At 43.1% G+C, this 113964-nt stretch overlaps 5 protein-coding genes and 2 non-coding genes across 76 annotated transcripts; 4 read left to right on the plus strand and 3 right to left on the minus strand.

The window, feature by feature from the left end:
* Window positions 1-3937: 3937 nt before the first annotated feature.
* Window positions 3938-32223, minus strand: TPM3 (tropomyosin 3). Of its 16 annotated transcripts, none has more exons than XM_069543364.1 (10): window positions 31907-32223; window positions 31169-31294; window positions 18410-18543; window positions 16979-17096; window positions 16820-16890; window positions 15441-15516; window positions 14744-14806; window positions 14487-14556; window positions 13451-13529; window positions 3938-5296 (listed from the first exon to the last, which is right to left on the minus strand). In XM_069543364.1, the coding sequence occupies exons 1-10, from the start codon at window positions 32018-32020 to the stop codon at window positions 5293-5295; spliced, it is 855 nt and encodes a 284-aa protein (XP_069399465.1). In that variant the 5' UTR covers window positions 32021-32223; the 3' UTR covers window positions 3938-5292. The 16 variants fall into 16 exon arrangements, with proteins under 16 accessions (XP_069399465.1, XP_069399487.1, XP_069399447.1 ...); XM_069543386.1 differs by lacking the exon at window positions 15441-15516 and adding an exon at window positions 16065-16140 and having other exon boundaries at window positions 31907-32165; XM_069543356.1 differs by lacking the exon at window positions 3938-5296 and adding an exon at window positions 12513-12725.
* Window positions 32224-38445: 6222 nt separating this feature from the next.
* Window positions 38446-41717, minus strand: CFAP141 (cilia and flagella associated protein 141). The gene is made up of 4 exons (XM_069575381.1): window positions 41583-41717; window positions 41210-41250; window positions 39409-39538; window positions 38446-38886 (listed from the first exon to the last, which is right to left on the minus strand). Exons 1-4 carry the CDS (start codon window positions 41613-41615, stop codon window positions 38785-38787), a joined length of 306 nt encoding a protein of 101 aa, XP_069431482.1. The 5' UTR covers window positions 41616-41717; the 3' UTR covers window positions 38446-38784.
* An 829-nt stretch (window positions 41718-42546) lies between these two features.
* C1H1orf43 (chromosome 1 C1orf43 homolog) lies at window positions 42547-51007 on the minus strand. 6 transcript variants are annotated; one of them, XM_069575340.1, is made up of 8 exons: window positions 50571-50946; window positions 50081-50182; window positions 46198-46315; window positions 45941-45994; window positions 44825-44991; window positions 44674-44732; window positions 43468-43554; window positions 42547-43093 (listed from the first exon to the last, which is right to left on the minus strand). In XM_069575340.1, the coding sequence occupies exons 1-7, from the start codon at window positions 50634-50636 to the stop codon at window positions 43509-43511; spliced, it is 612 nt and encodes a 203-aa protein (XP_069431441.1). In that variant the 5' UTR covers window positions 50637-50946; the 3' UTR covers window positions 42547-43093; window positions 43468-43508. The 6 variants fall into 6 exon arrangements, with proteins under 6 accessions (XP_069431441.1, XP_069431419.1, XP_069431452.1 ...); XM_069575318.1 differs by lacking the exon at window positions 43468-43554 and having other exon boundaries at window positions 50571-51007; XM_069575351.1 differs by lacking the exon at window positions 43468-43554 and having other exon boundaries at window positions 44640-44732.
* Window positions 51008-51052: 45 nt separating this feature from the next.
* On the plus strand, window positions 51053-95165 carry UBAP2L (ubiquitin associated protein 2 like). Of its 50 annotated transcripts, none has more exons than XM_069574927.1 (29): window positions 51067-51260; window positions 55240-55369; window positions 56970-57047; window positions 57601-57711; window positions 63857-64058; window positions 64401-64496; window positions 64899-64944; window positions 65402-65514; window positions 67200-67259; window positions 69064-69116; window positions 70791-70876; window positions 74242-74413; window positions 77412-77610; window positions 78069-78346; window positions 78502-78674; window positions 79739-79928; window positions 80621-80675; window positions 81074-81248; window positions 82171-82243; window positions 83453-83648; window positions 83739-83827; window positions 84906-84959; window positions 85536-85617; window positions 86251-86468; window positions 86833-86938; window positions 91786-91853; window positions 92878-93075; window positions 93486-93536; window positions 94386-95165. In XM_069574927.1, exons 2-29 carry the CDS (start codon window positions 55280-55282, stop codon window positions 94479-94481), a joined length of 3408 nt encoding a protein of 1135 aa, XP_069431028.1. In that variant the 5' UTR covers window positions 51067-51260; window positions 55240-55279; the 3' UTR covers window positions 94482-95165. The 50 variants fall into 50 exon arrangements, with proteins under 50 accessions (XP_069431287.1, XP_069431133.1, XP_069431285.1 ...); XM_069574946.1 differs by having other exon boundaries at window positions 92881-93075; XM_069574957.1 differs by having other exon boundaries at window positions 63857-64025.
* On the plus strand, window positions 80210-80346 carry LOC138431644 (small nucleolar RNA SNORA58). The gene has a single exon (XR_011253795.1). It is a non-coding gene; the product is annotated as a small nucleolar RNA SNORA58 (small nucleolar RNA).
* On the plus strand, window positions 85321-85455 carry LOC138431643 (small nucleolar RNA SNORA58). Its single transcript, XR_011253794.1, has one exon. It is a non-coding gene; the product is annotated as a small nucleolar RNA SNORA58 (small nucleolar RNA).
* An 848-nt stretch (window positions 95166-96013) lies between the features above and the next one.
* Window positions 96014-98860, plus strand: HAX1 (HCLS1 associated protein X-1). The gene is made up of 7 exons (XM_069575306.1): window positions 96014-96369; window positions 96890-97152; window positions 97333-97520; window positions 97946-97997; window positions 98121-98227; window positions 98357-98447; window positions 98596-98860. Exons 1-7 carry the CDS (start codon window positions 96317-96319, stop codon window positions 98679-98681), a joined length of 840 nt encoding a protein of 279 aa, XP_069431407.1. The 5' UTR covers window positions 96014-96316; the 3' UTR covers window positions 98682-98860.
* Window positions 98861-113964: the final 15104 nt, after the last annotated feature.

Here is a 113964-nt window from a genome sequence, read left to right on the forward strand (position 1 = left end):
AGGAAGATCCCATATGCCATGGAGCAGCTAAGCCTGTGTACTACAACTACTACTGAGATCGAGTACTGCAATTACTGAAGCCTGCGCACCTTAGAACCCATGGTCCCCAAGGAGAAGCCACTGCAATGGCAAGCCCGGGCACCACAACAAATAACAGCCCCCACTCACCCCAACTAAAGAATGCCCTGGCACAGCAACGAAGACCCACTGAAGCCATAAATTAAAACCACAGATCCCCTGGCTCATTCCAGAAATTCTGATACAGCAGATCTAAGGTGGGGCCTGAGAATTTACACTTCTAACAAGCTCCCAGGTGATGCTGAAGATGCAGATTTTTAGATGACACTAGTACTTGAGAAGTACTAGTTTTTTATTTAATTTATTTATTTATGGGCTTCACTTGGTCTCTCACTGCACACGGACTTTGTCTAGTTGCAGTGAGTGGGGACTACTCTCGAGTTGTGGTGCTCAGGCTTCTCCTTGTGGTGGCTTCTCTTGTTGCAAAGCATGAGGTCTAGAGTGCTCAGACTTCAATAGTTATGTCATGTGGGCTTAGTTGCCTATGGCACATGGGATCTTCCCTGACCAGGAATTGAACCCATCTCCTGCATTGGCAGGCAGATTCTTAACCACTGGACCACCAGGGAAGCCTGAGAAGTACTAGTCTTTATTCTGCCTTTTGCCTCACTCAAGACCAACCTCAGAACCTAACAACCAAGCTAGTTCTGATAAATAGGTCCTTCCCTTCTCCACTGATTCAAACAACCAGAGTTTCTGCTCTGTATCAGGCATATTGCCAAGGGCTGGATGTTCAAAAATAAAAGTGTTATAGGCTAGAATGCCACAATTAAGGTTTATATTGCAGGAATCCTTTTTTCTACCTTAAGGGGCATTTGAAGCCAACACTGTCTGTGTTAACCATCTATAAAAGATATCAGATTTTTCTACTCCAGGGGAACAGTTACATAGTGTGTTTTGTCTCAACATACCTATCTCTCGAGCAAGAATAACACTGCTGAGGCGTATTGGTTGGGTAGATTCAGCAATGAGTACTGCTTTTTGAGAACATAAGGTGCCATTTTCATATAAAGGTTCAACAGTTACTGCATCATGATGGGTGGAATGCCTGCCAGGATGAAATATGAATGTGGGTTAAAATTAACTTTTGGTGGAACATAGGTTCCTATAGTTTTTCCATGTTACATACTACCAGATATATTTAAAGGTTTTTCTTTAAAGTAGAAACATTGCTTAAAGAGGTAAGATTTAAGTGGAAGAGACTGATTAGAACATTTTTCAGTGATCCCTTGTACCAAGTTATATTCCTTCCTCAATATTTAAAGTAAGATTGTTAACAATCTTCCCTCAGTATGTAAAAATAGGATTGATGCTGTGTTTCCAACGAGACCTGGCTTCTCAAACTCTGAGGAATGCATTTCCTCCAATCCTAGAAATTGGTCTGTTGCTATCTAAGGTGGAAATCTTGCTAAAATTATGAGGCATGAGTCCAACTCAAAATACAGTTTAAAAAATCATTATTTTTGGATGGATGGAAGGAATGGCTTTCAATGCTAGACTGATGCCTTCCATCATCCTCAGTCAGGAGATATGTCACACGGGATCACTGTGTAAGCCTGATTTCCTTATACAGCCTCATAAAATGGGAGATGAACTTCTTACACTATGGAGAAAACTTAGTGCTTCTCTTCAGTGATGGTAAAGGGAAATCTCCAATTACGATGAGCCCTCTGATACCTTGGAGCCCATTTCAGCTAGGTTCCCTTACCTTTAGGAAACCATACAACCTATGGTTGGGTTCTCTCATGCCAGAAAATCATGTCTTTTCATCCTCAGTCAGAAAGTCTTCCCCCCCAGAGTTGATTACCCCAAACTTGAGTGTACACTTCAAGAGAGTACTCTCGTATGAGGGAGGAGACATATTAATATGTGCCAGGCAAATCTTATCTCCACCTAAAATACACCTTCTCCTACAAGTTTATACTTCATATTATCTATGCCTCAATTCACTCACTTGTAAAATGGAAAAAATAGCGCTTAATCAACAAGACTGTAAAAACGGAATGAGTTAACTCATGCAAAGTACTTAGTTAAGTATGCAATAGTTAAGTGTTTTTACACTGAAAACTTCACTTTAGTTTGCAGAGAACTCACATATCCTAAGCCTCTCTAGCCCCTCAATAAATTTCCTCAAAAATAAATAAATAAATAAATTTCCTCAGACTTTGGGAATTCCTCATCCCAGCTCTTAACACTGAAAGTTCTTTGCGGTGGGTAGCCATGGTTGTCTGAGGCCACCTACACAGGGTTTCCTTGTACCCTGACAGCTGTTCACATAGTGACTACCCCTCCCAACCAACACATACCACGAGAAAGCCAATCTCACACATTAACTGCTCATAAAAGGACCCACACATAGGCTGAAAACATCCCACACAACGAGGGTAGGCCATCAGAAGGGCTGGCCCTCCATTCCTGCTGACACCCCACCCCTGATCCCTACAGGCAAGGCTCTTCAGGATGAATGACCACAAAGTATTCCGGTGGCGTCGTCTTCCGTTCAATGAACCCTTCCCATTCTTCCTGGGCGGCGTGGGGGTGCATACTCTTGTGATCCCGCCACCCCTCACCAAGTGTAGCAGCCCCGCTGAGCCTCTAGCAGGAAAGGAACCCGGCCTGGCTCCTGCCCAAAGGGTAGCAACACCTGTGGTACGTTAAGTTTGTTGGCCAGGGTTCCAAGCAAAAAGAGAAGCAGAAACAGGAGGCGCTGTAGAGTCACGCAGAACAGCCCGAAGCCTCGGCGATTTGGTGACCCAACAGCAGTCATGGCGCCCATCAACTCCTGTCTCCTCGCTTAACTACAGCCGTGCCCTCAGCTCCAACATCAGCCAATCCACAGGCGTGACGTCAGCAGACGGCCGTACCGCTTGGAATTAAGGGAATGTTTTTAGGAAGGGCTCCAACAAGCCGTTATGGAAACTTTAAGGCAGAAACCCAGCCAACTACCCACTTAAAGGGCTACTTTCTTCAATATTAGGTGGCAGGCCTTAATAGGCAGAAAAATCTTAAAAAAAAAAAAAAAAACTCTCCCAGTTAATTTATCCTCTGTTGCCTACTGTGTTTGACTCCTAGGGCAACCCCCCACCAACGTTTTTTGGGGGCAGTAATTTCCAGTCAGCATTGGCCCGTGCATATAAATGGAAAAACATGTTCCAGTCTCTGGTATAAACAGCTGGACTTTGTCAAGGAAGCTGTGTCATTTTTACTAGTAAGTCAGATTCATGTCCAGTCTCAATGCCAGAGTGCAGGAAATGCCAGGCACTGGCGTCTCAAAGACAGCTTTGAAAGCTATCCACTCACACAGCCTGTCTGTAAGCAAATACTTTGAGAGCACCTCTTGTTAAATTAACTTGTTTTCTCCAAATATCTAACAAAGTATTAGCTCAAAGGCTGTCTCAGGACAGTTTATTAAAACCACACATATATAGGAGTATGTAATCGGTGTCATATTATTGAAATTGTTTAGTGAGCAGAGTCCAATAAATCTGGGATTTATGAGAAAGAATAAGCATGATTGTAAAGGAAATGCACAGCTGACCCTGATGATGCCAGTGTCAGATTAAGTAATATTAATATTAAATGTCTGACACATAAATGTTATTTCTAATCTTTACATTTACCTAAAAATACATATTATCTTTATTTTACAGATAATGAATGAAACTAAATGATTGACAAAAGAACATACAACTAGGGATCTGAGAGCTTTGTTTTGACCCCAGTTTGGACAACTTTCAAAGCGTGTGTGCTGCGTCAAATCCTACTGCTGTCACCCACAAAGATCTGATCTTTACCCAAACTTAGCTCCTGTGGAGAAAGCCCATTTGGATTGGGAAATAAAAGCAAGTACTTCTGAAGGTTGGAGGGACTGGTTCTTTATTTCAAAAAGACATTTATCAATTTTCAGTATCAAAACAGTTACATTATTGGTTTTTTTTCCTCCCAGTTGGTCCCCAAAGAGACCACACAGAAGGAGAGAACATTTTAAGCCAATTACGCTGCAGGATGCACACCTATCAGACCTCACTGAAACCTCATCAAAAAAGGGGGACTGGGTAGGGAAAGAAACTTGAAAAGCTCAGCACACTGCTAGCCCACAGACTGTACAGAACTCTCATATGCAGAGGGGTGACCAGTGTGCCTCAACCCCAAAGAAGCAAAGTTCCAAAATAATAGAAAAATTTTAAAGTTTTGTACATATGCTTTTCAAGATTTCTCCAGCACTAACCGATACAAAGCACAATGAGATGGCACTTTTTAGGGACAGCAGCTTCAGACCCAGAAAAGGGTAATGAGATGAGTTTCATACGGCTAAATCAGTGGCAAAACACAATTTTCTTTCCTTTCTCTCAAGGAGGCAGAGGAGCAAATAAGTGGTCACTTCAACATAAGGGGCACATGGTCCATTCTGTGAGCAGTTGGGAACAGGGTAGAGCTGGGGCAAGGATTTGGTCTCAGAGGTTTCACCATCTTAATTGTTTGGTCACTTCTGATGCAAAAAGAAAAAAAAAAAGGTTGTCCAAAGATACCGTAAAGCTGAAAACCTGAACAGCACTTTTTTTTTTTTTGGCTAACTCCTCTTGGAATCATCTTTCTGGTTTGGCAGGTACTTTTTACAGAGCAATGAGGTTTCCCCAAATGGAGCCTTTCTCTGGGCTGCTAGGCTCTCAGTAAGGCAGGCCCAAACCTTTTCCCTTTCTCTCTGGAGAAGGCAATATGTATTAAGCTGAAATGTTACCTTCCAAAAGTGAGAAAGGATTAGACTGCTGCTTCAGAACTACAGAATTATCTGGAATGTTTTTTTACAAATGGTTGTTACATCAACAACAAAAAAGGTAATTACAAAATGTGTACATCACAACATGCTTTTAAAGACACTTTGCATTGTGCTCACATTCCCTTAATCGTTGTTCCCAAAGGTGCTCAGCCTCTAGCCCAACTGGAATCTCTGGGGAGAGGCAGAGACAGTTTGGCGAAAAGGACACAGGAGTAGGGGGGTGGGAGAGGTGGCGAAAGGAGAAAGCAGCCTTCCAGTTAAAGATCAGCCCTCAGTTTAAAGGTCAGCTTCGGGCAGGCTGGCCTCAGCGGAGTCGGGGTGAGAGGGAGGAGCAGCGGCAGGGCGGGACTGGGGTGCTCTACATCTCATTCAGGTCAAGCAGAGTCTGGTCCAGCATCCTTTGTGTACAGAGGTGCTCCTCTTTGGTGCATTTCAGTTTATCTAATGGGGGTAAAGGAGAGATGTTATAAAAGAAGTAAATTTCAAGGTCTACCCGTTCTGAGAATTGCTCCTGTTGCAGGGAAGCTGCAGACTAATAAAGCAGCTGCCATCTCAGCCACAGAAGTGAGCTATTGCATCACTTGGTTTTTCAGGGCCTCAGACTTGCCTACGGAAGTTACAGGTGTTGCTGGACTTCAAGGGGAGGGAGCTGGGGACCTTATCATTTCCTCTCCTCCCCACACCCCAACCAAGGCTTTCAGTTTTCAGTCACTGAAGGAGGTGGCCTTAAGTTAAGCATCAGCCATCCACTCCCCTAAGTCTTTGCCCACAGGATAACACCTACTCCAAATAGCCTGCTGGAGTCTGACACATTGAGAACAAGGACGGGCATGTTTCTACCAGTAGAAACAGCAGAATCTCAACTTGAAAATTTGAGTACAGTAGGATCCCCATGCACTACAGGTTTTCCTCAACAAGTAGATAGAGAAATGACTAGTGGGGTAAATAAAAGAATCCCCATAGCTAAGTAAGAATCTAGAAAGAAAACAAAGTCATGAACACAACAAAACAGGGACTTCCCTGGCGGTCTAGTGGCCAAGACTCTGAGCTCCCGATGCAGGGAAGGGAGCCCAGGTTTGCTTCCTGGTCAGGGCACTAAATCCTGCATGCTGCAACTAAGGTTGAAGATTCCACATGCCACAACTAAGATTTGATGCACCCAAATTAAAAAAAAAAAATACTGCAAAACATTTCCTTATAAGCAAAACATCAATTGAGACTTTCACAGAGTTATTCTTCAGGAACTAGCCTGTGACACAGTTACCTGCAATTAAACATTATACCAGGAAAAAGAAGCACAAGGAAAAATGGGGAAAACGTCACGAAGAAAACCAGCAGCTGAACATCAAGGAGGATCAAAGCTGCCCAGCAAGCAAACCACTCTCTGTTCTAGGGAGGTAAGGAAAATGCTCTTCAACTCAAGGAAGCAAATGGCAACACTGACCTTTTCATATCCCACATCCCTTTTCTTTCCCTTGTCTTTTTTTCTACCCAGTCAGAAGGGCCCATCCCCGGGCCTGCAGATGAAGCAGTTACAACATCTTGTTAAGTCAGTCCTTTTATTGTTAGAAAACATTCATGCAAGCAACATATCCTACAGTCAGTGCACAAGTGAAAGAGCAGCAAATACGGGTGGAAAACAGAACACTCTCCCAGATTTCCTCATTATAGTCTCTCAGGTTCCTCCCTTCATCACCCACAATCTCTTGAAAAGCGTAGAAAGGCAGTATTAACTGTTCCCACTTTACAGTGCAATTAGGAAGACACTACTATTCTAACTGTTCCAATTAAGCAATTTGCTTAGGGCAAAATAATAACTTTAAAAAGACAATCAGCTTTTTGCTGGGGTCCAGGTCAGTGGAGTGAGCCGTAAGCTCGGTTTAATGGGCATCAGTGAGCCCTGCCCATCAGTCACATAGATCATGCAGCGTTAGCTTCAGCTCATTAGAAAGCAGGCGGTTTCGCTCAAGTTGGCTGTAGAGACGCTCTGCAGCAGCAATGGAGAGGAGAGAAAACAAGAGAAGGAGAGGAAAAAGAGGAAGAGAAAGAGAAAAAGGGAAAGTTAGTAGAGTACCGGAAGTAAATCTTGAGACTTTCAACTACCTGGTATATATAACATGCATCTGTAAGGCTGGATGGATGCAAGGATTCAGTCAGTTGGTGAAAAGACCAACAGAGGAATAAAATAAAAAATGCAGGCTAACAAGCTGAAAGGATGACATTTTGAGAGAGAAAAATATCTCCTTCACAGTATTTATTAAGAAACTGAGATAAGTGAAATATCAAAAGGAATACAGTTGGCTTATAAGAAATACATTTACAAAAATTAGAGTTTGTAAGGAACCGATGTGAATAGTTGAATATTTTTCTATAAAAGCATTCAATACAGCATTATGAACGGGAGACTGGGATACATAGCCCATACTCACTCAACCCTACACTTTGTAATGCTTTTTGTGGTAGGTGTTGAGTGAAAGACCTATTATAGTGGCACATCCAATCAAAACCCAACTTCACCGAACCTGTTAGTGGCCACAGTCGCCAGCCCCAGGGAAGGTGGATTACTAATGCAAGCCAATCAAGACTATCCTGTTTCTCCAGCCTCACTAGCAGCTTAGGGTGATCATGTGATCCAGTTCTGGCCAATGATGTAGGAGGTAGTGTGTCTGGGGGCTTCTGGAAAAACTAGCCTTCTTTCTTGCCTTGGACATGGATATGATGACTTGAGTAGCAAATTTCGACTAAGAAAAAAGGGCCGTAAGAATCACAGAAACCCCAACTACATCAAGCCAAAGCTACTCAAATCAAGACTTTTTATTATGAGAGAAAAATAACCCCATATTTATTTAAGCTGCTATTAAGATGTGTCTTAACTAAAAGCGTTCCTGATACAAGTAAGTGCTCAAATCCCCTGGCTTTATCTGGATTTTCCACTTGGAGCACATCTTAAAGAGGTAGAGTGGTGATCGTCTTGTAATGTATAGAAATATCAAATCACAAATCACTATGTTGTGCATCAGTAACTAATATAAACTTAGTGTTATAAGTCAATTATACTTCAACAGTCTCTCAGAAAAAGAGATCATATTTGTGGTTACCAGAGGGGGAGAGTGTGTGTATGGGGGTATTGGATGAAGGCAGTCAAAAGGTATAAACGTCCAGTCATAAATAAGCGACTTAGCAGCAGAGATGTAATATACAATATAATACAGTCAGTGCTGCTCTGTATGTTTTATATATGAAAGGTGTTTTTAAAAAGTCATCCTAGGAGTTCTCATCACAAGAAAAAAAATTTTTTTTTAATAAACGAAAAAGAGGGGCTACAGCGACTCCAAATTCATGAGACCAACACAAGGGTACTGGTCTACTAGTCTGCTCCTAGTCTACGCCTAATGTCAGCCTTGTGTTCATAAACAAGTTTCTTCCTATGTTTTACAGTCTGTTTCAAAATGGTCTCAGAAACTCAGTATGAAAAAGACTTCTCTGTCTTACATCTGTGGGCTCACTGTGGGCATTGCCCAGTTACCTTGCCTTCTGGACTGAGGTTTTCCCAGTTCTACCCAGAAGCTGGGGACTAAGGGGCAGAATTGGAGAGAACTTTAAAAACTGCACTTCCTACTAAACCAGTGTCACAATAGGAGGAATACTCTCCCTCCCCTCCCACTAGAGGGGATTTGAGAAATGTCTGAGGTCAGGTTTTAATTGTCACAATAACTGGAGGGTCTGACATATTTATTGGGCAGGGGACAGCAATAAATAGCATTCTTCTATACATCCCAGAATTATCCTGACCTAAAGGGCTTTAAAGTCCACCATTGAGAAACACTGTACTAGTCTACACTAGTCCATCAGGTCTGGAATTGGACCTGTCTTATTCACTGGGGCAATCCTGACAAACAGTAGGGGTTCATATTGTGTTAAAATCTCATTCCTTGAACTTTTTGGTGTTATACTATATCCAGAGACCATTTGCAACCTGGCTGTTCCATAACATCTATATCTAAGTTAGTCTTAGTGTGACTCCCACTATCTTAGGAAAGATAGGTGTTATTAGGACCCTAACTCTAAAAAGTCTGGTCAGGGAGAGTTTTGTTCCACTTAGGGAAGAAATAAAGAGGCAGAGAAGAAGTGGAAGCATTTTATTGCCTGATTAAATCCTAGAACTTCTAGTTCCTTTAGAATTGCAAAAGGTCAGAAAGATAAATGTGATTGTTTTCTAACCTTTAACTTTGTAATAAGTAAGGTTTCTAACTCTGTTATATCTATTAACTAAAAATTCAGGACCAGATACTAGTTCATTAAATTTCTTGGTTCCCTGTAAGAGCAAATAAAACGAACAAACAAAAAGCAAGTCAGAAAATCCCCCTTTGGTCTGATTTTCCTTTCAGGGAATAATCCCACGGATGCTACACATTCTTAGGCTTCACTAGTCTGAATCAGGTCAATTTCATTCTGTAACAGGAAAAGGATGGGAGTGCCTAGAATAAGGGAAACTCTATCAGTGTTAAAGACTCACATTCAAGGAATGATGTAGAACAGATTTTGCTTTGTTTTTTAAACTCCTCTCTCATGTTAAGGCTAAGGAATATTCAACCAATATCATGTGAATGGAGGAGTCTGGGTGTGGCTAAGACAAGGCTGCCTAACGTAACAGGTCAGTTCCACCCATCCGGTAACTTGGGATCCAGTCACATTCTGTTTTATTCCTTGTCCCAACAATGGTAACGAGGAAGGGAAGAATGGATCCCAACACATCAGCCTGTGTTTTTTTTTCTTAGAAATCAGGATGAGGAAAATTAAGGGGTGAAGTACTTTGCTCTGAGATTACCAATGCTCTGATGCTTCACCCTATTCCCATAGCAAGTCTTGGCTCAAGTAACATAAGATGGTTTCTACACCTCACTCTTCTTCTTTCTCCAGTCTTAGTTCTTTCCTTTGTTAGAAGCCTTCCTCTGTGCCAAAGTCAATTCCTTCTGCCCACATACTAAAACGGCTGGTACTATACAATGAACGGAGCAGCCACTAGCCACATGTAGTTAATTAAACTCAGAACTAAAAGTAAGCAGAATTAGAATTTAGTTCCTACGTCACACTAACCACACTGAGTACTCAACAACCCCATGTGGCCGGTGGCTGAGATACTGGAAATCACTGTCAAAGGTTCGGACAGACATCATTGTTCTAGACTATACTCCAAGCCTCTTTTTTCCTTTCCGTCAATTTGCTTCTGCTCCTTGAAGTATGGGTCCTCTCCTTGTCCTTAATGCTCAAAATATTCCCTTAGACTAATAAAGCATCAATGACAATTATGTTTTCATAATTTTCAGTTATCATCCTTCTCTACCTGTTAAAGTTGAGAATCACCAGAAATCACCCAGTGACTCAAATTTTTTTAAAAGTTACTCATTTCTACTATCCTTCCAACCAGTTCCATTTGGCTTCCACCTCTACAGAGATTTTCCTCTGCTTAGTTTTTCATTTTCCATTTGCAAGTGTCTTTAGGATTCGAATTTACTTCCATGGCCTAAACTGCCTGCCAACCTCATGGGACTCCTAAATCTCTTTTGTATCAAACTCTCCCCCTCCAGTGCTAGGATTTGTTTTCATCTTGGATACCAGCTAGCTTTACAGACTTATTCCCTTGCCTTCCCAAACCAGGACCATATGACTTCCCTACACCTTTAATACCACCATTTTCCTAGGTTCAAAACCAGTCATCCTTGATGCTTCCTTCTTGCATTTAGTGACCATCCTTCCTAACGCCCACGGTCAGCACCATCCCCTAACACCACTATCTAGGTCAGATTTTTCTCCCTGGGAAACTGCAATAACATAACCCAGTATTTCCTAAACTGTGGTACAGTCACTGTTAGTGATATGTGAGAAGACTGCAGACAGCATACTTTTGTGAACTTAATTAGCTATATGACTTTAATGTTCATTAGGAAAAAAACACTAGCACATGTCAAAACTTGATTTCAAGTTAGAATTGTGTAGTGTAAGAATTTTTTTTTTAGCATGAGAAATTTTTAAATGAGTAAATTCAAAAAAATAATGTAGGCTGCATATAAATAGGGAAAAAGTAGTCAAAAGCGTTATGCAAATGAATGAAATCTGGGAATCACTGCCTTAATGGATCACTTTGATAATCTGCTCCCTTTCCAATACGTTCTTAACTTAGCTGCCAAATTAACTCTTCTTTCTACTCAGAACACATCCTTGTTCAAAATCTCTAGTGGTACCCCCATCACCTACAAAATAAAATTAAAACTCCTCAGCCTGATTACAGCACATACCTGTTCCCTAGTTTATCTAAATGGACCCTTAAACCTCTGGTGTCCTTCCCAATTCTATGCTTTTGTTCTTTTGGTTCTCTTTGATGCAAATGCTGAAGATCCACTTTCCTTCAACCAGTCTCTCAAAAATCCAATCTTTTGAAATCCAATAAAAATGAAGAGGAAAGTTTTAACATGTTTATTAAGTAACTTGTATGTGCCTCCTATCATGACACTTTTCTTATCATCAGCACTGCAATCAACCTCTTCCTCCCTGAGGGTACTTGATTATCTGGGGTACTCATTACACATCTTTAGTTTTATACACGTTTTCTCTCCTGTTAGATTCTGAGTAACCTGAGAGTAAGGAAGATGCCTCCGCCTTAATACCCTGTGCCTAAACTAGTAATAACCTGTACCTTAATCACAAAGGCTGTATGGCAAAAAGAAATGGTATGGACAGAAAGAAAACTGAATTCAACGGGACCTAAAGTTTTAAATTAGAGAAAACCTCTATACCTGGCTGTATCTGTTTAAAAGAAAGCCAAATTTTAAATATATACTATGCTGAGAAACTGAAGTACTAAGTGGATTACACTTAGGTATTTAGGTAAGTATAATCGATGATTACACTACTGAGATTAAACTATCTCTGCTATGTAAATCAGCATAGGAATTTCCGGAAGGTTGATATTTAATTCCACAACATGAACTTAGGAACAATCCTACTAGAAGCAATTTACCATATTTATGCATGTACTAAAAAAAGTGGTACCTGTGTATAACATTTGAAATATGCATTACTGATTGTTTTCATTTTTCGAGTAACAATCATTTATCACTTATATTCCACTAGCATATACTAGCAGGCAAACTACTTAGTGAGCCTCAAATATGTAAGAAAGGTTTATAACTGCTGGAAATTCTACCTATGATGTATTTTCTCTGACTTGGGGCAATATACTTAGTCAATTTCAGCAGTCACATATTTGGGTCCACCGGGTATTCTGAGGATGAGCCACTGGTTAAAGGGTAGAGAGGATATATTGAGAGGTACTTCTTCAGTGGTCTCTAAAAGAAGAACCTAAGGAGAAGACAAACATTCCAGACAGCATGACTTAAGAACCTGGAAGTAAAGGACTTGGATAATTTCATTCAGCTTGAGTGTCAAACTAGAGCTCCTATTCTAAGGAACCTCTCCTAGTCCACCACTCTGATAGATCAGTTGAATTTAAATGTCAAGAAAAAATAGACACACACAAAAGTGGCTTTGATTATATAAGTCAGAGGAGGGAGAGCCTACAATAGCTGCGCCCCACATCACACCCCCAAGGCTCCTTTTTAGGGACAGCAGCAGCTTTGTCAATGACACAAATGCAGGGTAGCATGAGGCTTCCGGCAGCTTAACATTTTAATTTGGGGTGAGGGGTGGAAGAGAATACATAAGTTGTTTTGTGGCCACCTCCCCCCCGCCCATCGTAATGCCTTGGGGATCAGCCAGGCTGACCCAAATGGAATCCAGAGCGAGAGTGGGGCGTTGGGTTCCCCGAGGAAAGGGGGTAGATCCAGAACAGAGCAGAAACGGTGATAATTATCTGTGTGAAAAAGTAAGGAGACTCTAGGTGAGAAGGACAAGCATCAATCTAGATAGCAATTCGGGAGAGAGGAAGAGGAGAAAAAGGTCGGTGGCAGTAGGAATGATAAAAAGATAGCCAGATACTGCAGCCTGAGTAATTTGGCTTCTTTTCAGTTAGTGGGGAAAAGGCAGATTAGCGTCAAGGATCAGGGATCCACAGCAAACAGATGAAGGCCCCCACAACTCTTTTTGGTGCTTTTTACTACCTGGCTTGCTCTGGGACTTGGCTCAACCTTTTAGGTGAATTTGGTATTTCCAATCATGGGTGTTTCACCTGAACTTCAGTATCAGGGTACAAACTATACACACCAGGAAGTGTGGGTGCTATGGCCCACGTCACTGGCTCTCTGGGCCCTAGTTCTTTAATTGTATGACAACACAATTATCTTAAGCAGTAACTCTTCTGAGATGAGACTTAAGAAACAAACGGGAAAATCCCGGCGTCATAATGAAGGGACTATGAATAAAAAGTACAAAAATTACACGTAGATCAGGGTTCTACCGCTGATCCAGGATTACATGCCTCCGCAGCTTTTGCCAACAAGTAACCAGCACCAATGTTTTAAAGGTAAGAGTGGAGATTCTAGTTTCCAGAAGACAAAAGCAGAGCACACTATGCAGAGACTGTACCCCCACCCACCCACAAGCCAAGGTCCCAGCCCCACTCTGCTGTCAGATAGTTACATAGAGGTCATGTCATTGAGGGCGTGGTCCAGCTCCTCGCTAATGGCCTTGTACTTCAGTTTCTGGGCATAGAGCTCATCTGGACAGGCACAGGAACCACAGGGAGGAATGAGGACACAGAGTAATAGGTATCAGAAGCAGATGAAGAGAGGGAATCGTTAGAAATGAGGGAAAGCGAGACCATGGGTCTAATCCCACCTTGAGGAGAATATCTATCCTGGTAGCCATGACTGGCCATTTTCAGATCCACTGTCCCCAAGACCAACCAGACTTGATACCTCTGATACTTCTAATCAATTGCAGCAAAGGTTGAGAACCTGGGCACAGTCGTGACTAGAAATTCCAATTACCAAAGGCACTCAAGAGGATACCACTCCCACCCAGCGAACCTAATTCCTAGTAGTGATAACACTGAATTTAACAAAAATAGAAAAAGGAGAAAATACACTTTAATACTCAGACACTTAATATTCAGACATACCAAGCATGACCAATATTCTTGGTCCCTTTGCTCTACAGGTTGCCTGCCCCAAACTCTCCCAAAGAATATTCTGCTACCTAGAGTGTAGCAAATCAGTATATCTAAGACTTCTTAGATAAAAGTACAAACTTTCTCTTGTTAGGGTAGATGCAGCTGCCAAACTGCAGGGGCAGGAAGCATTCACAAAGCCCCTGGCATTGGTCAGAAAGTGGTCATTTCACCGCTGCGTCCCTTGGTGAGGTCCCCCCTTCAACTTGAGTGGTGAACAACATTGCCCAAAGTAGCCATGGGGTGACATGGGGGTAACATGCCATGACCAATCTCCTCCAAGGGGAGGATACAAATTCCAGAATATTAGGTTAAGTCTTATTAAAGGAAAAGACTAAGTATAAAAATCCAGTTCCAAGATCTGGCCCACTTCACCTGGCTGTGGCACAGGACAGGGCATAGGATGCATGCCAGGTCACCACCAAATCCTTTTGGTGTTGAGGGGAAGAGGGTCAAAGGGCAAGGTCTTCCTCTCTATTCATTTTAATCCCTCACCAGGCTCCATACCTTCCAAATCATCAATTGTCTTTTCCAGCTTGGCTACCGATCTCTCAGCAAACTCAGCACGGGTCTCTGCCTAGGGGAACATGAAATGAGTCAGAATCAGAGATAAATAAGACAGTTCGAGAAGGGCCTCTATTTTTTCCACCTTCTGCTTCTATAATTTTCAGAACCAAAGCCAGCTAGCCTAAGTCAACAAAATGCCTTATATGCCTCTCAATGCCTTGGGGCCCCCTTCCTCATACATAATCCCCCCAGCTCACCTCCTTGAGTTTATCGGTAAGAATCTTTATCTCTTCCTCATATTTGTCTTCTTTTTGAGAGTACTGTAAGAGAAGTAGAATAAACATCTCAGAATAGATATTACTCACAAAGATGACACCCCACTCCCAACATTTACATTCAACATCCTCTTAGATTGAATGTGTTGAATGATCCATGAGAGAGAACAAGGCTGTTTCAGAACAAACAGTCCTTAAAACCTACAAATCAATGTCCTTGGAGCCACGATAACCTCAGACTCCACCAGGACCGTTACTTTTAAAATGGGCCTAGGCCTTGATCCACACGGGAAGGCATTCTTCCTGCCTCCAGGCTAATGAGTCAATGTGTCGACACCTGGAGGCCATGTGGCTGAAACAGTCCCACCAGAAGCTAAAGACAAGCCGTCTTTCTTCATGCCCATTAGGTTTCAGATCTGACACTACTTGTTGCCCCCAAACATCAGCACAGCAGTATCAGCCTGAGGAGAACATCAATCACCCCGGGAACGTGAGATCAAGAAGTTACTTTAGCTACAGCAATCAAAGTGCGCGGGAATTGGCATTAAACCCGAATCTGGAGGGAACAGGTGGATACTTCTCACTGGATTATATAAGGAATGAGTTTCTCCCATTTTTCATCAAGGGCAGGGCTGGGCCCAGGCCCCAAAGCCTGTCACTTTTACAAACCAGCCCCTACCTTCTCCGCCTGAGCCTCAAGAGACTTGAGGTTGTTGGTGACATTCTTCAGCTCCTCCTCCAGCTCAGAACACTTACTGTGAATATTTTAAATACCGCAGGAGAGGAAAGGGGAAGAAGAGAATAAAAAAAGGGAGAGAGACACACAGACATGAATTGAACCTATATGTAGAGAGAGTTGGAAGGCATACTGGGGGAAAGAGAAGTTCCCAGGTTATCTGAGCAAGCATCAACCCTCCTCCCTCTACCAGAGAACACATCAGGAGCTGGGCCCTCCTGGGCTGGGACTCAGAGTGTTCGGACACTAGTAAAGAAAACACCTGAGAAATCACTACCAGGAACAAATCAGAACAGCTACCTGGGGTGGAAGTGGGAACGGATGCCCAACCCAGAGTCCCCCAAATCACCCAAGGGAAGGCGAGACCCTGTGGAGAGGCAGTGAAGTAATTAGGAAAGGAGAGATGAAAGATGCCAAGTGGAGAGGAATGGAGCATTCCATGAAGAGATGAGAAAGCACTCAACAAACCAACCAGTGGAGGGGAGGCGGCTGCAAAACAGAACAAAAACAAAACCGAACAAAATCACACCATACACAGAACCGCTCTGTGGGTTTAATGGTTAGTACCTTTTCTTCAGCAGCACTCAGACACTTCAGGTTCTGGTCCATCAGTCTGATTTGCTCATCCATCTCTCGGCAACGGCTGTTAGTGATAGTCACAGGGATCGCACAAGCCAGGTGGTGGGGAGGGAGAAAGGTCAAAAAGGAACACAGCAAGGAAACAAGCAGCAAAATGGGGGAGAAAAAAATCAAAAAAAAAATGGAAAGAAAAACATCACCATGGTCATGATATGTCATGTCTAGGAGAGGGAAATGCAAGGAAAGCACAAATAAATCTGTATCAGCATGGACTTTGTTAAACAAGGCCCAGAAGGTGCCATCAGGGGAACGGGTCATGTCTGCCTTTGCCCGAAAGTTCCCCAGCAGCTTAGAGAAGCAGTAAAAACAGAGACAGATCTTAAGTCAGCACAGCCACTTCAATGCCTCAAGGAGAAGCAGAACCCAGTTGGAAGGACCCAGTAGGTCTGCAGGCCAACAGTTCACCATTTTTTTTTTTCCCCAGATTTCATCTTCCCCTCAATTTATAAACCTTCCCAACAAGAAATCAGGAAGGCTCATTTGTCACATGGTGTGAGTTAAGACAGTTAAGAAAAGCCCAAAGCCATTCTTGGGGCTAAAAGAAAAAAAGCATTCTAGATGACTCCCACTCTCTAGGTCCTGTTTAACAAGGCTGAAGAAATGCTAGTTTATTCACATTAGTGCCCAAGCCAAAAGGGAAGGAGCAGAATGGTGCAGCAAGATTTGGGGGGCAAGATACTCACGACTCTGCCAGCTCGGCTCGCTCCTCTGTGCGCTCCAAGTCTCCCTCAATAATCACCAACTTGCGAGCCACCTACAGGAAACGACATGGGTTCAGTTCAGTGGAGCAAAGAGAAGGGGCCGATAACACTGGAGAGAGGGACAAGCGAAGAGTGCCATACCTCTTCATACTTCCTGTCTGCCTCTTCTGCAATGTGCTTAGCTTCTTTGAGTTGGATTTCCTGGAGTTCCATTTTCTCTTCATCTTTTAAGGCTCGGTTTTCAATAACCTTCATACCTCTGCCAGAAACAACATGGACAGATGCAGCACTGACAGCCTGCGGAGCCTGTCAGCGGCTCAACTCTAAGGGACCCAGGACTGCACCATGTAAAGCCCATGCCTCTCTGCTTGTGACGCTCAAAAACAATTTTCATAGCACCTTCTCACCTTAGTTGAATTGTTCTGCTTGAAATCTTTTCTTATAAATACATGTTTATTTAAAAATTAAACATTTAAATGAACAGTCTAAAGCAAAAAGTCTAATTCTAGTCCTGCTCATCAAAAGTAATTGAATACCTGATAATCCTTCCAGAAATGTTTTATATACCAAAAATCTCATCACCTTTCCCCACGCCACAAAGGAACCATACTACACTGCTCTGCAATTTGTTTTCCTCACTTTCTATAATTTGGCCACTATTCTATAATAGTATACACACAGCTGTCTTATTTATTTTCATGGCTGCACTGTGTTAATGTACTCCCAACAAGGAATTTTTTTAATTCTGAAAAGTCTTAGTTTGTGTAAGTCATCACACACTTTTGTTCTCATTTTAAGTCACATGTGGCAAGAAGCCAATTGGCTATTTTCAACAAAGATGATCTGGTTCAAGGACTGTGGTTCTAACCCTGTAACACATTAGAATTATCAATGGAGGGGGGAGTTCTCTGGTTGCCTAGTGGTTAGAGCTCTGGGCTTTCATTGCTGGGTCCTGGGTTTAATTCTTGGTTGGGGAACTGAGATTCTGCAAGCGAGGCCATGCAGTACTCCCCCCAAATTTACTGGAGAGCTTTAAAAATAGCCAGGCCCCTTTCATAATGGGTTCTAACTGATTTGAGATGGGACCCAGGCATTCTGATGTATTTTTTAAACTCCCCAAAGATCCCTACCATGCACTCATGATTCTAAGAGTGCAGCCAGGGACAAGAGAGCTTACTAAATCAGTGATTACTGGGCTCCACCTCTGATCGACTGATGAGTGGCAAAGGCTGCTGATGGGACTTTCTCCCAAATTCCTGGTGTAGCTGGTCTGGAACCTCACTTTGAGAACCACTTTGAGTGGGTGCTAAATGGAGGCCACTACAGCGATACTATTACTAGGTGAATTTATAGAGAAACACCAGTTACACAAGGGTCATGGATCCAGGTAACCCTTCCTCTGTCGGTTTTCATATGTAGAGAATATGAGGGACAGAAGGAAAGAAGATCCTGTGTAAAGACAGGTCACTGTTTTTTTTTTTTTTTAAAAAAAAGGTTTTTAAGGAATCTGTTTGATTAGAGCCATTATGAACAACTTTTGAAATCCACACTTCATCAGGCCCCACTACATACCTCTCGCTCTCATCAGCAGCTTTCTCAGCTTCCTCCAGCTTTTGCAGGGCAGTGGCCAGGCGCTCTTGAGCTCGGTCCAGCTCCTCTTCAACCAGCTGGATTCTACGGTTCAAGGAGGCCACCTCAGCCTCAGCCTGTGTTTAAGTGAAAGAATGGGAAAAAGAAGCAGAGGCATGGTGAAAAGAAACTGAACTATGACACTAAGACGGGTTGAATACCACCATGAGGAAGCCGGAGTCTTGCAGGGTAGAACTTGTCTTAACTCAGATGCATGTTAGGCCGAGCAGACGTGCTTATATACTCTGTGTTATGACAGGTATTTTCCTCCCTTTCCCATCAATGAATTCCCATATGTTCCACAGGAAAAGTGTTTCAAAACTCAGTTCCTTGCCCAGCCCAGTGTCAGTTAGTACCACCCCCTTTTTGGACTCAGTTCAAATTCCTAAACGCACTAGTGTCAGAAAAGGTAAACCAGTGAAGGGGTCTGCCTGAGTTCTGGTTTAGAGACATGTCTTATTCTGCAGCAGCTTTCCCGTAAGTGTCACATAAAGCGGAAAATTTTAAAAAGGTTTCTCAAAGAGGGAATCTTGGATTATCTGTTAATCTGCTGCTTAACTCAAGTTGTTGACCCTCTGATAATCTTACTCTAACACACCCAACAAGAGGATGACTAGCCAAGAGAATGTTTTCCAGAAGGACCTTCCAGACCAGAAAACAAAAGGATGGAATATTGGGATACCAACTTTCCACCCTTTCAACTGGCCCCCACCTCCAGCCTTTTGAAAGTTGACTACAAGGAGTTTCTTTGGGCTAAAATGATCTGCTTTGATGGCATTACCAAAAAAACTGGGGGCAGAAGAGAATGTTCCCTCCAGGCCTTCCACCACCCATCCAAATTTCTGAATTGTGACCCTATCTATTCCTCAAGTCACTCCCTTAGCCTCACCCTCCACTACAGTGTAGGACAATCTTCTCCCTGGCTCCCACCCCACAATAAAAAGCACAGGTTGGAGTCCAAGTAATCCCATGCCTCTTCCTGGGCCATGAATAAGAAGCAAGGAAAGAAGGAGGCAGCCACATAAGCAAGAATTCTACTGGTAGAGAAGCCTCGCTCTTATGATTGCCCTTCCCCTCCCCACACCTTTGCTGGTGGCAAGTACACTGACTGTCACAACTGCACAAGAATTTAATCTGCCCTGCACACTACCCAGTTCAGATGCTTATCCAAATGCTTGGTAAACACGATCTCTCCTCTACAGCCCAGATTGCGCCTGAATTCTATTACCCTGATTTCCTCCTGGCAGTCAGGGGTGGGGGTAGCTATAGAAATAATCTGGGCCACCAGCCCCTATGGGAAGGGATATAGCCCAAAAGACTCCTGTTAAGAACTGGGTTATGTAGCACACAAAAATTTCCAAATACAAACATGGGCGATTCAAGGAACTGCAGGGGCTGGGGCTATATAACCACTGCCCTACAGGAAAAGAAAATCAAGATGTCTACATAAGCTGAAATTACTAAGAAACCGTTTGCATCTCTATTCAAAATAGCACAGAGACGAGTATTCTCTGGTCCTGTCTCAGGAAACCTAGGAAAACACAGATTTCACCTCACAAGCTCAAAGAGGCTAACAGGTCAAAGTTATTATGAATCTGGCGATCAGGCAACAACTGTGAAAGAAGAACTGAGAACTGACAATTCAATCATTTATTTGCCCCACCCCACTACCTTCAGTTGCCTAGAACTTAAAAAAAAAAGAAGACGGAACCCAGATTTGAAGGAAGCTCATGAAATCTAAGTCCCCACCCAGCTCACCAGCAGTTACCCAAATGAAGTAAAGATAACAGGCTTTGGGGGCGGGGGTGTATAGTTTCCATGACAACAAGCTGGCTCGGGCAGTTTCTCCCACAAATCAGCATTTACAATAGAATTCTTCGCAAGGCTGAAAAGGGAGGAGGAGAAAACACATCTTGGTGCCCTAATCAGAGCCTGCGCACACTGAACAAGCCCATACCAAAAACAGAACGCAGGATGGGAGTCCCACAGCAAAAGCTTTGGAGACCCCCGTGGGGAGCAGAGGGAGAGCAAGGTAGTCACTGTTCTATTTTTTTCTCTTCCTACAGAGGATCAGTTCTCTTTACAGTGAAACAAAAGCTTGCAGAATCAAGATCTGTTTAATACTTAAAGGAATAAGGGAAGACACCTACCTGACTTTTCCTTCCAGCCAGAATCTATGCACAATGCCTGTCCCTTTCAGGTCAATTAAGTGGTACCCAGAAACTGAGTGGGACTAACTTCTGCAGGTGACAATGGGAAACATGGCCCCGGGAAACATTAACTTCATGCTGTCTATCATCCTAGGTTTAGCATGCGGTTTTGATCTCAGCCCGCTCACCCCTACCTAGGTTGGAGGTACACTGTGAGGTCCTTCCTTCAGGTAATAATAGGATTCTCCACTACCCAGTAGGCAAAGATTCCAAGGCCAGAGAGGAGAACAAAGCAGCGACTGACTCACTTCAGAAGATGGCTGACAACAGCTTCAGCTAGTAAATGAGTTTAAGTGCTACCATCCTTCACACTAAAGAGACTGCCGAAGAGCACCATACCCATCAAGGCAGGGAAGACAGGAGATGTGTTCAGAGGCAGATCAGGGCCAAGGACAGAGGGGATTAGCCTAAATCTGGTATTCTGCCACTCCAGGGTTTCTCTTTTTAGACAAAAGCCAGAGATGAAATTCAAAGGAAAAGAGTAATGGAAAAGTTAGGCTTGAGCCCTGTGAGTAAAGGACTGCTCTGGTTTACAGTGTTCACAAATGTATCTACCCAGGGAGATACTGTGTCCTTGGGGACTTTAAATTTCATCAAGGGGGAGGCAAGTTGGAAGGAAGGGAGCAGTTATCTGTTCCAGAGTAAACAAAGGTGGAGACCAAGCGGAGGTACTCAGAGCAAAGGGCTATTTGCCTCTCCCCTATGAGTACGTGCTCTTAGTATGAAGTAAGAAAAAAAGAAAAAGCAAACCTAAACCAAGGAAAGGTGATAAAGTCAGTGGCTTATCCCACCAGACCCTACAAACAGAAGAGAGCTACACAATGGGCAGACAGTCTAACCACCACCACCACCCACCCCCTGCAGACTAGGAATTTGGGAATAAGGCCACAATCAAACTGCTATTCAAAGCCCACTCACTCCCTCAATAGTATTCCTAAATTTTTTAGACCAGGAAAAAAAAAAAAAGAGGGAGAAATACCAGAAGTTAGGAGACAAGTATTAAAAACAGATAAGGTGAATTGTACACTTAAAAATGGTTAAAACAGTCAACATTTACCACTGTATCTTTACCACCACAACACACACACACAGATGAGGGAAAAGGCTGCACTGAAATATTATGTTGCCATCTGTTTCAGTTTTGCAAAAAAGTACAAAGGAGATTCAAAATCGAAAGTGGATTTGACAAGGTGCTACATTATAATTACATATAGGCTTCCCTGGTGGCTCAGAGGTTAAAGCATCTGCCTCCAATGCGGGACACCTGGGTTCGATCCCTGGGTCGGGAAGATCCCCTGGAGATTAAGGAAATGGTAACCCACCCCAGTATTCTTGCCTGGAGAATCCCATGGACGGAGAAGCCTGATAGGCTACAGTCTATGGGGTTGCAAAGAGTCGGACACGACTGAGCGACTTCACCTTCACCTTACATTACAAAAGATACATCTTTAGGTCAAGAGCAGTAGAGATGGTTTCCAGAACCACTCAGTTGGCTCTGGACTCGTCCTGCTTCCCAACAAGGGTTGGATGGTAACACAAAGCAACCAGAAAAGTAATTACGTGACAATCCCACTAACGGCATGCAATAACATAAGGGAGGGCAAAGCTTCCAGCTCCAGGCGGGAAGAGTCTGCAAAATCCACATTCCAGAATGCCCTAAGAGGATAACAGGTAGTTCAGGCACTCCCCCTCTCCCTTCCCACAGGTGTTTTCTCAGGAGGAATTCAAAGTTCACTACAGCAGAAAGTCAAAAGATTTGGCACTTTTCAAGCTGGGGGGTAGAAAATACTGGTTTCATAAATATTTAACTATCTCTCTACTTCCCCATCTGAGTGAAGGCTTCCTCACTAGAACTCACTCAGCTCAGTAAGCAAATCTGGCAGGCTCTGAGTGAGGGAGAAGCTTAAGAAAAACCTGGAGCTGCTCACTCTGCTCTCTCAACTATCAGCCTAGGTTGGGAAAAAAAAAAAAGAGTGAAATTTCCCTGCAAGGAAAATTACCAAATCCTGAGTGGAGTGAATGTCCGGGATATCCTAGGGGGGAAACCAAGTCCTGGGGGCTACTGAGGGTGGGGGTAATTACATCATCTACCCTAGAATCATTCCTAGCATGCCCTTACTTTGAGCCCATGCTCTAGGTCAACACATGGCCAGTTCCTTACAGCCACCCTGTCTCCCCCGTTAAGGGGATCTGGTCTCCAGAACAAAGGAGATGAGAAAGTGTCACTAGTCATAAAGAGTCACCCAGCCAGTTCATCTCACTAGAATGATAATTAGAAGTTACAAGCATAACGAACAGAGGAAAAATCCACTGAGAAATGAGTGACTGAGGAAACCAAGCTCCCAGCATTTCCATGCCCAGTTGTAAAAAGAAATGACTATTCTAACAATCTTTAAGTATTAACCTGGAGGGCAGCTGCTTCTCTCATTTCCCCAAAACATTAATTCTCAGCCACTCCCCAAAAGAGCAGCCAAAAGTGGGGAGGGGAGAACAAGGAATACCAATAAACCACAAGAGTTCTTTCATTAGCTCTTCAAATTTTAGCAACAGTTACTTTCCCCTCCCGCCTCAGGATCCTCCAAAATCAAAGCCTCTACTCAGCAAATCAGTTCTATCCACTAGACTGCACCTTAAATCGTGGAAAACCTATGGCTTACTAAAACTAGCCCACCATTTCTCAACAGAAAGCAGTTTCAAGAATCACCGTTCAATCTATGAGCATATTATGTCTTAACTTTTAGTTGAACAAATTTGGCACTCCATCAGATTCTCTACCACATACTCTCGCTTATCAGCTCTGTTTGGAAGAAGTGTTCTTAAACGGTTCAGCTTGCACTCTTCACACTTCAGCAATAAAGGCCTCAATCTGGCAGAAGATCCCGCCTTCCAGGTAGTCACGGAAGCGAGGCAGGTTTTGTCAGTTCCTACATTTGCACTCACAGAGGCAGTGAGGTACTACCTCCTCCCCTCCAGTTTCACGTCGACAGAGTGGGTTTAGCAGCTGCAAGTGTTCCCCCTAAGAGGAAAGGGCCCCAGACCGGAGGATGGGAGGCGGTGCTGTGGCCTCAACCTCCTCCAGGGAGGGCACCGCGCTTCCTCAGTCGACTGCTGCCTCATTTCCTGAGCAGGAGGAGGGAGCGGAAAAGCTGCCAGAAGGCCAGGCCGGGGGCTTTCCGGCTGTTCCCACCCTCTACCCCCCACCCTTCCACGGTAAATTCGGCTCTGCTCCCCTCCAGATCAGAGAGGCATCCACCTACTCTCACCCTTTGGGCCGGAAACCCCAAACGAGAGCAAAGTACCCCACCCCACCGGGGAAGTGGGGGAGGGAGAGGCCGCTGAGCCCCTCCCTTGACCGCGCCCGACTCAGAGGGATTGAATGAATGAGCCGGGAGAAAAGAGGAAGAAAGCCACGCCTCAGACCCCGGGAGGCTCAATTCCTTCAAAAGTCAAGTCCGCTTGCTCCAGCAGCCAGTGTCCCCCTCACCGACTTGAGGTCCAAGTGAAGCTAAGCCCCACCCATCCTCCGGACTTCAACTTCATCTCGGATTATGCTGGCCCCTAAGGACCGTGCTCCACCGCAAAAATCCGGCCCCACTTCGGGGTCCCATCTGCTCCAGCGCCTGCCTCTCCCTCACGCGCCTCGCCCTCTCCGTACCTGTTCTCGGGCCCGTCTTTCTCCCTCCACTTCCCGCTGGAGGCGCTCGGCCCTCTCCTCTGCATCATCGGCCTGCTGCTGCAGAACCTGGATCTTGCGCTTCACCGCCTCTATGGTGGTGATCCCGGCCATGGTCCCCACCCAGCTTCGGCTTGCCTTCGGGTTCCTGCCTCCTCCGCTCGGCGTTGCAGCCGCTTCTCACCCCTACTTCCGCCTGCTCCGCCCTGAAATACCGGAACTCACCCACCCGCCCGGATGTGACGCTACGACCGCCGCGCCCTCCCACCGCCAGGCGGGCGGGAATGCAGTCAGTTAGAGGGAGGCCAGCGGCCGAAAGCGAGGGGCGGGCCCGCCCAGTACCCCTGGGCGACCGTTTCCTGACTCTCCCTCCGGCCAGCAAAGGAGGGCGGGGTTGGGAAGAGGGAGGGCTACCATGGTAACCAGAAGGCGCGTAGTGGTTAAGCCTCTCCAGCCCTGGGCAGCCTGCCCACAGTGGTTGACCCCTCACTCCTGGCACCCTGTGTCCTCTCCAGAACATAAACACCCCACAAGCCTCTACTTCACCCACCCCACAAATGCTCCAAACCCAAGTGATAAAAAAAGCCTAGACTTTCTGGGCCTCATCTTTAAGAGTGCTGCTCTCCAGTCTCCTTTCAAAGTCAGGTCAGGTAGGTGCTCTCCCGTCTCCTGAAAGTCAGTGAAGGGAATTAATGGGGGGTGAAAAGATGGGCAGTGGGTGAAGAGATGGGCAGTTTGGCAAAATTCTCATTCTGTTTGACACCGGTTATGAACGTGTTCTATTCAGAATACTGGTCTTTTCCCCTGTTACTTTTGAGAATCAGTATACACCAGTGATTTACCAGCCTCTCCAAACCTTGAATGATTCAGGACTTTGTAATTAATCATTGCTTACAATTCCTTTTGTAGGTGAGGAATGTGTCTTAAGCCTCCGTTTTATCAGAAGGAGTCCTCTATTACAGACTAGTGTCACCAGATCCTTTGTGCAACAGCACTGATAGGAGCATCTGAAAAGCATGCACAGTATTGTGAGTCTCAGCCTTCCCTCTGTGTTAGAACTTTCACCAATTTCACACTACTTCTGCTTCCAGGTACCCCAGGAGCTATTTATCAGTTAGAAACCACCCCTACAGGCATTGCCATGCAGGATTTTTAGAAGCACAGTAATAAAGAGCCTGGAGGATTTTACTCTTCCCTCTTATTTCTTTGTATTCCTCCCACCTTCTCAGTAAGTAATAGTAATAAGCCTCTCCTGTGGTGCAGATCTCTTTTTCTCTAGAGAATTAGGATGTCGACCAGGATTTAAAATTAAGAATCCTGACCCCCAAGAAGATTAATAAATAAGACATCGGTGCTGCGCTCAATGCCTTGTTCTGAAGACACTCCCACCAGAGGCTGTCTTCAACTATCTGCATTTAGAAATACTGAGCATTTAGACTAATCAGAGGAAACAGAAACAACTCAGACAATAAATAATGTGCTTGATAGAGTAACCTATACACTGATTTACCACCACCATTCCCCCGCTACCCCCAGGAAATGGAAAGAAAAAAGCAGGGTTTGAAGTTTCAGTAAACTCTGCCCTGATGGCCTAAGAACTTTCCCAGCTCTCTTTGGAGAAATCTAATGAGAGGGATTTTTGAGAAACCTATATGCAGGTCAGGAAGCAACAGTTAGAACTGGACATGGAACAACAGACTGGTTACGAATAGGAAAAGGTGTACGTCAAGGCTGTATATTGTCACCCTGCTTATTTAACTTATATGCAGAGTACATCATGAGAAATGCTGGGCTGGAAGAAGCACAAGCTGGAATCAAGATTGCCGGGAGAAATATCAATAACCTCAGATATGCAGATGATACCACCCTTATGGCAGAAAGTGAAGAGGAACTAAAAAGCCTCTTGATGAAAGTGAAAGTGGAGAGTGAAAAAGTTGGCTTAAAGCTCAACATTCAGAAAACGAAGATCATGGCATCTGGTCCCATCACTTCATGGGAAATAGATGGGGAAACAGTGGAAACAGTGTCAGACTTTATTTTTTGGGCTCCAGAATCACTGCAGATGGTGACTGCGGCCATGAAATTAAAAGACGCTTACTCCTTGGAAGAAAAGTTATGACCAACCTAGATAGCATGTTGAAAAGCAGAGATATTACTTTGCCAACAAAGGTCTATCTAGTCAAGGCTATGATTTTTCCAGTGGTCATGTATGGATGTGAGAGTTGGACTGTGAAGAAAGCTGAGCGCCAAAGAATTGATGATTTCGAACTGTGGTGCTGGAGAAGACTCTTGAGAGTCCCTTGGACTACAAGGAGATCCAACCAGTCCATTCTGAAGGAGATCAGCCCTGGGATTTCTTTGGAAGAAATGATGCTGAAGCTGAAACGCCAATACTTTGGCCACCTCATGTGAAGAGTTGACTCATTGGAAAAGACTCTGATGCTGGGAGGGATTGGGGACAGGAGGAGAAGGGGACAACAGAGGATGAGATGGCTGGATGGTATCACTGACTCGATGGATGTGAGTCTGAGTGAACTCCGGGAATTGGTGATGGACAGGCAAGCCTGGCGTGCTGCGATTCATGGGGCCACAAAGAGTCGGACACGACTGAGCGACTGAACTGAACTGAACTGAATGAGAGGGATTATGTAAATAAAAATGAGACTTTGTCATCTCAGTGCTGATCAGCAGGGGACACTATTGCACTGCTCCCTTGCCCTACTGAAGAACTAGAGGACTTCATTTTAGACAAACCAAATGAGTGTTGAGAGCACCACTGCATTCCTGAGGCTGGTAGATTTGAACAGATAATCTTCTCTCAATCCAGGGAAACAGGTGGACTGACTCCTAATGACCTTTAAAAGCATGATGGATGGGCAGCACGGGGCCTAGTGCTATTGTTTTCCTGGTAACCAACAGTACAGTATATCAACAGGTGTATATGTCTGTCCTCTCCCTCTTCTCCCATCCCTTTCACCTCTTAGCCTTGAAAATATAACCTGTGTGTCCTAACTATTGCATTCTCCTTTTGTTTTACCTTCAACAGCTTCTGATTTCATCTCAGATCAAAAGAACCTTCCACATGGTTGCACCACAGTGTGAATGTTCTTACCATCAGTGACTTGTACACTTAAACATGGTTAAAATGGCAAATTTTACAGTGTGTATATATTTTTAACAATTAAAAAACAAAAAGGACCTTGGATGAATTTATGGAGGAAATAAATGAAGTTCAGACTGACCTTGCCACACCCTCACCCTTTCTTTGTTCAAGGAGTCCTAGCAAATCCTATGCTTTCCAAATTGGCTTCTCAGGTAACCAGCACTCCCAGGTTCTCTTCCCCTTATATTTACATCAAAGTAATGGTGATCGCAGCCATGAAATTAAAAGAGGCTTACTTCTTGGAAGGAAAGTTATAACCAACATAGATAGCATATTCAAAAGCAGAGACATTACTTTGCCAACCAAGGTCCATCTGGTCAAGGCTATGGTTTTTCCAGTGGTCATGTATGGATGTGAGAGTTGGACTGTGGAGAAAACTGAGCACCAAAGAACTGATGCTTTTGAACGGTGGTGTTGGAGAAGACTCTTGGGAGTCCCTTGGACTGCGAGGAGATCCAACCAGTCCATCCTAAAGGAGACCAGTCCTGGATGTTCATTGGAAGGACTGATGCTGAGGCTAAAACTCCAATAGTTTGGCCACTTCATGAAAAGAGTTGACTCGTTGGAAAAGACCCTGATGCTGGGAGGGATTGGGGGCAGGAGGAGAAGGGGATGACAGAGGATGAGATGGCTGGATGGCATCACCTTTTCGATGCACATGAGTTTGGGTGAACTCTGGGAGTTGGTGATGGACAGGGAGGCCTGGTGTGCTGCGATTCATGGGGTCGCAGAGTCGGACACGACTGAGCGACTGAACTGAACTGAATGTGCTTTCTTTACTTGTTTATTCATCTCAAGGGCAGAAGCTGAGCTGTGAACTCCCTTCCTATTAGAAAGAGCGCCCTCCCTTCAAAGATACATGTATTCTGTGCTGCTGACTCTGACTCTTGCTCTCTACTTGAAACCTGTTGCCTCCTCTTTATTTAGTGCTTTCCCCAATTCCCATAGACACCTTCCTTTCCTTCTTTGACCCTTTGAGGCAGCAGCCAACAAACTTCTGTAAAGGGCCAGATAGTAAATATTTCTGATTTTGTGGGCCGTAGTGTGTGGCTGCTACTCTCTTGTAGGGGGAAAGTCAGTAGCTTGCTGCTGCTACTAAGCGGCTTCAGTCTTGTCCGATTCTGTGCGACCCCATAGACGGCAGCCCACCAGGCTCCTCCGTCCCTGGCATTCTCCAGGCAAGAACACTGGAGTGGGTTGCCATTTCCTTCTCCAATGCATGAAAGTCAAAAGTGAAGGTGAAGTCGCTCAGTTGTGTCCAACTCTTCGAGACCCCATGGACTGCAGCCTACCAGGCTCCTCTGTCCATGGGATTTTCCAGGCAAGAGTACTGGAGTGGGGTGCAGTAGGGCAATATGTAAATGAATGGGCATGGAAATGTTCCACCAAAACTTTGTAGGAAACCAGGCCGAAGCATCGTTTACCCCACAGGTGATAGTTTGCTGACCCCAGCTTTGAGAAAAGAAACCTTTCTTCCAGTTGCCATCTTCAGTTCAGTTTAGTCGCTCAGTCGTGTCTGACTCTTTGTGACCCCATGGACTGCAGCACAACAGGCTTCCCAGTCCATCACCAACTCCCGGAGCTTACTCAGACTCATGTCCATTGAGTTGGTGATGCCATCCAACCATCTCATCCTCTGTTGTCCCCTTCTCCTCCTGCCTTCAATCTTACCCAGCATCAGGGTATTTTCAAATGAGTCAGTTCTTCGCATCAGGTGACCAAAGTATTGGAGCTTCAACTTCAGCATCAGTCCTTCAATATTCAGGACTGATTTCCTTTAGGATAGACTGGTTGGATCACCTTTCAGTCCAAGGGACTTTGAAGAGTCTTCTCCAACACCACAGTTCAAAAGATGGGTTTCCATCTTAACCCCAAGTTTGTTTGCCTCTTGCCTACAAGCTTCTCCTCCTATTTCTTGTTCTCTGACATATCTCTGAGGGGACTTAATGACTTTTGGGGAAAGCTAACAAGAGGGAGAGAAGTTGAGTGAAGTTTTTTTACCCATACTTTACATATTTAAATGGTTTTGGTAGCTTCCTATATGTCTATGAGAAGTTTCTTTCAAATGAATATACTGAGTAGACCCTGTCTAGGTGGGGACTGATGTGTGCTTACGTGTGTATGTGTAAGGACAAATAGAATTCATCTCCAACAAATTCCTTTATCTTTCCAATGGTATCAGTATATTGTCTAGAGCCTCTATGTCATTCTTTCTCTCCCCAAATCTTGGGTTAATCTTGTTTGTTGTTTTCATTGTTCCTGGAAATACCTCCTCAAACCCATATGCTAGCTATACCAGCCTAAGGACTTTCCGGGAGAGTTGTTACAATTTTGTTACATCTCACAAAATTGTTATCAACCTGACATTGTGTCCATTTGTGAAAACCTACTCCTATGCCTATTTATTTGAACCAGAGAGATATAGTCATCTATCCTTATAACCTAAGTTAGGCAAGTCCAGCAGGCCATCAAGCTCTAGCCCAAAGTCCGGGAGTAACCTGTGATGTTCACAGTTTTCCAAGAAGGGAGAATGAGTAGTTTGCAGTGGCGTAAACTTTTGGAAACTATGAACATGTATCATGTATATAATACGCTCTCTGTCTGTGACCTCTGGTGTGATATATTCAACAACCCTCACCACTTCCCCAGGTCACTGAAAGTGGCAGAAAGCCAGCAGGGAGATCAGAAACCTAAGAGTAAAGAAGTGAATGAGAGGATCCGAAAACATTTCTGAACCTCCTACTCTGTTTCTAGCTGTTTTCCGAAACCAAATGTGATTTAAAAAATACTTTCTTACTAACTCAATGCTGAAAATTGACTGTATTTCCATCAATACCAGAACATTCTTTTGTTGCTGTTAAGATTCCTGTGTTACTTTTCTTCCACAAATCTTTTCTTGTAGTCTCTCATTTATCTTTGTGGTTAACTTCAAGGTTGACGATAAAGGGAAATGGGTGACTATGAGATAACGTGAAGTGGAAAAGAGAGTTTATTTCATTTTCAAGTGGAAAAACTCAGCCCTAGAGAAGCTGAATAATTTAATCAAGGTCACAGAGTGAGGTCTGGTGGTAACAACTTTACTCCCTGGTCCTTCTTATTTCTGATATATCATTCTAAGATTCTCTCAGCTGCCCTATAAGCAATGCTTTCTATGGTATCTCTGTGGCATAAGGTCAGATGCCCACATTGGCCAAGATAAATAAACCCATATAGGGCCAGGGTCAGTGTGACCTCCTTTGTCCCATTGTGAAATCTGAGCTAGCTCTGCTGGGCAGTTGAGAGATGAGAGGTTCCCTATTAATACACATATCTACGTGCCAGTCCTTGGACACAAAAGCTAAGAATGTGGCATGGGGGAGGAGGTGGGGTAAGTGATAGCACTGTGGACTTGGAGTTCCCTCCCTTTGTCCAGGTCCTGGGAAAGAATTAAATCCTGGATTGAGGGTAAGAAAAATGAGACTTCTGCATGTTTTAAAGAATGAAAGTATATGCCAATAAGGGTATACCAGCATGTGGGGAAAATGTATGTGGGTATCTACGCCTATGTTCTGAGAATCCACAAGTGTATATATGTCCAAGTATGTTTAGAATTCAGTTGTTAACATGAAGATCTATTTGCACAGGTTGAACCCACCCCCCAGTTTCCCTGTACTCACATCGGCTGCTTTCTTCTCCGCCAGCTCCAGCTTCTCCTGAGCATCCTTCAGAGCTTCCGAATACTTGTCCAGCTCATCTTCTGTCCCTTTCAGCTTCTTCTGCATGGCTGCCAGCTCATCTTCCAGCTGTGGAAGCCCCAAGAGTCACACACAAGACACGCAGACACAACAGTGCAGGCACAGACCCTAGGCTCTTGAGCCTGACAGACCCCTGAGCTCACCCTCTATATTACCATCCTCAGAGAGACAGCACACGTTCTTCCTCATCAGTTTCAGCCAACTGCCCCAGGAATGATGCTATGGCCTTGGCCTGTGACCTTGTAATCTCTGACCCTAAAATGACCAGGCCATGCTGAGTTTTCATTAAGACATTGGGATGGTAAATATCTTCAGATGTCAATGTCTGTGACCCCATTTAAGGGAAAAGAGATGCTGCATGCCAAGCTCCCACCTTTTCCTCTAGAAGTCAGGAGTTATTCCAAAACATGATCCACTCCCACTTAAATCCAGCAGACAGACTGTGGCTCAGAAGGGGCCACTGACTTTCACAAGGTCACACAGTCAGTCTAAGGCAAATACCCGAGATGCCCTCTTCATGTGCTGTGAGGCTGGGGAAGAAGAGGAGTCCCTCCTGCCCAAAGGATGAGCTGGCACCAGTGGTCACTGCCTTTCCCACCAAAACTCTTCTATTTCAGTTTGGTTCACCAGCCGGTAAGAGAGACCAAGGCTAAGGCCTACCTGCTTACTTCTTTCTTCTGCCTGCTTCTGCTCAGCTTCCGCTTGCTCTGCCCGATCCAGAGCATTCTCCTTGTCCAGCTTCAGCATCTGCATCTTTTTCTTGATGGCCTCCATCCTGAACAGTGGCCGCTTGGGAGCTCACCTGTGAAAACTGGAGGACTGGAGACTAGGGAAAGAAAGGAGGGGCTGCTGGCTAAGTGACTAGCTCCCCAGACCTGGGCCTTTATTTCTGCCCATGGCTCCACCTCTTGCTCCTAATATGGTCTTCCCAGCTCCCTCTGCCCCATCATTGTTCGCAGGGGAACACAGGGTGAGACACTTTGATGGACTGACATCACCAGCAAAGAAAAATTAGGGAACAGCTGAGGCTGATTTTAGACAATGGAAAGTGGGGGAGGGAAAGGTTCTCCCTGACCCTGAAACTTTCCACTCATACTGGGCAGCTCCATGCATATTTTAAAAGAGCAAGGAAGGGGGAGGGGTAGGATACTGAAACAGAGAAGGGTACTTTGGCAATTCTAGAATGGTAGTTTTCACCCAAAGCATGACTAGTTTTCCTAGTTTGCCCTTCAGCTTTCCCCTGACTCTCATCCAGACTGTGTTGGATGCTAATCAAATTCCATTGGTTGAGTTTTACATTTTGATTCCTGGTATTTAGGGATCTTGAGCAACAGTGAAGAGGGGAGATCACCCATGATCCTTGACAATTCCCCAGATCCCCAGATCAAGTTACTGTGCTATTTTGAGAGTCTCTAATGGGCAGGGAGACATTATTCCTCCCTGCTTAAGAACCAGGGGGATGGAGTAAGAGCGTAGGGTTGGGGTTTGGATGGCCATCCCAGAGTTTCAGGCCAGTGGGCAGGGAAAGAAAAGTGGGAGACACAGTAAACCAGATAGGATCACGTCCTCTGTTTCCCCATAGAGATCTTTAAATAGAACTTTCATACCCACATAGACCAAGGTCTTGTTGCTCTCTACTCTTCCCACCCTCTCCTCCCTTCTTCACAGCTGCCCCCAGTCATCATCATCATCACCATTACCAGCTCTGTTCTCCCTGGCTTAGCTCCAGGCTCTGTTCATTCCACTTGGAGCCTTGCTACTGACAGGTGGTAGTTGATCCCTGACACGGGCACCATACAATCTGAGAATATGCCAGAGAGAGGTGGGCACTGTTCAAGGTGACCCGGACTACCAGGGAAAAATATAAATGGTGCTCATTAGTCATTATGTCAAGGATAGATGGGTGGTGTTAATACTAGGCTCCAACAATGGGGTGACTGAAATACCTACCTCTAATCACTAGGGGTAAATACACAGATAGAACCATCAGCTGAACCATCTTGAAAGAAAACAGAAAAACCAAAGACCCCTACTATTCGCCTTAGGGAACAGGAGTCCCAGGGGCAGGAAACATTGGATAATAAGGTGGGGAGATTGAATAAGGAGGAGAAGAATACAAGGACAGGAAAAGATCAGAGCCATTTCCCTTCTAGCACAAGGAAAAGAAGCTTCACAGGTGGCAGTAGTAGTAAAGAACCCACTTTCCAATGCAGGGGAAGTAAGAGATGCGAGTTCGATCCCTGGGTTGGGAAGATCCCCTGGAGGAGGGCATGGCGATCCACTCCAGTATTCTTGCCTGGAGAATTCCATGACAGAGGAGCCTGGTGGGCTATAGTCTAGGAGGTTGCAAAGAGTGGGACATGACTGACATGACTTAGCATGCACACACAAGGGAAAGAGAGAGGAAGATTTGATACCCAGACTCCAGTTCTCCCCTGCTCCCACACTAGCCCTCCAGGTTAAGATTGAAACCCACATGGGTTGCAGCCACTAGTCTTCCAAAGGGGTCTTGGAGAAAATAGGTTCAGTAAAAAAAAAAAAAAAAAAAAAAAAAAAACCAGGACCCCAGAGCCCCAGAAGTTGGGGTAAGAAAGAGTATGATGCCAAATTGCCTACTGCTGTAAGAATATGTTTGACATTTAGTTGGTTCCTAATTAAACAACCCAATATCAAACATATCACACAGAAGCAGGCAGAAGAGCTTTCATGGCCCTCTGCCTTCCTCCCCACTGCAAAGAAAGGGCAGAGCAGACATGTCAGGCACCAACCCCTGAGAGCCATCTGTCTGGGGAAAGGGCACCAACCCCTGCTCTTCACCTCCTAAGACAGCCGGCTCTTACTCATCGGCTCTTCGTGCCATCCCTGTCTTGGCTCCTTTGCTACCAGTGCCTGGCCTTTGCTTGATCACGTTAGCCTACACCAGGAAGAATATCTGGCAGCCCTCTGCATCCGGGCACCTATCCTTTCCAAAAGCTCCAACACAGTTTCTTCCCCTGGTGTCACAGCCTCAGCGCTCAGAGGATCAACGGTGTCAGCAGCCCCTTGTCAACCTTGCCACCTGCTCCCCTCAGTTCCCCTCCAGCTGCCCCCAAGGCTTTCCGGGAGAGGGGGTGGGGGCTTGCACGTCCTGCTTTACCTTTCCAACTCCCCCACAAGGCTGCTGAGGGCCTCTCAGCGGACCCTTTCCTGGAACCTGCCTGCTCTTGAGAACTAGAGATGAGTAGCTATGAGAAACTTCCAGAAGGCTTGGTTGCTTTTCCCCACCATATTGTCCCTTCTCACCTTCTCCCCATGCCCTCCAGGCATCCTCCTCCTCAAAGTCACCCTTGGCTGTCCCGGAAGAGAAGCGTAACCTGTCTTACTAGCAGGCTCCAGCCCAGGCTCCAGAGAAGACTTAAGGACAGCCTCTCCTGCCTGGCAGACTTGAAACCAGGATTTTAGAAGGACAAGGTGAGGGAGGAAAAGGCCTCTGCCAGGAAACAGCCAGCAGTCCTTGGGACTCTCCTCTTCTGGGGCTTCTTACAACGCAAGCTCCTGAGTTGGCTTCTTTAAGGGTCTTTCCTCACAGGGGCCTGCTTTTCTGGGAGGTTTCTCTGCTGAAGAGAATCAGGTCTGTTGAATGTCCTGTGGCAGGCAGATGCTTCTCTCTACTGTGGCAGAAAGGAGCGCGAGTTATAGCTGCACTGGTGGGGTGGGGTCTTGGATAGAAGCGTGGGGTGGGAGGAGGAGGCTCTGCTTCAGCCCCCAGGCCTGTTCCATGTGTCCTTGTTCCCATTAGTCCGGACACCCCCACCCCGCTCAACGTGCACACACAAACAATCTGCCAACTTGACAGTGCCCTTGATCTAGATCGATAACTTGTCCCAAGCTCCAGTCAATTCGTATTGTGTGGCTCTTGCCTTCCAGGGAAGACTAACAAATGGGCCTACAAGCCCCAAGGTAGACACCTGTGGTGTTGTCTTATGGCTTTCAGTCTGTGTGTAATTTTTTACTTTCTTGACCTTCCTTTTTTACCCTTAACACCCACACCTGCCCCAAATTCTAGTTCCCTTTTCTGGAAACCTTGACTGCCCTGGAGAACCGCAGGCTGGAGGGCAAGAGGCTGGGAAAGGGATTTTAGCAGGAATTGAAAGGACTTTAGTGGATGGCACCCCACTCCAGTACTCTTGCCTGGAAAATCCCGTGGACGGAGGAGCCTGGTAAGCTGCAGTCCATTGGGTCACTAGGAGTTGGACACGAGTGAGTGACTTCACTTTCACTTTTCACTTTCATGCATTGCAGAAGGAAATGGCAACCCACTCCAGTGTTCTTGCCTGGAGAATCCCAGGGATGGGGGAGCCTGGTGGGCTGCTGTCTATGGGGTCGAACAGAGTCAGAGATGACTGAAGCGACTTAGCAGCAGCAGCAGTGTTTGGCAAACTCGGGGAAACAGAGGCAGAGACAGGAAATATTGGTGTAGGAGGGGAGCAGCTCTCCCAGGAAGAGATTGACAGGGTGGCATGTCCAGGCGGAAACCTCAGATGGCCTCTGATGAACGCTTTCCAGCTCTCCTGGAAGTACCTTCTGTGTAGCCATTTCAACCCAGACTGAGTCCTTTTGAGCCTGAGGAGCTGGGTAAGGCACTGGCCACAGAGGGAAAAGGGGCTGGGGAGGCATGAAGGGGTGAATTACTCAGCTGATGTGATGAGAGCAGACAGGGCAGGCAGAGAGGATCAGAGGCGATGGGCTCCGCAGGGGGCCGGACTGCCAATACTGGAGCTAGCCTGGCACTGACAAGCCCTGGGGAGAGAGGCCAAGGTCAGGGATCATGGCAGAGGGGTGGGGCGTTCTGTGGGCCCAAACGAACAGAAAAGAAAGAAAGGGGGTTGATGAGAGAATGTGGCGGGAGGTAAGGGGCAACCAGGTAATAGAGTTGAAATAAAAATAGAAAAACTATCCAAGGACAGGGAAACATCATTATGGGTTATCATCTCTGCTAAGTGCTTTATTTAATCCCTACGGTCATCTAGTGAGGTAGGCATTATCTCCATTTTACATATAAAGCCCTGTAACCCAGAAAGTTAAAATTACTTGCTCAAGGACACACAGGCAGCAAATGACAGCCAGAATTCAAACCCAAATCCGTCATATGGAAGCCTGCTCTCCTAACACCAGGCTATGCTGCCTTGCATGAGGCAGCGGGTGGCTGGCAGACAGATACAAAGAGGAGAGAAGGGAGGTGAGACAGACCTATAGGCAACAGAGTGGAGGAACAGGCAGAAGGAATGGGAGACTCAGTCTCAGCTTAATGGGTCAAACCCAGGACACAGGTGTGTGGTTTTCTCTCCTATAAAACTCCCACCATACTCGTCATGACTTGTTCGCCGCCTGCCTCCTCCACCAGCCTGGAGCTCCGTGTACTGTTTGGTGTCACAACTCAAGAGCAGTTATTGACTAAAGATTAGAGGGCTTGGAAAGCAGGGCTAATGGAGACTGGAGGATGAATGGACATTTAGGACAGAAAGAGAAAGACAGGGCTGGGATGGAGAATAATATTTGAGCTGCCTAAGGGGGCTGGCCAGGGGGCCAAGCAGGGCATCTTTGAAGGGCTTGGGTCATAGGAAATCTCCTAAGAGGGAAGTGGGAGGATACCTACTGCATGCCAAGGGCAGCGCTTGCTCTCTACACGCATTTATCTTATTTAATCCTCATACTGTTTCTGTGAGATGGGTACTATATTCACTTTCAGAAGAGAAAACTGAGGCTCAGAGAAATAACCTATACATACACAAGAAGTGAAGCCAGACTTTGAACCCAAACCTGACTCCAAAGTGTGTGCTTTTCTCTTTATACCTTGCTACCTCTCTGTGCTCATCAGTGTGGTGAGGAGAGGAGGAAGGAGAAGTTCTGACAGCTTAAAATGAAAACGGCGTATTGAAGGACAGAGGCAGACTTGGGGCACAGGGGAAAGAAAAGGTGTGAGTTTTGCAGTGTGGACAGAGCCACAGTGTAGAGAGCAGGAAATCAATGTGGGAAGGATGAGTCACCGATGAGAATGCAGATGGCAAGGTGAGGGATGAGGGGAAAAGAAGTATGATGGCAGTTAAGGAGTGATGGTGTGTTTCTGCTCCTGTGACTGGCTACAAAGTGGGAGTCTCTCTGGCTTGAGATATCATTTGTATATAAAGTGGATCTTTATGAGTAAGGTTCTCTGTGGCCTATAGATGCCTATGATTAATTAGTACTTTTCAGAATTTTGAATGGATTAAGACGTCACATGCTCTTTCTAGTCCCCCATAAATCCCACCATTTCTTTCCCCCTCATAACTGCTATATAACCCGCCTGAACCCTGAAGGCATTTGAGTTTGGAACCCTGTCATTTCGAAGAGGTGAGCATTCAGACAGAAATTCAGAGGAAAGAGACTTTTCCAAGGTCTCACAATAATTGGCAAAGTCAAAACATAAAATCCAATCCTACATGGAAGATGTCCATCAGCAGATGAATGGATAAGAAAGCTGTGGTCCATATACACAATGGAGTATTACTCAGCCATTAAAAAGAATACACTTGAATTAGTTCTAATGAGGTGGATGAAACTGGAGCCGATTATACAGAGTGAAGTTAGCCAGAAAGAAAAACACCAATATAGTATACTAACACATATATACGGAATTTAGAAAGATGGTAACGATAACCCTGTATGCGAGACAGCAAAAGAGACACAGATGTATAGAACAGACTTTTGGACTCTGTGGGAGAGGAAGAGGGTGGGATGATTTGGGAGACTGGCATTGAAACATGTATAATATCATGTAAGAAACGAATCGCCAGTCTAGGTTCGATACAGGATACAGGATGCTTGGGGCTGGTGCACTGGGATGACCCAAAGGGATGGTATGGGGAGAGAGGTGGGAAAGGGGTTCAGGATTGGGAACTCATGTACACCCGTGGCGGATTCATGTCAATGTACGGCAAAACCAATACAGTATTGTAAAGTAAAATAAAGTAAAAAAAAAAATCCAGTCCTACTGACATCAAGCCCCATAGTGCCTGTGGATTAATAGGCAGATTCAGAGCTATTGTCCAAGTATACAGAAGAGATCTGTGGAAGTGAGATCAGAGAGGTGGTGAGCAAATCCAGAAAGCTTTATCAAGATACTGGCAGCTGTGAATAAACACTTTGAAGTGGGCTGAAAGAATAAGCCAGTGGTCCAAGTCTGAACTTTTAAGAACTAGCTTTATTTATTAAACCAAATCAGGATGCACTGCTCACGTTGTTTATCTATCCACCTCCCCTCCACTCACGTCAATACTGCATACCTCATTCTGACCACAAGGCGTCGCTCTTGTTTTTACCATTGTTTCATAGATCATTTTCCAGATAGCACCGGGGGTTGACAAGAACAGGAGATGTGAGAGTGGGAACACTGTCCTAAGCTCTGGGCAGATAACTATAACCAGAGGAAAGTGCGTTTAGAAAGGGACGCTGGAGGTAGTGGGGCTCAAGAAGGCTAGGTTAGCAGATGCGGTGAGAATGGAAGGACGTTTTGAATGCCATCAGAGTCTCTCCACGTAAAAAGCTTTGCCCTTCTCATTTAGTTCTTGCTGGTACTGCTGATGCTCCTTTTCAAACAGCTGGTGCAGGGCAGCTTGACGGACCTGGTGGGGTGGATAGAAGAGTGTGATACTTGCCCTCTGTGTACTTGCCTTCCTCATTCTTTCTCCCTGGTTGCTTTCCCATCCCGTTTTCTCTTGGATATGGAATTAGCTATGGCTTAAAATTAAGCAGGAGCACAAAGACTAAACTTTAGAGGGGAAGCCAACCCATTTTTTTCTCTGGGGGTGTGCAGACCCACGTCTTTTCTGAGAACACACCAAAACCCACAAACTTTTCTAGGCACCTGGGATACAATGGTGACATGACAGCAACAGGGGACTCCAAGGAGAGAGGTTCCCAGAGGCAGATGCTAGGCACTAAGGCACAGTTTTGCCAAGGTGAGAGGAGCAAAGACTAGACAGCTTTGGGACTCTGCAGCTGGATACAAAGAATCGGTGAAAAGGAGCTTTGATTTCAGGGTTAAGAGTTGCTGCTCTGGTGTAATGGCAGCGACCAGGAGCTTGGGAATCCCAGTGGGAAAAGGAATAGTGCAGTGGAGGGTGAACCTTCGGCCATGAACTCACCATCAGCAACTGCTTGTTGGCCAGTGCCAACTCCTGTACCATGGTGTCCTGCATCCTTAGGACAGCATATGGGTTTCTCCTCTGGCTTAATGTTATCTGCCACAGACAGTGCATGTGTGAATTTCGCCACCTGTCCCAGGCACAAAGGTAGGGGTTGAATAGGTTAGAGTTAGGAGGAGAGACAAAACCTTGTCAGGGAGGCTCTTCTTCATCAGAACTTCTGTACCATTGTCAGAGAAGACTGCAAACTCCTTGAAAAGGTGACTAGTACTGGCTTAGCTTCTCCAGGAAAGAACACTGGAATGGGTTGCCATTCCCTTCTCCAGGGGATCTTCCCAACCCAGGGATCCAACCTGGGTCTCCTGTATTGTAGGCAGATTCTTTACCATCTGAGCCACCAGGGAAACCTTGATTTAGAACCTAGCATATATTAATAGGAAGTATATAATTCAATCACCATAATAACCATGTGTCATAGGTATCAATTTTTGCATTATACAAACAAGGAAACTTAGTTCAGGTGAGTTACCCAAGGTCACCTGATGGCAGACCTGCGTATCAAGTCCAATCTAAGGATTGATTCCTTCCATCATCCAGTGATACTCAGTCTTGGCTAGACACACTGTGGAATCATTTAAAGTTTTCTAATACACAGCAGGATTATATACGTGATACACACATCCTCTGTTCAGATAATCTTGTTGACATTTCTTTTAAAAAATCAAGTATTTTTTACAGATGACTGAAAAATATATACAGGGATATATAGTAAATGAAAGCTGGAAGCATCATTCTTCTGCCCCAGTTCATCTCAACAAAGTTATCAGTTTCTTGTGCATCTTTACAGAAAAATTTTCTATCATGTATTAGCAAGTATAACTTTTATTTTTAACATGAAATCATATATTTACATAAGCAGTATTACATAAATTTGGACTTTTCGTATCAGCACTTAGAGATTTGCTTCATTCTGTTTAAAGGCTGCCGAGTACTTTTATAACAGAATTTCACCAGCTACATGTTACTTCTAGCTTTTTTACTTGTATGAACAATACTGTCATGAATACTCATGTGCGTACATTCTATTGCTTTTGTAGGTATGTGTATAAGGTATTCCTAGAAGTTGAGTGGCCAGTTCAAAGGATCTGTGAATTTAAAATTCTGATAGACTTTACAAAAAAGGCTGCATCAGTCTTGACTCCCATGAAAACTATATGCATTCTTTTTATCTCACATCCTTGCTATCTCTGGGTATAACCTATGAAACCTTAAAACAGGCTTATCCTAGCTAATCTTAGGCCATTTTAGTCAGAATCTTCTTCTGGGTTACGGCCTTTTTTTTTTTTTAATCTTTTGCCACATCATGCAGCACATGGGATCTTAGTTCCCCACCCACTGCATTGGCAGTGAGCAATCTTAACCACTGGACCACTGGGGAAGGCCTAAGACCTTTGTTTTAAAAAAAAAAAACTCCCCAGATGATGAGATACACAGCTTAATCTTTTTGAGTTTTCTTGTTCATTCATTCAATAAACACCTACCGCATACCTACCACATGGTTGGTGAGTGTGATACCAGACAACAAATATTTGAATTTTCCTTAAAAAGTAAAACAACAAAAACTTGCTCCAATTTTCTTTCAGAGAATGGGAAGCAAGGAAACAAAGGCTGCTGCTTGCCTGCTTCACACCTATTTGCCTTTTTGAGGAACCTCTAACAAGATGAAGTGGATATCAGAGGAGGGCAGGAGAGTGAAAATGTCAAGCTGAAGCGTAAGGGAAAGGACAGAAGCAGAGATTACCTCTCCACCATCTTCTTAAGTCCCAGGGCCCTTTGAAAATGCTGCAAGAAAAGGGAGTTCTGTTATCTGCCTTGATTTCTAGTACCTCACTCTCAGTGCCCTAACACAGTGGGAGACAAAGATCTTTCTTTTCGGAGACGGGGGAGTAGCCAACTTCCGAGGGCAGGTGTGGAGAAAGTCCTATTCATGCAGGGGTTAGTATGCAGCAAATATTTGAATACCTACCATGTGCCAGTCTCCCACTACCCCCCACCCCGCTGCTACCCTTCAGTTACATCAAGGGCCTCTCAATAACTGTCAATTTCTGAGAAATTCATCTGGAAACCTTATCCAGGGGAAACTCATCCAAAGCAGCCTTTCCAACTCTGCATACCTCTTCTACTTTTCCGATCTTTTCCATGGACATGTCTACAGACTTGCTTGATGTAGTCTTAGGAGACTGAGCAAGCTCTCATTTCTGTTTAGTCACCAAGGATTCAGTAGTCATAGCAACATTTACACCTCCAACAATGAGCCTAGGCCTACGAGAGTTCATTGGCCACCTGGCCTGTTGCCCCAGAGACCTAAAGGGAATCCTGGTTCTCCAGCCTTCTATTAGTGACACAGGCACTTTTATGAGTAAGGACCCCAGTTGCAACTTTAGGATTTCTTCTTTTGAGATCCCACATGACCAACTAAGAGTTTGCATACCACAAATCCAGAGTTCGATCAAAGATCCCACATTCTGCAACTAAGACCTGGTGCAGCCAAGTATAAATAAACATTTTTTTTAAAACTAGGCTGCACCGGGTCTTAGTTGCAGAATGTGGGATCTTTGATCGAACTTTTGACTGAACTCTATTTCCCCAACTAGGGGTGGAACCAGTACTCACTGCCTTAGGAGCATGAAGTCTTAGCCACCGGACCACCAAAGAAGTCCTCACATGCCTGTTTTATTAAAAGACAACTGGAGAGGAATGAATCATATGCTTTATTTTTTAATTGTTCACTAAATGGTTTATAAAGTCAGATCAAGATATTGGTCTATTCCTTCACAGTATCCCACAAATAAGGAGTGATGGGATTATATCAGATGTTAAAACATTCCTGTTTCAATTTACTCATGACAGTATACAATGAAAGTGGAAGGCAGATCCTCGCATGTTAGAGAAGTTGTGTTAATGTTCCCGTTAACATCCTGGTTTAAGTGGAACACCAGAGTAAGTTGTTCTAGGTAGCACTCACGGGCTCCACCAATTTCCCCAGTATTCTGTATACCATTTCCACCAATCAACTCTTAGATGTTTCAAACCAAAAGGCTCCCATTCAGCTGTGTACAGAAGACAAGACACTAAGCCTGGTCACCCTTGGGATAATTTATAGTCTGGAAAATGACAGATGAACCATGATCAAAAAACCAAGTGAGGATTTTTAAGGAAGTTTTGACAGAAATATTGAGAAAAACATCTAATTCAACTCCAAAGAAAAGTGATACCAAGGGAAAATAAAGTCTTAACTGATGTTCTGAAACTGGCCATAAGAACGGGTGGGAGAATGATCCTCTAGGCATGAAATCTTAAGAGCTCTGAACACAACCAGGGCTTCAGCTGATCCAGAGCTGGGCTGACCCAGATGACCTGAGTGAGGCCACCCGGCAAGCACACTGCAGTCTGTGTGGCTCCTTCAACAGTGAGAGGCCTTCAGCTCCATCACAGAGTACTTTCCAGTGTGTTATAGTTGTCCTTAAAGCTCTTCAATTCGAGGAAGTGCTTGGCACGTTTACTCTTCTGACTGGAGGGGAGGTATGTCACCTGGATGGTTGTTGGGGAGACTTCAGGAGACTGGGTTAGGTCTTTGGCTGCTGACTGGTGTTGTCGCTGAGAGCTCCCACTTCGTGCTTTGACCCTGAAGAACACAAAGAGGGCTGGTCATGGACAGACGAGGACTAATGGAAGAAAACAATTCAAGGCTTCCATATCCTATACATGCAATTGTAGCCACAAATCATCTCTGTCCTATCTTACAAACTAGTTACTAAAATCCCATGTGGTAGCTTACCACTGAGTCCCTGCCTCTGACTCAACCTCGTGTTCATTCCACTGTGCTTAAAGAAAACTTAATTCTGATTCACCTAATGTGTGCATGCCACTAATATACTCCCAGTCCAAAGAGTCCTTTGAAACAACTGACCTCCAAAAAATAATATTGAAATTAACTATTGAATTATCATAAGTTAGGACACTAAATCTGGTTCTTTTACCAACATGTAATTTACTCACATCCCATTATCCCTTTATGGTGGTATCACCCCTTTTGCAGATTAGGAAACTGAGGGTCCATCAAGGAAGGTGCCTGAGGTCACAAAGCTAGTAAGTGACAGAGAGCTGGGATTAAAATCTAAGTTTGTCAGATTTTAGAGCCTATACTCTTCAATATACCTATTGCAACTTTCTAGAAACTGAGATCCAAGAGACTATAAACTTTTTAAAATGTGGTAAAATACACATAAAATTTACCATCTTAACAATTTTTAAATGTTTACAGTTCAGTAGTATTAGGTACATTCACACTGTTGTGCAACCAATGTCCAGAATTCTTTTCATCTTAGAAAACAAACTCTCTGCCTCTTAAACAACTCCCTATTCCTCCTTCCCTCCAGCCACTACCAACCACCATTCTGCTTTCTGTCTCTACGAATATGACCACTCTAGGTACCTCACATAAGTGGAGTCATACAGTATTTTACTTTCAAAGAAACTGAACTTGAACAGGCCTTTTCCACCCTTTCCAAGGGTTTTCATTAGTTTCCTAAGTAGTTTTTATAGGACCTTTGTCTTTAGAACATATAAGGATATATAGAAAACAGGACAGACATGCCCCTCATCTTTTGAGAAAGAGTCATAATCAACACAGCAGAAAGCAGATGTATTATTTTCGTGGCTGTAAGTAATTCTTTATTCCAGATTGGCTTTCCCCCTTTACTCTAATGTTTACATACATGCATAAACAACATATTGAAGCTCTGTTAGCAGGTATTTAAAATGTTCCCAGCAAAAAGTCATGAAGTCTCTTCTATAAAACACAGCTAGCTCTTTAGTGATACCTTTTGTTTCAGTCAGGGTTATTAATACTTTAAGTGGTAATAAAGTTGGCTGACAATTAATTCTTACTTTTATCAGACCAAGATACAAAGGAAGACATTTTTGTTTGCTGAAAAACTATTTTATTCCTTTTACTGGTATAACAGATTACACCAATTCTGACATTTTACTGAGTTGGACAAAAAAATCAAAATAAGAAAAGAGATACAAAAAAGTAGGAGAAACTTCTCTTACTAGCTTGCATCTACTTTCCACCATAAGAAAGAAACAGCTCTAGGACCTGATTTTGTTCAGTGCTTTTGAAAGTAATCTAACTGTGAAAACAACCCAGGACTACTGTATTCTCTAACCAGCTTCCTTTGACATGTTCCCCTCCAAACTCACGCTGTGGCCAGCTCACTCAGGGCCTCCTGATAGCGCAGGTACTCACTCAGGCCAAAGACCTGAAGAAAGAGGAAGAAAGAATGAGGATCTCTCAGTCTGGGGCATCCCTTTAGTTTCCTGAAGGAAAAAGTGGCCATTCACTGTGGCTTACCCCTGTCCCATAGCGGGCTGTCTCATAGCCATCCAACAGGGTATCAATGAGGGCCTTGCGCACACCCTTGAAAGGAGTACTAGTGTTTCGAAGATCTAGCAGGTAGGAGCGGAAATTCTTGCCCATTAAGGAATGGGGATGCCGGCCTTCAGCATGAAATGGGATCTCTGTGGAGATAACAGAACAATGATATCCCCTTTCCTGTTTGTTTAGTCTTCCTAATTAATTTCCCAAACTTAGAAACAGGTACAATGAGTGAGTTGGGGGAAAATTTTAAGAGAATTAAGAAGGCTAGAGATCTAGAGCTATGTCTGAGTGGTCATACAGTGGTGGCAATATAACTGTTAAATTATACCAATGGTATATAACAGTGTCATTTTCCTATTTACCCTCCTACCTACCCATGGTTTAAGATATAAACTATGTTTTGGTAGAGATAGAGCATTTCTGACAACAGTCATATGAAAAAAATGGAAAAAAAATTCAAGAGCATTTTTGACAATGGTCAAATGGAAAAAAAAATCAAGAACCATCTATGTAGGCTTGGTGAAAAAGCAGATGTTGCCTGTCTCCTGTGGAAAAACAAGCAAATTACCACTAGTTCATGAAACTAAAGGTATGCTGCTGCTGCTAAGTTGCTTCAGTCGTGTCCGACTCTGTGCGACCCCATAGACGGCAGCCCACCAGGCTCCCCCGTCCCCGGGATTCTCCAGGCAAGAACACTGGAGTGGGTTGCCATTTCCTTCTCCAATGCATGAAAGTGAAAAGTGAAAGTGAAGTCGCTCAGTTGTGTCCGACTTAGCGACCCCATGGACTGCAGCCTACCAGGCTCCTTCGTCCATGGGGTTTTCCAGGCAAGAGTACTGGAGTGGGGTGCCATTGCCTTCTCACAACTAAAGGTATAGAAAGAACAAAACAAATCCAGACTCTCTGGAGAAAAATAACTTACCTACATCATTTCCTTAAGGCAAAACAGTAACCCAGTACTCTCAAAATTAGCAAACTCCTACCAGTTGGGTAGGTGTAGAAAGGACAAATTCTAACATAAATTAGGTTCCTCCCTCTCTTTCCTGGGTGAGCTCTCAGAATACAGAACAGCTGCTGAGCAGCCCTTACCAGAGGCACGGATAGCATCCAGAGCTTTCATCCTGTATAGGTAGTTGTAGCAATCTGTTGAGAAAGAGACTGGTGTCAGGAATAACCCTCAAAAGAGTCTCCAAACTCCAGCAAGCTTAGTGCTTCCCAATCTAACATATGCCCAGTAACAAGGAACCACAGTTGTTGAATTTGACAGCAGCTGTTTACAACTGAGAAAAGGACTTCAGAATTTGTGAGACCCCTCATGAAGTACTGTCCAAGAACATGCTACATACTTTGATTTCCCTGGGTTTCCAGCTGTAGCAGCCTTGCATCATCATCTGCGAGAAGCTGAGGTTCATACTTGATATCCTGAACCCTGGACAGTCGGATATCAATCTCCTCTTTTAAGTCCTGTTCATGCGGAGAAAAGAATACACGGCCATTTAGCCTGTACTTTGCTTCCCATCAATCTGGAAATGGGGCAAAGTGGGGAACAACTAACAACAGAAGCAAAGAAAATGCTCATTTGGCTAATGAAAGCACCAGGTTAAGACTCAAGAATTTAAGAAATAATTTAAGAGAGAATGGGACTGGACTTGCTAAGAACCCCCGTATCTCTAAGCTAGATCTTTTAATCTGCTAGAATTCCTTCAAGTTTTATTACTTCTGACTTTCTGAAAATTCTTTTTTTCTGCACCGGGGAGCTGCATGAAGGCTTTTAGATTCCCCATCAGGGACTGAACCCACATCCCCTGCAGTGGAAGTGTAGTCTTAACCACTGGACTGCCAGGGAGGTCCCCTCAATTGGATTTAGAAGAGTCTTGGTTCGCTGTTTTTTCCTGAGCTGGGAAAAAATGGACATCAACTGTAGGTCATAATCTATTCTAAAACCCTATAAGGAGATCTGTATGTGGTTTAGAAGTTTGGGAACTATCTCTACCTGGTGGACCACAGGATTTCTAGAGGTTTTCTTCTAAGAGCATATTTAATTTTTTAAGTAGGTAATTCAAAAAGAAACTAGGGACTTCCCTGGTGGTCCAGTAGCTAAAACTCCAAGCTCCCAATCCAGGGGGCCCAGGTTTGATTTCTGGTCAGGGAACTAGATCCCACATGCTACAGCAAAATTTGCTGCAGTCAAATTACAAAAAAAAAAAAAAATATATATATATATATATATACACACACACCGTTAAGAGTTTCATATTCATTTTCTAACTTAAGAGGGCTGCCAGAGTCCCAAGAAGTATTCTCTTGTAACTGTTTAGAAACTTCCATTATGAAGTATGTCATACACAGAATACATTTCACATATATGTACACCTTAAATAATTATAAAATTCATTAATATGAACACCTGAATGCACTACTCACTTTAAGAACTGGGACATGACCAATGACTTCAAAGCCTTGTGTCCACCCCTGGTCAAATGCAACCTCCAACCTAAATTTCTCAAGTTTTATTTTTCTTTGCTGTTTTATCATGTTACCCTGAAGATGTTTAGCTTTGCCTGGCTTTGAACTTCATACAAATCGAAAAATATTTTGAATTTCTCTGCAATCTTTTAAAATTTTAAGTAAACTTTATTGAGGTTTAATTCAAATGCAATAAAATACATCCATTTTACGTGTTGATGAATCTTGACAAATGAATACTTTCATTCAACTACCATTCCAATCAAGATACAGAACATTTCCATCATCCCAAAATATTTTTCATCCTCCTCTGCAGTTAAACTCTCCTCCATGACCCAGGGAACACTGATGTTTTCTCTGTTTTAAAATTCTCTACAAATGGAATGGAATCATACGGTATGTACTCTTTTGTGAATGGCTTTCTGGCATTTTTTTCACTCAGCATGTTTTTGAGATTCATTCATGTTTGTAATTTACTGTTTCCATTCAAAAAGATTTTGGGGATTCATTTGTGTTCACATTCTTATCTTCAGTTTCTTTTCATTTATCATACTGTTCCAGAACACAAATATGTTTTCAAGTGGAAATTTATCGTACCATATTTAAAAAATATTACAATGCTTTATTCTTGTACATGTCTTCTGGTACACATGCAAAAATTAATTTCTGTATGGTAGGAATGGAATCGCTGGGCTGTGGATTAGGTACGTTTGCAATCTTACTAGACAATACCCCAGTATTTTCCAAAGCAGTTTTACTAATTTACACTTTCACCAGCAACGGGTAAGAATTTAGACAGAATGATTTAGAGCAAAAGGAATCTTAATCTCATCTAGTCTATGGTTGCCGGGAAGGGGTGGCAGTGATGGGGTGTTTCTAAATAGTCCAAGTTTTGACTGACTCATGATATAGTGTAAACTAACCCTGTGTCCTTCTTATGGGAGGCAGTTGGCATTTGGAGAACTGAGAGAGTCTGGAAGCACTGCTGAGGTTTCAGGCCACATCATTGAGGCTTTCCATGAAATATATCATCACAGAAAAATGAGAAGAGAGTTACAACACTATTTAATGAAAGAACACTGATCTAGGAGTTGACATAATTGTATACCAGCTCTATCCCTCCCACTAACCTGCTTTTCACTCAACGATGAATTATTAACTATCTACTATACGTAGGCCGTGGCTCTATAGCAGTGAACAAAACTAGCATGGTGCCTACGTTATTAGAGCTTAGGGAAGAGACGGGCATTAAACAAATACACGTAAAAGACAATTTGTAGTAAAATGCTATCTCAAAAAAAAAAAAGACCTAGTTTATAATGAGTCATAAGCATTCCTCTTTCTAGGAAATAGTACTTGAGGTAAGCTCTAAAGATCAAATGAACTAGCTACATGAAAACCAGAGGTTGATCATTCTGCCCCAGCGACAGCACACATAAAGATAAGAAACTCAATCAGCACAGCTGGATCCCAGTGATCAATGGAGAGCCATACTAAAGGAGGTTGGTAGGGGCAGCAGGCACCTTCTACCCAGAAGCGGAAGAGAGCAGCAGCAGGGTGGAGGTGGCAGGAGGGTATTAAGAGTTCTGATTTTGACATGTTGGGTTTGAGATGCCTATCAGACATCTAACTGGAAATGTTAGGTAGGCATCTGGATACACAAGTATGGAACTCAGGGAGGACTGGGATATAAATAAAATTTCAGTAGATTATTTAAAGTGAGGAAAGGAAGGCAGTTATCTTCAGGAGACAGTAGAGAGAGACTACTTGGTTATTCACTTCCTGTATGTCCTCAGTAAGTTGCTTCCTTTTCTTAGGTTTCAGTTTGTAACACGAATGATGGAACTAGATGATTTGTGCTGCCCTCATAAATCTAAATGGATTGGCTGGTGGCTCAGACGGTAAAGAGTCTGCCTGCAACGCAGGATATCTGGGTTCGATTCCTGGGTCAGGAAGATCTCCTGGTGAAGGAAATGGCAATCCACTCCAGTATTCTTGCCTTGAAAATCCTATGGACAGAGGAGCCTGGCCAGCTACAGTCCATAGGGTTGCAAAGAGTCAGACATGAGTGAGTGACTTCACTTCATAAATCTAAAGTTTTGCAAAGTTTGCCTCCTCACTGATGTGGGGCTAATTCTAATCACTCTAACTCCATCCCAAATCAAAAACAAAACAAAACCCTCAAACAGAAAACACTGGGTAGCTTAAGTTTAACAGGGAAATATCTTACCACAGAAAGTTTGGAATTTTAATTCAAGTCCTTCATTCTGCAGATGCAGAAACTGAAGTTCTTGGATAAGTTACTAGCTGTGCCACAGCAGTAAGCAGGACTCAAGATGACCTTTATCGCTCAGTGTACTAAAGCAAGCACGTGGGTAACTGGACAAAGAATACGGGAATTGAGTCATTTCGAAAGGCAAACTGCTAAGTCGCTTCAGTCGTGTCCGACTCTGTGCGGCCCCATAGACAGCAGCCCACCAGGCTACCCCGTCCCTGGGATTCTCCAGGCAAGAACACTGGAGTGGGTTGCCATTTCCTTCTCCAATGCATGAAAGTGAAAAGTGAAAGTGAAGTCGCTCAGTCGTGTCCGACCCTTAGCGACCCCATGGACTGCAGCCTACCAGGCTCCTCCGTCCATGGGATTTTCCAGGCAAGAGTACTGGAGTGGGGTGCAACTGCCTTCTCCCGGAAGGCAAAGGAAATCTCATTCTGAGCCCTAATAGATCTGGAGAACCACGCCTATCTCACGTTTTAAGGACCTACCTTGGGGGCATTGTGTCCCACAGGGACATGAGGTCCCCTTCGGGATTTCATTGCAAAGCGCATGATTTGCCTCTTCACAAAAATAAATAGCAGTACAAACACCTGTCCAAAAGGCAGAGAACCTTGAATTAAAAAATTAAACAAATAAAAGGCATGCCTTCAATTCAAATATCAATTGGGGTTCTCAGGGGTGCTTTGGGATATAAGTTGGGGCAAAGCAAGGCCACTACCGATACGGTGGGTACGGGTGAACCTGTGGCGGATATGCGTGGGGGGTCTGCGTCCCAGGGTTTAGAGGGAGGGTTCTCAGCTGGGGGCGGGGCGGTGCGAGTCGGTGACTTACGCTCCCAGGTACTCCTGGGATAGGAGTCAAAGCCAGAAAAAAGTGCAGGTGAGTGGGTGGAGAATGAGGACACGGGGGACTGCTCAAGAGGAGGGTCTCTACTGGGTCAGACGCGACTGCAGGAATGGGGTGGGGGAATCTCCTCACCAGGCTCCCGTAGGCCATCACCAGCACGACATTCACGCCAGACAGCCAGTTACTGCCGGACGCCATGGCCTCCCCACCCCGCGCGGAACTGCTCCGGTTTAACCCGCTGCCCTGCCTCGTCAGCCCGGGCTCCGCTGAAGCAACGGCGCCTGGGTTTCCTGAAACTCCCCGGCCATTTCCTTACGGGGACAGACCAAGGCTGACCGGGCCTGAAAACATGGCGGATGGGGGGGGCTAGGAAAGAAGAACGCTGCCTTCCCGCTTCCCCCAAGCACGTGACTCAGGCACGCAAAGACAACAGGGACCGGCGAGTGCTGAGACGCGGAACTACGCCAGTAAGAGGAAGCAGAAGCCCTCTGCTCGTCACGTGGCGGAGGCGGGGCCGCCGCGGAGGAGGCGGGGCACACGCGCGCAGCCGGAATGAGGTGTCTCGTGGCGAGGCGGCACGCGCACGCTTACGTGCGCGTCCCTTTTCGCGTCACGTGCTGGGGGACGCAGGAAGGCAAGTGGGAGGGAGAAGGCGCGAGAGCGAGCGCGAGAGGGAAAAGGGGAGGGGGGAGGAGGGAACCTTATATCACGTGACAGGGGCGGCGCGGCCCGGGGTGTCAGTGTGGAGGAGACTGAGGTAAAGTTGGGAGCGCAGCGGCGTTGGCGGCGGCGGCGGCGGCAGCGGCAGCGCGGCGGGGCCGGGTATTGTCCGCGGCCCCTTTAAATCCGCGTTACCCCTTTTACCCTCCCTCCTTTCTCCCTTACCCCCGCCGTATACCCCTCCCTCGGTAGGCCCCCCCGCACCGTGTTCCCCACTGTACACCCCCCACCTAGTCGTACGAGCCCTGGCGCCCCCCCCCTCGAGTCGGCCGCTGGAGGTTTTGTTTATGGTTGGGTTCGCGGCCTAGTGGGCCGCGCCAGAGCCGGGGCCTCGATTTGGGAGCGTGGCCGGGGCGGGGCTTGGGGCAGTCGGCGGCGGGGGGGGGCCATGCGGCTAGAGCCTGAGACGGGGGAGAGCGAGAAAGAGCGCGAGTGAGCGAGGCCTGGGCCCCGCCTGAGGTAGGGCCCTCTCTTTACGCTGGCTGGTTCCTGTGGAGAAGAGGAGAAGGCCTCCTCCCTTTCCAACCCTCTGCGGGCCCCCTCTGATCCGGATTCGGCCTGGTTTAGGGGTGGCGGGGAGGGGGGGAGGGAAGACGATGGGGTGGAGCTGCCCCAAACTCCCCCATGTGGCCCTCAGTTTGGAGTGCGGAGGATTAATTTGTTCCGGGTGGGAGGTAAGGAGGCGATTGGCCCTGTGAGCTCCCGATGTGGTGCTGAGCGGGGTGAGCCTCCCATCCTCCACGCGTGGGCTTGCGTCCCCTCTCCGTTTCCAGCCTCTTTGTCAGCTCCTCTTATTACCCTTCTTTCTTTCTCACCGCCCCAGCTCTTGGAATATATTTTTTTTGCTGCTGTCTTTAGCTTCCTGTTGTCCATACTGTTGTTTTGGGTACCCCAAACAATTATGTTATCTGGGAAGCTGGGCATGGGAGGCCCCCATAGGGTATATTACGCCTAAGGGACGTCACTAGAGCAGTGGGGTTTTGATCACTCTTCTCATAATGGAACAGGAATCCCAAATTTCTTCAGACCCTTCACCTTGTGGGCAGTCCTTAAATTGCTTTGCAAACTGATGTCACAAATAGGTTGCTCCTTTTCCACTGTTCTTTAAATGTAGCCATCTCTGGTGTAGGATATTGTGAAAGAAAAACACCACAGTAACAGGCCTTTTTTGTTGGTGTTATTGTTATCCTTTTTGCCTTTGACTGTCCCTGATTATTAGATGGTGAAATCGTGTTTTGTTTTGTTTTTTGTCTCCTCCCCATTCACTTCCACCGCCCACCTTCTGCTTTGGGGATGGATATCTGATGTGACTTGCCGGGATGTGATGAGGGTCATTGACAACCCGAATTCCTGGAGAACTAAAACGTTTTGGCCGTGTATGGGTTGATAAAACTGCTTTTGAGATCCTGCAGCCATTGTCCTTAAAAAGATTAGGCTCTCCCGGTGATTATTTCCGTTGTGAACGGGAAGTCGGAAAGTGTTGCTGGCATGAAAACTGATGATGAAAGACCTTAAAATGTACTGTTTTGATTATGATTTTTAAAGCCCCTTCTTGCCAAAATGTGTCCTAACTGGGAAGTACTCTTTTTTAAATTAGGTTCAAGTTGATGGGGAAGGACTTGCAGGGATAATTTCCACAGAGCATCTAGGGGAATTAATTGCTCTTTTAGAAGTAGCAAGCCTTACCCATCCCCGTCCAGCTTCAGAGTTTCTGAATTGTTTCTCAAATTAGATTGTAAGCTCCCTGAGGGCAGCAACCAAGTCATATTGCTTTTGTATTTACTAAAATACTGGACACATAGTAGATACTCAATAAATACTTGTTATTTATTTTTTTCTGTAAAATTTCTCTGGCTATTTTTTTAAGTAGCTGGTTTTCAAAAAATGGTCAAGGGCACTCCTGTGTTGAAACCTGTATTTGTTCCTGCACTATTCCCTTGTCTCCAATACTTCTCACCTACTTTCATTAAATATTTTTATGCTATATGAAAGAGTACTTAACAAGATTCCTCACCTCTACTGTGATAACTTTGGGTATGTGTCTCTTTACTACTAAAAGGCTACTAATTCTGTGCCCTCCAGTGATCCACTCAGATCACTTATTTTTGACCTGTTGCTCAGTGTTGCTACTACATAGGTGGTAAAATTTTGTTAGTCACACATTTCATAGCACTTATAAGAGAGAAATGGAAGTTAATAGAATGATCAGGAGGTTCCCCCTGCTTTTCCTAAGTAATTAATGTGGGTTTTGAAATGACTAATGTATTTACGCTGACAGGTACTGTACATGCAATTGTCTTTACAGGTAGTCATGAAATTCTGCTTAACAACTCCTGCTCACAAATGGAAACACACGTGGAGTAGAACACAATCTATATTTTTTAAGTTCTAGGAGAGGCTACTCCCATGGTTAGAATCTTCATCTTTGAGCCAATTACAATAATGCCTAATAGTTTTCCTCTAGGTATTTTCTTTTTCTTTTTTTTCTGTTTTATTTGAATCTAGGTACTTGGTTGAACAACACTTGATTTTTTGTAAGTTAAGTTTTGAAACTTGACAATAATGGCAGCCTGGGAAAATGGACTTCTTTCTGTATATCAAATAATCCTGTACTATCTAGACAAATTTACAGGCCTTTTTGTGCACATGTGTAGGGAGAAGAGGTAATGGTTAAAAATTAGCCCCAAAGTTTCCTTAAAAATCTTTCTTGGTGATAGGGAATGTAGAACTCTTAATTCTTAATAACTGCATCAAACAATAAAGACCTATGTGACACATTGACCCAATTGGGTGAAGGATTTATCCACAGGGAAGTTAGCTTACTTTGTGACCCAAGAAATAGGTGAAATTCACTCTCAGTAGTTCATGCTTGCATATTTCCTTAGAAACCCAACCTACCTGTCCCTCAAATCCGGCAGTGTCTTCTGGGCAGCCTAGAATTACCCTATGTGAAGTTTTATTAATGAAAAATAAATAATGTAGAGCAGAAAAGTAAAAACTTGTCCTCTTTGGAATGGAATAAAACATGCAGAGTAACCTCCTTTTGAGCACTCCATAATATGAATGTTTTCTTTGTTTGCTAAATACAGCAACTGAGATTGCATTTAGAATCTTTGCTTGTTAGAAGTGTTGTAGCATAAACTGATCTGGTTTTGGGAAGGCCCTGTGTGTTCCTTGTCTCTTTAAAGACTCAACAAAGTCATCTTGCTGGCAATAATGTCTCATGTTTAAAATGATTTCCCAGAAGGACTTTCTTCCAAATAAAACTTTGTGCCAAATAATTTTGATTTGGGACAAATTTGGGATTCTCTGTATATTAAGGTGAGTGGTGGAGGGTAATTGCCATTCTGGTTTCTTGGAACTTCGGAGTTAGGAAACCAACATAAGCAGCCACAAAAGCAGGGTGCTGAAATTATTATCCAAGGAACTGAGATTCTGAGCAGTCACTGGGGCTAATAACATGCCTTGTGGAAAGTTGTGGGAGCCCCTGCACCATACTGAGGGACAGAAACTTGAGGGAGAAAAGCTAGACTTGAGCTTGTCCTTTCCCAAATGATGGAGGACACATGCAGCTTATGTTTAAAAGGTTGTAAGGCAGGTAAAGCTGTTTTCAAAGGTAGGTTGAGTACAGCATTTTAAATTGTTTTTATTTGAAGTATAGGCTAATCCCCTTCCTGGAAGGCTTTTGTTTCCAGGCTTTGCTGATTATCTTTCCTTCTGTCAGAGGGACTTTGGATATTTTCACTTATGGGACGACTTGATTATTAACATTGTTTTGCTAACTATTAAGATAGCAAAACTTAACAAAACCTGCTTATAAGGTACACTAACCAGATTGTGCCCATAACTTTAAAATAAGCAAACCATCACTTAACACGTTTTATACATTTATTGTTCTGCAAAAATGGATTAGTACCCTAAAGAATTCATCAGACTATAAATGTCTCAAGAACAGGTGCATGTTGGTTTCTTTGAAGAAATGATAGTCGTGAAAGTGCTGATGAAAAAGGTTGAAAACATTTTACCTGCATTTAACATCTAAACTTTTTTTTCTTCCTTTTTTTTTTTTTAACTCTTTCAGTATTCTACCTTGTAAATACTGTTATTTGTATATACTGTAAATGATGACGTCGGTGGGCACTAACCGAGCCCGGGGAAACTGGGAACCACCTCAAAACCAAAACCAGACACAGCACAAGCAGCGGCCCCAGGTAAAGAACCCAAGGGATATGGATCCATGGGGTAGCCTTGCAAAGTTCTATGCTTTGGGTTATTAGTTTGGGTTCTTTATTCTTATTTTCTTATCCTTTCCTCGTTTCACTTGGGGCCTAATAACTGTTAATGACACACTGTGATGCAATGTGCTTATTTTTATTGTTAATTTACTGCATTATGAGGCTTGGAAAGAATGGGTCCTGTGCTTTGTATCTCTAAGATAGTTTCCTTTATTCATCTGGGTTGTTGCAGCAATATATTTCTTATTTCCTAGAATTTCCACTTTGACATCTCTTTAGCCAATCTTTGTCTTGCCACCTTTTCCTTTCCTTTGCTCTTGTTTTCCCTAACTTGTCTTTTATTTTCCTCTCTTGTCTCATTGAGGCCTAATATGATTTTTCCTTTCCCATGAGGAGTTAGCGTCTTTACTGTGTTCCTTTAAGATTAACAAATGAGACACTCTATAGGGTATTGCCCAGTTTTTTTTTTATTTCAAGATTTTCTTTTATATATTATTTTTATTATTATTTTACTTTACAATATTATATTGGTTTTGCCACACATCAACATGAATCCGGCACGGGTGTACACGTGTTCCCAATCCTGAACCCCCCTCCCACCTCCCCTGCCTGCTCAGTTTTAAAGAGTAAATTAACCTGGGCACTGAGGTTTATGAGGTTTTTTGTTTTTTTTTTTAAGTTGAATTTAGATATATTTTTTTAACAACCAGTTTGGTATTTGTCGGCACCTAATATGAATGAGTCAGTTATATTTGGTTATGGTCAGATAAATATGTCAGATTAGAACTTTTCTCTTATTCATTTCTCTTTTAATTCTCTTTACAGGTGAATTTCTAGCAGAATTCTAGTATTTATCTCAGCTGGGGCTAAAATTTCTGACATCTTACAAGCATACATTGGATACTTAGAGGATATGCTCAGTGTATCCTCTGACTAAACCTTATGCTATTCTCATCCCTAGGGAATAAGGGAGTGACAGTGATCATTGCAGAAACAGGAGCAGGGTTTTCACATGATTTTGCAAATACATGAAATTGAATTAAGGCACAGATGTTTCAAAGTGGTGTTTGATCCCAAAATGAGTCTGTTTAACTGTGAACATAAGAGAAAAGCTCCATGCTTTTTTGAAGAAGATAGTGTGAAATAATGACAGCTTAACTCTGTGTTGTTATTTTGCTCATTTAAGCGTCTTACGTGGTGGAAAGAGCCTAGCAGCTATATAGTCCATGGGGTCGCAAAGAGTCAGACATGACTGAGCAACTGAAGTGAAGTGGTGGAAATGTTTTATTACTTGGTCATGTGTAACAGGGAGAAGGAAATTGGGGTGGGAGATGAAGAATATTGATTGCTGTTCAGTTGCTAAGTTGTGTCAGACTCGTTTGCAACCCCATGGACTGTAGCCCGCTGCCTGGGTTGCCATTTCCTTCTCCAGGGGATCTTCCCAACTCAGGAATCGAACCCGCATCTCCTACTTGGCAGGTGGATTCTTTGCCACTGAGCCACTTGGGAAGCCCAGTTGACTGTGTTGGTCCCTCTCATTTCTCTAAACTATTGTCTCTTGATCTTGCTTTTTTAGGCCACTGCAGAACAAATTCGACTTGCACAGATGATTTCGGACCATAATGATGCTGACTTTGAGGAAAAGGTGAAACAAGTGAGTGTATTTTTGATTTGTCATAAGTTGTGGGAAAAAACATGAAGATTAAATCGCAGTTAATAGGATTGATGCCTACCAGGATACTTTGCACTTTAGGTATTAAAAGAATTTTGATCTGAAATATGATAGGTTAAGCCAATACATGAGTGCTTTTATTGTCTGATTTACTGTGCCCCTTTTGACAGATACTTGTTCAAAGAGATTTTATCTTAATTTCAACCTCTTTATTGAATGACTTTGTTAGTACTGTTGTACAGCAACATTGAGCATTTGTGTTATCTAGGAGATATGGAGAGTCATGGTATACTGAAGCCTGTGTGTTTCTGCATTTGATTCTCTATTAGATACTTTGTTCGATTGTTTTATAAATATTTTGCCCCATCCTTAATCATTTTGCTTTTGGAGCTAGAATGTCAAAATTCTGCATGTTTTGCTTTTTTAAACCTTATTCTTTCAAACTCAGCTGTGTCTTCTCCCTTTCCTTCATCTGTTTTCCTTTTTGGGAGAGTGCAGGCTTGTTCATAATGGTTGTTGATCTTTTTTCTTTCAGTTGATTGATATCACAGGCAAGAACCAGGATGAATGTGTCATTGCTTTGCATGACTGCAATGGAGATGTCAACAGAGCCATCAATGTACTGCTGGAAGGAAACCCAGATACGGTAGAGTGCTAATAAAGTATTCTAAAAGTGGGTCCCTGGTTGAGAGGCTAGTAAATTCCAAAAATAGCAAGTGGGGCCAACTTAAAGCATACACTCTTATTCTCCAAATAAAGCAAGGAACTGTATTTATATTTGCTGGAGGTTGCAAACACTTAAAATTTATGTGCAATAAATAGAAGAAACAGATAAAATCAGTTTCTTCTGGTTGGCCTGGAATAATTGTTGATTCTAGGCTAATGACTACTTTCAAGACTTGGTTAGTCTGAGTGAAGAGTTGCTGCTAAATAGCCTTAGTTACTAATAGAAGATTTATTGCTGTTGAACAAAGCCATGGCCTTTACTGGATTCTGATTTCAGAACAGTCCCACCAATATTGGCTTTACATTTCACAATACCTTTTTTTTCCACAATATCTTTTTATCATGTGAACTTATTTTTGTTGAAGTAGCAGAGAAAGAAACCTTTTTAAAAAATAATTTATTTTGTTCATGAATTTTTGGCTGCGCTGGGTCTTTGTTACTGTTTCTCAGCCTTTCTCTAGTTGCAGTGAGGGGCTGTTCTTCATTGACGTGTGCAGGCTTCTCACTGTGGTGGCTTCTCTTGTTGCAGAGCACAGGCTCTAGGCACACGGGCTTTAGTAGTTGCAGCGTTTGGGCTCTGTAGTTGTGGCTCGAGGGCTTAATTGCTCCGATGCATTTGGGATCTTTCCAGACCAGGGATCCAACTCTTGTCCCCTGCATTGACATACGGGTTCCTAACCACTGGGTGACCAGGGAAGCCTGAGAAACTTTACAGCTTGTTGACTGTTCCTGGAGATGGTAGGGGATATTGGAGGAACTCTCGCCCTGGAATTTAGAGTTGATTTCACTTCTTCCTTTCCTTCCCTTTCTTTTCCACTTAATGAGAATGCTGTGTTTTGTTACTGTCTTACTATTGTATCAGATTATGTCCTTTAAGAATAGGATGGTGTCTTACTAAATAATCTTTGGGATGTTCTGCAGTGTTGAGTAGAGATCTTTATTATTAGTTTTTTGAATGAGCAGTGTATCATTTGAAGTCATTTTCACTTACTTGATCTTACTCGAGATTTTTGGTTGCGGTTGATAACCAGATTTCATCCATAGATTAACTGATTGATGTTACAGTGTTACTTTAGCTGAATGTTGGAGGTTTGTCAGTTTCTTTGAGACAGTGGGAAATAATAGTGAAAACTGTTTTTAGTCATTGAGTTTAGATTTGTAGATTTTTTTCTTCATAAGTGTGGTCCTAGATTAGGTTTTACAACTGCTTTTGTTTGAAAATTACTACTTGAATACTCAGATAGCAGTTTTGGTTCATTTTGAGTTTACTCTGGAGTAATTGCCTCAAGATTTTTCAGGGAGTAGGATGGAGATGGAAGTGGGACTACCTATGCTTTGTAAAAGTGTGTGTGTTTTTTTTTTTTTTTTTTTTGAGACGTCGCTGGAAGTTCAGTGGTTAAGACTCCAAGCTCCCAATGTGCTGGCCGTGGGTTTGATCCCTAGTCGGGGGATAAGGTCCTGCATACTGCGTAGTGCGGCAGAAAAAAAGTGTGAAAAAATTTTCTTTTGCACATCACATTTTGTTTCACCTTCTAGTACTAGAAGTCTGACCTTCCACAGTATTAAAAAAATAAGCTAGAGAATGTAGGTTTATGCCCCAAATAAACCAGCAACTAGTGAAACCAATGGGAATCAGTCAGTTGCCAGGAATGTTGCATGTATTTGGGTGGATGAGATCATATCAGAAAACTGGCAGTGCTTTTGGGCAAAGCATAGTAATTCTTTTTATGTGTAGAACCCATCTGGTGCCAGCAGTTGATAAATAACCATAGAGAAGCCAAAAGGTGACAGGTTTCTGAAACCTTCCAGGTTTTGATACAGATTAGCACAAACTCTTAAGGACTAACTGTTTTGAATCTCATTTCCAGAGTTCCTGATGGCAGGTTTAGGTATGAGGTTACTATAATTTATGAATCAAAGCTACTATGAGCATAAAGTGACCTACAACTTAATGTGGAATCAGGGTGGGTTGGAAGAATAGGCAACAAACACGCTATTGCTAGGTCCTAGGTGGATGCTTAATATTTTTTTGGCCAAGCTGTGTGGCCTGCAAGATCTTAGTTTCCTGACCAGGGACTGAACCTGTGTCCCCTGTATTTTAAGGCGAATTGTTAACCACTGGACCACCAGGGAAGTTCCTTTAGTATAGTTATTTATTTGGTCATGCTGGGTCTTCAGTGCTGCTTGAGGGTGTTCCTCTAGGTGGGGCAAGCGGGGACAGCTCTTTCGGTGCACGGGCTTCTCATTGCGGCGGTTTCTCTTGTTGCAGAGCACAGGCTCTAGGCACACAGGCTTCAGTAGCTGCAGTGTGTTGGCTTAGTTGCTCTGTGGCATCTTTTAGTGTAGTTTTAAATTTACTTGTTTTGAACTTAAAAATGTTTAAATTGTGGTAAAATACGCTAGAGGAAATTGACCAATTTAACCATTTTAAGTAAACAATTCTTTGTCACTAAGGACATTCATGGTGCTGGACAGCCATTCTTGTTGTATAGTCACCAAGTCGTGTCTGACTCTTTTGCAACCCCATGGACCGTAGCCTGCCAGCCTCCTCTGTCCGTGGGATTTCCCAGGCAAGAATACTGCAGTGAGCTACCTTGACCTCCTCCAGGGGTTCTTCCTGATCTAAGGATCCAAACTGTGTCTGCTGCTGGGCAGGTGGACTCTTTGCCACTGAGCCGCCTGGGAGGCCCTGGGCAACCATTCCCACTACCCTTTCCAGAACTTTTTCATTTCCCAGTTAGAAACTGTATCCATAAAACAATTATCTCTCCATGCCCCACTCCCAGCTTGGGTAAAATCTTCTGTTTGTGGTATCTCATATAAGGTATTGCCTATTCTTGGTAACTCATAAACGTGGAACCAAATATTTGTCCTTTTGTGTTTAATTTAGCAAAATATTTTTAAGGTTTATCTGTATTGTGACTTGGGTCAGAATTTCAGTCCTTCGGAAGACTGAGTATATTGTGTTGTGCGTTTATAGCACATGTTGTATGTCCACTCATCACTGGCGAACACTTTGGATTATTTGGAAATAAATTGTAGACATCAGAGTACTTTGATTTCCTAAATTCTTCAGCATGTTTTCCTAAAAGGATACTGTTTTATATGACAAAATTATTGTTAGCCCTGAGAAAGTTAATAGTAATTTCATATTACTGTTCCATATTTTTAAAGTTATTTGATAGTTGTTAACGAGCAAACCTTCCTCAGCGATCAATGCAAAGAAATAAAGGAAAACAACAGAATGGGAAAGACTAGAGATCTCTTCAAGAAAATTAGAGATACCAAGGGAACATTTAATGCAAAGATGGGCTCGATAAAGGACAGAAATAGTATGGACCTAACAGAAGCAGAAGATATTAAGAAGAGGTGGCAAGAATACATGGAAGAACTGTACAAAAAAGATCTTCACGACCAAGATAATCAGGATGATGTGATCACTCACCTAGAGCCAGACATCCTGGAATGTAAAGTCAAGTGGGCCTTAGAAAGCATCACTACGAACAAAGCTAGTGGAGTTGATGGAATTCCAGTTGAGCTATTTCAAATCCTGAAAGATGCTGCTGTGAAAGTGCTGCACTCAATATGCCAGCACATTTGGAAAACTCAGCAGTGGCCACAGGACTGGAAAAGGTGAGTTTTCATTCCAGTCCCAAAGAAAGGCAATGCCAAAGAATGTTCAAACTACCGCACAATTGCACTCATCTCAAACGCTAGTAAAGTAATGCTCAAAATTTTCCAAGCCAGACTTCAGCGATACGTGAACCATGAACTCCCTGATGTTCAAGCTGGTTTTAGAAAAGGCAGAGGAGCCAGAAGTCAAATTGCCAACATCCTCTGGATCATGGAAAAAGTAAGAGAGTTCTAGAAAAACATCTATCTATGCTTTATTGACTATGCCAAAGCCTTTGTGTGGATCACAATAAACTGTGGAAAATCCTGAGAGAGATGGGAATACCAGACCACCTGACCTGCCTCTTGAGAAATATGTATGCAGGTCAGGAAGCAACAGTTAGAACTGGACATGAAACAACAGACTGGTTCCAAATAGGGAAAGGAGTATGTCAAGGCTTTGTATTGTCACCCTGCTTATTTAACTTATATGCAGAGTACATTATGAGAAGAAGCTGGTCTGGAAGAAGAACAAGCTGGAATCAAGATTGCTGGGAGAAATATAAATTAACCTCAGATATGCAGATGACACCACCCTTATGGCAGAAAGTGAAGAAGAACTAAAAAGCCTTTTGATGAAAATGAAAGAGGAGAGGGAAAAAGTTGGCTTAAAGCTCAACATTCAGAAAACGAAGATCATGGCATCTGGTCCCATCACTTCATGGAAAATAGATGGGGAAACAGTGTCAGGCTTTATTTTGGGGGGCTCCAAAATCACTGCTGAGGGTGACTGCAGCCATGAAATTAAAAGACAGTTACTCCTTAGAAGGAAAGTTATGACCAACCTAGATAGCATATTGAAAAGCAGAGACATTACTTTGCCAACCAAGGTCTGTCTAGTCAAGGCTATAGTTTTTCCAGTGGTCATGTATGGATGTGAGAGTTGGACTGTGAAGAAAGCTGAGCGCCGAAGAATTGATGCTTTTGAACTGTGGTGTTGGAGAAGATTCTTGAGAGCCCCTTGGACTGTGAGGAGATCCAACCGGTCCATTCTGAAGGAGATCAGTCCTGGATGTTCTTTGGAAGGACTGATGCTGAAGCTGAAACACCAATACTTTGGCCACCTCATGGGAAGAGTTGACTCATTGGAAAAGACTCTGATGCTGGGAGGGATTGGGGGCCAGGAGGAGAAGGGGACAACAGAGGATGAGATGGCTGAATGGCATCACGGACTTGATGGACATGAGTTTAGGTGAACTCTGGGAGTTGGTGATGGACAGGGAGGCCTGGCGTGCTGCGATTCATGGAGTCGCAAAGAGTTGGACACAACTAAACTGAACTGAGCACACAGGGGCATCGTGATTTGATATTTGGAATCCTGGTATCCAGGATGGTAAACATGATAGTCTTGGCATTTGAACTGAAACTTACTTGTACATGTTTGAGCTTATTTGTACATATTTTCTGCAAAAATTATAAATCAGTATATGTGTATGTTTAAAACTTGAAATTTATAAGGAATTCTCTGGCAGTCCAGTGGTTAAGACTCTGCTCTTTGACTGCTGAGCACCTGGGTTCAGTCCCTGGTCAAGGAACTGAGAACCTGCAAGCCACAGGGCAAGGCAAATAAAGAACTTTCAGTTTATAAAATTCATTTTCCTAAGGAATGAGTTTTTGCACGACTGTTCAGCTTATTTTCCTTGCTATAAATATTTGTTCCCGATCTGCTTTGAGGAAGGTTGAGTTGTATTACAGCAATTTCAGATGCATAAGGAGAACACAGTGAGGAAAATGAGACACGCTTCCTATAGTCAGCGTGCCTCGGGGCCAGGGCGCTGCTTTCCTGACTGCTGTTTGGCCTTCTCTTAAAGAAAGGAAGTTGGCGTGTGTGGAAGGGGTGGGCTAGAGAGCAGGTGTAGTTGTTTTCCTCCTGAATTCTAGGTTGCTTAACTTGAGACTCTACTCAGGAGTCAAATGTGCTATTCATTCACTCTGAATTCAAAGTTAACTTTTAGAAACTTTTGAGTTTTCAGCTTTATTTGACATGGATAAGGCTATAAAAAATTGGAAATTACTGAATGCATAGGGAATTAGTGTTTTCAGCCCAGGAAGCACACTTGAAAGAAAGGACCAGTGAGTAACTAGGCCCTTCGACTAAGGCGACACCAAGTGACTGGACTGGATGGAGATCTTGGTGGCCCTTTTGGGAACAATTCCTGCAGTCCATTTGCTCATAAGCACCTCCTCCACAGAAAGGGCTTCAATTTTGCAGTGATAGGTGCAGAATTTGTTTTGAGGTCCTGTCTATGCCCTCAACTTAAGCAGAAGTAAACTTACAGAAGTATCTTAGATATGGATACTGAGAGAATGGTTAACAGTTGTTCCAACTTTTATCTCTGGTTTCCTGGTAGCAGCCTATACTGATCTGCCATGAATGCTCTTCCCTTCTTTAGCATTCCTGGGAGATGGTCGGGAAGAAGAAGGGAGTCTCAGGACAGAAGGATGGTGGCCAAACGGAATCCAACGAGGAAGGCAAAGAAAATCGAGACCGGGACAGAGACTATAGTCGGCGACGTGGTGGACCACCAAGACGGGGAAGAGGTGCCAGCCGTGGACGAGAGTGTATGCATGGGGCTTTAACAAAACCAGCTGTGGGTTAGTAATGTCTAGACTTGAGGGGTGTCAGGGCCTTGTGAGGCTAGACTTAGTAACCATTATCATTTTTCTTATGATCATCTGTTCTGAGATCTTGGCACTTTTTACATATAGTTTTTTTTAGCAACAGCCACCAGTTAGCATGAAATGACCTTTTTAGCTGTGTGTTAAGATTTTTTTGACTGGGAACCATTCCCCTAGTAATCGGCATGTTCTGTTCTTCCAGCTCATTTTCTCTTCTTCGTTTTTGTCTTCCCCCCATCATGTATGCATACCGTTTATATATATTTTTTCTGTTCACTTTACTCTGGCCATTTGTACTGTTCTGTTTTTAAATTTCAGTTCGAGGTCAGGAAAATGGATTAGATGGCACCAAGAGTGGAGGGCCTTCTGGAAGAGGCACAGAAAGAGGCAGAAGAGGTCGTGGCCGAGGCAGAGGTGATCAGTTTGTTGGGGGAATGGATGTTGGGGATGATACTCTTATTAGTTTAGTAGGGGTCTGCTTTATTTAAAAAAAAAAAATTCAAATGGATGCTGGATACCTTAATTGTTGAGATGTAGTGCAAATTCTAGAGATTATTGTGAGGGCAGTGGGGGTGAAGGTAGATGTCATTTCCTCTAGTATTTATTGTTATTACTATATTTGCTTAAGGATCCGGCAGTTCAGTCAGCAAAGAAACAATCTTGTCAATAATAAGGATTGTCCTCTTGTATTAACTGATATGCTGCAGAGTGAGAGATGGAACATCTAATGATGTCAACCACTTACTTTCCAAAGTGTCCTCAGTTGGCATGGTGCTTTTATATCAACTTTTAAAATGTTTCCCTCTCCCTCTTTAGGTGGCTCTGGTAGGCGCGGAGGAAGGTTTTCTGCTCAAGGAATGGGGTGAGTTTCATTGATCCAATGTCAAAGTCTTTGATTTTTTTTTTTCATAAGTGTTACCATAGTAGCTTGATGTGGTTAATATTCTGGTATCCTGAGGATAATAGGCAGCTAAGTAACCAAATGTGATCAGATAGATTGCTACAGTATTTCATCAGATGTGTGCAGACATTGGGCTTATTTTAGTGAGATAAGCATTTACCACCTGAATTACTTTATCTCATAACTTCATATGAATACATATACCTGTTGTTTTTCCAAAATCTTCATGTGGATTTTATCGGTGGCCTATTGCTAGGGGAATGATAGATATATATAAGATTATATCATGAAATTTTAGGTAAGCTGATAAAATGAGGAAAAGTGAACAGACAAGATTCTAATTGCCCTCCTTTTAATTTCAGCTGATGTTGCTTAGCGCTCAGAGGCTCTTAAGCTTTTTATTTATTTTTTCTCCCAGAACCTTTAACCCAGCTGATTATGCAGAGCCGGCCAATACTGATGATAACTATGGCAATAATAGCGGCAATACATGGAACAACACTGGCCACTTTGAACCAGATGATGGGACGAGTGAGTGACTGTTTTATTCATTTTTTGTCTCTAGGAACCTAAGGAAGTAATTTTTTTGAGGTTATACTAACATAAAAAAGTGGAGGTATAGTTTTTGAGTGCTGAGACAGGGAGAGAAAGGGATAACGGTTATATTACTGTGTACTCTGTATTTATTGTGTGCCTACAGGCACATTATACATGCTGCTTCACCTGATCTGTCACTGTTTTATAAAACAAACATTATTTATGATCACTTTTCAGATGACAAGATTTAGATTGCAGGAGTGATTATGAAATTTGCTAGTATTTGAACTTAGAATTTTTCGACCCTGTAAGGCCATGTGCTCTTGCCATTATACCGTCAGCTCCCAGTTGTATTTCCTAGTGTTTCTGTTTGGCTTTGCCTTTTGACAAGATATCCAGGATTACTCAAACCACTGCTTATAGAGGTGAACAGGGCCCAGAATCAAAGCCCACTGTTAATTTGTTTTTGCATACAGAGATAGGAATGTCTTTTTCCTTTAATTTTTGGGAAATATCAGTATCTGGGCAAGAAGAAAATCTGGAGACTTTCAGCCTCTCATTGTTGGATAGTGTTCTGGGTGTGGTAGGGTATTATGGGATTTGCTTTTTTGTTGTTAGCTGACTTTGGTGCATATCTGGGTAGCATAGATGTTTGTGGATATGTTAGGCTTGTGGGACACACCAAGATGTATTTGGAAGTAAAAGATACTTTTATTACTTTAAATGAGAGCAGCCTCTGGGTTCCAGAGTATTTTCTTCTGAGGAGATCAACTATCTCCTTCTGGCTGAGTCAGCACATGGAAAGAAAAGCCTGAGACTTTTTTTGTCTTACAAAGGGGGGATGGGTTAATAGAGGAGCATGAAATAGGCTCTCTTGACTCCTTATCCACTTAAATTTGCCATACCCCCCTTTCAGAGATCTGTTATCTTAATCTTGCATCTTTAGGAAGGTCTTTGGCACAAACTTCTTCTCACCTACTGCCCACAATATGCTATACCTTAGGTCCTGAGTATTACATGCTTTTTGTTCATCAAGGTGTCTTAAAAGCTCATTTTGAATACAAATTTTTCAGGGATGGAGGCTAAAGTTATTGTCAAGCTAGATAACTTTTTGAGCTTGAAATGTCAACTTTATTGGCTATGAAATGTCCTTTTCTATTTTAACTTTGGAGGCATTAGAACTGCTCTTCATTCATCTCTTGATGGCTTTTTAGAGCATTGGTAGCAGTCTGAATAACAAAAGTTGAGGGATTTGTTTTTAGTTGTGGACAAAAAATGAGGTATGGAGTCCCAGTCCTAGGTTGGTTGGAAAAAGAGGAGAGGAAGAGGTGTGTGTTTGCTTATACCATGTAGAGAAGAGCAAATTTGGGAGGCTAGAATCAGAACTTTTGATTTGTGGCTGAATGAAAGATTTTGTACTGCTACTGTCATCTTGTTAGTGTTGGGTTAGCTCCATGCATTCATCCTTGTTAGTTTGATGATTTGAACTTTTCATGCATGATCTCTTTTTATGTTTTCATGATAGCAAACTTCAAATTCCCTTTTTATTTTAAAAAGAGACTGAAATCTACCCTTAAAATATCCACAGGTACAGTGGGAGTTGTGTTGGGGGCAATCATTCTCATTCACAAGCAAAATTTCACTGGTTGTTTTTTCTTTTCTTTTCTTTTTTGTTTCAGGACTTGATTTCATTGGGGTTGAGGGGTCAAATTATCCCCGAAAATTTGAGACTGCTCCTGGTATGATACATCCAGGCGCCTAACTGCCCCGGATATTTAATAATAGATTTTTATGAACTGAAATATCTGTGGATATGTCATCTTTATGTCTTCCTGCTTTTTATTTTTCTGCTTTTACCTTCCATTCTGTGCCTGTTTTTCTTACTTAGAAAATTGCTTAATGAACACTTAATATTTACTTTGTGCTTTTTGCTGATGGAGTGGAAGCCCTAATCTGTTAGAATATTTGAACACTTTCTGCGTCTTAATGCTTCCTCAGTGTGTAGTCTTTTCCTTAGCCGTGACCGTAAGTCCTGTACAGGAAGGTGTCAGGTAGCTGTCTACTGTCTTCCTTTCCATTCCAAATACAGTCACCAGAGTGCAGGGGGGGAAATCTTCTTGCGTGAGAGATAGCTTCTAAGTAGTATGTAACTTCTTAGATCACTTCTAATTCTAGGATTGTATGTGTTAACCCACATTTTGGATTCCAGTTAACGACGGTGGGATGAATGTCAATGGGGAGGAAGAATGGTATCACCAGAGAGTGAGAGAAAAATGTGGTTTGTAGCTTGTCTAAATTGAGATTGGACTTTGATTTGGAGAACATTGTCATTGTTAAGTGGCTTGAAATTTCTGTGGTACAATTTTAACTGTCCCGGGAAAGGCATTGCACTGACATATGTTTCTCTAGGAAATAGGATTTTTCATTATTAAATATATAGAAGAATTTCAGGTGGGTTTTGTAGGTATTAGAATGTTTCTCTTCAGTGATGAAATCTGAATGCCAGACCTTCATTCTTTGATTCTTGTAAGAAGTTTTCTCCATTTGGAGAGAATGCTGTAAGAATTATTAAATATATACTATTATTTTAGAGAAGAAAACCAGGAGTTTTCTTGTCTTTTCTACAGATAAGTGCCCATTTCTTAGTGTGGTCCTTTGCTTGAAGGGAAAAATTTGAGGTCTCAGAAACTCACCCATATTCCTTAAGAAAAGGCAGGTTCCTTTTCTGAGGAGGACATGTGTATATGTGAAGCAGAACAAGCGGAATGTGGAAGATAGTTTGATTATTTATGGACCTCTTCTACAGAAAGTGTATCTGCACTACATTACTACCAACAGGAGGAGAGTGTATAACTCTATTGTCTGTGCCATGAGCTCAGCAGGTCAGATTTCATGTCTCGTATAGTTAGGATTAGTACGGAATTTATCACACATACTTGATTTTTCCAGTTTCACCTTGTGTTTTTTGAAAATAACAGCCAGCAGGGTTTTTAAATTCAGTTCCCATAGCAGATAGGTGTCAGTGCTCTGTTTGGATTTCAGGCCTTTGCTTCTTCATTGCCCTTCGACTATCTTGTCAAGACCATTTGTGTTCCTCTGCCACGTCTCTTCAGACTGCTGGCAGTATTGTCTTATACTCAATAGATAAGAGTTTGCATGTTTTGGCTTGAATTGTCTGCTGCCTTTTCACTGAAGAGACCACTGAGTCAGGCCTGAAGGTCTATAAGAGATTGCTTGAAGTGCTGGATCTATTGGAGTCTTGCTCTCTCTTGCATTTTGTTTCTCTCTCTTGCTATCTCGCACTCTTTCCTATTACAGCTGTGTGACAAAAACTAAAAGTTGCTGTGAAATTTAATCTAATTAGAACCCTGGTGTTCTGAGGTATTCTGAAAAGTCTTCTCTCCCTCTGAAGCCCAAGAATCCTTTCTGATTACTAAATGCTGGTTACACTTTGGCTGCCAAAAAATTTAATGCATTAGTGTTTTCTGCACATGCTTGTACTGGCATTTAAAGTTATTTCACCATATTTTCCTTTATTACCAGGTGCATGGAGGACTGCAACAGAGGAGTGGGGAACTGAAGATTGGAATGAAGATGTGAGTATTCCCATGTTATTCCTCATTAGTGCCTTCTATCCCTAAGTGATGTTTTAGGGATAGAAAATGGATATGATTCTACCCCTCAAAATTCACCCTTAAGATTCTGACCCAAAACTTTTACATCCAAAATAGTGTTCTGAGCCAGAACATTTCACATATGTTATATGAAGGAGACTGGGCATGAACAGGACTCTCTGGAACCAGACTATGGAGAGGGCAAGTGCACTTGTGTAAGTCCAATGTCTGATTGTCGGATTTATCCCAGGAAGCGATGGTGGTTGGGTAGGGCGCCAGAGATGGAGTCAGGCAGGTAGTGCGTTGAGTAGCAGCTTCTGGTAGCACATGACGCTCCTTGGAGCAGTACCGTTATTTGGTTCACATTCAGGCTTTGGTGTACGGTCCAGTAATTGGTTTAGAGGTGGGTACATGGTGAAAGTTTGGTTGACTCTGAAACCCATTTTGTTATTGTACTCAGAGCCCAACTTGGGTGATTTTAATTGAGATGAATGTGTAGGTTTGGCTGTTTTCCAGTGACTAAACTTGGAAACCTCATAGATGGGTGGCACATAAACAGCTATGTGAATTCACTAGAGTAGTACCTGGATTAAAGGATTTTGCTGATCACTGGTCACAGTCAAGACTTTGCTGTGAATTATAGTGATCATGGATGAACTTTCCTGTGTTTTTTATTTACACAAGCAAGACGGAATATGGTAAGAGAAAATGGTGTGTCAAGCTGTTTTGGTTTTCAGGGCTGAGTTTTAAAATTGCAGATGTATCAGCATCAGAGTGTACATCAGCTACATTTCTGTTGTAGCTGAGCTAGACTGCTTTGTGAATACTTCGTAAGATTTGGCTTGTCTGCTTAACCACCTTTCAGAGAATGATATATTGGGGGGAGTGGATTTCTTGTCTTTAGAGGGGAGGTTTCAATCAGAAAGTTTTTTTTAAAAACTTATTTTTAAAATTGGGTGGGAATTGCTTGGTGGTCCAGTGGTTAGGACACTTTGACTGCTGAGGTCCAGGGTTCAATTCCTGGTTGGAAACTCTGAGCTCCCACAAACTGGGCAGCATGACTAAAAAAATTAAATCAACTTTGAATAGTAGGAATATTTATTCCCTGCAATTGCATACTTGATTTTAGTGTCTTACAGGGGAGAGACTAGATGTAATAAAGTCAGTTTTAAGGCAAAACACATTAAAGTTATTCCTACAAACTTCAGCACATCAGAACTTGGGCCCTTACTGCTCAAAAGCAAAGAATTATTTTTATTTCTGTCTTCATTTTGGCTGGGGTCTTCGTTTCTTTGAGAGGATTAGTGGAAGATAAAGTATGGTTTGGATTGAGGTAGGAGATGGGAGGCAAAGTGGGAAAATATAAAGGGGCTTTCTCTATTTTTCTGTCTAGCATATTCACTTTCTTGTAAGTTCAGGGTGCCTATTATTTGACTCCACTAGATTTTATTGGGTTCATGGATTCTACTCTTTTGATAAGATCTATAGAAGATAGAAGGGGCTTGAAAGTCAGTCCATTCAGGATTCCTTAGGGTAAATAGTTCTCTCTTCTAAGAGTTTTTCCCCTTTTCTTATGTTGCATTCCCCTTACCTCTGCCAGGTTTCTGGACTGTAACTAGCCTAACACTAGGAGTGACTAATGCCTCTGTTTTCCAGCTGTCTGAGACCAAGATCTTCACTGCCTCTAATGTGTCTTCAGTGCCTCTGCCTGCGGAGAATGTGACAATCACTGCTGGTCAGAGGCAAGTGTGTGGTGTGAACTGTCAGTATCTTTTCTCAGAGGGATCTGCCAAATGAGCTGTAAGGAAGGAGTGGTACTGGGCCTTCATGAACTCCCATGGTGTTGCTAATACTAAGGATCAAATCACATTACGGTTTTAGTTTATAGGTAGATTTTTGTAAGAGTTGATAGTAGTTAATCTACTGAATGGATATCTATATAATTTTAACGTTAACTCTCTTCCAGATAGTCCTTTATAAATACATACATCAGAAAAAAAATACTTATATATACATTAGCTTTGTCAGCATACCAGATATTGATTAAAACTTAGAATAATATAAACTTATAGTAAGTCAGGTAAAGAAAAGCTAAAAGTGGAAAGATTTTATTTATTTCGAAATTTGCAAAACTGTTCAATAGCTTGTTCTCTTGCTTTATAATTATGTCTTTGCTTTAGCCAACTGGGTATGATGATCATTTTTTCCCCTAGCATCTATCTTATGAATTTTTTAGGACTTGAACATAAGTATTGGGGTCAATAGAGGGAACTAACACTTGTCAGCGAATATTTTTATCCCTTGAAAAACTCTTGGATTATTTCTGGACCTGGATATGATAGCTGTAGGACTTCCCTGGTAGCTCAATTGGTAAAGAATCTGTCTGCAATGCAGGAGACCCCGGTTCAATTCCTAGGTTGGGAAGATCCACTAGAGAATGGATAGCTACCCCACTAGTATTCTTGGGATTCCCTTGAGGTTCAGCTGGTAAAGAATCTGCCGGCAATGTGGGAGACCTGTGTTGTATCCTTGGGTTGGGAAGATCCCCTGAAGAAGGGAAAGGCTACCCACTCCAGTATTCTGGCCTGGAGAATTCCCTGGACTGTTTAGTCCATGGGGTTGCAAAGAGTTGGACATGACTGAGAGACTTTAACTTTCACTTTCATGATAGTTATTGACTCAGAATCCAGCTTGAAGGCAGAGGAACCAGAGATCAAATTGCCAACATCGTTGGATTATAGAAAAATCAGGAGAGTTCAAGAAAAATATCATCTGCTTTACTGACTACGCCAAAGCCTTTGACTGTGTGAATCACAAAAAACTGGAAAATTCTTAAAGAGATGGGAATACTAGACCACCTTACCTGACTCCTGAGAAATCTGTATGCAGGTTAAGAAGCAACATTTAGAACCGGACACAGAACAACAGACTGGTTCCAAATTGGGAAAGGAGTACATCAAGACTGTATACTGTCATCCTGCTTATTTAAATTATATGCAGAGTACATCATGCAAAATGCCAGACTGGATGAGCACAAGCTGGAATCAAGATTGGTGGGAGAAATATCAGTAATCTCAGATACGCAGATGACACCATTCTTATGGCAAAAAGTGAAGAAGAACTAAAGAGCCTCTTGACGAAAGTGAAAGAGGAGAGAGAAAAAGCTGGCTTAAAACTCAGCATTCAGAAAAACTAAAATCATGGCTTCTGGTTCCATCACTTCATGGCAAATAGATGAGGAAACAGTACCAGACTTTATTTTCTTGGGCTCCAACATCACTGTGGATGGTGACTACAGCCATGAAATTAAAAGACACCTGCTTCTTAAAAGGAAAGTTATGACCAACCTAGATGACATATTAAAAAGCAGAGACATTACCTTGCCAGCAAAGGTCTGTCTAGTCAAAACTATGCTTTTTCCGGTAGTCATGTATGGATGTGAGAGTTGGACCACAAAGAAAGCTGAGTGCTGAAGAATTGATGCTTTTGAACTGTGGTGTTGGAGAAGACTCTTGAGAGTCTTTTGGATTGCAAGGAGATCAAATCACTCAATCCTAAAGGAAATCAACCCTGAATATTCATTGGAAGGACTGAAGCTGAAGCTGAAGCTCCAGTCAATATCTTGGCCACCTGATGCAAAGAACTGACTCATTGGAAAAGACTGATGCTGGGAAAGATTGAAGGCAGGAGAAGGGGACAACAGAGAATGAGATGGTTGGATGGCATCGCCGATTTGATGGACATGAGTTTGAACAAGCTCCAGAAGTTGGTGATGGACAGGAAGGCCTGGTGTGCTGCAGTCCTTGGGGTCGCAAAGAGTCAGACACGACTGAGTGACTGAACTGAACTGACTCAGAATATCCTAATAAAAAGTGTGATAGGAATAGGATGTTTAAGGATGTCACTACCAGAGGTTAATTGTTGTTGTTTTTAATGACACCAAATATCTGTGAATTTTTTCCCACATGGGTTCTGTGTTCAGCTAAGTGTTCAGCAGTTTAATTCAGTTCTGACAGTAATTCTGCAGAGTTAGCACAGACCCAAGGTGACTGCTCAGTATCCTAAGACAGCCTTTACTTTAGAGGTACCCAGGCTACTCACACAGATCTGCTCAACTGGCTACAAATTTGGAGGTTTTCACAGCCCCCTCTTCAGATTCAGTAATTTGCTAGGATGACTGATAGGATGCAGGAAAATTTTCCTTGGCGTTCCTTATTAGTTTAACCAGTATTCCGAAACAGCCAGATGGGAGAGATGCACAGGCCAGGGTGTGGGGGTTGCAGCATGGAGCTTTTAAGCCCTCTCTGGGTGTTCTGCCCTCCTTGTGGGTCACATGTGGTCACCAGCCCAGAAGCTCACTGAATCTCACTGTTCAAGAGGTTTTAATCAAAGTTTCATTACATATGCATGATTGATGAAGTCATTGGTAATTGAATTCAATCTCTTAATTCCCCTTTCTTTCCTAGAGATGGGTGGAGTGTAGTGGGGTTGAAAGTTCCAACTCTCATTCACTTTCTTGGTGTTTTTGGTGACCAGCCACCTTCTCAAAACTGTGTGTGTGGGGGTCCCCCTCCCCGAGTAACTATTATCTTAAACTGTGGTTGAAAGGGACCAATTATGAAAAAGGAAAGATACCTCTCTTACGAAGGAAATCTGCCAAGCCCCGGTATATACTTTTATTATACCACAGGTGACTTTTGGAATTTTTTAAAAACGGGGGAAAAAATTGCTTAAATTCTTCTTGTGCTAAAGCAACTTGAGGATGCCAGCATTCTGTTTGTGGTCTTAGATGTTGGTCATGACAGGTATTCAGTATTAAAATCATGGGTGAAAGGAAATTTGGGGCCAGTTATGGAGCTGCTGTATTAAAACTAACATTTGATATTTCATTAAGTTAAATTTTACTAAAATGAAAAATTTAAACAACATTAAGGTTGTCAGCTCCATTGGAATACATCTGGATACTATTGTTATTTTTGATGAGTTCAGCATTTTAGAGCTTTGTGTTTCTGGGGAGTGACTTCCTTTTGATCTATCTTTAATCTGAGTTGGGTATTGGAGACAAGAATGTTCCGTCATTATTCATCAAACTTTCTCTCTCCTCTAGAATTGACCTTGCTGTTCTGTTAGGAAAGACACCATCTTCCATGGAGAATGATTCATCTAATCTGGATCCCTCTCAGGCTCCTTCTCTTGCCCAGCCTCTGGTGTTCAGTAACTCGAAGCAGAGTGCCATATCACAGCCTGCTTCAGGAAACACGTTTTCTCATCACAGTATGGTAAGTAGGAAACAAGGTGTATCTTAAAGTTTTCTGCAACCCCAGCTCATACGTACAAATACAGTAATTCCTTTCAGTGACACCTGAAAGGTTTGGGGCAAGGTAGAAAGCATCTTTTGTCTTCCTAAGCAGACTTGAGTGTAGAAATGTTGATTTGGGTAATAGGGGATAGCTCTAGGAGAGGATTTAGTTGTGGACAGACAGAATCATCTTATAAAAATGAATAAACATTTTATTTGTGGCCAGTTGCTTAGTGTGTCTGACTCTTTGTAACCCCATGGACCCCACCAGGCTCCTCTGACCAGGGAATTTTCTAGATAAGAATATTGGAGTGGGTTGCCATTTCCTACTCCAGGGGATCTTCCTGACCCAGAGATGAAACCCATATCGCCTGCATTGGCGGGTGGATTCTTTACCACTGTGCCACCTGGAAAGCCCTGGCACCATTTACTGAGTACTTATGGTGCCGAACAATGTATTTTTCGGGGGGAGGGATAATAATTTTTGGGGGGAAAAAATTAATTTATTTGGCCGTGCTGGGTCTTAGTTGTGGCGTGTGGGATCTTAGATCTTTGTTGTGGCATGCAGGATCTTTAATTGTGGCATCCAGGGCCAGTTTGCTGACCAGAGGTCAAACCCAGTCCTCTCTTCCGGCCCCCCACATTAGAAATGTGGGGTCTTAGCCACTGGGCCACCAGGGAAGTCCTTATTTTCTGTTATTCTTGAAGAGAGAAAATCAATGATGATTTTAATGCTAATACTAATTAGTAATTAAATGTTGATGAGAGGTGGTAGCACTTCCCTGTTTCTTGATAGAGCACAATTACCATATGTATTTATTTAAATCGTACATTTCTGAGCTAGGCTTCTAAAAACTTGGGGTTTTCCTGAATCTTCCCATATAATTGTTTCTCCTTTTCTCCTTAAGTGGGGATAAGGGTGCTTGCTGTGCCTGTGTTACAGGGCTTCAGGAAGATAGATAAGATCATGAATAAAAGTTATACAGATGTGGTGGCAGTAGTGGTATTAGTTGTTAACAACTTGGAGCACTTAACAACAAATGACTTTGTTGATTCAGAATTATTGTTTAAAAATTTAAGGTCATCAATTATGGGAAAGGCTAAATAAACAAAGATGATACAAGGACCAACTTTCTTATGGTCAATAAATCCTAAAAGTACTGCTTTTTCTTTCTTTTATTTTCCTGTCTACTTTTTGGTGGTTGTCAAGAGGTAAGAGACAATGTATATGCATATACTTTGATTTTTCTAGTAGTAAGATTATATTAATAGTAATTGCTTCAACTAGAAAATTGCTGAGTCAGCCTCTAATCCAGAAGTTTTTTAGTTTTTAACCATTATCCTAAAATAATTTCCTGTGTTAATTTGGTGGTTAATATTCTGCCATATATGAATGGTGACAAGTGAGAAAAGGTGAAAGAGAAGAGAAAGGGAGAGAAGTGTTGGGACCAAAAAGAAAGAAAATGGGACAAAGGTGATCAGAAAATAACTGCCAACCCCTAAGATAGATGACTTGAAAAGGGTTAAGTGCTTTGTGTCACTTTAAGTTACCTTTAAAGCCTAGAATTTAGGATTTATACCCAAATCCAAATTCTCATCAAAAATAAAAATTTCAATATATTTCCACTTTACCCTTAAATTCTATTTAATGTGTGTCATGTGATATGTTAAACTAAACATAAATTCTTTATTACCTGTGTTAATTAGGGTGCTATTTAATGTAGTTCTTTTCAGGATAAATTGAAGGATTAATTTCCCTAAAAATTTAATAGATGTAAGTAATATAGGAGCCCTTATTATAATATGTGAATATTAAGTAATTTTCTATGTCTTTAATGTTTCATGCTTGCAGAGTATATGGTAATCATCACTGTGTGGGATCATTTCTCTGCTACAGTCCTGTACTTTCAACTAGCTTTTGGCTGTTTTTGTTTTTATTTGTATAATCTTGAAATACAGACTGAAGTGGAAAGAAGAACTCTTACCTTGAGTTGGACAGATTGATTTTTGTATAAGTGCTGCTTAATGATGAAAATCATGATGTGGTTAAATAAGAACCTAAGAAAGACTAGACTAAATCTCCTTAGAGTTTCTTTAGAATGGTTAATTTTCTGGTCTAGGGTGGTAGTTTTACTTGGTATTGGGGATCCCCCAGAAGCAATGAGGGTGAATTTTGTTTTATCATCATGACGGTCTAGTGCAGCAGCTGGGCTGGCCCCTAATCTTGCCTCTTTTGTCTCTGCTAGTTTCTAGAAGCATTGAGATGAAGCTCCAGTTAGTTGTTTTTGTTCCCTTTGAGCTTTGCAGTGGAAGGGGCAAAGACATTAATGACTGAAGTGAAAGTTTATGTCATCTTCATATTATCTTAATAATCAGTTATCAGTTGATTTAAAAATTCAAAAGGAGGGGAGCCCCCTCCTCCAGTCATTAGAGAAATTCCTGGGGACTCCCGTGGTGGCCCAGTGGCTGACTCCATTCTCCCAGTGCAGGGGTCCTGGGTTTAATCCCTGTTCAGAGAACAAGACCCTATATGCCACAACTAAAGATACCTTGTTAGGCAGCTGAGACCTGGCATGGCCAAAAAAGAAAAGTCCCTGAGAAGGAGGGAGGGAGGGGTGATGGCAATGGTATAAATTTTAATGGCTCTTAAATTTTTGAGTGCTTTCTATGTATCATGCACATATTAAATGCTTTTTATACATTGTTTGTTTAATCCCCCTACACCTTTATGAGATACTACTTTTATTTCCAGGTGAGGAAAATGAGGTACAGATGAACTAAAAGTCATTTTTCCACAGTTACTTCACCAGGATTTAAGTCTAGACAGTCTCAGTCCAGACTTCACGCTGTAATAGACTGTTCCATTTAGTGACATTCTTTATATCTGTACTGACTCTTAACCGAGATGAGTGTCTTTTTGAGTAGCTGAACAAGATTGTTTGGCGGTGGATTTCTCTAATCTCTGTGTTGATCTACAGGTGAGCATGTTAGGGAAAGGATTTGGTGATGTTGGTGAAGCTAAAGGCGGCAGCACCACAGGCTCCCAGTTCTTGGAGCAATTCAAGACTGCTCAGGCCCTGGCTCAGTTGGCAGCTCAGCATTCTCAATCTGGAACCACCACCACCTCCTCTTGGGACATGGGCTCTACCACACAATCCCCTTCGCTGGTGCAGTATGGTGAGAAAGATGGAAAGTGACTGAATTCTTTAAGCGTTGGAGGATTACTGCCAAGGGACTGGCAGGAGTAGTTCCCACACTGATTTCCCCTTGTCAGAGAGGCTCAATTCAGAAAGCTGAGGAATAATAAACAGATACATAAGTTGAGGCTGTGTATCTCTTTCATCAAATTTAACCTTGTACACATTTGTAGTCTTCTGTTGATGTGAGGATGTTTTGGATTTTTCCTAGATTTATCTTCAGTACTTGAAAACAGTGTGTTGCCTTTGGAAGAGTTTATGAATTTTGCCACTTTAGGACCTTATACTTTGAATATGGGCCGTTTCTAGATTGCTTTCTTACAAAGGCAGTGTAATAGTGTTGATTTGATATAATCCAATGGTTGTCACAGAATAATAGTATTTTCTTGAGGTTAATGAGGACCTCTGGCCTCATACGTATTGGATCTCCTCATGCAGATTTGAAGAACCCAAATGATTCAACAGTGCACAGCCCGTTTACAAAGCGCCAGGCTTTCACCCCATCTTCAACCATGATGGAGGTGTTCCTTCAGGAGAAGCCAGCTGCTGTGGCTACCTCCACAGCTGCACCTCCACCCCCGTCTTCTCCTCTGCCAAGCAAATCCACCTCGGCTCCACAAATGTCTCCTGGGTCTTCAGACAACCAATCCTCCAGCCCTCAGCCGGCTCAGCAAAAACTGAAACAGCAGAAGAAAAAAGCCTCCTTGACTTCTAAGGTATTTGAACTTTTAGATAGATATTATTTTAGGGCAAAGGGCTGTGGGATTTGAGAATTGAGATTGTAAGGATATAGCTTGGAAGTCTGATGTGGAAGTTTGCTATCAGTCTTACAATAAGGTTATAGTAAACCATTTCTTTATCTTCTCTACAGATTCCTGCTCTGGCTGTGGAGATGCCTGGCTCAGCAGATATCTCAGGGCTAAACCTGCAGTTTGGGGCATTGCAGTTTGGGTCAGAGCCTGTCCTTTCTGATTATGAGTCCACCCCCACCACGAGCGCCTCTTCAAGCCAGGCTCCAAGTAGCCTCTATACCAGCACGGCCAGGTAGAGGAAACAGCTGTCATAGACTTCTTGTAGACTTTTACCACTTTTTGTAAGTCTCTTGTTGATTCCTAGAACTCTGGACACACCAAGGCTCTGATTGAAGGAAAAGCAGCCACTTGTAGCAGTTTATTGAGCACTGTTGTTAGGTTTTTTCATAACTCTAAACAGATAGAAATATATCCTTTGGGTACTTACAGAATGTCCAAGCACAGTTCCTAGAGATGTGTACCCCACCTTTAAAGTACCTTGACATCTGCCACAATGAACAGTGCTTTTGACACTTCGAGACCTTTTGTGTGGATTTAAAGCCTATGAAAGTTGTAACTTTGAACTCCTAGGAAGGAGGTAAAATTAAAATTAGTATTATAGAATTAAAAGAAACCTTTCCTGTAGAACCTTTCCTATTTCCTATGAATAGATATCAAGGAAGTCTATCTTAGGCAATAGAAAATCCTGGAATTTTGGAGTAATAAGTAGGTTTATTTATGTATTTATTTTTTCAATCGCTAGAATTTAAAAGTAGAGATGTCTTGCCCCAGCCTAGCTCTGTTGAATCATAATTGTTGTTAATGCATGTGAATATTTTTAAAGTTCTTCTCAAGAGAATTTTATTCTTGGGTTTTTGAGAGAGCCACGAACTCAGAATTCCTTAAAATGAGCAAAAGGTGATTTTTCCTGTGCTTAGGGTTCTTGTTACGATTGTATGAAAGGGACCAAGAGTAATGTATCCTTTGTACTGACTTTTAGCCTCTTTTTCTAATAACAGCAGAATGTAGGGACACAAGAAAATTTTCTCTTCCTTTAAGAGTTGAAAATGTTTTTAAGCTCTATTCTTAGTTTAGATACCTGGCTTTATAGGATATGGAGATTCCTACTGTTGCCAGGAGAAAATTGTCACACTATCTTTTATTTGTTCTTGAAGTTTGTTTTTTTGATTACAATCAATCTGATTATAAGTTGATTGTAATCAACTCTAGTAAGTTACTAGAGTAACTCACTTTTCTAGTATCAGTGGATCTGTTCTATTCATTTCTCTTGAGATTTTCCTTCTCCATTCCCCACAGTGAATCTTCATCCACAATTTCATCTAACCAGAGTCAGGAGTCCGGTTATCAGAGTGGCCCAATTCAGTCGACAACCTATACCTCCCAAAATAATGCTCAGGGCCCTCTATATGAACAGAGATCCACACAGACTCGGCGGTACCCCAGCTCCATCTCTTCATCACCCCAAAAGGACTTGACTCAGGCAAAGGTATTGGCTTTACCAGCCCCTGGGCATGGGTTGGGAGAACAGCAGACAAAATCTCTTAAATATTAGTGTTTTACTTCTTGACAAATGGTGCTAAGATATCTCTAAAATGCTGATTCTGAAACTTAACCTCATTTTTGTGGTTGGTGAAATAAAAGTTCTGTGCACTAATCCTGGAGACTCAGAGCTAGATCATTCTCTTTGCACTAAAAAGATTCATTCTCTCTAGTAGAACCAGTCTCCAGTACCTGTTTTCTTGGAGGATCTGGTTGCTAGACTTCTGAGTGCATATCAGTAGACCTCACCTTGCTATGTCTTGGCTTGGTGAGGGGGACAGCATATGCCAGAGGGAATGTGGAGTGACTGTCAGATGCAGCCAGCAGAATAAGTGGTTTGGCTGAACTGTCTTACTCCCACATCTTCCCCTAGGGATCATTGGATTTCAACCTCTCCTTTATCTCTTTGGGGTTCGGGATCTCTTCAGCAGTTTGGGCATTGCCTCTTATTACCCTGGGTCACACAGTGTCAGTATATCTTTTGTTGTTTTAAAATTTTTGTTGTTTTTCCTTTGGGTTGTGTACATTATGTTAATCCTTCTGTTAACTTGCAGAATTTCTCTGAAAGAAATTGGTTGGCAGAAATTAAACTGAGTCAGTGTACTAACTTAATCTGTTCTTCTGTTTGTTTCTTACCAGAATGGCTTCAGTTCTGTGCAGGCCACGCAGTTACAGACCACGCAATCTGTTGAAGGTGAGGGTCCTCAGGCTTTTTCCTCTAAATTACAGTGTTTTTAGTCCCCTTTGAAAATATTTTTGCATGTCGTAGATTGTCATGAAAAGACCCCTGCCTCAATGATCAAAACTATTGGTTTTATTCTTAGCTTGATTTTTTTCTATCTTGCTGTTTAATCTCAAACCTTCCTAAATTTCAGGTTCTTGGTCTTGTAACAGTGATAATCCTTTTGGTTTCCTTTATTGGACAAATGAGATTGGTGCTGTGAAATTTAAAAAAAAGAAAGACTGCACCTAAATGCCACCAGTCCATTACTAAATAACTTATACACTCACACTCTTGTCTTCAGGACAGCCTAGGACTGTCGTTACCTCTTAACTTCCTCTGATGATGTGAATTCCTGTCTTTATTTCCAGGTGCTACGGGCTCTGCAGTGAAATCTGACTCACCTTCCACTTCTGGCATCCCCCCTCTCAGTGAAACGGTATCTGCAGCTTCCTTACTGACGACAACCAATCAGCACTCATCCTCCTTGGGTGGCTTGAGCCACAATGAGGAGATTCCAAATACTACCACCACACAACACAGCAGGTGATTTGGGGTGAGGATGGAGGTTTAGGTTGGTGAATAGTAATAACAGAGCTCTCTGGTTCTGTCTTACCCTCTCTGCCTAGCAGAGACCACATTATCTAAGTGGATGACCTACAAGCTATGGGAAATAAAGACAGAAGAGGCTTTTTTCCCTTTTTCAAAACCCATTCTGGTTTTGGATTCTGCTCACTACCCCTCGCTGACTATTGTGTTGACCTTACGATCTCAGATCTGTTTGGTCCCATATTCTGCCTTCTTTGCCTAGGTTGTTTTTTTTATTTAATTGAATGATAGTTAATTTATGATGTGTTAACTTCTGATGTACAGAAAATGATTCAGTTATACATACATTCTTTTTTATATTTTTTGCATTGTTTATCACAGGATATTGAATATAGTTCTCTGTGCTGTACAGTAGAGCCTTACTGTGTGTTCATTCTATGTATATACTAGTTTGCATCTGATAAGCCAGAACTCCAATTCTATCCCTTTCTCTTCGGCAACCACAAATTAGTTCTCTGTGTCTGGCCTGTTAATTTTTATGGCTGCACTGGGTCTTCATTGCAGTGCGTGAGTTCTTTGTTGCTGCACATGGGTTTTCTCTAGTTGCAGGGAGTAGGGGTTACTGTCCAGTTGTGGTGTGCGGGCTTCTCATTGCAGTAGCTTCTTTTCTTGCAGAGCACAGGCTCTAGGGCATGCGGGCTTCAGTAGTTGCAGTGTATGAGCTTTAGTTGTCCTGAGGCATGAGGGGTCTTAGTTCCCTGTCCAGGGATTGAACCTGTGTCCCCTGCATTGGCAGGTGGGTTCTTAACCACTGACCCACTAGGGAAGTCCCCAGCCTAGTCCCCAGTTCTTGACTGAAGCTCCACGTCAGGCAATAACCATAGCACTGTGGCTGATGGCAACCACTTTATCCTTACAGCACGTTATCTACTCAGCAGAATACCCTTTCGTCATCAACATCTTCTGGGCGCACTTCAACATCCACTCTTTTGGTAAGTGTGAATGTGGTAAAAGGAAATGTGGTCTTACTACATTCAAACAATTATCCAGCCATAAGATTTTCCCAAGAAGCAACTCTTGAAAATTTGTTCATGAGGTGGCAAAATGACAACAGATCTAAGGTTGCAGAAAAAGGGATAAAAGTATTCTTGAAGCCAAGAAAGGCAGAAGAATCCAGAAATACTGCCGAGCTGTGGGCCAGGTCTTAAAGCCCTGGAAACGGCTTTCCTGAGTATATGACTTTTTAAATTTTTTTAAAGACACTAAAACTAGGTGGGGCTTTATATGCTACGATAAATTCTGTAAGAATATTTTTTCTAACTGATATAGCCATTCTCACTCTGGGATTTGCCAACCCTGAGTCCTGAAAATAAGCAGTTTGAGTCTAGGCATCCTATGAAAGTAAAGGCCAGATGAGCACGTTGGCTAAAGAATTAATTTCACTGTTGTGATTTTGTGACAACTATATTTGTGGAATTAAGCTGAGATGGTAAGGAAGAAAACTCACTTCAAAAGGACCTGTTTCAGGGAAAGCATATCTGTTTTGTCAAAAGCCTAGACAAGGTAAGGAGGGCTAAGGCTTTCTTAGGATGAAATGGCAATCCACTCCAGTACTATTGCCTAGAAAATCCCATGGACAGAGGAGCCTGGTAGGCTATAGTCCATGGGGTCGCAAAGAGTCGGACACGACTGAGCGATCTTCCTTCCTTCCTTCCTTCCTTCCTTCCTTCCTTCCTTCCCTCCAGTACACTATTTCAGGTTTAAATGCATTAGAACTTGTACTTTTTTCTAGCCTGTGAACTTGTCTGTTGTGTTAGCCTAGTGAAGAAGAGTGGGTGAGGAGGGTATGATGTATTTTTCAGACCTAATTTATCTTTTGTCTCCTTATTGGGCAGTCAGTATTGGTTTCTGGGGAGTTTGTCCCTACTCACTCTACTGCTTTTTGAACAGGGTGATGATGTGCAGTGGGTCAGTTGCTAACCATCTTTACCAGATAAATCTTGGTGAATGTGTAGCTAGAGAGTATTTAATCATTTATTCTAGTTTCTAGTTACTTTGGCAGAGGATGCGCAATACCCTTCCTCAGCCTCTTTAATTGGGAAGTGGGTGTGCTAAAATCAACAGAAGGGAATGTCTTTCCTGACCTGTTACACTAATCACTATTTCCTCCTCCTCTTTTCCGCTGCACTGCCTTTTTGAAGCACACGAGCGTGGAGAGTGAGGCGAATCTCCATTCTTCCTCCAGCACTTTCTCCACCACATCCAGCACAGTCTCTGCTCCCCCCCCAGTGGTCAGTGTCTCCTCCAGTCTCAATAGTGGCAGTAGCTTGGGCCTCAGCCTAGGCAGCAACTCTACCGTCACAGCCTCCACTCGAAGCTCAGTTGCTACGACTTCAGGTAACCCTGTGTGGAAGTTGGATTGCCTTCCTTTGTGATGGAGGAGCAAAGTGATGGTGTGACAGCATAAAAATATAATTTCTCTTTTAGGAAAAGCTCCTCCCAACCTCCCTCCTGGGGTCCCGCCATTGTTGCCTAATCCATATATTATGGCTCCAGGGCTGTTACATGCCTACCCGGTAAGTGAGACTGAATGATCTTTTCCAGAAGAGGAAGGTGGTATACCTAGTCTTTATTGCTGTGACTTCAGGTGGAAGACTGTACATAATAAATGAGCAGTTATCATGTGTAGTCTTTAATCTTTGTAGTTTGGGAGGGGGATAATTTTTTTAAGAGGAAAGACTCAACCTAGACTAGGTCCTCTGTTGTATATTTTCTCTGTGTGAAACAATTACTGGGCCTCAGAAGCCAAAGGCGAATGTCTAACTGGAATCCCTCACAGTTTCCTAGAAAATTATTTTCTCTAGTTGGATTGATTCCTAATCCCTGGGGGTCTGTGCTGGCTCTGACCTGATGAGAGTAGAGTTCCCTGAGTTAGTCTGTGGTTCTCTGAGAATAGGTAAATAACAGGAGTAGCCTTTTGTCTTGCTGTGTTTTGTGCAAGGTTCATGTATTTAGTGCTTACTAAGATGAAGGATATTTATTTCAAAACATTTTTTTTAAATACCTGTTTTTCGAACTTATGATTACCAGGGGATACAGGAAGGGAGAGATAAATGGGAAGGGAGTGGATATATGAGAACCTACTCACCTGAAACTCACACAGCATTGTAAAGATTCCCCCCAAAAAACCCCAAAACACCTGTTTTTGCCTTCAGAGAGTTTAGATTATCATACAAATGAAATATCCAGTAGCACTTTTTAAATAGTTAAAACACTACCTTAGCACCCAGTAGAATAAAATGTGAATCCTTTCTGAGAGAGATAAATTTTAAGCCATATTTTGAAGGCTAAAGGAGAAAAAGACTGGTAAAATAAAGTTAACTATTCATGTGTGACTTATGTACCCCACTGCTACCCAGAGGACAGCCTAGTTGAATCAATATGTAGCTCAAGGAAAACTTTAAGGCTGTTCATGAATCATGCAATCTCTTTGCATTTCATTTCTTAAAGAAAATGAAGGAAATAATCTATGTCCTCTTTTTTCTCATGAATGAGAATGAAAGTTCTGTTGATTTATCTTGTCTCTTAGTTCCTTGGTTTGCTACCATCACGACAAGTTCCCATTAATATTGTTAACATGTTTGTATTTTTCAGCCACAGGTATATGGTTATGATGACTTGCAGATGCTTCAGACAAGATTTCCATTGGTGAGTGTATGGTTGTAGAGCTTAGGGAAAGAAAGTGATCTTAAATTAATGTTTGAATTATTCCAGATGTTTACTTGATGAGTCACAGACTTGGCTTTTTTTCAACCCATACCTCCATATGCATACTTTAAGATATATTAGAATGTACTTAAAGAGTGATTCTAACAGAAAGTCACTTTAAAATAAAAAGAGTTGTGGCATCTTAGACATATTTTAAGCTTCCTTTATGTCTCAAACACTTTAATGAATTCTAGAAGGAAGATGTATTTTCTCAATAGCAATAGATTATTAGGGGTTATATCTAGAGGTTTAGAATTTATCTAGATTATTGGTATTGATGGACTTGAAGCGTTTTCCTGGTGGGCATACTTGTAGACCTTGCCTGACTATCCCCATGGCCAGGCAGGGGGGACAGTGTATGCAAGAATAATACGGAGTTTGTGCTAGCTCTTGCCAGTTCATTAATGGCTGGATAAACTGCAGTTCTCCAACATTCTCTTGCTTCTCACCTTGTATGATGTGTCATGCCAATAATGAGTGGCACTGAGTCTCTTCTCTTTTATTTCTGTCTTTCAGGATTACTACAGCATCCCATTTCCCACACCCACCACTCCGCTGACTGGGAGGGATGGTAGCCTGGCCAGCAACCCTTATTCTGGTAGGATTGGGATGGGGCTGAATAAAGGGAAGCTGTGTTGGTATTGGTGGCAGAAACCTGATTAGTAGATCCAGTTTTCACCTTAATTAAGATCTTTGACAGAAATATTATACAAAATGGATGTCATGAATCAGGGTTGGTAGAGGGTTGGTAGATTCAGAATAAGTATAGTGGTTGAACTGGCCTTCCTTTGCTCATCTCTGCTCCTGTTCCCTACTTACATGGCAGTCTTATTGCCTTGCCAGGCTATAGGCCTGACCTGTTGTCCTTATTGACTATGATTGTTTTTCAGGTCCAATATGGAGTTTTCCCCATGGAGGAGAAGCAGAGAGAGGAAGTAGGGGGTGGGGTAGGGAAGAGATGAAAGAACACAGGTGGGCAGAGAAACCATATAGGAGCTTTATTCTGGAAGCTTGGCTCTGCCACAGCGTTGCACAGCTATGCGTTTTAGTCCTTGACTGGCACTGTGCAGTGTGTGTCCTGAGCAATGCTAAATGGAGCCTCAAAAAAATAAAATTCACAGAATTGAAGTTTAACCAAGGCTGTCCTGGATCATGTGAAACCAGAAGAGGTAATTCTGCATTGATGTCGGGAGTAAAAGAGTCAAGATACATTGAGCCTCTCCTTTCACAGGTGACCTCACAAAGTTCGGCCGCGGGGATGCCTCCTCCCCCGCCCCAGCCACAACCTTGGCCCAACCCCAACAGAACCAGACGCAGACTCACCACACCACGCAGCAGACATTCCTGAACCCGGCGCTGCCTCCTGGCTACAGTTACACCAGCCTGCCATACTACACAGGGGTTCCTGGCCTCCCCAGCACCTTCCAGTATGGGCCTGCTGTGTTCCCTGTAAGTGCATGGACTTGGTCTTTACTTGTAGTGAAGAATGCTTGACACTATCCTAGCAACTTTCGAAGCTAGATGACTCTTTAATGATGAAAAGGAGGAACAATTCCCACTTCGGGCCTGGGAGAGGGATTGGGGCTGGATAGGTGGTATTGGGATAAGGGACTACCTCTTGTTAGAAATGGCTAAAGGGGGAATGTATAGCTTTGCTTCCCTCAGACTGTCATTCATTCCCTGAGCCATTTTGCTAAACCAACGGGACAGCCTGCATCAGGATGGGTAGCCATCTTGAATGCCCAATCTCTGGAGTGGGTTAAAATGGTACTTTGCCGCCATTTCACTGTAGTGCTGGCCTTTTGTTCTTCAGGTGGCTCCTACCTCTTCCAAGCAGCATGGTGTGAATGTCAGTGTGAATGCATCAGCCACCCCTTTCCAACAGCCAAGTGGTTATGGGTCTCATGGATACAACACTGGTAAGCTCACCTTGACCCTGGCTGTCATTGGGATGTTATTAAATGAGTTTCAGGGAGGAAGATTCGAAGCTTGAGAAAAGTAGGGCTGTAAGGGTGTGCTGCTGCTCCAGGTATGATTGTTCATGTTTGTCTGACTTGGGTTTCTGTCTGAGCAGCACCAACGGAGGAGCTCAATAGTAGAACATGTATTCATTACTCATGACAAGAATGCCCTGGGGCGCAAATTGGCTATTAGAATATGTTGGCTGGCCTAAACTTTGGGTGGGAAGCAAGGGGCCCACCCAAATCCAAGCAAGATTTTACTGAGATTTTTCAGTCGGGGGCAGGTGTTAACATTTAAGGTACTGGTAAGTACAGTAGGTGATAGATTCATTCACTGAATAGAAGAGTTAAATGGATTCTTAGCTAGCACGCTGTGGTAGGTTTGGCTGAAATCTCTTTATAGTACAACTTTCCTCATGTGGCCCCTCATTTTATTCCCTATCTAGAGGGCCTAAGATGTGGAAAGAAAGGAGTAGGGCACAAATGCTCGGTAGAGGGAGAGTTGGACCTTTGGGTTCCTTCATTTGTGTGGCTGGTTTTTTTGCAAAGTCCACTGTACAGCTCAGGGCAGGGAGGGAAATACGGGGATTCTCTGAATGGACGCTGACCTAAAGATATTTATCCTATCCTTTGCTCCCATACCTGACACCTACTGTCTGTTTTAGGGGGACAGGAAGTAAGAGGTTTTGAATAAAACTATTCTGTCTACTTTTCTCAGTGCCTTGTAGTTGTGTATGGAGAGTAGGTGGTTGCCATTGCTTGGGGTTGAGGTTGAGGGTTGTTCTTTAAAATTCTTAGTTCAGTTATGGTTTCACAGTGGTTTGGATGGAGCTGCATCTGTGTTCTTCACCCTTGTATGGGCTCCAGATGGTTAAACTTGTCCAAGGTGTTTTCAATAACTGGGAAGCTGAGCTGAGAAAGAGCTCAGTAGGTCTGGAAACTATCAGTCATGTGGAGCTTTGAACTCTGTTGTATGACTTACAGTGGGTTGAGATTTAAAGAAATCCTGAGATAAGTCACTGAGATTAAATAGTTAATACCCAGACTCCTTGTGGCTAGGGACCCCTCTATCTGAGCAGGTCAGCCCCAGTCCTTGGTAGGGAGGTTTACAAGCTCTTGTCTTGGAGTGGCCCTATTACAGGAATTTAGATTTAGGTCTTAGCTGGACCAGAGTCAAGAATTTTAAGAGGTAGATGATTGGTAATATAAGAAGGTGGCATTACCGGATTTTGGAAATCCCAGCTTTTTCCCTAAGATTTCAGAAACCTATACCCTTTGAGAACCCCCAGTTCCCAACCCCGCAAAGGGCTCTTGTCATCCCATTCCTCATCAAGCTCTAAATTCATTTATTTTTATGTATTTGATTCCTTTTAGGAAGAAAATATCCACCCCCTTACAAGCATTTCTGGACGGCAGAGAGCTAATTTGGCCCAAGGCTGGGGGCTGTGTTTTGTGTGTGTGTATAAATTTGCACTGAAGTCTTGTTTCAGAAACCAGACCACTGAGGAGAGCCTGCTGAGCTGTGGCCATGGCCTGCGTGGCTTGGGGGAATGAGTTGGTGGATACCTTCTGGGCTTTTGAACTTGCCCGTGCCTCATTTCCCTCTCCCCCATGTGTCTGACCCTGTCTTACCCATTTCGAATTCAAGCGGTGCAGCACCTCCTCCGAAGCATCAATGCACACACCTGCTGTTGCTTTTGATTTCTGGAAGGCATGTAGTTTAAACTTGTAACAAAATATTTGTAGTCTTCAATAAACTGTGGTATTTCTTTAGCTAACTCTGGCGTTCTTTCCGTGCATGTCTTTCTGGACACTAGGAGCCAATGTTGTGCTATGGGTGGAGGGTGGCCTTTTCAGTCAAACCCCAGCATAGTCAAAGAACCATTAACTTTTCAGTATGGTGAATCTATTAAGGTGGGGGAGGGGAAGTGGCCTCAGTCCTCAGCCTGTTGATTAGCTGGTAAAGAAAGCTATTTGTAGAAAACTCCCCATTCTCCATGCTGCTTATAGCTCTTCACTTCACAGTTTAGATCGTCCCCTTGTCTCTGACATAAGCAGAGAGGAAAGGACAGAAAAGTTAGTGTCATGTCATTGTGAAAGGCTAAAGAGATGGTGTTCAGAACTGTTGTTATGAAAGTATCTTCCAGGTTTAGTACCCACATCTGCTTCCCAGAGGCCACATGGCTGGCTGAGATCTGATGAAGTCTTGCGTGACCGGCTAGTTGATGACTCGGGCTATGGAAGCTCTTCTAGCCTGGAACATTGTTCTTAGAGTCCCTTGATGGCTTTTTAGGGATTGTGGATTATTAGTCAATTCGCACTTGTTGGGTTACGGAAATTCTCATCCCCTCTTAATGCCCTTCATTCAGAGGGTTAACTTGGACAGTGAGAACTCCGTCCTTGGTTAATTGGAAACCCAGATATTTGACCACCTTTGTATTTGTTCCCAGCTCTCTGAAGTAATTTTGTCTTTTGAGTGTGCCCAGCCTTTTCAGGGGTTGCCAGGCTGGGAGAGGTTTCTTCTTGTTTCTCCTCCCCGCCATCCACATTGTGTTTGTATGATCATCACTGCTTGGGAGTGTGGATTAACCAGGGGATGTTGACTGTTGGAAGGAAAGCAAAACTCTGTAGTCTGAGATTTCTAATTGATGAACAGTAGGTAGGGAAATGAATGCCTATTTTCTAGGGTCTCAAATGCTTACACTGAGGCCATTTAGGGCTACTACACTCTTATTTTTTTCTGCATCTCCAGTTGTTTGAACCAGTAGCCCAATCAAGGCTTCTAGACTAGAAGCTGTTTTTGAGCCAGTCCAGCCTCTAGAAAGAATGAGACCATTTAAGTGCACATTGGAACTAAATTCCTTCCTACCACTAGACTTGAGAACAGCCATTTCTCCCATTCTGTATGGGATGACCAAGGGGTGTTGGCAAGCTGTTTGAAGCTTCACTGTAAAGGTCATTGTCTCTTCTGGTTTCCTGTCCATTACACCTTACTCTGAACCCTTCCACACAGACCTCCTTGTTAGCTTAGCTTTTTCCATAAATGAGCTCCTGTTCTTAAAGTTACACCTGTTAGCAGTGATTTGCCAAATGGGCACCTGAGAGCTAAAAAAGGAAGGGGAAAAAACTACCTGATTAGTTCCTGCTTTGTCCCCTTTTACTCCAGTGCCATTAAAATGTAGAGTTGATACTTTGAAGATGGGGAAGTATTTTCTCATGCTTGGTTTCTGTTGCTGTTTAGTTGCTAAGTCGTGTCTGACTCTTTTGCGATCCCACGGACTGTAGCCCGTCAGGCTCCTTTGTCCATGGCATCTCCATGGACAGAATACTGGATTGGGTTGCCATTTCCTCTTCTTGGGTATCTTCCCGACCCAGGGACTAAACCGGCATCTCCTGCATTGGCAGGCAGGTTCTTTATCACTGAGCCATTAGTGGCTCTAATTCGTTTCTTTTCCTAGTTTGTGTTTGTTCCTCCCTGAAACTGTCTGGACTTACGGGAGGGTTTTCCAGGGTAAACGCCACTTCTATTGGGAAGATTCTAAAGTGGCTGTCCAAGGTGGGCTTAGCTTTTGAAGGCTGCCTTGGTCTAGGGAGGACTTGGATTTCGGCGTTTGAATGGAGATTGCTATGGAATTGTGGGTAAATGGAGGATTCCTCACTTGTGACTCCATCAGTGTGTGTGTGTGTGTGCGTGTGCATGCGTGGGCATGACTCCGTCAGTTTAGTTCTAAAAAACTCATCAAAGTGCTCCTAACAGCAGAGGAAAATCCAAAGACCCAGCCTGAAGCACAATGTTTTTCTGAAGTCTCGTTTTATCTCACTTTCTGAGATTTAACAGATCTTTAGAAAACAAGCTTTAAATTCCTAGTAAAATTTCAGTTACTTTTTTCTTCAATATTTGCATACAGTTTCGCTAGTAAGATGCTGGGTTATTTTACCTGATGGCTTTTTTTCCTGTTCTTACTGCCACCATACCCTGGGAGGTACAGTATGTGTATTTCAGTTTAAGGAGTACAGGTTAAAATGGGGAATTGTACTGTTTTGGTTTCCATAAAATCATAATGGTGGTAGGCAGTTTTTCAATAGGAAACACAAAAGTTGCTGGAGTGTGGATTAGAGCTTCTACCCCATGGAAAAGCTGAAATTGTAAACTAGAATGACAGTTGGATTTTGTGTTCCGCCTAGGCTATAAGAGCCTAACCCTGTCTACCCTCTCTCCTCTCCACACTTAGGCTTAAATTGAGTAAATGGAAATTTGCTCTTTAAATCCTAAGTATGTAGCCTGGTAGTACCAAGACAATAGGGAAGCTGGACCAAGTAAACTGAGGCTCTGAGAATGAAAGTGCTTTTGGGGGTTGAACTGAACTGCTCCTTTAGTACTTTCCTTATGCTGTGGAGGCATGAATTTTGAGCCCACTTAGCAGCAAGACTGCAGAACTGAGTGGAGTTTGGGCTGACAGATTTGAAAAGGACATGAAAAGTTTAATACAGTCCTGTTGGGCTTTGGCACAGAGAGTTTTGAAAGCCATAGGCTAGTGAAGTTTGGCTATATTCCCTGGTCCTCCCAAAAACACCACACCTCACTCTCACATAAACGATATACATCGGAAAGGGCAAGAGAAACCCTTAGGGAACCTTTTTGTGTCATGAGCTCTTATTCCTCAGGACTGACATGAAGTTGGAAAAACAGACCAAAATTCCCTTGCAGTGCTATCGCTAGAAAAGCCACATACATCATCATTTCCCAGGGATGGGGCCAGGCAGTTAGCTGAGCTAATCCTCCTGTCTGTTTCCTCCTCCCCCAGGTGTGTCAGTCACCTCCAGTAATACAGGCGTGCCAGATATCTCGGGTTCTGTGTACTCCAAAACCCAGGTAGGTGCCTGGCTCTGGATAGAACTGCAAAGAGATGGACATCGAGGAGGTGGAGTTGCAGGGATTTCCCTGGCTGTCCGGTGGTTAGGACTTGGCACTTTCCTTGCCATGGGCTTGGGTTCAATCCCTGGTAGGGGAACTAAGATCCCACAAGCCATATGGCCAAAGGGCGGGAAAATACAGTGAACAAGAACAGTCCTCTTAAGAGAGGTATCAGGAAACCCATTCTACTAGAAAGTGAGTGAGTTCTTGAAGTTTAAAGTTAGCCCTCTTGGAAAAAAACAAGAAAAATGTTACAGGAAGGTGAAGTGTGGTAAATTGTTGTGATGTCATGTCGTTTACTGCAAGTTTTCCTGGCCCTTTACTTACTCCCAACCTTTTCATAAGTTTCTCAGAGACTAGATACAGAATGAAAGGAAACTAGTCTTGCCATTCTTTGTAAGTCTGTAACAGAGTGGGAAAGGATACAACACAGCTCAGTAATTAAAGCGAGGCATCCAGATTATGCACAGATTAGTATTGTGTTGCTCCCACACACACACACCATAAAGAATTAAAAGTTCCAGGTAAAGTGTTAGGAGTTGTGGTGGAGTGCTTCATAACCAAGACCATTAACACTCAAGATACCTCAGTGTGTATTCATTTTCTTTTTAATATCCAACAAGTTCTAATTTTCACCCAACTCCAGAGGTTGTGCTAATAGTAGTCAACATATTTCACTGTGTTCATGAATGATGTTAGATTTCACAAAGTGATTTCACATCTGTCCTCTTATTTGGTCCTTACAAGTGAGGGGTTAATAGCATCCCTGATTCATGTAAGAGAAAACAGGCTGAGAGACTTTTCCAGGATCACACAGCTATTAAAGACCGAACTGAGGCTGAGACCTGACTATCTGACTTCAGGTGCAGCTTTCCTCTGTGACACCATGCTGCTCTCTCAGGGTGGGGGATCTTAGATTCAGAAATTCCAAGGAGGAGTTTGCTGATCCTTTCACTCTCTCTCCTCCTCTTCTCCTGGATAGCAGTCCTTTGAGAAACAAGGTTTTCATTCCGGTACTCCTGCTGCCTCCTTCAACTTGCCTTCAGCCCTAGGAAGTGGGGGGCCCATCAATCCGGCCACAGCTGCTGCCTACCCACCTGCCCCCTTCATGCACATCCTGACTCCCCATCAGCAGCCGCACTCCCAGATCCTTCACCATCACCTGCAGCAGGATGGCCAGGTAATAGCCCTTCCCCCTCTTTCCTTTCCCTTCCTCTTCCTTCCTATCCCTAAAACTACCTCCCCTTTCCTTTTCTTACCCTTCCTCACCGCCACCTTCACCCCGCCCTCCCCAGCGCCAGCCATGGGCACACAGCACATACAGACACAGCGCACATAACACGAGTGGCCGGCAAAGGGTGCGTCAGAGGAGGGCCAGACGGCAGCCTCACCCCCGATGCCGTTGGCACCTCTCTCCTCCACCTCTTCCCATAGCACAGTTGCCCTCATCCCATCAGGCCTGGCTCACGCCTCCCTCTTAACCTCCCCAGCCTTCCCCCTTCCCTGACGGTACAGCTTTCCCTTCTAATGGTGGAGTTCTATTGTCAAAGTTTGTCCCTTTATTTTCCATATATCCTGGTTCTGCCTCAGCTACCATATTTGCAGATGATTCTCTGTTGCCAGCGCCAGCAGGAGGAGCAGGTAATGAAACTGAATGATGATATGCTTGAACCCACTCCTTTTCAGTCCCCATTTCACCTCCACAGTCTCAGGGAACTTGAAGAGAAGAGATTGCACAGTCACAAGTCGGGATACACAAACACAAACACCTTGCTGAGCTCTCTGGCCTCCCATTCCTCTCTTGTCCTCCCCTCCTCAATGCTCTCTTTTTCTTTCTACCCTTCCCTGACTTTTGAAACACTTGGTTACTGGAATGGAAAGGATTCTTGGAACAGCATCTGGAGCCTGGGGCCTCAGACTCTCTTATCTTCCCTGAAATAGGCTCGCAGATGTGAAGGGTGATAGGGCTGGGGAACCCTGGGGTGGTGCAAGTGACCTCTCCCCCTTCCTCATAGGTGGTTTGAGAAGCTAGAGTAAGGACTTCCTTGCTCTCAACTACAGATACCCAAATTGAGGCATTTATAGGGATCAATGAAAGTGAAATCACCTTGTGATTACCCATCTCCAAGAGGCCATAATTCTCTCTAGAGAGTAGCCTTCTGGAACAGGAGAGGATGGGTTTGAGGGTGGGGGGAGGTGGAATTGAAAATGAGTAGAACTGATTCACTATCTTGTCTCCAAAAGTATCCTGCACTCTTTTCATCTTTCCCTTATTTAAAGTTTATAGCTGCTTTTTTATTTGTCAGAGGTGCTCTTAACTGCCATATAAACCAAATTTCTGACGGTTGAGAAGCAAGCTTCAGAGTAGTTTCTAAGCCAGGGGAATGGGAGAGTAAAACAATTTCTAAATCTCCACTTGAAGATGTCATAAGTTTGTCCCACTAACTCGACATCTTTTTCCTCCCCATTCACCCTCCCATTCCCCTGCAGACGGGCAGCGGGCAACGTAGCCAGACCAGCTCCATCCCGCAGAAGCCCCAGACCAACAAGTCTGCCTACAACAGCTACAGCTGGGGGGCCAACTGAGGCCCCGATCCTCTTCTCCCGGTCCCATCTTCTGAGAGGGCTTCTCAGCCTGGCAACTATGGAAACAGCATCAAAGAGAGAAAAGAATGTGGGGGGCTTCCGCTACCCCCCACCCCCAGCGGCCCACCCCATGCCTCAGCTTCATGTCTGTCCCATTCCCATACCATCCCCACTCTGTTGTATGTATTATAGGATTTGTATTTTCTCCTTTTTTTTTTCTTCCTTTCCTCTCTTCCTCCTCCCTTGCATTCAAGATTATGAAACTTTGCTGTGGGCCCTGCCCTCTCTTCTCCTCCTCCTGTTCACCCTGGTGGTGTGTGGGTGAGGTGGGGAGGGGGGACCCCCAAATATATATCAGCCCAACAGCCCTAAGTCTCCTCCTTTATTATTAGGAAACAAAACAACAACAAAAAATGGCGTCATGAATATGAACAGCATTGTCAGATGAATTAGTTGAAGTGGTTTGTTTTTTTTTGTACTGTGTCCTCAAATTTAATGGATTAATGTGTCTTGTATATATAAAAAGAAAACCTCTACCTTCAGCCTCTGCCCATTCTTGCTCCGTCTAGGATGTCCTCAGTCTCGTCGATGACCAGCTTGGTGAATAAATATTACTGTACCAACTGGGCCTTCTCTAGCAGGCCCCGAAGGCGGTGGAATAAAAACGAAATCTTCGCCCTTTAAGAACTCCTCTGACCTTAATGTGCTGCCCTTGAGGGGATTCCCTCGCCCTCCCTCAAAAATTTCACAGTGGTGCCTGTAAAGAATCATTGCAAATGTTCATTTCCGTCATCTGTAGCAGATTGTAGGCAGTGAAGGGAGTGGGATAGCTGATACTGGGTGGAAAGGGAGAGGATTAACCAAGAACTGAAAGAAATCGCTTTGTATCGATAGAATCAAAGTTTAATTTAGATGGGTCCGTGCAAATGAACTGGAAAGAAATGAGTGCGAAATATGCACTGTTGGCTAGCAAAACTGAAGCAGTAGATCTTGCTGTTTGAGTGTTTTCATTTCACATAGCTAATATCCACACCCTTGAAGAGGAGGAGGCTGGAGCAAGGCCAGGTTTGGGAAGGAGGTGAGGGCACAGAGAGGGGGAGAGGCTTTGAAAGTCACTGATAGGCAAAAGGGGACACTTACACCTCCAAATTCTTCCTTCCCAAAACTTGACTAGATTTCCCTTGCGCTCTCACAAAGTCTATTCTGATGGTTGCAGAGCCTACCTTGGCAAACTACTTAATAGCTGGAGAGATGAAGTTAAATCCATGCATTCCTGTGTCTTTTACTCTGGGGATGTCATTATTAAAGTAGAAGGAGCTTGATACATTTTGTCCATTCCTCTAATACTAGACTTAAGTCAGGCGAGAAACAAACGATGAAAGAAGGGAGCGGGTGGGTTTAAGGCAGAACACTGGTCCGTGGGTGTGGTGAGTCTGCAATGAGGAAGGGTCTGGGTCCGGTTAATTTCTGTGGGTGGAGTGCCCTCTGGCGGCTGTCTCCAGTGCCATCAAGCGTCAAACCCTCGAAACCCTACTGGAGTGGGTTGGTCGGCCTAAAGAATTGGCTTAGAGGGCAAGTGTTCGTTGGGAAATAAAAACTCAGTACGCCCGCTCCCTTCACAGGAAGCAGGTGGGGGCAAAAGTGAAAGCCTTTAGAATTTGATAGGATCGCCCGCCCCGCCCCTCAGCGACGTCCGGCTTACGGTTGTTTTACGACAGTGTGCGATCGCATGCTTGCTTTCCGGCAGCGTGGTCTGACGCTTCGCTCAATTTCCGACAGCGTAGCTCTGGCTGCTACCCGCTGTGGGCTTCAAAGGTTCGAGTCCCACTACGGGAATGAGCCTTTTTGACCTCTTTCGGGGCTTTTTCGGCTTTTCTGGACCTCGGAGGTGAGAGCGGGTTCCGGCCAGACACGGAGGGGCGGGAGTACTCGGAGGGGAGCTTGACCCTGGACACCCTATTTTTGGAAAAACATCCTTTTCTACCCTCCTAAAACTCCTGCGGGAAAAAAAGGTCAACACTGAACACTCACCCCCCGACAGTAACCAGGGCGGTCGCTAAGAGAAGAAACAGCCGCTTAAGCTTTTCTCCAATTTAGGGTGATGCAACAGGGGACCGGGTGGGGAAGACAATGGGCTCTGGAGTCGAGGACAAGTGAGCAAGACCTTGGGGGAGGGCAGGGGCTGGGAAACACTTAAGAAAAGCCGCAGGGAAGCGCTGGGGGCGGGGCGGGGTGGGGTGGGGCACCAGGTGAGGACTGACGTTGATGAAGCAAAACAAACCCGATGGCCAGTCCTCTACCCTCACTCCAGGCCCTCAGATCCCAACTCTTGTCCTACTCGTCGAGTCTTAGCTGATGCTATGGTTTAAGTGCTGAAATTTTGGTGGCTAATCTGCCTCCACCCCTAGCCACAGAGATCCCTTTTTTGGAGGAATGACTCGCGATGAAGACGAAGATGATGAGGAAGAGGAAGAAGAAGGAGTCACGTGGGGCCGTGGGAACTCGAGGTTTGAGGGTCCCCAGCCCCCTGAGGAATTTAGCTTTGGCTTCAGCTTCAGCCCGGGAGGAGGAATGCGTTTCCACGATAACTTCGGCTTTGATGACCTAGTACGGGATTTCAACAACATCTTCAGCGAGATGGGGGCCTGGACCTTGCCTTCCCGCCCTCCTGGTGTGTGGATGCTCCTGGGGAAGAACCTGTGGTTTCTACTGGGTCGGTGGGTGAAAAAAAAAGACTTGCAGAGAGTAGTTGGGGGTGTTGGGAAGTGTGAGAAAGCTGATGATTTCAAGGAGATTTAAAAGAGCCCAAGTCCTTTCCTACTCCCAGCATCCACCTGCCACCTTTCTGCAGAACTTCCAGGTCCTGAGTCAGAGACACCTGGTGAGAGACGGCAGGAAGGACAGACGCTTCGGGACTCAATGCTTAAGTATCCAGATAGTCACCAGCCCAAGATCTTTGGTGGGGGCTTGGAGAGTGATGCAAGATCTGAATCCCCCAAACCAGCACCAGACTGGGGCCCCCAGAGACCTTTTCATAGGGTGAGTACATCTGGGCCTGAAGTGGGAGCTGTGGAGAAGACTGCAAAGACTGGAAACCTTGCTGGAATCTAACAGACTTGGGTTGTATTTGTCTGTTTTCTATATTAAGCTTTGTGTAGGATTTTCTTTGGGAGGAAATGGGAGTTCTGCTTTTTGTTAAAAATTACTGTAGACGATGCTTGGAGAAAGCAGAAATGTTTGAAGGAGGACAGAAAAGTGTCAGTTCAGGAATGCTTTTTTGGTAGAGAAATACATGAATCAGGTAGGAAGGAGGAGGAGTGAGTAAAGAAAGCCATCCTGCTGGGATCATTTCTCCTGAAAAAAAAAAAAAAGTAGTTTTGGAACTTGGAAATAGGCTGGGTTCTGGGGCCCCTCAAACTTCAGATTGAAAGGTGTCATTTGACCTACTTTGGCTTCTTCTACAGTTCGATGATACGTGGCCTGTGACCCCCCACTCTAGAGCCAGAGAAGACAATGGTAAGTCTGGAGGGAGAGGACATTTACCAGCCCTTTGGTGTCCCTCCCTGAAATTTCTGTCTGCCACATTTGTCCCCTTCTTCGCTTTGGACTCTTTCTTGTTTCCTTTCTGTGCCCTTCTAGATCTTGATTCCCAGGTTTCTCAGGAGGGTCTTGGCCCAGTTCTGCAGCCCCAACCCAAAACCTATTTCAAGAGTGTCTCTGTGACCAAGATCACTAAGCCAGATGGGGTGAGTTGGGAGAGACGGGTAAAGGCAGCTGTGACCAGAGAATGTTCTGGAAAGGGGGACTATGTAAAGAAACAAGTGAACCCACCTTTAGTGATGTTAGGGATATGGTGGGGGGACTTCTTCTTGTAGACTATAGAGGAGCGCCGGACTGTGGTGGACAGCGAGGGCCGGAAAGAGACCACAGTAACCCATCAAGAGGCAGGCGGCAGTCCTAGAGATGGTAAGTGAAGAGTATAAATCAAAGGGATCCATCTCTTAGTTCCATGGGAAAGGGAAACTGTTGCTCTCCTACCATTAAACATTGCTGCCCTCCTTTGCCTCTTTCCAGTCTCCTTCATTTAGCCTGTGTGTATCACTCTTTCCCTTAGGTCCAGAATCACCAACACCTCCATCCTTGGATGATTCCTCTTCCATCCTGGATTTGTTCCTAGGACGTTGGTTCCGGTCCCGGTAGCCTTGTTAATTAATCACAGAGACCTTTAGATTCTTTCCACTTCCCACCCTTTGCTTGGTATTAATGGGCTTAGTTGTCTTCCTGCCACCTCAGGACCTTGGGTGTGTGGAACAGTGAATTGAAGGTCTGTCAGTGTGTCAGTCACCCAAACTGACCAATAAAACCTTTATTTATGCTAATTCTTTGGTCTTGGTTTTGTCGTGGCTATTCCACTTTCTCACAGTATCCAGGGCTTCCCAAATTAACTTGGCCCACAAAAGATTAGCTCTTTGCTTTACTTGCAAAACTGATTCTGATAAGTAAGGACCAGGTACCTTTAGGAAATGATTTTCCTTATTAATAAATAACTAGTGATAGTTCCAGGGAAATTTCCACATGCAGATGCATCAGGTTTTAAAAAACAATGTATGTAAGCATAGGGGAAAAAATGCTTCCCTGTGTGTGAAATTACTGTGATTGGATGGTTCAGAGAAAATAAACTAGCAAAGCATTATTAGTCATTTTAACAAGTGGTACTGGAAAAGCTGGACAGCTGCATACAAAACAAGTAGATTAGAACTTTCCATTACATCAGATAGAAAAATAAAAAGATGCAAATGTAAGACATGGAGCCATAAGACTTCTGGAAGAGAACATAGGCAAAACATTCTCTGACATAAATTGTAGCAATATTTTCTTGGATTAGTCTCCCAAGGCAAGAATAAATGGAGCCTAATTAAACTTAAAGGCTTTTGCACAGCAAAAGAAACCAATAGAACAAGAAGACAACCTATGGAATGAGAGAAAGTACTTGCAGGTGATATGACTGACAAGGGGTTAGTAACTAAAATATATGAAGAGCTCATAGAACTCATAAAAAAATCCAGTCAGGACTTCCCCAGTGGTCCAGTGGTTAAGACTTCATGCTCCTGATGCATGGGGCATTGGTTTGACCCCTAATTGGGGAACTAAGATTCTACATGCTGTGTGCCCCATCCTCCCGCAAAAAAACAAACAAAAAAATCCTATCAAAAATGGACAGAAGACGTGAACAGATATTTTTCCAAAGAGGACATGTGGATGGCTAACAGACACATGAAAAGATGCTTAACATAGCTAATTATTAGGGGCTTTCCTGGTAGCTCAGCTGGTAAAGAATCCACCTGCAATATGGGAGACCCCACTTTAATTCCTTGGTTGGGAAGATCTGATGCAGAAGGGATAGGCTACCAACTCCAGTATCTTGGCCTGGAGAATTCCATGGACTATAGCCCGTGGGGTCACAAAGAGTCGGACATTATTAGACTCTTTAGCTAATGATTATAGAAATGAAAATCAAAATCACAATGAGGTATCAATTCACATCTGTCCGAATGACTCATCAAGTCTACAAATAACAAGTGTTTGAGAAGATGGTGTTGGAGAAGACTCTTGAGAGTCCCTTGGACTGCAAGGAGATTCAACCAGTCCATCTTAAAGGAGATCAGTCCTGGGTGTTCATTGGAAGCACTGATGTTGAAGCTGAAACTCCAATACTTTGGCCACCTCATGCGAAGAGCTGACTCGTTGGAAAAGACCCTGATGCTGGGAAAGATTGAGGGCCAGAGAACGGGACGACAGAGGATGAGATAGTTGGATGGCATCACCAACACAATGGACGTGGGTTTGGGTGAACTCCGGGAGTTGGTGATGGACAGGGAGGCCTGGTGTTCTGCAGTTCATGGGGTCGCAAAGAGTCGGACATGACTGAGCGAGTGAACCGAACTGAGGATGTGGGAAAAAGGGAACTCGCACTGTTGATGGGGATGTAAACTGATGAACCAACTATGGAAAACAATATGAAAATTCCTTAAACTAAAAATAGAGCTACCATATGATTCAGCAATTCCATTCCTGGGTATATATCAGGAAAGAATCAAAACAATAATTTGAAAAGGTACGTGTACCCCAATATTTATAGCGGAAGCATTTATAATAACTAAGACATGGAGGCAACCTAAATGTCCACTGACAATTGGATTAAAATGATGTGTGTGTGTGTGTGTGTATTTATATGTATGCATATGCTAGGTCACTTCAGTTGTGACCCACTGTTTGTAATGGGTCCTGTGGGCCTCCAGGATCCATGGGATCCTGTCCATGGGATTCTCATATACAATGGAATATTACTTGGGCATAAAAAAAGAATGAAATAATGTCATTTGCAGCAACATGGATGGTCGTAGTGATTATCATACTAAGTGAAGTAAGCCAGGCAGAAGAAGACAAATACCATATGATATTGCTTATGTTTGAAATCCAAAAAAAAGATACAAATGAATTTATATACAAAACAAAAATAAACCCATAGACATAGAAATCACTTATGATTACCAAAGGGGGGATATGGGGGAGGGATAAATTAGGAGTTTGAGATTAACATACATACACTACTGTATAAAAAGTAGATAACCAAGCACCTACTGTTTAGCACAGGGAACCATACTTTATTTTGTAAAAACCTATAAGGTAAAAGAATCTGAAGATTTTACATACATAACTGAACCATTTTGCTGTATATCTGAACTAATACAACATCGTAAATAACTATACTTCAATAAAAATTTTTTTGTAATACGTGATTTCTGCAAGGAAGTAAAAAATCTGTACAAATCTTTCGTTTTGATGACATTTTAAATTTAATAAGTGACATTTGATAGTTTTAAAATGGTATATATATATGGAATGGAATATTACTCAGCCTTTAAAAAGTAAAATATTAATACTGCTATTTACAGCAATGTGGATATACCCTAGGGAATATTATGTTTAGTGAAATAAGTCAATGAAAGACAAATACTATATATTACTTATATGTGGAATCTAAAAAATAACACAAAAGAATGTACATAAAAGAGACAGACTCACAGACCTAGAAAACAAACTTATGGTTATCAAAGGGCAGAGGGATGGAAGGAGGACAAATTAGGAGTAAGGGATTAACAGATACAAACTAGTATAAAACAGATAAAGTAACAAAGATTTTTACTGTATAGTACAGGGAATTATACCCATTATCTTATAATAACCTATAATGGAATATAATCTGCAAAAAGAATTACTTTTCTGTATACCTGAAACTAATATAAGTCAACTATACTTCAACTTTTAAAAAATTACTGGATATTTTTCTCATTTAAAAAGTTTTTAGTATTATGGTTTAGAATGGCAGAGCTTACAAATTTACCTCTGTTCCTTCTGGAAACCCCAATAAAATGATAATAAAGGGATTTGGGGGGGCACAGCTTGTGGAATCTTAGTTCCCTGACCAGGAATTGAACCCAGGCCCCCCAGTAGAGAGAAGATGTAGTCCTAACCACTGAACTGCCAGGGAATTCCCTAAAGAGGTTTTTCTAAAGGCATGCATATCACAAGAACACATATCTCAAAACACAAGAGACAGTCCCCAAATTATGATGATTTGACTTACAAATTTTCAATTTCATGGTGGTGCAAAAGTGACATGTGTTCAGTAGAAACTGTACTTCAAATTTTGAGTTTTGGTCTTTTCCAGTCTATTGATACGTGGTATAGTACACTCTCATGATACTAGGTAGCGATAGCATCACAAGGGTAAACGTGCTGTTTTTCATTTTCAGTATGGTATCCAATAACATGAGATAGTCAACATTTTATTATAAAATAGGCTTTGTGTTAGATGACTGTGGCCAACTATAGTGTTCTGAGCATGTATAAGGTCGGCTAGATTAAGCTGTGATTTTCACTAGGTTAAATATATTAAAGGCATATTCAACTTATGAGTTTATAGCAACAAAACCCCATGGTAAGTTGAGAAAGATTGGTAATTTTGCTTTAATATTTAAGTTTTTTTTTTAATTTTTATCTTTTTAAAGAATAAAATCAGGACTTCCCTGGTGGTCCAGTGGCTAAGACCCCACGCTCCCAAGGCAGGGGGCCTGGGTTCGATTCTTGGTCAGGGAACTCTATCCCACATGCTGCCACCAAGAGTTTGCATGTTGCAACTAAGGATTCCAAGTGCCGCAACTAAGACCCAGCACAGTAAAATAAATAAATATTTTTTCAAAAATAAATAAGTAAATAAATAATAAAATCCACTCAGAATTTATCTCCCTATATGGTATGAATCAGGGGACCAACTTCACTTTTTTACCTTTGGAAAAATATATACAAATATATGTACAAATGTTACAATTTTCAGTCTTTTCTATTAATCTATTTGCCTATCTTTGTGCCCATATCACAGTTTTAAATACTATATTGTATTTGGTAGAATATGTCCTCTCGCTTTTTTCCCCCTCACTTTTCTAGTGTATAAGAATGCAATTGATTTTTCCAGTCAGCTTTTTAGAGTGCCACTGTAAACACAAACGGAGCTAGAAGTTACCAGACATCTGTGGACAGCTTTTAAGATGAAGGATGTAGAATCACAAACAGAAGAAGCAACTTGGAAGAAACAAGAGACTATGCAGAAAGATAAAAATTTAGCAAGGAGACAAAACCTTACTATATTGGAAATATGAGATGATATACCCAGAAACCAGAACAAGAAGCTACAAAAGAGGAATATACAAAATACGACATTTGGGGAGTTAAAAAAAAAATGACAGAAATGAAAAAAAATGACAGAAATGAAAAACTATTAACAAAAGATTTTGATGATAAAGTTGACCAAGACAGTAGACCAAATAACAGAGATAGAAAATAGGAGGAAACAAGCAAACTAGAATGGTATAACTTATCAATAACTTGAGAAAATATCCCAGAAGGGAAGGATATTACTTTCTAACATAAAAGGACTCACCACATGTTAGAGACCAAGGATGAAAATAAACCCACTCCAAGGCACATCATATGAAATTTCAGAACACTAGAGTTGAAGGAGAATCCAAATAATTTGAGACAGAGAAAAAAATCAGAGGATGAGAAATCACAATATTCTCAAACTTTAACAGCAATACTGGACTTAAAAGACAAGATAACTTAAAATACTGAAGGAAAATTGTTTCCAATCTAAAATTGTATATCCAGTTTAGCTATGAATTAAATATGGCAATATAATAGTCATGTTTAGACATGAAAGAAGTCTAAAAGAGAGGTAGCTATAAAAAGATATTTAATAGTAAAAAAACTGATGTTTTCTCGCTAACAGGAACAAAGCCAGGCTATGTGCTCTTACTACTACTGAACATCATACTAGATGTTCCAGCTAGGATAACAGGGCCAGAAAATGAAATGAAAGACTTGGAATGGAAAGGAAGAAGTAAAACTGTACTTACAGATGCCATGATTTTATATGTAGAAAAAGAATCCTAAGGAATAAACAACACCAAAAATTACTAATAGTAATAAATGGCATCACCAATTCAATGGACATGAACTTGGGCAAACTCTGGGAGATGGTGAGGGACAGGAAAGCCTGGTGTGCTGCAGTCCATGGGGTCGCGGAGAGTCGGACACGACTTGGAGACTGAATAATAACAACAATAAGTGAGTATCACAAGGTTTCAGGATATAGGAACAGTATACCAAAAAAATGTATTTCTGTATTTTGGCAACAATTTGAAAATGACATTAAGTCATTCACAATAGCATAACTAATAGTAAAATATTTAAGAATAATTTTAGAAGAATAAGTGCAAAAGCTTACCATTGAAAACTACAAAAATTGCTGAGATAAAATCTAAATAAAAGGAGAGCAATACCATGCCCACAGTGTGTGCTACATCGCTTCAGTCGTGTCTGACTCTGTGTGACCCTATGGACTGTAGCCAGCTAGGCTCCTCTGTCCATGCGGATTTTCCAGGCAAGAACACTGGAATGGGTTGCCATGCCGTCCTTCAAGGGATCTTCCCAACCCAGGGACTGAACTCACGCCTCTTGTATTTCCTGCATTGGCAGGCAGGTTCTTTACCGCTAGCGCCACCTGGGCAGACTCCTTGGAACACAAACAATATTAAGATAGCAATTCTGCCCAAAATTACCTATAAATTGAACACAATTTATTAAATACAATTTATTTGTATACAAATTTATTTATATACAATGAATTTAATGCAACTTTTTAACATGTAAATTAACAAGCACAGCTGTTTCTCGGTTTTTGTTTGCTTCTTTTTCTTTTTCTTTTTTTGGCCTTCCCACACAGCTTATGACATCTCAGTTCCCCAACCAGTGTTCAAGCCCATGCACCCTGCAGTGGAAGTGTGGAGTCTTCACCACTGGACCACCAGGGACGTCCCACCAGTTTCTGCTTAATGTTTTGGAAGGGAGACTAGGTGAGTTAGTTTTAAAAAGTCATAGGGAACTGACTGCTGTATCCCTTTCAGATCATTTTCTATAGGCTTCTTGAAATCACCCACTGTGGGAGGAGAAATTACAAAAATAAAACTTACCTTTCTTCTTTAAAATGATAGAAGAGAGAGAGAGCGTGGGGAACTTTTGGTGAGTTTTGATATTCTTCAGCCTGAAAGGCTCAAGGAGGGTGGCCCTTAGGAGGCAATGTGTAGGGTTGCGAGAACTATGTGTCTTAGATTGGGTCCCCCTAGAAATAGACTCTGATATGGAGAGTTTAATGCAGAATGTTTGTTTAGGAGTACTCTTGAGAGAAATACCTGTAGGAAAGTGAAGAAATAAAGATTCCACAAAGGGAGTGGCTGACACAGTGTGGTTGCAACTGAATCCTCAACTGATCCTAGCATTTCACAGGGAATTCTGGATGGCTCAGTGGTAAAAGAATCCACCTGCCAATTCAGGAGACACAGGAGACATGGGTTTGATCCATGCGTCGGGAAGATCCCCTGGAGAAGGAAATGGCTATCCACTCCAGTACTCTTGCCTGGGGAATCCCATGGACAAAGAGGAGCCTGTTGTCTACAGTCCATAGGATACCAAAGAGTCAAACACTACTGAGTGACTAAAAAGCAACCGGAATGGAGATATTTCTTCTGAATCGTCCCAGATTAAAAGGCAAAGGAAAGATATGCAGAGTTCCAAAGAATAGCAAAGAGTGGCAAGAAAGCCTTTCTCAGTGATCAGTGCAAAGAAAAAGAGGAAAACAACAGAATGGGAAGATGGGCTTCCCTGGGGGCTCAGACGGTAAAGCGTCTGCCTACAATGTGGGAGACCTGGGTTCGATTCCTGGGTCGGGAAGATCCCCTGGAGAAGGAAATGGCAATCCACTCCAGCACTCTTGCCTCGAAAATCCCACGGACAGAGGAGCCTGATAGTCCATGGGGTCGCAAAGAGTCGGACACGACTGAGAACTTCACTTTCACTTTCAACCTCACTTTCAGAGATCTCTTCAAGAAAATTAGAGATACCATGGGAACATTTCCTGCAAAGATGGGCACAATAAAGGACAGAAATGGTATGGACCTAACAGAAGCAGATATTAAGAAGAGGTGGCAAGAATACACAGAAGAACTAAACAAAAAAGATCTTCATGACCCAGGTAATCAAGATGGTGTGATCACTCACCTAGAGCCAGACATCCTGGAATGTGAAGTCAAGAGGGCCTTAGAAAGCATCACTGAACAAAGCTAGTGGAAGTGATGGAATTCCAGTTGAGCTATTTCAAATCCTAAAAGATGATGCTGTGAAAGTGCTGCACTCAATATGCCAGCACATTTGGAAAACTCAGCAGTGGCCACTGGACTGGTCAGTTTTTATTCTAATCCCAAAGAAAGGCAATGCCAAAGAATGCTCAAACTACTGCATAACTACATTCACCTCACACGCTAGCAAAATAATGCTTGAAATTCTCCAAGCCAGGCTTCAACAGTATGTGAACCATGAACTTCCAGATGTTCAAGCTGGATTTAGAAAAGGCACAGGAACCAGAGATCAAATTGCCAACATCCACTAGATCATTGAAAAAGCGAGAGTTCCAGAAAAACATCTGCTTCTGCTTTAGTGACTATGCCTTTGACTGTGTGGATCACAAAAAACTGTGGAAAATTCTGAAAGAGATGGGAATACCAGACCACCTGACCTGCCTCCTGAGAAATCTGTATACAGGTCAGGAAGCAACAGTTAGAACTGGACATGGAACCACAGACTGGTTCCAAATCGGGAAAGGAGTACATCAAGGCTGTATATTAGCACCCTGCTTATTTAACTTATATACAGAGTACATCATGCAAAATGCTGGGCTGGATGAAGCACAAACTGGACACGAGATTCCCGGGAGAAATATCAATAACCTCAGATATGCAGATGACACCACCCTTATGGCAGAAAGTGAAGAAGAACTAAAGAGCCTCTTGATGAAAATGAAATAGGAGAAGTGAAAAAGTTGGCTTAAAGCTCAACATTCAGAAAATGAAGATCATGGCATCTGGTCCCATCACTTCATGACAAATAGATGGGGAAACAGTGGAAAAAGTGACAGACTTTATTCTGGGGGGTTCCAACATCACTGCAGATGGTGACTGCAACCATGAAATTAAAAGACACTTGCTCCTTGGAAGAAAAGTTATAACCAACTTAGACAGCATATTAAAAAGCAGAGACATTACTTTGCCAACAAAGGTCCGTCTAGTTAAAGCTATGGTTTTTCCAGTGGTCATGTATGGTGTGAGAGTTGAACTATAATGAAAGCTCAGTGCTGAAGAATTGATGCTTTTGAACTGCGGTGTTGGAGAAGACTCTTGAAAGTCGCTTGGACTGCAAGGAGATCCAGCCAGTTCATCCTAAAGGAAATCAGTCCTGAAAATTCATTGGAAGTACTGATGCTGAAGCTGAAACTCCAATACTTTGGCCACCTGATGCGAAGAACTGACTCATTTGAAAAGACCCTGATGATGGGAAAGATTGAAGGTGGGAGGAGAAGGGGATGACAGAAGATGAGATGGTCAGATGGCATCACCGACTCAATGGGCATGAGTTTGAGTAAATTCTGGGAGTTGGTGATGGACAGGGAGGCCTGGCGTGCTGCAGTTCATGGGGTCGCAAATAGTTGGACACGACTGAAATACTGAACTGAACTGAACTGAAAAGGCAAAGGGGCCTGGACTTTGTGTCCCTGAATCAGCCCATTTTTTACTTCAGGAAACCTTCTGGGATAGGATGAGACAGCTCAATGTGTCTGAGCTAATTTCCAGTTGGGAGGCAGCTGAGAGCCATCAGCAACTGATCTTCCCAGCAGCTGGGACATAGGCTCACGACCTCAAAGAGAGGATCTGGGTGAAGCACCGTGGTGTCTACTACCGTTTACCACTACCACTGCTTGGACCCATACTTATGGTTAGCTTATCCAGTTGGGGGCAAAGTTTCTATAGGACTCTGATTGGTTTTATTTCTTGGAGGAAATTTAAGAGAATGTTTAGTGGAAAACTCTACAGCCTTAACTACCGCAATTGGTTTTGCGGCTCTGATGGATTCTTATTACCCCCCCTTCTGCACCACTAACTCTAGATTTTCCTTATCTTTGGCACGTGCCTCTGCTGGTCTAGGCAGCTGGATAGTGGGATGACCCCGGCCTTCACCCGAGAGTGCCCTTGGTTACCAGGCCCTTCCCAGGATGTGGCTGCTATATTTTTCCATTTACTGTTAAAACTGAGCATGGGAACAGCAAGAGTGGATGACCTGAACGCCAGCATTTTCTTCTGGCTCCCTCATGTAGCTGCAGCTGTCCGTCCTTCATCACGGTCAATTACTCCAGCCAGTATGAGGACTTCTTTTCTTGCCTGCTGGTCTCTTGCTACCAAGACCCCAAAGTTCTAAAGGGATTCTTACCGTGAGCCCTGGAGGAAGCATTACATCTCTGGTTTTCAGCACTTCTGGACCTCAAAATCAAATTCCCCACGTGTTCACTGTGAGTGAGGATAAGTGGAGGCTACTTGATTTCTATCCTACATCCATGCAATCAATTCCCAAATCCATGTGATGTTCCTACTGGGGATACAGAATCATACAGTTGCCATTGATTTAGGGTATATATTATATTCTGGAGGATGGTACCTCATCCTCTTGGGATTTCATCTTGAAGCTGTGTCTTTAAGAGGTCAGCAAACTGGTCTATCAGACTGGTGCCCTCTGGGTGGGGCAGTGTAGGGTCAGTGGATCTTTGGGTCATGTTCCCACTGCCACATCCCCTTTACTGTAACGTGGATCCCTTTGTCTAAAATTATATAATGTGGGTTCCATATCAATAGATCAAGTACTCTGTAAGTCCTTATAGAGTGGTATTAGCCCAGACCCGATGGGCAGGAAAGGCAAATCTTTACTCAGAATATGTGTCAATTCCAGTCAAAAGTGATGGGAAATCTAGCGTCCCCAACTTATCCATAATTATCTACTTCTTCTCCTCAAGAGACTGCGCCATATTAAGGGGTCAGTGCTAGTATTTTATATATATACATATATATATATATTTATATATATATTTATTTATTTGGCTGCACCAAGTTTTAGTTGCGGTATGCAAATTCTTAGCTGGGGCATGGGGGACCTAGCTCCCTGCCCAGGGATGGAATCCAGGCCCCCTGCACTGGCAGCTTCGAGTCTTAACCATTGGACTACCATGAAGTCCCATTAGTGTTGGTATTTTTAACGGTCGTTGCATGTTGGCAGCAGCGGTAGCTAACTGAGCCTTGGTGAATCGGAGCTCATGCTGCCAGGCCTGTGGATAACCTCGGCTCTACCACCAGCTGCTCTACTCAGTGTATCCATCATACAGAACTGGGTGGTTGATGATGGTCAGTGGCTAAGTCTTCCTGCCTTCTTTGTTGTTTAGTGTCTCGTCTGTGATGAACGCTTTCTTTCTTTCTTTCTCTTTTTTCCTTTTTTGGTTGAGCAGTGAGGCATGTGGGATCTTAGTTCCCCGACCAGACATCAAACAGGTGCCCCCTCCTCCAGAGGAAGCAAGAGTCTTAGCCACTGGACTGCCAGGGATGTCCCGATGGACGCTTTCTTGGTGGGTGTTAATGTGTGATAGAAAAACCTTTACACTTCAAGACTATGCCTGTATGTCCATCCACATCTCATCCTCACACCTTCTTGTCCCTGTCTCTGTCTTTTTAAGCCCCTGACCAGACTACCAGGCTAGTTGTGACTATGTATATCCTCACCTTCTCGTTCCACAAAAAGTGGATGATCAGATGTACTGCCTAATCTCTGCCCCTTGGAAGGATCTCTCCTCACCACTCTCTTTTAGGGCCACTCCTGATAGGTTGCAATGCAGCAGCAGTCTATTTTTGGCTTTTACCCACATACCATGCCAACTCATGTCTGAACAAGCTTCAGTTCAGTTCAGTCGCTCAGTCGCGTCCGACTGCGACCCCATGAATTGCAGCATGCCAGGCCTCCCTGTCCGTCACCAACTCCTGGAGTTCACCCAAACCCACGTCCATCGAGTCGGTGATACCATCCAGCCATCTCATCCTCTGTCGTCCCCTTCTCTCCCTGCCCCCAATCCCTCCCAGCATCAGAGTCTTTTCCAATGAGTCAACTCTTTGCATGAGGTGGCCAAAGTATTGGAGTTTCAGTTTCAGCATCAGTCCTTCCAATGAACACCCAGGACTGATTTCCTTTAGGATGGACTGGTTGGATCTCCTTACAGACCAAGGGACTCTCAAGAGTCTTCTCCAACACCACAGTTCAAAAGCATCAATTCTTCGGTACTCTGCTTTCTTCACAGTCCAACTCTCACATCCATACACGACTACTTGAAAAACCATAGCCTTGACTAGATGGACCTTTGTTGGCAAAGTAATGTCTCTGCTTTTGAATATGCTATCTAGGTTGGTCATAACTTTCCTTCCAAGGAATAAGCATATTTTAATTTTATGGCTGCAATCACCATCTGCAGTGATTTTGGAGCCCCCAAAATAAAGTCTGACACTGTTTCCACTGTTTCCCCATCTATTTGTCATGAAGTGATGGGACCAGATGCCATGATCTTAGTGTTCTGAATGTTGAGCTTTAAGCCAACTTTTTCACTCTCCTCTTTCACTTTCATCAAGAGGCTCTTCAGTTCTTCTTTGCTTTCTGCCATAAGGGTGGTGTCATCTGCATATCTGAGGTTATTGATATTTCTCCCGGCAATCTTGATTCCAGCTTGTGCTTCTTCTAGCCCAGGGTTTCTCATGATGTACTCCACATATAAGTTAAGGGTGACAATATACAGCCTTGACATACTCCTTATCCTATTTGGAACCAGTCTGTTGTTCCATGTCCAGTTCTAACTGTTGCTTCCTGACTTGCATATAGGTTTCTCAAGAGGCAGGTCAGGTGGTCTGGTATTCCCATCTCTTTCCGAATTTTCCACAGTTAATTGTAATCCACACAGTCAAAGGCTTTGGCATAGTTAATAAAGCAGAAAGATGTTTTCCTGGAACTCTCTTGCTTTTTCGATGATCCAGCAGATGTTGGCAATTTGATCTTTGGTTCCTCTGCCTTTTCTAAATCCAGCTTGAACATCTGGAAGTTCACAGTTCACGTACTGCTGAAGCCTGGCTTGGAGAATTCTGAGCGTTACAGAAGTCCAAATGGATGAAGATGATCCTCAACAGGGTCATGTGAGCTGAGGTAGAGAGAGGCTTGTTGAATGACTTGAGAGTCTGGGTTACTTATTTTCTGCTAGCTTATGCTCTCTGACGCTACTTATGCCTGAACCCAAAGATGTCACTTCCATTTTACAATGTGTTCTTGCTGGGCCCACCCTAATGACACGGAGGATCAGGTAGAGGCCAGCTTGTGATGGGCGGTTCTGGCTACTGGGTCACTTGGTGAACTGTAAGAGCTTCTCTTCCAATGGTATGCATTTCTCTGCTGCGGATGGCATGGCTTTGCTCCATGCCCTATGGGTCTACATTATGACTCTCCTATTAGAGCTTGCCAAACAACACACACTACAGATATTCTAGTCTCATTAGGTCTGCTGGGTCATATGACTGCAGAGGCCTTTTTTGCTTTGGCCCCGCTCAAAGTTGACAGCCTTCACAGTCAGCTACGGGGGAGCCTGGTGGGCTGCAGTCCATGGGGTCGCGAAGAGTCGGACATGGCTGAAGCGACGCAGCAGCAGCAGCAGTAAATTTTTCAGAGTTGTATTCTCAAGTGTGAAATATATTTCTCCTAAATCCTGAGTAAACAGGTAATGTGTTTTTTCTTAGTGATGGAAGATATGAGGTACAACGATCAGTCCTTTGCCTCAGAGAGGATATCTAACATGTCCCAGACCTCTAGACCTCTGAAAACTTCACCAATATGGCAGTTTCCTGGACCTTTACGGGAATGTTTCCCACCCTCTGATCATGTATCTTTCCAGGACCTCCAATATACTTTCATTTTGTCCTCTTCTGATCTGGTTAGCATGACATTATATATACAGTTGACTCTTGAAGAATGCAGAGGTTAGGGGTTCTGACCATCTGCACAGTCAAAAGTCCAAGTATAATTTCACAGTTAGCCCTCTGTGTATATGGTTCTGTGTCCACAGATTCAACCAACTGCAGATAATGTAGTACTATAATATATATTTAATGAAAAAAAATTCCATATATAAGTAGACCCAGAGAGTTCAAACCTGTGTTGTTCAAAGGTCCATTGTATAGTGGACCAATATGATGTTTTTCAAAATGTCCAAATAGTCAAGCTCCCTTCAGCTTCTATTACAACTGAGGACCAGAGAGTTAACACAGGCCTGGGGTAAGACTGTGCGTGTGTATTGCTAGACTTCCCATGTGGATGGAACTGCTTGTGGACCTCCTTTCTGATCTGTCTGGGATGGAAAATAACATATTCCCCAGATTAATGACTACATACTCCCAACTGGAGGCAGTATTAAACTGCCCTGTAAAGTTACCATTTGGGACACAGCAATTGCAATTGCAATCACTGTTTAAGTAAGTTTATGGTAGACCATTGTCATCTGTCGTGATCTATCCAGTTTTTAAGAGCCAATCTGGTGGCATGAAAGGGGCCACCTTTCTTTTATTCTTTGGCACTAACCTCTTCCATTTTCCCTAGGATATGGTATTGTTTTTATTTATTCTCTTGATGTCGGGTAGTCTCAGGCATCTAGTCAGCCTTCATCACTTACTCTACAGGTCAAAAACCACTATGAGTGTTCTGCAACACCAAAGGATGCCCACTGCTATGATACGTTAGGGTATTGGGGAAGTGACCACCTGGCGGATCCCTGGTCTCAGTGAATATCCTTTGAATCAGACCTTAGCCCAGGACTCCATTTATTATCTGGGCCCCACGTGCTACTTCTCTAACAAGGAGCCATGGTACAAATTTGGGTTGTCAACTGTCAATGTTAATTCAGATCCTTTGTCCAAAAATCCTCAGAAGGTCTGAGTATTCTCCCTTTTTTCAATAATGGTCATCAACGTAAACGAGTCGTTTAGACATTTTTACTTTTCTTAGCATGAGCTGTCATTTTCCCCCAAGCCTTCGAGAAGAGTATTCATCCCACATTCCAGGGCGATCTTGCCAGGATTTAAATCCTAAGTCCCGGGAGAGTGCTCCCTTATCAATAAATTCTTCCACATCTTTTTACGTTCCACTTCGTTTGATCCAGCACTCTTGGCATCCAGGTCTATGCGCAACACTACCAAATTCTGCTTGGTCTTTGAATCTCTGCATCAGCTGTTCATTCATTGGGCCCTATAGGTGGGCACATGACCTTGGCTGAAGCAGTTTCCTGCCACAGAAGTCACTGCCATGAGGGCAGAAGCTGCGTGCTCTGTGTCTGTTGTTCCCAGAAGCTGGGGAATGCGTGCATTGGCTCCTAACAGGGGATCTGGGTGGAGTACTATAATATCCACTAAACCTAGGAAGGAAGTATTAGTTCTCAGAGATGTGCCCAGGACTGTGCTAGAGCCCCTCACCCCCACCCCTGCCCCTGGGGTTATATAGTCCAGCTCTCAAGAACCTCATAAATGATATATATTTTAAAAAATCTGTATATTGGACTTCCCTGGAGGCCCAGTGGTTAAGGAGGCATGGGTTCAATCCCTGATAGGGGAACTAAGATCCCACATGCAGCATGGTGCAAAGGAAAAAAAAAAGTCTATGTATTGTCTACTTCCACCTACTAGAGCATCAGCTCTAGGAGGGCAGAAACTGTTTCCCTAGGGGCTAGAGGTTGATTCATCATTGAATGAATCTTAATTAGAGGCCTGAAATATGAAGAAGTAGGAAGTGGCTATATGTAAAGCAGAATAAGGGTGGCAAGCATCCAGAGAAAGGGAAGTGGAGCTCAGTGGGGGCACGAAGCCCTCATCTGGAGCCAAGGCAAGAGACACAAGGTAGAGCAGTCTCTAGTTAAGGTGAG

The sequence above is a fragment of the Ovis canadensis genome, chromosome 1 (genome assembly GCF_042477335.2).
Source record: "Ovis canadensis isolate MfBH-ARS-UI-01 breed Bighorn chromosome 1, ARS-UI_OviCan_v2, whole genome shotgun sequence".
Taxonomy (NCBI): Eukaryota; Metazoa; Chordata; class Mammalia; order Artiodactyla; family Bovidae; genus Ovis; species Ovis canadensis.

Coding starts and splice junctions, on each gene's coding strand:
- UBAP2L (XM_069574927.1), top strand. CDS start 55,280: ATGATGACGTCGGTGGGCACTAACCGAGCCCGGGGAAACTGGGAACCA. Junction 78,347..78,501: donor AAGCCTCCTTGACTTCTAAG/GTATTTGAACTT, acceptor TCTTCTCTACAG/ATTCCTGCTCTGGCTGTGGA. Junction 83,828..84,905: donor GGCTGTTACATGCCTACCCG/GTAAGTGAGACT, acceptor TGTATTTTTCAG/CCACAGGTATATGGTTATGA.
- C1H1orf43 (XM_069575318.1), bottom strand. CDS start 50,636: ATGGCGTCCGGCAGTAACTGGCTGTCTGGCGTGAATGTCGTGCTGGTG. Junction 50,183..50,570: donor TGATGGCCTACGGGAGCCTG/GTGAGGAGATTC, acceptor CCTTTTGGACAG/GTGTTTGTACTGCTATTTAT. Junction 44,733..44,824: donor CAGCCCGCTATGGGACAGGG/GTAAGCCACAGT, acceptor CTCTTTCTTCAG/GTCTTTGGCCTGAGTGAGTA.
- CFAP141 (XM_069575381.1), bottom strand. CDS start 41,615: ATGTCCATGGAAAAGATCGGAAAAGTAGAAGAG. Junction 39,539..41,209: donor CTTAAGAAGATGGTGGAGAG/GTAATCTCTGCT, acceptor TGCCTGGGACAG/GTGGCGAAATTCACACATGC. Junction 38,887..39,408: donor CCAACAAGCAGTTGCTGATG/GTGAGTTCATGG, acceptor CCACCCCACCAG/GTCCGTCAAGCTGCCCTGCA.
- TPM3 (XM_069543346.1), bottom strand. CDS start 32,020: ATGGAGGCCATCAAGAAAAAGATGCAGATGCTGAAGCTGGACAAGGAG. Junction 16,891..16,978: donor CAGACAGGAAGTATGAAGAG/GTATGGCACTCT, acceptor CGTTTCCTGTAG/GTGGCTCGCAAGTTGGTGAT. Junction 14,807..15,440: donor TTGAGGCTCAGGCGGAGAAG/GTAGGGGCTGGT, acceptor CTTCTCTTACAG/TACTCTCAAAAAGAAGACAA.
- HAX1 (XM_069575306.1), top strand. CDS start 96,317: ATGAGCCTTTTTGACCTCTTTCGGGGCTTTTTCGGCTTTTCTGGACCT. Junction 97,153..97,332: donor CTTGCCTTCCCGCCCTCCTG/GTGTGTGGATGC, acceptor ACCTTTCTGCAG/AACTTCCAGGTCCTGAGTCA. Junction 97,998..98,120: donor TAGAGCCAGAGAAGACAATG/GTAAGTCTGGAG, acceptor GTGCCCTTCTAG/ATCTTGATTCCCAGGTTTCT.